Consider the following 144,179-nt stretch of genomic DNA (forward strand, 5'->3'; position numbering starts at 1 on the left):
AAGTATCAAGACTAACCTCAATGGAGTAGAGACGAGGTATAGTCAAGACACTCACTAGTCTAATAACCTGTGCAATATAATATACAAAATAATAGGAAACAAATAACAATAGGGCAACATGAAACAACCAGTGATATGCACAGTAGACAACAAGAATACCATTAATATCGCTCAACAATTAATATGTACAATTACACCCAATTAAATCAAGTCCTTCAAATAAATGTCTTTCACATATAATTCTTCCAGATAACTCTCTTTCAAATATAATTATCTCAAATAATTATTTTTCAAATATAATTCTTTCAATAAATCTTTTCAAATATAATTTCCTCAAATAAATATCTTTCAAATACAATTCTTTCATATAATACTATCTAAGTAAAAATCCTTCCAAATAAATATTTTGAATATAATTCTTCCAATTAAAAAGTCACCATGTGACACCTCATTTCATAATCATAAAAATACGTGTCTCGGCCCTTTTTCATATTTCCACGGCACCTCGTGCCCATAATTAAATTATCATATTTCTCCGGCAACTCGTGCCCTCATTTCATATCACAACTGCAGGGACAATTCACGTACCAATTATCATTATCATTTTATCACAGCACCTTGTGCCCACATTTCATATCACAACTGCACGGACAATTCACGTGCCAAATATCCTCATTATTTACTCACGGCACCTCATACCCACATTTCATTTTAAAAACCGCCTGGCAATAGCCACATGCTCTCAATTTCAACATAAATCAGATTGTTATCAATTTACCAACAACAAGACAAATTGCACAAGGTATAAAAGTAAACACAAGAAAATCAGATTGTTATCAATTAATCTCGTTTCAAACTCTTCTCAGATAGCCTTTAGTGTAATGGTCATAATGTTTTGTACAAAACTCCAAATGATGAATGGTTTGACTTTCTGAAAACTAGACTCCAAGGGCTATAACTTTAATTTGTTGAGCATCTCCCAATTCCTTATAGATTACAAGATATAAGCTTCCAAAGTCAGCCCTATGCAACAGAGATTTCCAAACTCTTCCCGGACAGCCTATAGTGTATCCACCATAACCTTTTTTACACAACTCCAAATGATAAATGGTTTATTGTTCTGCAAACTAGACATAAAGGGCTACAACTTTCATTTTTGTATCATCTCCAAATTTCTTATAGATTGCGAGATATGAGCCTCTAAAGTCAGATGGCGAACAGTAAAATTTCCTTCTTCGCGAATGCGAAGAACAAAGTCCTAACAACAAAATCCTTCTTCGTGAACGCGAAAGGCTCCTCGCGAACGCGAAGAACAACACCAGAACCAGCAACCAGCAGCATCAAAACACCCAAACTTGGTCCGAAACCACCCCGAATCAAACTCGAGGCCCCCGGGACCCCGTCCAATCATAACAACCAGTCCCAATACATAACATGAACCTGCTCGAGGCCTCAAATCACATCAAACAACATCAAAGCCACGAATCATACCCCAATTCAAGCCTAATGAACTTTAAAATTTTAAATTCTATATCTTGTGCCGAAACACATCAAATCAATCTGGAATGACTTCAAATTTTGCACACAAGTCATAATTGACATAACAAAGCTATTCCAATTTCCAGAATCGGATTTCGGCCCCGATATCAAAAAGTCAACCCCCCGGTCAAACTTCCCAAAAATTCATCTTTCGTCATTTCAAGCCAAATTCCTCTACGGACCTCCAAATAATTTTTCGGACACACTCCTAAGTCCATAATCACTATACAAAACTATTGACATCATCAAAATTCTATTTCGGAGTCGTCTTCACACAGTTCCGACTACGGTAAAAATCCTAAGACTTAAGCTTCCATTTTGGGGACCAAGTGTTCCAAATCACTCCAAATCATCCGGTAACTGAATTCAACCATGCACGTAAGTCAATACACATAATAAGAAGCTGTTCAGGGCCTTATGCCGCCAGGCGGTGCTTAAATTCTTAAAACGACAAGTCAGGTCGTTATATTTACATTGTGCAATTAATTTGAATAGATTCGGGCCATTTGGAGTCAGATACTCGTGGCAAAAACATGATATCAAGTTGATTTAAGCGGTCAAACTAAGTGGCTTGCCTAACCTTATGTTGGGGACTTTCCTCTTAGGATGTTTGATATTAATTGATGTGTGGGCACCGTGTACGTGAGGTGACGAGTATGCACACGGGCTATTATTGCAAAAATCCCATTTTTCCTTTTTAAATCATAAACTGTTTTCCCTTATTAAATTGCAATAATATGTTTAATTGTTTAGCTTAAATTAGAGAAGCATGCTTACGTGTTTTAACTGCCTATTTTCCATTCTGTGCTCCATGCTTAGTTAGACCCCTATTTTCCTTATCTGTGTTTGTCTAAATTGTATAACTCGATGACATACCTGTGATATTATCTTGCGTTGCATATTTAAATTGGGTCTACGGACGTATTCCGGGAGATCCCCGGTCTTGCATATTTAAATTGGGACTACGGACGTATTCCGGGAGATCCCCCTGTCTTGCATATTTATTTTGAGACTACGGACGTATTCCGGGAGATCCCCCAATAGTGCATATTTACTTTGGGACTACAGACGTATTCCGGGAGATCCTCCTGTACTGCATATTCATTTGGAACTACGGGACGGTATCCCGAGAGATTCCCCATTGTGTTTACCTTGTTCGGAGCCGAGGCCTCCCTTAACTATTAAATTTTTGAGAATTTATTTAACTGTATTACCGTAAACTTTACCTATATCTTTTACTGTTTAATTTATTATATTTACTCCGGTAGGGCCTTGACCTGACCTCATCACTACTCGATCGAGGTTAGGCTTGGCACTTACTGGGTACCATTGTGGTGTACTCATGCCCTTTCCTGCACATGCTTTTCGTGTACAGATCCAGGTGCGAGCTATCAACCTTGGGGTTAGTGCGTGCTGCTGATTCTTGGAGACTTCAAGGTACTTCTTCTTGCGTCCGCAGATCCTCGGAGTCCTCTTCTACTCCCTCGCCTAGAGACTTTCTTTATTATCTTCGGACTTTTGTATAGAGCTACATAGATTATAGCAGCTTGTGACTTAGTGGAATTCCGGGTCTTGGGAAATTATTTTGTATATGCCGAGTGGTACTACTTTTGGTTATTCATAATATGCTGTCTATCTTTAACATTTTGTGTTTTATTTACATTTTTCATAATATTAGGCTTACCTAGTAGTAAAAACTAGGTGCCGTCATGACACCTTATTGAGGGTTAATTCTGGTCGTGACAAGTTGCTATCAGAGCATCTAGGTTCATAGGATTCGCGAGTCACAAATCGATTTATTTGAGTCTCGGGGATCGGTGCGGAGATGTCCGTACTTATCTTTGTGAGGCTATGTAACTATTAAGAACAATCATATTCCTTTGATTTCCTTGTCGTGCGAGTTATTGTCATCTAAATTCTAAAACTCTATTCTATTCTTTCTCACAGATGGTGAGGACCCATACCGGGAGGACCAACGATCAGGCACCCGAGCCCCCTGTCAGAGCCGCCAGAGGCCGGGGTCGGGGTAGAGGACGACCACATAGTGCAGCCCGAGTACCTGCGAGAGCTGCGTCAGAGGAGCCCCCGGTAGCTCCAACTGGAGGGCCGGCACCAGAGTTCCCTATTGCTACTCTAGCCCTCCAGGAGACTTTAGCTCAGTTCATGAGCATGTTCGGCACTCTGGCTTAGGCTGGACTATTTTTGATAGCTCCCTCTACATCTCAGGCTGGGGGAGGGGAACAAACTCCCGCTGCCCGCACTCCTGAGTAGAAGGTCCAGGTTGATCAGGCCCCAGAGTATATTCCTATGCCCCTAGTGGCTCTGGTTCAGCATGAGGCCAGGGTAGCTACTTCTGAGGCAGAGCAGCTCAAACTTGAGAGGTACAATAAGTACCACCTACCTACTTTCATCGGACTAGCTTCAGATGATGCTCTGGGTTTTCTTGAGGAGTGTCATCGTATTCTCCGCACTATGGGCATTGTGGAGACGAGTGGGGTTTCTTTCACCGCTTTCCAGCTAAGGGGAGCGGCATATCAGTGGTGGCGAGCCTATCAACTGAGTAGTCCGGATGAGGCAGCCTCACTCACTTGGACTCAGTTTTCAGAGATGTTCTTGCGTGAGTATGTTCCTCAGAGCCTCAGGGATGCTTGGCATGCAGAGTTTGAGCAGCTGCGTTGGGGTGCTATGACTGTGTCGGAGTATGCAGTCCATTTCAGTGAGTTAGCTCTCCATGCACCAGCTCTGGTTTCTACAGTCAGAGAGAGGGTTCGTCGCTTCATTGAGGGACTCCACCCCAGTATTCGGACCAGTATGGCCAAGGTGTTGGAGATGGACATCACTTATCAGCAGGCAGTGAGCATTGCCAGGAGAGTGGAGGGCATGTTTGCCCGGGACAGAGAGGAGAGAGGGGCCAAGAGGTCTCGAGAGACTGGTCATTATTCAGGAGCTCGTGCACCAGTAGCACGCCATGGTAAGGGTTTTGTGAATTGCCTTGTTCATTCAGCTCTTCCAGCAGCCAGCGGTGCTCCAGCTCCTCCTAGACCTCAGGAGCCCTATTATGCACCGCCAATATCCAGCATGCCTTATGTTTGAGGTGCTATTACCGGCTAGTCCAGTAGGCCAGGTCCGAGTCAGTCTCAGCCTCCACGTCCTCCGAGGGATTGTTTTAAGTGCGGTGACACTCGTCACATAGTTAGAGATTTCCCCAGAGCCAGGAGGGGTGCACCTCCACAGACTTATAAGCCTCCGCGTGCTCCACCGGGTCCTCCGGCCATTCTTCCAGCCCCAGTTGCCACCCCACCTTCTCAGCCAGCTCGAGGTGGAGGTCGGGGAGGTCGAGGTCGCCCTAGAGGGGGAGGCCAGGCTAGGTACTATGCCCTTCCAGCCTGTTCAGGGGCTGTAGCTTCAGATTTAGTCATCACAGGTATCGTCCCTGTCTGTCATAGGGATGCATCAATATTATTTGACCCAGGCTCTACGTATTCATTTGTGTCTTCTTATTTTGCTCCACATTTGGGGATATCTCGGGATTCTTTGAGTTCCCTTGTTTGTGTATCTACTCTCGTAGGATATTCTCTCGTTGTGGACCGCGTATATCGGTTGTGTTTGATTGCTCTTAGTGGTTTTGAGACCATAGCTGATTTGCTATTACTCAGTATGGTAGATTTTGATATTATCTTGGGCATGGACTGGTTGTTGCCCCATTATGCTATTCTTGATTGTCACGCTAAGACTGTGATGCTGGCTATGGCAGGCTTGCCTATATTAGAGTGGAGAGGTACCTTAGAGTAAACTCCCCGCAGGGTCATTTTATTTCTTAAGGCTCAGCGAATGGTTGAGAATGGGTGTGATGCGTATTTGGCCTATGTGAGAGATGTCAGTATTGATACCCCTACAATTGAGTCAGTCCCAGTAGTGAGAGACTTCCCTGATGTGTTTCCAGCTGATCTTCCAGGAATGCCGCCCGATAGAGATATTGATTTCGGCATTGATATGATGCCGGGAACTCAGCCCATATCTATTCCTCCTTATCATATGGCTCCTCCTGAGTTGAAGGAGTTGAAGGAGCAGTTGCAGGAGTTGCTTGATAAGTGTTTCATCAGGCCAAGTGTATCACCTTGGGGTGCTACGGTCTTATTTATGAAGAAGAAGGATGGTTCTATGCGTATGTGTATTGATTACCGGCAGTTAAACAAGGTTACAGTGAAGAACAAGTATCCTTTACCTCACATCGATGATTTATTTGATCAGTTACAAGGTGCCAGGGTGTTTTCCAAGATTGACTTGCGTTCTGGCTATCATCAGTTGAAGATTCGGGAGCCGGATATCCCGAAGACTGCTTTTAGGACCAGATATGGTCACTATGAGTTTCTTGTCATGCCATTTGGGCTGAACAATGCCCTAGAATCCTTTATGCATTTGATGCACAGTGTGTTCCAGCCTTATCTTGATTCCTTCTTCATTGTGTTTATTGATGACATCCTGGTATATTCCTGGTCTCGGAAAGATCATGAGAACCGCCTGAGGACTGTGCTTTAGACTTTGAGGGAAAAGAGGTTGTATGCAAAATTTTCTAAGTGTGAATTCTGGCTTGATTCAGTGGCATTCTTGGGCCACATAGTGTCTTGTGATGGGATTAAGGTAGATCCGATGAAGGTGGGGGCAGTGCAGAGTTGGCCTAGACCGTCATCAGCTACAGAGATCCGCAGTTTCCTCGGTTTGGCGGGGTATTAGCGTCGCTTTATGGAGGGATTTTCATCCATTGCAATGCCTATGACGATGCTGACCCAGAAGGGTGCTCCGTTCAGTTGAACCAGGGAGTGTGAGGAGAGCTTTCAGAAGCTCAAGACAACTTTGACTACAACCCCAGTATTAGTATTACCTACAAGTTCGGGGTCCTACACTGTCTATTGTGATGCCTCGAGGATTGGCCTTGGAGCGATATTGATGCAGGACGGTAGGGTGATTGCCTACGCATCTAGACAATTAAAGGTGCATGAGAAGAATTATCCGGTCCATGATCTCGAGTTAGCAGCTATTGTTCAAGCCCTGAAGATCTGGCGTCATTATTTGTACGGTGTTCCTTGTGAGATCTACACTGATCACCAAAGTTTGCAGCACTTACTCAGGCAGAAGGACCTTAATTTGTGTCAGCGGAGGTGGTTGGAGCTACTTAAAGACTATGATATCACTATATTGTACCACCCGGGGAAGGCCAATGTAGTGGCCGACACCTTGAGTCACCGAGTAGAGTGTTTGGGGAGTTTAACATATTTTCTGGCTGCTGAGAGGCCCTTAGCCTTGGATGTTCAGGCCTTAGCTAGCCAGTTCGTGAGATTGGATATTTCAGAGACTAGCCGGGTATTAGCTTGTGTGGTTGCTCAATCTTCTCTTTATGACCGTATCAGGGAGCGTAAGTATGATAATCCTCATATTCTAGTTCTTTAGGATAGGATTCGGCGAGGTGATGCCGGAGATGTGACTATTGGTGTTGATGGTGTGATGAGGATGCAAGGCCGGATCTGTGTGTCCAATATAGATGTGCTTCGGGAGTTGATTCTCGAGGAGGCCCACAGTTCACGGTACTCCATTCATCCCGGTGCCGTGAAGATGTACCAGGATTTGAGACAACACTACTGGTGGAGGAGGATGAAGAAGGATATAGTTGGGTTTGTGGCCAAGTGTCTCAACTATCAGCAGGTCAAATATGAGCACCAGAGGCCGGGTGGATTACTTCAGAGGTTAGAGATCCTAGAGTGGAAGTGGGAGCGGATCACCATGGACTTTGTAGTTGGACTTCCACAGACTTTGAGAAAGTTCGATGCTATTTGGGTGATCGTGGATTGGCTGACCAAGTCAGCTCATTTTATTCCAGTGTTGACCACTTATTCTTCTGAGAGGTTAGCTGAGATTTATATCAGAGAGATTGTCCGCTTTCATGGTATTCCAATATCCATCATTTCAGACAGAGGTATACAGTTCACATCACGGTTTTGGAGAGCCATACAACAGGATTTGGGTACTAGGGTGGAGCTGAGCACATCCTTTCACCCTCAGACGGACGGGCAGTCCGAGCGCATGATTCAGATTCTTGAGGATATGCTCCGTGCTTGTGTGATGGAGTTTGGAGGGTTATGGGATCAATACTTGCCACTTGCAGAGTTTGCTTACAACAACAGTTACCAGTCCAGCATTCAGATGGCACCGTTTGAGGCTTTGTATGGTAGGCGGTGCCGGTCCCCAGTGGGATGGTTTGAGCCCGGCGAGGCCCGATTGTTGGGTACAGAATTGGTCCAGGATGCCTTGGATATGGTGAAGGTGATTCAGGAGAGACTTCGCACAGCCCAGTCCAGGCAGAAGAGTTATGTGGACAGGAAGGTTCGTGATTTGGCATTTATGGTTGGTGAGCGGGTCTTGCTTCGGGTATCACCTATGAAGGGCGTCATGAGATTCGGGAAGAAGGGCAAGCTGAGTCCGAGGTTCATTGGTCCTTTTAAGATATTGCGGCGAGTTGGGGAGGTTGCTTATGAGCTTTCCTTGCCTCCCAGCCTACCAGGAGTTCACCCGGTATTCCACGTGACTATGCTCCGGAAGTATCACGGTGATCAGACTCATGTATTAGATTTCAGCTCAGTCCAGTTGGACAAAGATCTATCTTATGTTGAGGAACCAGTAGCCATTTTGGAAAGCTCAGGTCAAAGAATATTGCTTCAGTAAAGGTCCAGTTGAGGGGTTAGCCGGTCAAGGAGGCGACTTGGGAGACCGAGCAGGATATGCGCAGCCAGTACCCTCATCTTTTCACAGTTTCAGGTATGTCTTTATACTCGTTCGAGGACGAATGATTGTTTTAAAAGGGGAAGGATGTAACGACCTGGCTGATCATTTTGAGTTAGAGTCCCGATCCCCTAATAACTATTTTCCCCACGTTTGTTTCCGCTATTGGGACATGCCGGAGTGATTGGTTATCGAATTCGGAGAGTTTTGGGACACTTAGTCCCTAGTTGTGAGTTTAAGCCTTAGAGTTTGGACCGTAGTCAGAACTGCATGAAGATGGATCCAGAATGGAATTCCATCAACTCCGTTAGCTCCGTTGAGTGATTTTGGGGTTAGAAGCTCGTCCAGAATATGTTTTGGAGGTCTGTAGTAGATTTAGGCTTGAATTGGCGAAAGTTAATTTTTCGGCAATTTCGACCGATAGTGAAAATTTTGATATCGAGCTCGGAATGGAATTCCGAAAGTGGCTGTAGGTTTGTAGTGTCATTTGTGACATGTGTGTAAAATTTGAGGTCATTCGAACTAGATTTGATGTGGTTTGGCGTCGTTTGTAGAATTTGGAAAATTCTAAATTCTTAGGCTTGAATCCGTGCTTAATCCATGATTTTGGTGTTGTTTGATGTGGTTTGAAGGCTCGACTAAGTTCGTATGGTGTTATAGGATTGGTTGGTAGGTTTGGTTGAGGTCCCGGGGGCCTCGGGTGTGTTTCAGATGCTTAACGGAATGGAATTGGACTTGGGAAAATCTGATGCCTTTGCTGGTTCTGGTGTTTTGCACATGCGGAAGGGAGGCCGCAGGTGCGAGAGCCGCATGTGCGGAGGGAGTGTGCAGATGCGGAACTGGTGGGGTTGGTGATGGAGTGTAGGTGCACATATGAAGCTCGCAGATGCGGAAATGGGATTGTCAAGCTGGGCTCGCAGGTGCAGCTAGTTGTCCGCAGAAGCGGAACCGCAGATGTGGCCCAGGGGTCGCAGGTGCGGACCCAGCCCAAGTAAGTGGACTTTGTACTTGTGATGGGTTTGTCCGCAGGTGCGGTCCTAGGTCCGTAGATGCAGAAATCGCTGGGTTGAAGAGGCAGATTCGAGGGTTCATTCCTCATTTTTCACCAATTCGAATTTTAGCTCGGGAGAATGCGATTTTGCAAGGGTTTTGAAGAGGAAATCAGTGGGTAACAATTCTTAACTCTAATTCGTGTATATTTCATTAATCTATTGTTGTTTTCCTCGTCTAATTAAGGAATTTGAGGGTAGAAGTCTGGAAATGGGGGTAAAGGTTCCCCAATTGAAAATCTGAGATTTGAATGGGAATTTGACGTCGGATTTAGATGATTTTTGTTCAAGTGAACTCGTGAGTGAATGGGTGTTCATAATTTATAATATTTACCCGATTCCGAGACGTGGGCCCTAGGAGACCTTTTGGGTATTTTTTCTAATTTCACGTTTTAGCTTCGAATTAATTAGTTAAATTAGTTACTTGTAGTTATATTCACATTATGCAATTAATTTGAATAGATTCGGGCCATTTAGAGTCGGATACTCGTGGCAAGAACGTGATATCAAGTTGATTTGAACGGTCGAAGTAAGTGGCTTGCCTAACCTTGTGTTGGGGACTTTCCCCTTAGGATGTTTGATATTAATTGATGTGTGGGCGTCGTGTATGTGAGGTGATGAGTACGTACACGGGCTATTGCAAAAATCCCGTTTTCCTTTCTAAATCATAAACCGTTTTCCCTTATTAAATTGCACTAATACATTTAATTGTTTAGCTTAGATTAGAGAAGCATGCTTGCGTGTTTTAACTGCTTATTTGCCATTCTGTACGCCATGCTTAGTTAGACCCCTATTTTCCTTATCTGTGTTAGTCTAAATTGTATAACTCGATGCCATACCTGTCATATTATCTTGCGTTGCATATTTAAACTGGGACTACAGACGTATTCTGGGAGATCCCCCTGTCTTGCATATTTAAATTGGGACTACAGACGTATTCTAGGAGACCCCCCTGTCTTGCATATTTATTTTGGGACTACGGACGTATTCCGGGAGATCCCCCAGCACTGTATATTTGCTTTGGGACTACGGACGTATTTCGGGAGATCCCCATGTACTGCATATTCATTCAGAACTTCGGGACAGTATCACGGGAGATTCCCTATTGTGTTTACCTTGTTCTGAGCCGAGGGCTCCCTTAACTGTTAAATTTTCGAGAATTTCTTTAACTGTGTTAGCTAAACTTTACCTATATCTTTTATTGTTTAATTTATTATATTTACTCCGGTAGCGCCTTGATCTGACCTCGTTACTACTCAACCGAGGTTAGGCTTGACACTTACTGGGTACCATTGTGGTTTACTCATGCCCTTTCCTACACATGCTTTTCGTGTACAGATCTAGGTGCGAGCTATCAACCTTGGGGTTAGTGCGTGCTGCTGATTCTTGGAGACTTCAAGGTACTTCTTCTTGCGTCCGCAGATCCTCAGAGTCCCCTTCTACTCCCTCGCCTAGAGACTTTCTTTATTATCTTCAGACTTTTGTATAGAGCTACATAGATTATAGCAGCTTGTGACTTCGTGATATTTCGGGTCTTGGGAAATTATTTTGTATATGTCGAGTGGTACTACTTTTGGTTATTCACAATATGCTGTTTATCTTTAAAATGTTGTATTTTCTTTACATTTTTCGTAATATTAGGCTTACCTAGTCGTAAAGACTAGGTGCCGTCACGATACCTTACAGAGGGTTAATTTGGGTCGTGACACCTCCCCACTTGGGGTGAATGTTTCAGATTTCGACACAAGTCTTGAATTTAGCAATTTGAGGGACATACGTTTCACATCTCTAGTCCTATTGTATATGATTGACTATTAGGGAGATTTAAGTACCCATGGTATTAACCTCTTAAGTTCTCTACACTTATTCAGCCACACAGGCTTGGGATCCAAATCCCTCGTGTTAATATCCTTTTTGGAGTGTAACACAACTTCGCACATTTCTGGGATTTTATAACATTCATAGTGCAAGGGTCTTCTCATTTTGGGTTCCATTGACTCTCCTTTCATAACTTCTTGTCTCCCGTGAGAGACGTACACATTTATTATTACTCTCCAGGCCATGACTTTCATATATCACATGCCTTACATCTTAGAATTATATACATGGTTCCCACACTATCCACATGTACTAGTTAAGCTTAAGTCTCATTTATCACGTCAATGTCTCTTTGGAGGTGGGTAATCACTTCTAGCACTCTTCTCATATAAAGTATGCTCATGGTACTATATACTTATCTCATATGGCCATACCATTCATTCAACATGATACATGTGCCATCTATTTAATATTCAGGCCTTTACCCATTTGTCATGTCATATGACAACATTACTTGGAATAAACAAAAGAGCGTTTAAACTTACCTTGAACCTCAACGCATGAGTTAGAAGACAATCTCATAGTCAAGCTCTATCGCACGATCTGGAGTGTTGAAGAAGGGTAACATTCCTAAAATGTCCATGTAGCCTCCAACTTATAGATGTGGTCGACAACACACCGATAAGGAGGACTCTACTAGACACGGCTCCGAGACATCCTAGGACACTTTAAGACCTTAAGCTATGATACCAAGTTTGTCACATCCCAACCTTGGAAAGCACGACCGACACTCAATCGAGTGAACCCGGTCGAGCAAGCCTGTTAGATACTTTCTACCCAACTCACCCATGTTCAAGAAAGACATGATTTCATTGATTAAACAGTAGGAAGTCCATATACGCACTACTAAATTGTCTAATTGGTTACATCATTTTAAAGTCCAAAATACACACATTCTTATGATTCGAGTGGAATAAGAGATCAAAAAACAACATAATCTGTTTGACTTTTCTAGCACCCATGTACAACCCACATAGTATCTACAGAGCCTCTAAAACATACAAAGAGTGTTATGATAGTGCTGGCAACAAGGCCCCGACTATATCTCAAAATGTGATAAAAAAAATGTACAAAAGATACATGACCCTGGAATGAGGTGGGGCTCACCAAGTCTGCTAGGAGGAAGGTGTACTGCTATCGCTGATCAACACTGCCTGCTATGGAACCACCTGCATCCATTTAAAGATGCAGCGCCCTCAGCAAAAGGGACGTTAGTATTGCCGAATAATACTAGTATGTACAACTAAATACCATCTCAATAGAATGAATAATAATACAAGGGGGAAACAGTCAATAATTCAATAAGAGCTTCGGATAATATTAAAACATCAAGTTAAGGATCACATAAGTTTTCAAGTCAATTTCCATGTTATTAGGTTGGGTGATCTTTAGTGCCGGTATACCATAATTCACAATACCACTGTATTCTTACACGAAGTCCGATCACGACACAATCAGATAGGTCGTCTCATTTGAGACATCAACCATAACCACAATCTTAATTATCATTTTCAGCACAGTCACCACCATGTCTGCGGCATGGCATCCGATCACGGCCCGATCGGCTAGGCCGTCTCACCCAAGACGTTACCTTTTTCAGTCAATCATCCCACATCATACTTCTTTCATATTCTTTCAATTCATTGGCACTAGTGATCATGATTACAAAGTCGTTCTTGGCACTTGGCCTATTTCATAGTTCCAGTTCCCTTTTCCACATTCAAATATCATTATCATTATCAACAACAATAGGGCTTCCCATCCAAGACATTAAATTCTCATATGAGCAATTTGGGAAATCTTTGGCACATAGAGGCTTTCCATACAATTTGGCATAATAACCTTTATTTCGATCTTGACATGAAGTCTTAACATTTCTAACACATATTCCACATTTTTAAACACATTCTCAAATAGCAAGATGACATGATGAGGCATTTAGAATAAATATTGAACATACATCCTTCAACACAACCACATTTAGGACTAGCCAATTCAATAATGATTAAGGACTTACTCCAATTACATGAACACCGTGGGATTCAATTCTAAGAAGAAGGGGGTTTAGCTAACATACCTCAATTAAGCTTTCTTTAAACTCTAAAACGTTCCGAAACTCTTAGCACTTTGATCTATTTTAAAAATATTACCAGTTGGATAAAAATTAGGAAGATGGTCATGATTCTAGCTCATTTGAGTATATTAAGAAGCACTAGGTGTGCATTAAGGTTTTTAAGGCCTTTTTGTGAAAGATTCCATCATTTCTCAACTCATTCTCTACCATTTTTAGCTCACAACCTTCCTACATTATTTGATAATACATGCATGCAAGATAACAACTCCCACACCCAAAAATTACCTTTCTAATTATCCCATTTTGTAAATTTTCGAAATTGAGAGCTAGGACATAGATTCTTACCTTTAGAATGAAGACTTTCTTTGTTAATCCTCAATGATTGAGCAAGAATTGATGGATAGTAGGTTGAAGGTTGCTCCCCCACACTAAGCACTCTTTCTCACTCTAAAAGTATCAAATTTTGCTCAAAATATGGTCCTTTACGTAAATATATCGAAGTAGGGTCAGGTTATAAAAATCAAAAAATGAAGCCCCGGCACAGGATATGCGGTCCGCATATTGGCCGCATAAATTAGGTGCCAAAACTGGAAAGGAACTGACCGGGTCTGCGGTCACTATGCGGCCCGCAGACCTATTCTACGGTCGCATAATGCACCGCAGTACCTCCCTCCACAAAACTTCAAGACTGATTGTGCGACAAGAGTGCGGCCCGCAAAATGGTTATGCGGTCGCGTAATGGACCGCGAAAATGACCCAGAAAACTATCTCACTCTGCGACCATTCTGCGGTCGCAGAATAGGCCGTAGAAATGCCTACTTCTGCCCAATATTTTCTTGAACTCCCAAGCGCACTGTTCAATCCAAAAAGTCCGAACTACGGCTTGTAAGCTTGCCGCGAAGAATTTCTACTACTATTAACCTCTACGCCTACTTCAGCATCACGGAATACGGGTTTTTAGAAAAAAACTTTCACGAGGCCTAACAGCTTCGCCTCGGGCTCGCCCAGAAAATACTTTTTAAAACACTGCCAAAGACAATGCTAGGATGCCATAGGCCACGGAGCTATAATCTTGCTTAGGCAGCTACGGCTATCAATTCTAAAGTGGAACCTCAAACCTGAATTGGAACAAAGTTGGTGCTTTTCTCCCATGAAATTTCTTAAGTATACATAGTGCAAAGAGTGTTGATCTGCCATCGTTCCACACATAGTTTTTATTTGAAATATTACATTGTAGCAACAAAATCGTTAGGTTACAGTTTTCCGTTGCTGAGAGTAAAGATATTACTCTGATTTTCTGAATATCTGCTTTGTGGACATATTGATAAAGGAAAGCGAGTCTTTTCAATAATGTAGATAATTATTTGACCTTGGAATATTTGTTACTTATACTGCTGTCTTGCCTGAGTATCAAAATAAAATTTGGATCTTTTTTGTTTTACTTGATTATTGGCTATGCAGCTATCTGCTCTTGTCAATTCTTTTTTTTTCTTTACTGATGAGTATGCTTTCTGCTGTCATCCGTTAATAAGGCAGTCACTTTCAGGTGAAACATTTTACATTATTTTCTTCTATTCTGCTTGTTATTATGTATCTCAACCAGCCTCTTTAAAATCACTGCTAGAAATGCAAGTTGGAAAGAGGTATAACAAAATAGAGTAAAACAAAAATCACTTTTTGTGGAAATTTCATAGGGAACACAATCAAAATGAGGTTTTTGTTTCTGAATTACGTATAAAGATAAGTTTATTTACTTACAATCTGATGATTTCGCATTTGTGAAATCGTTCCACCTCGTCTAAAAGAGTTGCTCTAGAGCCTATTAGTTAAGGACTGGACGCTCTAAAACCAAGATGTTTGCTCCTAAGTTGTAGAGATTTTGAGTTATGTACAATCCTAGGAATTTAATCTTAGAATTAAAAAAGAAGATGTTAAATGATCAATATAAGCTTTTATTTTAATAACACGAGTTTTGCATTTGTCAACAACTTTCCCTAAAATGATCAGTTTGATGAGTTGGATACTATGCTTTTTGACATAATTTGCTCCCTCATTTTAGACATGTACAATATGTCACAACAAATATCAAAATATTTACGAGTATATAAAGGTTACAAGTTAATCCAAGGATTACATAACCTATTGTAACGACCCAACCGGTCGTTTTGACTTTTAGAACCCCATTCCCCTAAATAAAACTTTCAGTATGTGCTTTTACTAATTGATAACTTGCGGGGATGGTTGATTCGGGATTTGAAAGTGTTCGGGTTGAAATCGGAACACTTAGTTCCTTAATTTGGTTTTAAAAATCCAAGTTTGACTTCAGTCAATATTTTTAGAAAATAACCCCAGAATCGGGATTTGATGGTTGCAATAGGTTCGTATGATGATTTTGGACTTGGGCGTATGTTCGAATCGGGTTTCGGACGACCCGGGAGCGTTTCAGCGCTTAATAGTGAAAATGAACTATTTAATGGTTTAAGGTTCTTAAAATTTGGTTTGGAGTAGGTTTGGAGTAAATGAGGTCCTTTTGAAATTTCAAGCCTGGAAATAGCTCAATATGGCGATTTAAGACTTGCACGCAAAATTTAGTGTCATTCCGAGTAGTTTAAGTATGTTTCGGCGCGTTCGGAGTAAGTTTGAAGAATTTGAAATTTCTAAGTTGAATCAATTTGGTTTGGGGTATGATTCTTAGTTTTGATGTTGTTTTACACGTTCCGAGGGTTCGAGCGAATCCGTTTTATGATTTCAAACTTGTTGGTATGTTCGGGCGGGGGCCCAGGGGCCTCAAGCGTTAACCAGATGAGGTTCAGACCAATTTTGGACTTGGGAGAAAAGCTGAAGCTTTCTGCTTCTGGTACGATCGCACCTGCGCAAGGGCAGTCGCAGGTGCGAGCCATGAGTCACAGGTGCGAAGACGAGGAGGGGTCGTTGGCCAATGCAGATGCGAGAAAGGAACTGCACCTATAAAGGTGCAAGTACGAAAGGAAGAAGCGCAGGTGCGGAATAAGGCGCAGGTGCGACGTTTGACCACAAAAGCGGTCTCGCAGGTGCGAGCCGCTGACCGCAAAAGCGGGCGAGCCGGCTAAGGGGGAAAACTGCATCTGCGAGGGTATTTCCGCAGATGCGGAGCTGCAGAAGTGAAAGGCTTGTTGGGTAGAACGCTTAAAGAACGGGAAAAATAGCCATTTTTGCCCATTTCTCTCCATTCTTGGGCGATTTTGGAGTTTTTTGAGAGGGGATTTCAACTAGTAACTTGAAGGTAAGTTAATTCTACACACTTTGAGTTAAATACATAGATTATGGATAGATTATAACCTGTAAATTTTGAAAATCAAGGGTTTAGATGAAAAACCTAGATTTTTATAAAAATGAGATTTTAGCCACGAAAATGGTTATTATGGAATTGGATGGAAATTGTATATTTGAGTTCTTGGGATTATAGGTAATGATTTCCTCCAAAAATTTCTGGAATCCGGGCACGTAGGCCCGGGGTGAAATTTAGGAATTTTACCATTTTGGGTCGGGCAATTAATTAATAGTCTAATTTTGAATTATTGAGCATGTATTAATTATTTTGTATAACATTTGGATAATTTTGGATTTTTCGGCATCGAATTGAGATTTTAACGTGACATTGTGATCGGGAAGTGGACTTTGAGACGAGGTAAGTCTCTTATCTAACCTTGTAAGAGGGAATTTACCCCATAGGTGATTTAAAGTAATAGTTGTTACTAACTGTGGAGGCTACGTACACATGTGGTGACGAGAGTCCGGGCGTAACTACTAATTATGCTATGACCAGGTAGTTTAGGACTCAAAATCATGAATTACTTGTGATAATTACATCTTTTATTTAATTAAATTATTGGAATTATATTGTGAATTGTTAGAAGAAATAGTAAAAGACTGAATTTCGAATAATTGAATTTTTGTACAAATTATTTAACTGTTAATAGAAATTGTACATCCTTATGTGTTAGCCTTATAATAATGACTTCTCATTCCGGAGGTTCATAAGAAAATATCCTATTTTCTTGTGGAGCGGGCCGAACGCCTCGACAGTATAGAAGCATCTATGGACCGTGTCGCACGTCCCTCGACAGTGTACACGATACTCTGGATAGGGCCGAACGACCTCGGCAGAAATCATGCCTATTAATAATAATTACATGATATCTTGACATTTTATTGCAGCTTGTGAAGCTAATTGATAAATTAAAAATTATTGAAATTTGAGAATTTATTTGATTCTGTTTGTTAAGGAAATTATTGTTGTTCATGTAAATCATGTTTAATTAAATATTTTTATTTTTAATATTATTGACCCATAGTGACTGTCAAAGTCGACCTCTCGTCACTACTTCTTCGAGATTAGGCTTGATACTTAATGGGTAAACGATGTTTACGTACTCATGCTACGCTTGCTGCACTTTTTGTGCAGGACCTGAGACAGGTGCTATAAGTGGACCCACCGACGCGTACCCACGTTATCCCGAGGCTTAGTTGTGAGCTGACTTTCTGAACCGTTCTGCAGCAACTAATGCCTCTTCTTGTATTTTATATTCTGTCTATTTTATTTCAGACAATATTTAGAATTTTTGTATAATCTACTAGATGCTCATACACTTGTGACACCAGGTCTTGGCACATACACTAGCTAGTAGAATTTTGGATTTAATTATTTTCTTGGTTTTAATTTATCAGATCTTTCATATTGTTCTTAATTCTTGCAAGTAAAAAGAGTTTAGTTACTCGAATAATTTTTAAAAAAATGAATATATGTTTAAATCACTAGTTGGCTTGCCTGACTGTGATGTTTGGTGCCATCACGACCTATATGTGAAATTGGGTCGTTACACCTATGGTTTGGATTACAAAATTCGTTCACTTGTCGTGAGTATTAGGATTAGGTTTTACGAGTAAAGCCGGTAGAGATATATAATATTTCTCTATGGAGTGCCTAAAGCATCTCATGAGGAGCTTATTTTGTAAAGCATCTCATGAGGAGTTTATTTTGTAAAAGTTCAAAATTACTCACTAATTACCTTAATATTTCAATCGAAATGCTCAAATATTTTCATACTTCAATACGAGTAAGCGAATAAATATTTTCATATTATTTAAGGCTTATGACGGAAGGTTTAGCTAAGCAAGACTACTCAAGAAAATATCCATAAAATACATATTACCATCATTCTTTATACGGAAGTGATGAAAATACATAGCACTTTTATCGTCTAAGTTTTAATAAGTTCATATGTAAAATGAAGGTAAACAAATATTTCCTATGATGCTTTAATTTTCTGTACATTCGAAGTCTGGTCTAGTTCTATGGATATTTTCTTGTTAGTCTTGTTTAGAAAATGACCTTACATCATCATAAGCCTTAGATAGTGTGAAAGTATCTATTCTCTTACTCATATTAAAGTATGAAAATATTTGAGCATTTCGATTTAAAATCTTAAAGTAATTGTTGAGTAATTTGAAAATTTTTACAAAATAAACTCCTCACGGTTGATGCTTTAGATACTCCGGAAAATGTTATATATTTCTACGACTCCCCTTATAAAACCTAATCCTAATACTCATGACAAGTGAAAGAATTTAGTAATTAAAAACACCTAAACTTTAACTTGGAATAAATTATAACTTTTATAAACGCCCTCTTACACTTGCTCTGACACATCAAATATCTCAACAATTACGTAAATAACATATTAGCAAAATAAAAGGTTATATTGATTATTTAATATTTTCTTTTTTAAAACTATTTTTTAACTTGTTACTCAAATAAAATGGTGGCCAAGTGCAATCCAATAACATAATTCTAATTAAGAAAAAATATGTATTGTCTAATTATGATCATTAAGGACTAGTGCTGTCGAGACAGAAACAATGAATGAAGGCCAAATGGGTTTGGTTCAAGTCCTTTTAAAAAGAAAGAACATAAATTTTTGCACGCCCAAGTTATTTGATTTCATTTTCCTCAAACAATAGAATAGCCTAGTTAAACAACATCTTTTCAAAACAAAAGGTTATACAGATCATTTAGTATTTTCTTTTTAATATTATTTTTCAACTTGTTCTCAAATAAAATGGTGGCCAACTGCAATACTCAAACTAAGAAAATATTTATTGTCTAATTATGATCATTAAAAACTGGCGCTAGCGAGAAAAAGAAACAAAGAATGGAGGCAAAATGGGTTTGGTTCAAATCCTTCAAAAAAAGAAACAACATAAGTTTCTAGACTCCCAAGTTATTTGAATTCATTTACCTAAAACAATTACAATGAGAATGAAAAATAACAGTTTCTTACATAAAGCTCTTGGTGTTGAGACTCAAAATCACCAATTTCTTTGTTTCTCAAATCTCGAGTGTTTAATTAGCCATGGCAAAAAGGAGTAAGGGTCGCCAAAAGGTTGATATGGTGAAGATGCAGAACGAGAGTAATTTGCAAGTGACTTTCTCTAAGCGTCGTGCTGGTCTCTTCAAGAAGGCTAGTGACCTTTGTACACTATGTGGTGCTGAAGTCGCCCTTGTGGTATTTTCCCCAGGCAAGAAAGTTTACTCATTTGGCCACCCTAGAGTGGATTTGGTAGTGGATAGGTTTCTCACAAGGAACTCTCATAACCAGCTCATTGTGGCTCATCGAAATGCTAGTGTTCGTGATCTCAATGTGATGACCCAAAAGGTTATCTTTAAATTTAATAATTAATTATGTGTTCTAAGACATCGAAAAGCACTATTCATTATTTTTCGACTTGTGTGCGCAGTCCGTATAATTTTTTAGAAAGTTTTTATATGAAAAATTGATTAAAATGTGAAATAGAGCCTTAAAACTCAACTGAGTTGACTTTGGTCAATATTTTGAGCAAACGGACTCGGATCAGTATTTTGATAGTTCCAGTAGGTCGTATCATAATTTAGGACTTGGGCGTATACCCAAAATTTAATTTGTAGGTCCCTAACTTGAATTATCGCCAGCTGACGAAAACTAGAAGCCTAAAGGCTTAAAGATTTTAAAATTTGACCACAAATTGACTTTTATTGATATCGGGGTCGGATTCGAGTTCTGAAAATTTTTATAGATCCGTTATGTCATTTATGACTTGTCTGTCGAATTTGGTAAGAAACGGAGTTGATTTGACATGATTCAGACGTTCGGTTGTGAAAATAAAAGTTTTAGAGTTTTATTGAAAATTTTATTTGATTTGGTGTCTGATTCGTAGTTCTAGGCATTATTTTTGTATTTTGTTCGCGCGAACGAGTTCGTATGAGGTTTTTGGACTTGTGTGCATATTTGGTTTGGGTCCCCGAGGGCTCGGGTAAGTTTCGGATAGCCTACACACCTTAATTCTGTGAAACATCTGGTTTTTGGGACTTCTGTTGGTTTCTGGTGTCATATGCTTCGCAAACGCGACGCCTTCATCGCGAATGCGAAGAGGAATTTGGGACAGGGGAATTTTATTCATCAAGAACATGATAGCTGGGTCGCGAACGCGAAGCAATGGGGGGCCTTACCCTTCGCGAACGCGTCCAGCTTCCCGCGAACGCGTAGGCTTGTGATCTGGGGAGGGGGAATTGTTGTTTATTCTACGCGAACACGAAGGCCAGGGGGGAGAAGCCTTCGCGAACATGAAGGAGGACTCGCGAACGTGAAAGCCACTCGGGCTGCTGCTCATCGCGAATATAGGCTCTTCGCGAACGCGAAGAAGGCGTGACGCCCAGACCTTAAAACAGAACTAAAACAGGATTTTTACCATTTTTCACAAACCCTCAATTAGAACTCGGTTTAGGGGCGATTTCAAAGGAGTTTTTCACGATTTCGAATTGGGTAAGTGTTCTTTATCATATAGTGATTATATTTCATAATCTAAGTCTATATTCATAATTTATTTCGGATTTAGATGGGAGAAATTGGATTTTTTGTAAAACTTTCCAAAAAGCGAAAATTTAAGATTTGAAGGTCCATTTGACATAAGAATTAATTTGACATATAGGCGAGGTGACGAGTGTCTATACGTCGTCAAATTAATTGTCTGCATAATTACTTGAAAATAAAATCATAAATTATTTTAAATCATGAATTAATTATTATATTAATTGTTTTTCTTGTGTTCTTTGCTCAATATCATGCCTTGAATCCATGCTATAATTGCTACATGCTTATTTGATTTATGTGACTTAATTGCCACTTGACGTTTAGCATACTAATTATTAAAATGCCTATTACATCCTTAATTTTCACAATTAATTGCTACTTGTCATCACTTATTTCTAATAAATCATAATTATTGTATGCTTGTTGTCTTATAATTTCATATTAACTGTTGCATTTATTGGAGTAATTTCTTTTACAAGAATTGGTAAATGAAAGTGAATATATTGGAGGAACATGTTGTATGCCGCAACAGAATTGATTGAAATGAATATATTGGAGGAGCGGGTTGCACGCCGCAACAGAATTGATTGAAATAAATATATTGGAGGAGCAGGTTGCACGCTGCAACAGAATTGATTGAAAAGATATATTGGGATCGGGTTGCACGCCGCAACAGAGTTGAATATGAATATATTGTGGGATCAGGTTGCACGCCGCAACATAATTGAATATGAATATATTGTGGAATCGGGTTGCACACCACAATGGAAATTGATTGAAATAATAATTGGTTATGCCTGCTGAGTTGCCTTCAACTGTTAAAATGAGTTACCTGATTTATTTCTATTATTGTTGTTATTACTATTATTGCATACAGGTTAATGTAAGTGACCTGCCTTAGCCTCGTCACTACTTCGTCGAGGTTAGGCTCGGCACTTACCAGTGCATGGGGTCAATTATCCTGATATTTCACTCTGCACTTCTTGTATAGATTTCGGAGTTGGTCCAGAGACTTGAGGTATAACTGCACAACGTCTGCAGTTCTAAAATCCATGTCTATTTTATTTTAGCTGTGTGTTTCCTTTCAGACAACTTTATTTTATTCAGACCCTTATTTGTATTATTCTCGAAGCTCGTGCACTTATGACTCCAGTTCTGGGATGGTATTTAGATATCACGATTATTATGGAATATTCACTTTATTTCAGACTTTATTTTCATAGTTGTTTTCTTGTTATTAATTAATTTAAAATTTTGTTTAAAATGGCTAATTATATTTTAACGTTAGCTTGCCTAGCAAGTGAAATGTTAGGCACCATCACGGTCCCGAAGGTGGGAATTTCAGGTCATGATAGTTGGTATCAAAGCACTAGGTTACGTAGGTCTCATGAGTCACGAGCAAACTTAGTAAAGTCTGAAGGATCGGTACGGAGACGTATGCACTTATCTTTGAGAGGCTATAAAGTTTAGGAACAATATCACTTCTTTCTTATCCTGTCGTGCAATTTTATTCTATCATCGATAATTGAACCATTCTATTCTTATTCTCTCGCAGATGGCGAGAACACATAATACATCTACCCACGGACAGGGACCAGAGCCCCCGTTGGAAACTATGGCCATGGGTAAAGGTCGAGGCCGAGGTCGTGCTAGAGGCCGAGGTAGAGGTAGAGCTCAGTCTAGAGCTTGAGAAGCCACACCTGTTGTAGAACCTCAAGTGGATCTTCAGGAGGAGGTTCCAGTTCAGACTGTACCAGTTGGACCAGTTCAGGTCCCGGAAGGATTCATAGCTACTCTAGTGCTTCAGGATGCTCTAGTCCATTTGGTAAGTCTTATGGAGGGCGTGGCCTAGAATGGTACATTTCCAGTGGCACCAGTCATCTCACAGGCTAGGGGAGGAGTACAAACTCCCACTACTCCTGCTCCGGAGCAGATGGCTCCCCAGAATCAGGCTCTAGCAGCCCCGCCGGTTGGGGTAGTTCGGCCAGTTGTTGCGGCACAGGCCGATGATAGGATTGCCAGGTCTTTTAAGGCCTTATTAAGACTGGATAAGTTTACCAAGCTCTTTCCAGTTCACTTCAGTCGTACACCTTCTGAGGACCCACAGGATTATCTTGACTGCTGCCATGAGGTGCTGCGGAACATGGGTATAGTTGAGACCAATGGGGTCGATTTTGCTGTATTTTAGATGACGGGTTCCGCCAAGAGGTGGTGGAGAGATTATACATTGGCCATACCAGTTGGATCACCTGCATTGACTTGGGAGCAGTTTTCATGACTATTTCTAGAGAAGTTCTTCCCTATCACATTGAGAGAGGATTACCGCATGCAATTTGAGCGTCTACAACAAGGCAGTATGACTGTTACTTAGTATGAATCCCATTTTGTGGATTTAGCCCATCATGTTCTCCTTTTACTACCTACTGAGGGAGTGAGACTGAGGAGGTTTATTGAGGGGCTCACTCACCCTATCAGGCTTCAGATGGCTAAGGAGGCCGGAGGTGAGATTTCCTTTCAGGCGGATGCTAATGTCACAAGGAGGATCGAGGTGGTTCTTACACAGGAGAGAGAGCAGAGGTATGATAAGAGGCCTCGTCAGTTCGGTGGTTTCAGTGGTTCCTCGTCTGGAGGCAGGGGTAATTTTGGTAGAGGTCATCCTTCCAGACCATTTTATTCAGCATTTCAGGCATCTCCTAGTGCTTCATGGAGTCACATTCCTATTATACCTTACTCCGGGCAACCAACATTTAGTGCACATTCAGCTCCTATCAATGCGCCACCACTCCAGAGTCACTACAACGGTTATCTGGACCGTTCGGGTCAGCTTCAGCTTCAGCAGCCACGGCATCTGGATGGATGTTATGAGTGTGGCAACATTGGCCACATCAGGAGGTATTGCCCTAGGTTGTCAAGTAACAGATCTCGGTAGGATTCTCGTGCCATCATACCAGCACCGGTTGCTTCACCGCCTGCTCAGCCAGATAGAGGTAGTGGTCAGGCAGCTAGAGGTGGAGGTCAAGCCATCAGAGGTGGAGGTCAGGCCGTTAGAGGTGGAGGCTAGCTAGTTAAAGGCCATCCCAGAGACGCAGTTCAGAGTGGTGGGGCCCAACCCCGATTTTATGCTTTTCCAACTAGGCCTGATGGTCAGGCCGTTAGAGGTGGAGGCCAGCTAGTTAAAGGCCATCCCAGAGACGCAGTTCAGAGTGGTGGTGCCCAATCCCGATTTTATGCTTTTCCAACTAGGCCTGAGGCCTAGTCATCCGATGCCGTGATCACAGGTATTATTCCAGTTTTCCATAGAGATGCTTCAGTTCTATTTGATCCAGGATCTATTTATTCCTATGTGTCCTCCTACTTTGCTTCATATTTGGTTGTGCCTTATGATTCTCTAAGTGCATCTGTGTGTGTATCTACACTGTGGGAGACTCTGTTGTAGTAGATCATGTCTATCGTTCGTGTGTGATCATTATTGGTAGTCTTGAGACTAGGTGGATCTTCTACTTCTTAATATGGTGGATTTTGATGTCATCTTGCGTATGGATTAGATGTCACCGTATCATGCTATATTGGATTGTCATGCCAAGACGGTGACCCTAGCCATGCCGGGGTTACCTCGGTTATAGTGGAAAGGAACTCTTGGTCATTCTTAGCGGGGTTATTTCTTATATGAAGGCTCGGCGTATGGTCGAGAAAGGGTGTCTAGCCTTTTTGGCTTATATTCACGATCCCAGTGCGGATGTTCCTTCTATGGACTCAGTATCAGTTGTTCGTGAATTTCCAAAAGTATTTCCTGCAAATTTGCTGGGAATGCCACCCGACAGAGATATTGACTTCTGTATTGATTTAGCTCCGGGCACTCGGCCCATTTCTATCTCACCATACCGTATGGCCCCGCTAGAGTTGAAAGAATTGAAGGAGCAGTTAAAAGACTTGCTTGATCAGGGATTCATTAGACCCAGTGTATCTCCCTGGGATGCACCAGTATTATTTGTGAAGAAGAAAGATGGTTCAATGCGAATGTGTATAGATTATCGACAGTTGAACAAGGCTACTATCAAGAACAAATATCCACTGCAAAGAATTAATGACTTATTCGATCAGCTTCAGGGTGCCAAGGTGTTTTCAAGATCGACTTGAGGTCTGGTTACAATCAGTTGATGATTAGGGCATCTGATGTCCCTAATATAACTTTTCGAACTCGGTATGGGCATTACAAATTCCTAGTGATGTCTTTTGGGTTGACAAATGCCCCAGCAACATTTATGGATTTGATGAATCGAGTTTTCAAGCCCTATTTGGATTCTTTTGTGGTTGTATTCATTGATGATATCTTGATTTACTCCAACAATTGAGAGGAGCATGAGCGGGATCTTTGGAGTGTGCTTCAGACATTGAAGAATAATTAGTTATATGCTAAATTTTCAAAATGCGAGTTTTGGTTAAACTCAGTTGCCTTTTTGGGGCATGTTGTATCGGAGAAGGCATAAAGGTGGATCTTAATAAGATTGAGGCTATTCAGAATTGGCCTAGACCTACTTCAGTTACAGAGATCCGGAGTTTCCTAGGTTTGGCAGGTTATTTTCGTTGGTTCGTGGAAGGGTTTTCATCTATAGCAAACCCATTGAACAGACTGACCTAGAAAGGTGCCCCATTCAGATGGTTAGACGAGTGTGAGTTGAGCTTTCAGAAGCTCAAGACTGCTTTAACTACGACGTCAGTGTTGGTATTACCCACAGGTTCAGGATCTTATACGGTATATTGTGATGCATCTCATATTGGGCTTGGTGCAGTATTAATGCAAGATGGCAGGGTTATTGCATAAGCGTCGTGGCAATTGAAAGTTCACGAGAAGAATTATCCTGTTCATGACTTAGAATTAGTAGCCATTGTTCATGCGCTGAAGATTTGGAGGCATTACCTTTACGGTGTCTCGTGTGAGGTATTTACTGATCATCATAGCTTACAATATCTGTTCAAACAAAAGGATCTGAATTTGAGGTAGAGAAGATGGTTGGAGCTGTTGAAGGACTATGATATCAATATTTTGTATCACCCTGAAAAGGCCATGATTTGAGTAGAAAGGCTGTGAGCATGGGCAGCCTTGTGTATATTTTGGTTGGTGAGAGGCCGTTAGCTGCAGATGTTCAGACTTTGGCTAATCAGTTCGTGAGGTTAGATATTTCAGAACCCAGTCGGGTTCTAGCTTGCACAGTCGCTCGGTTTTCTTTATATGAGCGCATCAGAAAGTGACAGTATGATGATCCTCATTTACTTGTCCTTAAGGACACGGTGCGGCACGGTGATGCCAAACAAGTTACCGTGGGGGAAGATGGAGTTCTGCGAATGCAGGGTCATATTTGTGTGCCTAATGTGTGGGCGTCATGAATTAATTCTGGAAGAGGCCTATAGTTCCAGGTATTCTATTCATCCAGGTGCCGCCAAAATGTATCAAGATTTGCGGCAACATTATTGGTGGAGGAGAATGAAGAAGGATATAGTTGCATATGTAGCTCAGTGTCTAAATTGTCAGCAAGTCAAGTACGAGCATCAGAGACCTGGTGGTTTGCTTCAAAAGTTAGAAATTCCCGAGTGGAAGTGGGAGCGTATCACTATGGATTTTGATGTTGGGCTCCCACGGACTCAGAGAAAATTTAATGCAGTTTGGGTCATTGTGGACAGGTTGAGCACGTCAGCACATTTCATTCCAGTTGCAGTTACCTATTCTTCAGAGCAGTTAGATGAAATTTACATTCATGAGATTGTCCACCTTCACGGTGTGCCCATGTCTATTATTTCAGATCGAGGTACGCAGTTTACCTCACACTCCTAGAGAGCTGTACAGCGTGAGTTAGACACGCGGGTTGAGTTGAGCACATCATTTCATCCACGGACAGACGGACAGTCAGAGCACATCATTCAGATATTGGAAGATATGCTTCGTGCTTGTGTTATAGACTTTGGAGGCTCTTGGGATCAATTCTTACCACTTGCGGAGTTTGCTTATAATAATAGCTACCAGTCGAGCATTCAGATAGCTCCATATGAGGCATTATACGGAAGGCGATACCAATCGCCAGTTGGCTGGTTTGAACCAGGAGAGGCTCGGTTGTTGGGTACCGATTTGGTACAGGATGCCTTGGATAAGGTCAAGGTTATTCAGGATCGACTTCCCATAGCTCAGTCTAGGCAAAAGCGTTATGCCGACCGTAAAGTTCGTGATATTGCATTCATGGTTGGAGAAAGAGTATTTCTCCGGGTTTCACCTATGAAAGGTGTAATGAGGTTCGGAAAGAAGGGCAAGTTGAGCCCTAGGTATATAGGACCCTTCGAAATACTTGAAAGGGTGGGCGAAGTAGCCTACTGGCTTGCATTACCATCTAGTTTATCAGCGGTTCATCCGGTGTTCCATGTGTCTATGCTCCAGAAATATCATGGTGATCCGTCCCATGTGTTAGATTTCAGTTCAGTCCAATTGGACAAAGATTTGACTTATGAAGAGGAACCAGTAGCTATTCTATCCCGGCAGGTCCGACAAATGAGGTCTAAGAGTTATCCTTCAGTTCGGGTACTGTCACGACCCAATTTCCCCTCCGTTTGGGTATCGTGATGGCACCTAGTCTTAGTGACTAGGTAAGCCTAACATTAATTGAAATAACAACATTATTTAAATAACATCTAACAATTTGAAATAGAAATCTCTTAAAATTTACAATTCCCAAAACCGGTAGTACAAGTCATAAGCTCTACAGAGTGTTTGCTAGAAAACTTCTAAATACAACTGTCGAGAAATAAGAATAAACAGTGCAAAACGAAAACTTGAAGGTGACTTCGAAGCCTGCGAGCACAGCAGCAGGTCTACCTTGAGTCTCCACAGTAACGACCCACACAGCTACTAATGAACAAATACCTGGATCTGTACAAAACTATGCAGAAGTGTAGAATGAGCACACCACAGCGGTGCCCAGTAAGTATCAAGACTAACCTCGGTGGAGTAGTGACGAGGAACAGTGAAAACATCCACTGGTCTAATAAACTGAACAAGTATAAGTATAGGAACAACAGAAATATGATATCTACATAAAGACTATGCAATATGACTAACAATACAGTAATTGCAATAAGAAAGGAAACCACAAGTATCAGCGGGATACCATAAAAATGACACAGAAAAGTGAACGGAACACAACCTAAATCCGGAATCACAAATACAACAAGGACAAGTAATAACTCAGCAACTACAACCGCTTTTACATAAGGTTTTTAGTCATCAAACTCCACGAGGTACCGAACCTCGGACAAATCACAACTCACGGGTCTTAATACATGAACCCTAACACTTGGCATCATGTGCCCTCATAACACCTCATAACCGCACTGACGACTCACGTGCCAATAGAGTCATTCTCACATAGAAGGCAAGTAAACAAGGGTGAGCATCCATGCCCAACAATATCAAGAAAACCTCTTATTCGATAAGAGTGCTCAACTACGTGTAGGCTTGTGCAAGTGTCCTAACATAGTCTATACCAGCAAATAAGCATAAGGAAAAAGAACGGACAATATATAGAATATTTTCTCATAACTTTCACAAGATAAAGCTCACACAGGTAAGTGTACTACTACACAAACATCAACAACAAGAATGCCCCCAGGCCATCACAAATCATCACAAATCAATCCCTGACACATCCCACCTTGTCTCGCCACACGTGCAATAGTAAAGTAAATGCCCGCCTTGTCTCGCCACACGTGAATAATAATGTTCCCACCTTGTCTTGCCACATGCGCAACCCACATATATATATATCCAACCTTGTCACGCTGCATGTACACACACACACACACACACACACACACACACACACACACACACACACACACACACACACATATATATATATATATATATATATATATATATATATATATATATATATATATATATATATATATAGTATGTGCAAATATAAATAGTAACAATAGCAGGGCAGAAACCTCGTGCAATCCCATAATAAAGAGATGTCAACAAAAGGGCACTCCCGAGATACCATCTCGTAGTCCCAAAAGTAAATGCTTAACAAGGGATCTCCCGAGGTACCGCCTCATAGTCCCAAAAGTAAATATGAAAGACATGGGGGGGGGAGGGATCTCCCGAGGTACCGCCTCGTAGTCCCAAAAGTAAATATGCAAGAACAACAAGTACAACAACAATAATAACACTAATACAAGGGTACGATAAATAAATCAACTCAAGAACCTTCGATCGCAAGACACGGTAAAACTAGTTCGCAAGGAATAGCCATAATAAAGAATACTAGGTGTAATAAGAACAGCTCAACAGGGAAGAAAATAATATGTAACAATGATCCCACAATATACAGTTCAACAACAAGAAAACTAACACGAATCAAATAATTCCAAATAAGGGCAAATCAACTAAGGCATAGGATATCTGAGCTTCTTTTAAGTTTGAAAAATTATGAAAGAGATGCACAAATTCAAATAAAGGTAGGCGGCAAAAAGATAACCATAACCTCAATTAAGGGTGAACATTTACAAAAGGGATAACTACAACTTCAAATAAAGATAAGCAGTTAGGGGAAAGATAACATGGCAATAGAAGAGATAACAATTTCAGTTAAGGCACATATGACTCAAATAAGCATCAAGGGCGGATCATGAAGCAATTAATTCTAATTAAAACAGGTAGAGGTGAAACTAGTAATTTAGAAACGTAATCATAATGAAAACAACTGCATATTCAGTGAATACAATGACCTAAGAACCCTAAAAGGCCAATTTTTCACAAATAAATCCGAGCATGTACTCGTCACCTCGCGTACACGGACTACAATTAGCATAAAAGACTCAAATCCTAAGGGGTAGTTCCCCCACACGAAGTTAGGCAAGATACTTACCTAAAAAAAGACAGACCGATACTCTAAAATGAACTTCTCGGGTAAAATGACCTCCGGGTAGCCCAAATCTAACCAAAATAACTTCAAAGCACAATAAAACTCATAAGAAACTATTCCGGATCATAAAGCATCAATCTTTATCAAAAATATAAAAATCGACCCAAAAGTCGACCCTTGGGCCCGCACCTCGGAACCCGACAAATTTTACAAAACCCGAACACCCATTCCGATACGAGTTCAACCATACTAAAATCATCAAATTCCGATACCAATTCGTCCCTCAAATGATGATTTTTCATTTTGAAATTTTTCTTCAAAAACCACCATTTTCCTCAACTCAAAACACAAATTAAATAATAAAAATAAAGTTAAAATCATGGAATATATTAAATTCTAGGTGAAGAACACTTGCCCGGTCGATTTTCTTGAAAAACCCACAAAGAATCGCTCAAAACCGAGCTCTAGAACTCCAAAAATGGTCAAAATGGCAAAACCTCGGAATAGAGTACTATTTATTCTGCCCAGGTCTTAAAGCATCGCGAACGCGGAAGGGTGATCGCGTTCACGAAGAAGAAAAATGAAGGCTTCCAAAAGACCCTTTGCGAACGCAAGCAAAGGAACGCGAACGCGAAGCACAAGGGACAGGGACCTACGCGAACGCGAAGAGGACACGCGCAAGCGAAGAGTAAATGATCACCAGTGCTCGGGGCCTGGTTTCTATTACGCGAACGTGGAAGGAAAGATGAGAACGCGAAGAAGGAATAAGGCAGACCTTCGTGAACGCAAGAGCTTGAACGCGAACACGGAGGAGAAAACTAGATGACATATATCAGTAGTCCAAAAATAGAAGGAAATGGCCCGTAGGCCATCCGAAAACACCCGAGGCCTCCGGGACCCCGTCCAAACATACCAACAAGTTCCATAACCTAACACGGACTCGCTCGAGGTCTCAAATCACATCAAACAACGCCGAAACTACGAATCGCATCACGAATCGAACTTATAAATTTCCAAATCTTCCAACTTCGAAAACTCGTGCCGAAACCAATCGAGCCAACTCAAAATGACGTCAAATTTTGCAGGCAAGTCCCAAATAACATAACGGAGCTGTTCCAACTCTCGGAATCACATTCCAACCCCGATATCAAAAGTCCACTTCCGGTAAAAAATCTCCAAAAATTCAACTTTCGCCATTTCAAGCCTAAATGAGCAACAGACCTCCAAAACACAATTTGGACATGCCCCTAAGTCCAAAATCACCCAACGGAGCTAACAAAACCGACGAAACTCCATTCCGGAGTCATCTCCAAATAGTTCTGACTACTGTCAAAATCCTAAGACTTAAGCTTCCGTTTTAGGGACTAAGTGTCCCAAATCACTCCGAATCACCCGGTAATTGAATTCAACCACGTACGCAAGTCAATACACATAATACGAAGCTGCTCAGGGCTTTATGCCGCCAAACGAGACTTAAATTCTCAAAATGACCGGCCGGGTCGTTACATCTTTCCCCTCTTAAAGAAACGTTCGTCCTCGAACATGCTAAGAATCGCCTCGACGTCCTCAAATCACCGAAAGCACATATCCAACATACACCCGTGGGTGACCCCATGTCACCCCAATCCACATAGGCCTGATGACACCATCCCAATTGGAAATTATCTTTTCTATCAACACTGATAAGCCTTAGAGTCAAAATTCTCACCTTCCATTTATCTTCAAAAGACGCCATTCTAAATCCATAACCGGTATCAATCTCAACTAGCTGTAACAACTCATGCCTACACCCACAAGGTACCACCACACAACATGACACACCACACATAGGCCCATAATAACATTTCTGATCACAATAGTTGCCCGAAATCAAAACCAGCACCGGTAATTAGCCTCAAATCTGTTAGCAACCCGTTTCAAACCTCCACAATGCTGACAATGATGCAAGAAACACGAAAACCTCATAACTATACTCCCGAATCAACCAGTCACAACTGACACACCCCGCAAGCTAAAACTCAAGAAGCACAGAACGAAAATGACTGAATATGTAAAGAGAAACACATAAGGGAAATATCAAACAAGCTCGACAAGCACAACTTTCTATCAGTACCATACTACAAATCAATTTTAAAAGGAAGAATTAAGGTATATGAACAAATCACAAGGATCTTATCCTGATATAACTTCCACCGCGGCACACAACCCGACTCAAACATATCAAATCACATGGAATCGCGAGGGTCTCACCCTCAACTCAGAATCACAAGGCGAATACATATCATACCAATTGAAATCTTCTACTAACTTAATTCTTCCAATAAAATCACAACACTTACTGAACTCTCACCCTGGTAGAGTATCAAATCACAAATCGTAACCAAATTACTCAGGAATCACATCAAACCTGCCATAATAGACAACATGAATTCACTTCTAGTCTCGTAACTTTCAATAATAAATTAAGACAATGATAGACATGGCTATCACTCATAAAATCTCCCAACAGGGGCAAACACATAAACATAATACTAGGTCATGAACTCACCCATAGGTAGGACAACAAATAGGGGAACTCACCCCGATAAGCAGAACCGAATCAAAATACGAATGGTGCCTCTCTGTAATAAATCAAAAGCATACCTGTATGACATTATCTGGCGTAGTGGCCTTAAGCCTACTATATGAAATACATCAACGGGTCGGGCCTTCCCCTCTTGGGAACCCTCTATTTGCCTGAATACTCTGCTGTGACACACCTGTCTGGAGTCTAGAATAATCTCTCACCCTGTGGTTAGTAGCTCCACACTCGAAGCAACCTCTCTGCTGATGTGGTTGTGGGAACTGTGCGGTACGGGTACTCTGAGACCCATGAGCACCTAAAATACTGTGCGAAGCCTGAAGTGCAAACTGGACTGGCTGACCCACAAAACCTCTACCATGTCGTACCCTGCCTCCAAAATAAGGACCAGTAGATCTCTCCGGTCTACGAGGCCTCCTCGCCTCCCTATCCTCTCTCTCCTGATCTCGCCTGTACTCTCTCATGGCCCCGCCTGTCCTCTCTCTCCTGATCCTACATGCCCTCTACACGGCAAACAGTCCCTACTACCTGCTGAAACGAAACATCAGACTCTAACTCCCGAGCCATGCTGAACTGGATATCATGCCTGAGCCCCTCAATGAATCTACGGACACGCTCTCTAACTGTAGCAACCAAAGCAGGTGCATGTCTGGCCAAATCACTGAATCTAACAACATACTCTGACACTGACATAGTGCCTTGGTGCAACTGCTCAAACTCCGCTCGCCATACATCTCGATGGGACTGAGGTACAAACTCTCTTAGGAACATCTCTGAAAACTGAACCCATGTAAGTGAAGCTGACTCGGCCGGACTACCCAACTTATGTGCCCTCCACCACTGATAAGCCGCTCCCTTAGGCTGGAACGTAGTAAAAGCAACCCCATGCATCTCAACAATGCCCATAGTGTGGAGAATGCGATGGAACTTCTCCAGAAAATCCTGTGCACCCTCTGAAGCCAACCCACTGAATATAGGAGGGTCATATTTTTTGAACCTTGCAAGTCTAAGATGCTCTTCCTCAGTTGCTGCTACCCTGACCACGGGCTGAACTAGAACCACAGGCTGTGTCGCCATATCACCTGGAACCTTACCAATGTGGACTCACTGCTCTAGAGTGTGGGCGGCGGGAGTCTAGGTTCCTCTCCCGGTCTGTGAAATAGCTGGTGCAACCGGAATCAACCCCGCCTGAGCCATGTACCAAACATGTTCAGGAACTGTACTAAGGTCTCCTGAAGTCCGGGGGTAATACCAGGCGCCTCCGGTACCTGCCCCTCAACTGGAACTACTGGCGGCTTCTCAACTGCTGCTCTGGTAGGTGCTTTAGTTGCGGCGCGTGCTCCTCTTCGGCCTCTGCCTCTGCCCCTAGCGACATGTGCTCCGGGGGCAACGTCTTTAGTAACTGCAGCTCGTGTCCTCACCATCTGTGAGAGAATGAAATGATAAAAGTTCAAACTTCTAGATCAATGAACTCGCACGATAGGAATGAAGGAAGTGAAATTATCCTAATAGTCCCGTAGCCTCTCGAAGATAAGTACAAATGTCTCCGTACTGATCCGCAAGACTCTACTAAACTCGCTTATGACTCGTAGCACCTATGAACCTAGAGCTCTGATACCAACTTGTCACGACCCAATTTTCCCTCCGTTTGGGTATCGTGATGGCACCTAGTCTTAGGGACTAGGTAAGCCTAACATTAATTGAAACAACAACATTATTTAAATAACATCTAAATATTTAAAATAGAAATCTCTTAAAATTTATAATTCCCAAAACTGGTAGTACAAGTCTTAAGCTCTACAGATTATTTGCTAGAAAACTTCTAAATACAACTGTCCAGAAATAAGAATAAATAGTGCAAAACGAAAACTTGAAGGTGACTCCAAAGCCTGCGAGCGCAACAGCAAATCTACCTTGAGTCTCTACAGCAATGACCCACACATTTACTAACGAACAAATACCTGGATCTGCACAAAAATATGCATAAGTGTGGAATGAGCACACCACAGCGGTGCCCAGTAAGTATCAAGACTAACCTCGGTGGAGTAGTGACGAGGAATAGTCAAGACACAAACTGGTCTAATAAACTAACAAGTATAAGTATAGGAACAACAGAAATATGATATCTACATAAAGACAATGCAATATGACTAACAATACATATATCAGCAGTCCAAAAATAGAAGGAAATGGCCCGTAGCCCATCCGAAACACACCCGAAGCTCCTCGAGACCCCGTCCAAACATACCAAAAAGTTTCATAACATAACACGGACTCGCTCAAGGTCTCAAATCACATCAAACAATGCTAAAACTATGAATCACACCTCGAATCGAACTTATAAATTTCCAAATCTTCCAACTTCGAAAACTCGTGCCGAAACCAATCTAACAAACCCGGAATGACGTCAAATTTTGCAGGCAAGTACTAAATAACATAACGGAGCTGTTCCAACTCTTGGAATTGCATTCCGACTACGATATCAAAAAGTCCACTTCCGGTCAAAAATCTCCAAAAATTCAGCTTTCACCATTTCCAGCCTAAATGAGCTACAGACCTCCAAAACACAATCCGCACATGCCCCTAAGTCCAAAATCATCCAACGGAGATAACAGAATAGACGAAACTCCATTCCGGAGTCGTATCCACACAGTTCCAACTACGGTCAAAATCCTAAGACTTAAGCTTCTGTTTTAGGGATTAAGTATCCCAAATCACTCCTAATCACCTAGTAATTGAATTCAACCATGCACGCAAGTCAATACACATAATATGAAGCTGCTCAGGGCCTTATGCCGCCGAACGAGACTTAAATTCTCAAAATGACCAGCCGGGTTGTTATAGGTACAATGGAAAGGTCAGCCGGTAGAAGCATCTACCTGGGAGTTCGAGTTGTACATAAGGAGTAAATATCCACACCTTTTCACCAGCTTAGTTATTTTTTCTAATTTTATTCGAGGACGAATATTTGTTTTAGAGGTGGAGAATGTGATGACCCAAAAAGTCATCTTTAAATTTAATAATTAATTCTGTGTTCTAAGACCTCGAAAAGCACTATTCATCATTTTTTGACTTGCGTGCGCAGTCCGTATAATATTTCGGAAAGTTTTTACATGAAAAGTTGATTAAATGTGAAATAGAGCCTTAAAACTCAACTGAGTTGACTTTGGTCAACATTTTGAGCAAACGGACTCGGATCGGTATTTTGATAGTTTCGGTAGGTCCGTATCGTGATTTGGGACTTGGACGTATGCCCGTAATTTAATTTGGAGGTCCCTTGCTTGAATTATCGCCAGTTGGCGAAAACTAGAAGCCTAAAGGCTTAAAGATTTCAAAGTTTGACCACAAATTTATTTTTATTGATATGATCCGTTGTGGCGTGCAACCCGATCCCCTAATATATTCATTTTCATCTCCGTTGCGGCGTGCAACCCGCTCCAACAATATAATTTAACAACTCTTAAATGTAATAAAAATACTCCAATAAATACCACATTCAATAAGCAATTATTAGGCAACAAAGCATACAATATTTATAAATTATTTAGGAAACAAGTAATGACAAGAAGCAATTAATTATGAAATTCAGGGAGAAAATAGGCAATTTAATATCTGATATACTAAATGTCAAGTAGCAATTAAGTCACATAAGTCAAATAAGCATGTAGAAATTATAGCATGAATTCAAGACTTAATATTTGGCGAGGAATATGAGAGAAACAATTAATATAATAATTAACTCATGATAAAGAAAATAATTTATGATTTCCAGATAAATATGAAAATAATCAATTTGACGACGTATAGGCACTCGTCACCTTGCCTATACATCATTACACATGAAATTCACGTAACAAATAATTCATGGGTTCTATTCCCTCAAGTCAAGGTTAACCACGACACTTACCTTGTTCCGCAATTACAAATGATCACTCGACCACAACTTTTCCTTTTGAATTATTCTCCAAACCAATCAAATCTAGCAAATTATTTACCAACAATTCTATTTGAGCTTTAGAAATTATTCACAATCCGAAAGAGACTTAATTTAAGTCATTTTCGAAAAAGTCAACCAAGAGTCAACATGGGACCCACTTTTCAGAACCCGACGAAAAATCACAAAAACCGAACACCCGTTCTGATACATGTTCAGCCATACAAAAATTATCGAATTCCGACATCGGATTGCCCTTCGAATCCTAAAATTATAGTTTATGAAATTTCTATAATTTTATCCAAATTTCAATCTCAAAATGCTAATTGAATGATGAAAAAAATGATATATTCATGTATATTAACCAAATCCGAGTTAGATTCACTTACCCCGATGAATTTCTTGAAACACCCACAAAAAATGAAAAATGAGATGAAACCCTCGTTTATATGGTATTGGCCTTATACGGTATTGAGTCACTGACTGTTAGTTGATGTGTGTGTGTGTGTGTGTATATATATACGAGATATAACTTCCCCGGGCTGGATTGGCCATATGCAGTACTGAGTGGCCGAGTAAGCTGTGATCGTGAGTACACGAGGTTTTCCCACTGAGATGTCATATTCCTCATATCATTTAGTATTGATCTATTTTACTTGTACTAAGTTTAGCTGTTGAACTTGAAAGCATGCCTACATTTCTGTACTGTTATTTCTATACTGGACTGTACCTACTGATCTCGTCACTACTTATAGCCCAAAGGTTAGTCTTGTTACTTATTGAGTTGGTTGTACTCATACTACACTCTGCACCTCGTGTGCAAATCCAGGTGCTTCCGGACATGGCGACTGTTAGATCTTAGAGCGTTATCAGTTGGAGACTATCAAGGTAGCTGCCTGGCGTCCGCTGACCTTGACTCTCTTCCTTTCATTTATTGTACTGTTCTATATTTTCGGACAGTGTTTTTATCAGTCAGACTTTGTTTTTATTTAGATGCTCATGTACTCAGTGACATCGGGTTTTCGGAGTGTTTTATATTATTATTTGTGAGATTTTTATATTGAATTTAAATATTATGTTTTCAAACTTAAAAGAAATTGTGGTTTATTGAGGTTGTCGGCTTGCCTAGTATTGAGATAGGCGCCATCACGACATGCAGATATTGGGTCGTGAGAAAAACCTAGCATGCGTAATTGAATTTTTGAAAATAACATGCTTAATTATTAAAAGCTTGATTATAAACGTCTAAGTTCATTTTCCATTTGAGTTATCCGATGTGTGTGTCTTTTGTTTCATCATATAATGATCATTAGTTATAGTTCATGTTACTAGGAATTCAAAGAGTTCAAACAATAGCTATATAAGTGATCAGTCGAGTGTGTTGTCGTAAGGGTGGAGTTATTTATAAGGGTGGAGTTATTTATAATATTATCAGTATGTTTTATGTTTGTCCTGCTATTCCATCCTTTTGTGCCTTATAAGTTTTATATTTTTGAATGGCGTTACTCATCTATTTAACTTACCATAAAGTGGTCGAGCGGCCTAGTTTAAATTCCAAGAAGAATCAACCATGCAGAGACATGGTGTTGTCACGACCCAAAATTCACCTAGTCGTGATGACACCTAACCCAACCCGTCCGGTAAGACAATTAACAACTATCCAATTTAGATGAAATTTATCAATAAAAGAAATGATAATAAAACTACTTTTATACAAGAATTCCCAAGTACTGGTAGTACAAATCATGAGGTTCTAAGATTAGAATTTACAAAGCTAGTATGAAATAAATACATCATCTGTTCGAAATGTACATAAATCGATTTTTATAAAATTAAGGCTACCATGAACAAGAGGCAACTACAACCGGAACGCAGGTACGTCTTCAAATCCCGCTCTCGTTGATCACAGCAACATCAACATCCAATATCTGCACGCAAGGTGCAGAAGTGTAGTATGAGTACAACCGACCCCATGTACTCAATAAGTAACAAACCTAACCATAGGTTGAAATTAGTGACAAGCTGGAACACAGGTCAAAGTCCAACACCAATAGCCAACAATGGCTCATAACAATATAATAAAAGTGGTACAGGAAATAACTCAGAAATAAGATGTTCAGCTCATTCATAGTTCCAGAAAATAGACATGCTTTTCAAGTATAAAAGTGAAAACCCAAACCTTTTACCGAAAACGCCAAAATATGAGTAAGTTTGTAAAATCGTGATTTTCCCTTCCAAAACTTTTTAACACGTACATGTTTCATTATCAAATGGCATGAGGGAAAGTATATCTCCATGCCTACATGTCAATGTATATGAGAAGTCATGAACGACGTGATACCGTGCAACATGAGGAAAAATGCGTCTCTATGCTTGTATGTCAAGTGTGCATGTCAATGCAGTACAACATAGTGAACAACCATATGCATACTCTCAGAGTATCAATCCACTCAGTCCTCCCAATCACTCGGCACTCGCACTCGCACTCAATAGGTACCTGCACTCACTGGGTGTGTGTGCAGACTACGGAGGAGATCCTTCAGCCTAAGCGCTATAATCCGCACGGACAACTCACGTGCTGCACGGACAACTCATGTGCTATAGTATCAATATCTGGATCTACACGGACAACTCACGTGCTGCACGGGAAACTCATGTGCTATAGTATCAATATCTGGATCCGCACGGACAACTCACATGTTGTAGTATCAATAACCTCACAATCAGGCCCTCGGCATCACTCAGTCATCAATCTCAAGAGTCTCTCAGGCTCACTTTGTCATGAAACTAGCCCAAAATGATGATGTGATCTATCAATGATTAAAAATAGAGACTGAGATATGATATGCAATGAATGTATATGACTGAGTACTAAATTATAATTTAAAAGTATAATTCAACAACAGAAATGATCTCAGTGGGTCCCTATAATACTAGCATTTGCCTAAGCATGATTTCTAACATGAGTTACAAATCAGTTTCTCTAACACATTACAAATACATGGAAAGAAACAAGTTAATTGACTACACAACTCTACGGAATCGGAGAGAACATGACCAAATGCGCAATTGATTATTCAACACTCTAACATCCATCTCGCTCAAATTCCGCTATAAGGCCCAAATAGGACCGCACTATGTGTGCATATAACCAACAAATCGCAATCCCTCGTAGCATAGAAGAGTAACTCATAGAATATATCAGAACACGAATAAGCTCAACTCTAACCGACTGACCCACCACTCAACACTAACTGTACTGAGTCAACAATTCTGACCCGGTATAGGATACAAAACAAAATCTGAATATCGGCAACTGATCAACCAGGCGAGTACTGCCATATCAATGAAGCATCCGAAAGTCGAAACACAGTGTGCCTTCTAAAATGTACACTCTCCTCAAGAAATACCAAAGAGTTATAACATTCATCTAAACCTCGAAAACCGTCTATGCTGCCTAAGAATTCATAACCTCCCCTTCAAAATTGAACCGCGACCTTACACATACAAATCCCGGTCCTACACAACACACCACCGTTATCATTCCATCATATGAAAAGTACGAGAATCTCATAATCAACTCTGAGTCCAACAGAAATACATACTCAATTAGCCAGGAACATTCCATTTGAGAACATTTTGAAATCCATTTGCCCATAGCTCGAACGCCAACAGGAATATACACCTCGAACCATGGTAGAAACCATTGAGAACACTTTGAAATCCATTTGCCCATAGCCCATCCATCAGAACTAAGTCCCTCTATTTCAACCACGCCATACAGGCCGCCAAAATCTACGAGCATTACTACGAATCACTTGTAGAGACTCGCCACATCATAAGTACCCAAAGAACTGATCATATCCTTTACCGTGCTAATTCAACCTACTACCAAGCTGTCTTATTTCCCCGAGTTCCTTCCTAATTACCCTCAAGCTGACACTTCTTCTTGCCAGAACACCACGATCCTTACCCAAAGCTCGCCACCGGAGATCCTGGCATAAAATCACACCGCCCTATGGCCTATAAGCTGCTGTATTTCCTCTCAAGTACCCTAAAAGTACCACAACCAAGACACTCACTATGAAAAGACCTCCTGTGAATCTAAAGTCATTAACTTTACCTTCCTAATGCTGAAATGTATAATCCATAATAATATAAAAATCACGTGAGTCTTGACACCATCCGTTGCAAAATCTCAGATGCTAACCATATACCGGTTCGTAAAATTCTCAATTACTGCATATATAAATCTTGAACCCATTAGGCCCTTCTCGAGAGTCATCCACTCTGCTAGAATCCTATTTGCACCGCCCAAACGGGCTGAACAACATGTGCCCCATTAGCACAACAACACCCAAGGAAATAACCTTGCCTTAACACAACCGATAAAATTTATACTCCATGCACACTACATCCTTCACACATAATAACTCAAATCATTTCCATGATTTCCATATACCCATAAAGTGTAATATAATCCGTATTCAGAAATTCCCTTAATCGAGTCATCCTCTATCTCAACCTTTGGAAGTCATAACCGATCCACAATTATGCTTCAGACTAAAACCAATGCAACACGTAACCACACAATCAAATCGTCTGTAGTATACTGCCCTACTTAGCTCAAAGGAATAGAACAAAACATCTAATAACTCACCATACCCATACTTCATCACTGCCATAATATCGCAGGGAGATTCAACTAAATCATTCATAAGCTCACATACATCCACATGATGATCAGGTCAAGATTCTCAACCAAATTCAAATTCGAAATTTCAACAAATATACCCCACTAGTAGAAAGGAAACTCTCCACACAACATTATAAAGATCACACCTCCGTAGATTACTCCGCAGGAGATAACCCACCTGCTTAGCCATAAATTGGCATCTTGCTATACCCTTTCGCAGCCGTGATTACTACGCCATCACTTAATCATCTTGAGTCTAAACTCATCACAAGACATGAAAATCTACTTCTTTCCACAATTAAACAACATGAAAAATCTTCCAACACATTCCACTTGAGACTATACGTCACGTCAATACAACAATCTAGCACCAAATAGCACTTTTTACATCTCAAGCAACGCTTTTCATCACATTTAAACCATCCGAACACATCCCGCAGTCACATCATACTTATCATACAACCATCCATCCACTCATCGAGCCATAAATTCCACTCATATGGATACTACGGGACATATAAGTCCAAAAGCACGTGCTCACATAACTGAAATCCCCGTGCTCAAGCTATAGTCATAACCCGGTCTCAAGTCCTCCAAACTGACCCATCATCAACACACAAAAATCACATCTCGCAACTTATCCATGGAATCAAAAGTTGTCGATGCACATCCGATACCGAGCGCTTATGTGTGCATACGAATGCATGGAAGTAATTCAAAGTGTTATGTTTCAAGCTGAATCAATTCCGCACGATAAGCAAAGAAAGAGGAGAAATTATTCTAAATGCCATGTAGCCTCTCGAAGATAAGTATGGACGTCATCATACCAATCCGCAAGACTCTACTAGACACTTGCTCATGACTTGTAGAACCTATGAACCTAGAGCTCTGATACCACATTGTCACAACCCAAAATACACCTAGTCGTGATGGCACCTAACCCAACCCGTCAGGTAAGCCAATTAACAACTATACAATTTAGATGAGATTAATTAAGAAAAGAAATGATAATAAAACTACTTTTATACAAGAATTCCCAAGGACCGGTAGTACAAATCAAGAGCTTCTAAGATTAGAATTTACAAAGCTGGTATGAAATAAATACATCATCTATTCGAAATATACATAAATCGATTTTTATAAATTTAAGGCTACCATGAATAAGAGGCAGCTACAACTGGAATGCCGATACGTCTTCAAATCCCGCTCCCGTCGATCACAACAACATCAACATCCAGGTACGTCTTCAAATTCCATTTGAGTTATCCGATGTGTGTGTCGTGTGTGTCATCATATAATGATCACTAGTTATAGTTCATGTTACTAGGAATTCAAAGAGTTCAAACAATAGATATATAAGTGATTAGTCCAGTGTGTTGTCTTAAGGGTGGAGTTATTTATAATATTATCAGTATGTTTAATGTTTGTCCTGCTATTCCATCCTTTTGTGCCTTATATGTTTTATATTTTTGAATGGCGTTACTCATTTCTTTAACTTACCATAAAATGGTAGAGCGCACTAGTTTAAATTCCAACAAGAATCAACCATACAGAGACATGGTGGTGTCACGACCCAAAATCCACCTAGTCATGATGGCATCTAACCCAACCCGTCAGGTAAGCCAATTAAAAACTATCCCATTTAGATGAGATTTATTAAGAAAAGAAAGGATAATAAAACTGCTTTTATACAAGAATTCTTAAGGACTGGTAGTACAAATCATGAGCTTCTAAGATTAGAATTTACAAAGCTTGTATGAAATAAATACATCATCTGATCAAAATGTACATAAACCGATTTTTATAAATTTAAGGCTACCATGAACAAGAGACAGCTACAACCGAAATGCAGGTACGTCTTCAAATCCCGCTCCCGTCGATCACAGCAACATCAACAATTACATGATATGCCACATAACTTAAATACTCATGGCAATAATTCTGACCACAATAATTGTTCGATGATGAAAGAAACACGCAGAAACTCGTAACCACTTATCAGACCAACAAGTCATGGAACTCTCCCTCTTTCGATAAGAACTATAGCTAATTTATAAGCCGGCTTCCGATATTTTCCTCCATACATGCTGCAATCAAATCCGATAGCACCCATCCTAGAGCCCACGAACTCATATTGACAAATACCAACTACCCTACGGACATGCCACACCAATACTACACAGAGCCATAAACCGTGCAATCCGTGCACCAATACGCAACAATTAAAATGTACTCAATCATGGAAAATGACTCAAACGAGAGAACCATCCCACAAGTTCAACAAGTACCACCCAACCAAAATACTACAAACCCATCATACCTAGTAGAACCAAGACACATAAATCTAACACAAATGATCATATCTTAACATAGCCCCGCTGCAATGCGTGACTTCATCCAAATGCTGGTCCATATGAAATACCTCAAGCCACCATGATCAAAATCAACAACTACACGCAATTCAACATCAAATACCCAAAGTGTGTGACCATAACCATGGAGAAGTAAATAGCATAATATATCACAGTCCGGAGAGAACATAACCAAATGCACAATCAATTATTCAACACTCTAACATCCATCTCGCTCAAATTCTGCTATAAGGCCCAAATATGACCGCAATATGTGTGCATATAACCAACAAATCACAATCCCTCATAGCATAGAAGAGTAACTCATAGAACATATCAGAATACAAAGAAGATCAACTCTAACCGACTGACTCACCCCTCAACACTAACTGTGCTGAGGCAACAATTCTGACCCAATGTAGGATACACATCCTCATTAGGCCTACCAATGGGCCCCTAAATCAACTCCGGTCACCCACAAATAGATACACAACCCTCCAAAAGTCCACAACGACTGAACCATAACACATGCTAACACCTAGCTAGCTTTGGCCATAACTTCATAGTCCACAACCACGAAATAATCTGCTTCTGAGAAATCCCAATCTCCTAATTCATAGAACATACGAATCACCATATCTGATCCCAACTGCACCACCCGAATGTCTAACATATCTCTCATACATGATCATCCCATAAGGAATACTTCTAAAATTCTTCCGTGCCACATAACAAAATCTGAATATCAGCAGCCGATCAACCAGGCGAGTACCACAATATCAATGAAGCATCCGAAATTCGAAACACAGTGCGCCTTCTAAAATGTACACTCTCCTCAGGCAATACCAAATAGTTATAGCATTCATCTAAACCTAGGAAACCATCCATACTGCCTACGAATTCATGACCTCCCCTTCAAACCTGAACCGCAGCATTGCACATATAAATCTGGATCCTACACAACACACCACCGTTATCATGCCATCATATAAAAAGTACGAGAATCTCATAATCAACTCTTAGTCCAGTAGAAACAAATACTCAATTAGCTAGGAACCTTCCATTTGATCTCATCCAGGAGAAACTCACAACACGCAACACTTTCCCCATGCCAACAGGAATATACACCTCGAACCGTGGTAGAAACCATTGAGAACACTTTGAAATCCATTTGCCCATAGCCCAACCATCAGAACTGAGTCCCTCTAACTCAACCACGCCATGTAGGCCTCCAAACCTACGAGCATTGCTACGAATCACTTGTAGAGACTCGCCGCATCATAAGTACCCAAAGAACTAATAATATCTGTTATAATGCTGATCCAACCTACTACCAGGTTGTCCTAATTCCCCGAGTTCCTTCCTATTTACCCTGAAGTTGACACTTCTTCTTGCCAGAACACCATGATCCTTACCCAAAGCTCACCACCGGAGATCCTAACATAAAACCACACCGCCCTATGGCCCATAAGCCGCTGTATTCCATCTCAAGCACCTTAAAAGTACCACAACCGAGACACTCACTCTAAAGAGACCTTCTGTGAATCTAAAGTCGTTAACTTCACCTTCCTGATGATGAAATATATAATCCATAATGATAAAAAAAATTCCATGAGTCTCGACACCATCCATTGCAAAATATCAGATGCTAACCATATACCGGTCCGTAAAATTCTCAATTGCTGCATATATAAATCTTGAACCCATTAGGCCCTTCTGGAGAGTAATCCACTCTGCTAGAATCCCATTTGCACCACCAAACGGGCTGAACGACATGTGCCCTATTAGCACAACAACACCCAAGGAAATAACTTTGCCTTAACACAACCGATCAAATTTATACTCCATGCACACTACATCCTTCACACATAATAACTCAAATCATTTCCTTGATTTCCATATACACATAAAGTGTAATATAATCCGTATTCAGAAATTCCCTTAATCGAGTCATCCTCTATCTCAACCTCTGGAAGTCATAACCGATCCACAATTATGCTTCAGAACAAAACCAATGCAACACGTAACCACACAATCAAATCATCGGTAGCGGACTCCCCCATTTGGCTCAAAGCCATAGAACAAAAAATCTGATAACTCACCATACCCATACTCTATCACTGCCATAATACCATAGGGAGATTCAACTAAATCGTTCATAAGCTCACATACATCCACATGACGATCAGGTCAAGTTTCTCAACCAAATTCAAATTCAGATTTCAACAAATATACCCCACTAGTAGAAAGGAAACTCTCCACAGAACATTATAAAGATCACATCTCCGTAGATTACTCCGCAGGAGATAACCCGCCTGTTTAGCCATAAATTGGCATCTTGCTATACCCTTTCGCAGCCGCGACTACTACGCCATCACTTAATCTTCCTGAGTCTGAACTCATCACAAGACATGAAAATCTACTTCTTTCCACCATTAAATAACATGAAAAATCTTCCAACACATTCCACTTGAGACTATACGTCACATCAATACAGCAATCTAGCACGCATTAGAACTTTTTTCATCTCAAGCAACTCTTTTCATCACATTCAAACGATCTGAACACATCCAGCAGTCACATCATACTTATCATACAGCCATCCAACCACTCATTGAGCCATAAATTCCACTCATAGGGACACTACCGGACATATAAGTGCAAAAGCACATTCTCACACAACTGAAATCCCCGTTCTCAAGCTACAGTCATAACCCGTCCTCAAGTCCTCTAGACTTGCCCATCATCAGCACACATAAATCACATCTCGCACCTCATCCATGAAATCACAAGTTGTCGATACACAGTCAATACCGAGCGCTCAAGTGTGCATACAAATGCGTGGAAGGAATTCAAAGAGTTATGTTTCAAGCTGAATCAATTCCGCACGATAAGGAAAGAAAGAGGAGAAATTATCCTAAATGCCATATTGCCTCTCGAAGATAAGTATGGACGTCATCATACCGATCCGCAAGACTCTACTAGACACTTGCTCATGACTTGTAGAACCTATGAACCTAGATCTCTGATACCACCTTCTCACGACCCAAAATCCACCTAGTCATGATGGCCCCTAACCCAACCCGTCAGGTAAGCCAATTAACAACTATACAATTTAGATGAGATTAATTAAGAAAAGAAATGATAATAAAACTACTTTTATACAAGAATTCCCAAGGACTGGTAGTACAAATCATGAGCTTCTAAGATTAGAATTTACAAAGCTGGTATGAAATAAATACATCATCTGTTCGGAATGTACATAAACAGGTTTTTCTAAATTTAAGACTTCCATGAACAAGAGGCAGCTACAACCGAAACACAGGTACATCTTCAAATCCCGCTCTCGTTGATCACAGCAACATCAGCATCTAATATCAATACGCAAGGTGCAGAAGTGTAGTATGAGTACAATCGACCCCATGTACTCAATAAGTAACAAACCTAACCTTAGGTTGAAAGTAGTGACGAGCTGGAACACAGGTCAAAGTCCAACACCATTAGCCAACAACAGCTCATAACAATATAATAAAAGTGGTGCAGTAAATAACTCAGAAATAAGATGTTCAACTCGTTCACAGTTTCAGAAAATAGACATGCTTTTCAAGTAAAACAGCAAAAACCCAAATCTTTTGCCGAAAACACCAAAATATGAGTAAGATTGTAAAATGATGATTTTCCCTTCCAAAACTTTTCAACAGGTAAATGTTTCATTATCAAATGGCATGAGGAAAAGTACATCTCTATGCCTACATGTCAATGTGTTTGAGAAGTCATAAACAACGTGATACCGTATAACATGAGAAAAAATGAGTCTCTATGCTTGTATGTCAAGTGTGCATGTCAATGCAGTACAACATAGTGAACAACCATATGCATACTCTCAGAGTATCAATCCACTCAGTCCTCCCAATCACTCGGCACTCGCACTCGCACTCAATAGGTACCTGCGCTCACTGGTATGTGTGCAAACTCCGGAGGGCCTCCTTAAGCCCAAGCGCTATAATCTGCATGGACAACTCACGTGCTATAGTATCAATATCTGGATCTGCACGGACAACTCACGTGCTATAGTATCAATATCTGGATCCGCACGGACAACTCACGTGCTATAGTATCAATATCTGGATCCGCACAGACAACTCACGTGATACACGGACGACTCATGTGCTATAGTATCAATAACCTCATAATCAGGCCCTCGGCCTCACTCAGTTATCAATCTCTCCAGTCTCTCGAGCTTACTATGTCGTGGAACTAGCCCAAAATGATGATGTGATATATCAATGATTAACAACAGAGACTGAGAGATGATATGCAATGAATGTATATGACTGAGTACGAAATTAAAATTTAAAAGTATAATTCGACAACAGAAATGATCTCAGTAGGTCCCAATAATACCAACATTTTCCTAAGCATGATTTGTACTATGAGTTACAACTCAGTTTCTATAACACATTACAAATACATGGAAAGATACAAGTTAATTGACTGCACAGTTCTACGGAATCGACTAAGTCTCAATTTCTACGGTGCACGCCTGTCACCTAGCATGTGCGTCACCTCCAAAAAATGCACATAACATGTAATTTGGGGTTTAATACCCTCAACACCAAGTTTAGAAGTGTTAATTACCTCGAAGAAGCCAAATCCAATACCGAGCCAACCAAGCGATGCTCCGCAATGCCATCCTATGCGTACTGACCTCCGAACGGCTTGAAACTAGCCAAAAGAAACTCAAATACATCAAGTAATGCCCAAGGAAACAATTCCAATGATAAAGGTCGAATCTTAATTAAAAGAATGCGAAATTGACCAGAAATCCCAACCCGGGCCTGTACCTCGGAACCCAATGAAAGTCACAAAATCCGACAACCCATTAAATTACGAGTCCTACCGTACTAGTTTTAATCAAATCCGACTCTGAATCGGCATTAAAAACTCAAATACTCACTCTATGAAACGTTACGCAAAAAATCCCCAATTTTCTCTTTAAAGCCCATAATCCAATTACCAAAAATGAAGATGAAATCACGAAATATAATCAAAACTAATCCTAGAACACTCACTCCAATCCTTGTGATGAAATTTGCGTCCAAAATCGCCTCAATCTGAGTCCCATATCTCAAAATATGAACAAAACGACCAAACCCTCGATATATAGCTTTTGCCCAGCATTTCCGCATAAGCGGTCACATTGTCGCATCTGCGACCTCCGCTTCTGCGGATAATTTTTGCTTCTGTGAAGCCCTCTAAAGATTAGACTTCCGTACCTTCGAAGCTTTCCCCGCTTCTGCGCACATGCAGGTGCGACAAACAAATCCTGCTTCTGCGCCACACACTGCTTCTGCGGACACGCAGATGCGCCCTTACTTCCGCTTCTGTGGTTTTCCTCACCAGCTCGCACCTCACTTCTGCGACTCCTATGTCGCTTCTGCGACTCCTCTATCGCTTCTGCGACCATCGCACCTGCGCAACCCAGCCGTAGGTGTGATCACACCAGATTTGCCACCAGCAACTTTAGCAAAAAATGATCCAAACAAATCTGAACCTTGTCCAAAACTCACCCGAGTCCCTTGGGAACCCCGTCCGAACATACCAACAAGTCCCATAACATAATACGGACCTACTCGAGGCCTCAAATCACGCATAACAACATCAAAACAATGAATCGCACCTCAAATCGAACTTCATGAACTTTGAACTTTTCTACTTCCAAAACTCGCGCTGAAACATATCAAATCAACCCGGAATGAACCCAAATTTTGCACACAATTCCAAATGACATAACGAACCTATTCCAATTCCCAGAACCACAAATCTGAATCTGATATCCTCAAAGTCAACTCTCGGTCAAACTTATGAACTTTCCAAGCCTTCAAATTTCCAACTTTCGCCAATAAACACCAAATCCTTCTACGGACATCCAAATGTAAATTCGGGCATACGCCCGAGTCCAAAATCACTATCCGGACCTAATGTAACCATCAATACTCCATTCTCGGGTCAAACTTATAAAAGTCAAACTTGATCAACTCTTCTATCTTAAAGCTTAAAGCTTAAATCATGAAATCCATTCTTCCAAATCGATTCCGCATAACTTGAAAACCAAAACCGACTATTCACATAAGTTATAGTACATCATACGGAGCTACTCCTGCCCTCAAACTACCGAACGAAGTTCAAATGCTCAAAACGACCAGTTGGGTCGTTACATCCTCCCCCACTTAAACATACGTTCGTCCTCGAACGTGCCCCGAATTGTTCTTAAGCCATCAAACTGCCGTGTAACCTTACCATGCACATACCCGGGGGTGATCCCACCTCACCCTATTCCATATAGGCCCGACAAAACAACATACTGAAGATCATTACTTCAACCTTAGCCCGTAAATCAAAGAATCTAATTCCCAACATCCGGAATTTCTTATAAGACCCGAATCTCATATCTACACACTGTATAAGTCTGAACAAGATATATCAAGCCATAACCATAACCCATGATGCAATCACATGATATGCCACATACCTCAAATACTCATGGCAATAATTCCGACTATAATAACTACTCGAAGCAAACCCGGTACCGGTAATAAATATCGTATCAAATAAAACCTCGTATCAAATAAAACCTCACAAAACCTTAGTACACTACCGCTGATGAAAGAAACATGTAGAAATGCGTAACCACTTATCAAACCAACAAGTCATGGAACTCTCCCTCATTCGACAAGAACAATAGCCAATTTCTATGCCGACTTCCGATATTATCCTCCATACATGCTGCAATCAAATTCGACCGCACCCATCTTAGATCTGACGACCTCATATTGACAAATACCAGCTAACCTATGGACATACCACACCAATACTACCCAGAGCCACAAACTGTGCTATCCGTGCACCAAACGATGAAATTCATGAAATTCGGTCAACTATTCCATCTTAAAGCTTAAAGGTTAAATCATGAAATTCATTCTTCCAAATCGATTCCGCATAACCTGAAAACCAAAACCGACGATTCGCATAAGTCATAGTACATCATACGGAGCTACTCATGCCCTCAAACTTAAAGCTTGTAATTTTCTTTAAATCTAAGACCTTGTTATATTTTCCATGGAAACAAGGTCGTTTTATGTCTAACTCTCCTCCATGTGCCCCCGCCCCAAAAAAGAGAGTTTTAACCATGTACTTGGGGCTAGCACACAATATATAAATTTCTATCTGATATATAGAGGGTCGTTTCTTCAAATTTAATGTTGCTTTTTAATTTGACAGGAGTATAAATCTTATATTGTGTTTACCCTTAAAATTGGATAACAATTAAACTTATAATGTGGTTCTAAGGACACGTGATTTCACTTAATACCAATTGATAAATATGAAGATTAATAACAACATTAAACTATAAAGTAAAGCAAACCAATGTTAGAATGGAACTCACCCCTCAAGTTTGGATACCCTCGAACTGGTTGATGTAAGAATAATAAAAATATAACAAACTGATGAACAATAGTATAAATGAGAAAGAGAATTATATAACTTTGATATATGTGAATAATATGTCCTTTCAAATGGTTAATACTCCCCTTTATATAGTAGAGGAATTCAACTTATGGTATAACTCTAATTACAGAAGAAAATCCCATGATTAGCTAATTAACCATTTCGAGATTTTTTCCATGATCTTCGATCAGTCATGGATATTTTGCCTTTCTGTTATTATGATATCTTCGATCTTGCTCGATGCCTGTCTTATTCGGTCTCGATCGCTACAGGCCTCCATCTCGACAGGTACCTCGAATCCCGAACTTGGTACTTTGTCCTCATACCTTGGTCTGATCCACTACGGGGCCAACCTTCGAAGCAGCTCCCTGGTCCCGGATAGATAAAAAAATTGGATGGTCTCGGTTTTAACTGTATACAAATAGTCCCCTCATTTTTTGGAGTGTAATGACAAGAAACGAATTGAGCCTTCGATTTTTACCTTGACTTGCCATGACGTCACCATCGTGATGTAAGCGACGGAAGTGACCGAAACGTCCCGTTCCCTATAGTATCCCAAGTCATTAATGAGTGTCAGTTAGTGGTCGGCCACTAGTGCCTTTGAACCGTAACCATGAATCCAACAAATAGACCCCATCCTCATTGATTCAAACTTTACTTTCACTTCCTTCTAATCTCCAAAGCTTTTACATCTCTTAAGTTCTTCCTTTTTACAAATCTTCAGGTTTTACTCTTAATCCTCTCTCAAATGCCAAGTCCTATTATCTTCCTCTCCTTTAAACTTACACAAAAATGGCAAAAACATCGAAAACGGTACCACAAAAAGAAGCTGCTTTATCTTTTCAGCCGGCCGGCGGGAAACGCTGGTGGAACCCCGTCTTGAGGAATGCATTACTGGGGGGTGCACGCTAAACTCCGATTTCAAGATCGATAAAGCCTTGTCGATTCCTAGTCGATGCGAGCCAGTGTTGAGGTATATATGCTCGATAACGGAGGGATAACTTAAGCAGGAAAAGAAAGACTACAAATGGGAGGGCAAAGAGGTGGTGATCCCGACCCCCGAAGAAGACATCACCACCCATATGGAAGGGTTTCTAAATTTACACTTACCCTTTCACACTGGGCCCCCTGGACCCCATCATCGTTAATTTTTGCCATCAATATCGAATAACCCTAGGCCAAATCCATCTTTCTTTTTGGTGAATTGTTATTCTACTCCGATTCTTCATGAGCAAAATCAAGGGGCTCCCTTTCACCCTCAATCACCTTATCAGATTGTATAGCCTTACCTCTATCGAGGCGGGTTAATAAAACTCCAACATCGGGCTACCAAAGTGTTGTTCTCGAGCATAGACAAGGACACGGATCGAGGTTGGATGGGTTGGTTTGTTCGAGTGAGGACTTCTGACCTAATCCCAACCGAGAAGATGCCATTTCCTGAGAAATGGAACATGAATCATAAGTACCGTCTCACTGTTAGCTTTCATGAATTATTTGTTCCTTTGTATTTTCTCATTGATGTCTTTTTCCATGATGTAGCGGCTGCTTGGATGCCCCATGCGCTTCCCGACCTCGAGAGCTGGGTTCGGAACCTGGCCTAGACCTCTACATATGTCGAACGCTCATGGCACGTTTTATCAAAGGGCTGATGGGAGGCCAAGACTCATGGTAAGCCCATTTTTTCTGTATTTTAAGATTCGATTAAGATGCCCATCTTGTACTTATTCAATTTTCTCGAGTACAGGCCTGGGCAAGAATGCGGTCATGAGGCCCCTTATCTGGTGAGGAAAAATACCTCAACCTCCAAGGATCCAGAACCTAAGAAGAAGGTGGCTCGTAAGCCGAAAAAGAACATTATCCTTTTGGGCTGGTGGCCCGAGTGGGATGAGCACCGAGGCCTCAAAGGCCACTGAATTAGTGAAGGCTGCAGAGACTCTCTCTCGAGATGAGGGGGTATCGGGAAGAGACTTGGGCAAATCCCCGAGTCATCAAGGATTAAAGATGCCTCCCAGCATAATAAGCCAACGATGGGTATGACTGTAGGGGCTGGTCTGAAGGCCCCTCGAGATGGAGAGAAACCCCCAAGTGATCCACTTGGGGTAATAGAAATTGGAGGATCCCCGCTGCCCCCTCGTTTTCTGAGGAGATGATTCAAGAGGCTCGGGCCTTGAAGACCCCCTCCATTGAAAGATCCCACGGAAGGGAGGACCCCTTCCGTGATTACCTTACCGGGGTCGCAGATGCTACCGGCTTGAGCGACTTAGAGGTCTCGAGGAAGGACTCGGGAGAGGCATCGAGCCTTTTCAACGAAGCGCAACAAACTCTGAATCGGGTAAGCCTTAACTCCCTTTGTTGGTATTACCCTTGTGTTCATTTTTCTCTTCTTGTCTAACTTATTTTCTTCTTTCTGTGTAGGCCTCAGCGCTTCACCGGGAAGCATTTTCTCGATCTCGAGCTGAGTTGAGTCAGTATGAGGCCGACATTCAAAGGCTTACCGAGGAGAGGAATGCCCTCAACCTTATCAGCGGGCAAAAAGAAGAAAAAATCAAGGACTTTCGAGCTGAGTTGGCCACGACTCATAAAGATCAGACCGACCTGATCGAGAAGATAATAAAAATCTTAAAAGCTCATGGGCTTGACTTGGGAAAGGTGGCTAACATTTTAATCTCAAAGCTGCAGCAAAAGGTCGAGAGGATCGAGCGATTCCGCGAAGAGGTCGACATGATGAAGGTGGAGACCTTGGGGTAGAAAGAAAGTATGGACAACTTTGCTGCTAAAAAAGAGGTTGCTCGAGCCCAATTGTCGTCAGTTCAAAATTCATCTTCGAGGCATGAAGGAGAAGAGCTCAGCTCAGGCAAAGAAAATAGAGGATCTCTGAACTTGCAAAGGCCAAATATGAAGCCGAAAAGGCAAAGGCCGAGGTAGAGGCGATCATGGCAGTTACCGGGTCGATGTTGAAGCCGATCAAGTCCAAGTAAGAGAGGCAGCCGAGACCACTCAAACTCGAGCACATTGGATTGTTGAACTCGCCAAATGCCAATCTCGGAGGGAAACCCTCGAGGAGATCCATGCTCGAGGTTTCGATCTTACCGACGAGATAATAAAGGCTAGAGAGCATGAAGCTGATGCTGGAGCACTGGCCTCTTCCGATGATGATGATCATGATGATGATGATGGCAGCAAGAGCGGATCCGAGAATGGGGAGGGCCTCGATGGAGAAGAAGCTGCCCTTGAGGAAAATTAGGAATCTTGGGCTTTTTCTTTTTTGATTTTTTGTGCGGGACCCTGATCAGTCCTTATAAATATCTTCGTATATATATAAAAGATCTTTTTTCTTTTTGACTTGTTTTTATTCTATTTCCTGCCTCGTGAAGATTCTATTTCATTCATGCCTTCATGCCTTATGGAGATTTTGCTCATAAGTTTGGGACTTTAGGCAACTAGACCGAAGTCGTACTAGTGTAGTCTTAATCGAGTGAGTACTTGATCGAACTCGGAGTAGGGTGACCCTTAGGTTTTAATTGAGTGAGGATGATTTCTCGAACTCAGAAATAAAAAGGCCCTTTAGGCTCTTGAATTAGGCCGATACGGCCATAGTAAAAAGAATGGCTTTGTCCCCCTTTTCAGCTTGAAAAGTTTATTGTTTAATCATATAAAATCTGTTTTACCTTAGCATGAAATAAGGGATTTTCTCGAGAGTTCGAACGATTCTGTACCCATTTAGGGTTTTCAAGGGTCGTTATTATCGAGACACTTTGTTTCGCAATGCCTTAGCATAAAATAAAGAATTTGTTCGAGAGTTTGAATGACTTTGTACCCATTAAGGTTTTCGAGGGTCGATATTATCGAGACCCTTAGTAATTCAGCCAAGGGTAGCCTTTTTAACCGGTTTATGAAAATATTTGAAGGCCTATTTTATAACAGAAATCAGATGGCTTCGAACCGTGTTAATTTGACCGTAGCCTTTAGCTTAGGATTTGCCTTTTGAGCTTGTTCCCCTGTTATACTTCGAACTTGTTCGAAGTATCAGTCCCCGAGTGGGGTGGCCAATAAAATCAAGGGTTGCCTTTTTAAGGTATTATGATCTCGAGGTTTTAGCAATTCGATCATGTCGATTTTTTGGATGGTTGTCCTCGAGTGCGGGGTCAATTGTTCAAACTTTAGTTGTGACAGACCCTTAAGCCGGTTTCCATAATGGATCACAAGCACGACATTGTAAAGTAAAAGTTTCTCTAAGGCATGAAATATCTGGCAAGGAAAAATACTTTTTTCAAAAGATTAAGATGCGTACATGTTTGCCATTAGGGCTCGAGTAATCTACATGGGCATAGTTCGTTCGACTGTTTGACCCTTACAAAACTTACCTATCGAGACCCTGTCGGCACGAAGTATTTTCCTTGTAACTATCTGAGGGTGATGCCCCCCAGTATTCGAGGTTGATTGTAAAGGAGCCTCAGATACTATTAAATTGCTCTAAGTTTAGCACGAACAATGGTTGCCTCGTTAAAAACCTCGCCGGATAAACCCATTTGGGACGAAAACTGGTCTAAGAGAAAAACAGTGCAATGCATGCTTTCAGACCTAAGGACTTTGTGTTTGAAGAATCCTTTGATATCTTCGATTAAACACTTGCAAATGGTTAGTATAAAATATAAACGAAAGTGGAGAAGGTCGTACCTTAGTAGTAATATTGTTTGAGGAGTGATATGTTCCAATTGTATGGTAATTGTTCGCCGTTCATCGTGCCAAGTTCGTAGGATCCCTTTCCGATGATATCAAGGACTTGATACGCTCCCTCCCAGTTCGGGCCAAGTTTTCCTTTGTTTGGGTCTCGAGTATTGAGGGTGACCTTCCTCAGAACCAAGTCGCCAATTTTAAAGTGTCGAAGATTGGCTCTTCGATTGTAGTACCTTTCGATTCGCTTTTTCTGTGCGGCCATTCGAACGAGGGTGACTTCCCATTTTTCATCTAGTAATTCGAGGCTTGAATTCATAGATTTGTGATTTCACTCTTCCGTTGCATATCAAAACCTGATGCTGGGTTCCCCGACTTCAACCAGGATCAGAGCTTCGGCGCCATATACTAAAGAGAATGGCGTTGCCCCCATACTGGATTTTGGTGTTGTTTGATATGCCCAAAGGACTTCGGGCAATATTTTTCTCCATTTTCCCTTAACGTCATTCAATCTTTTCTTTAGATTTTGAATGATGGTCTTGTTTGTCGATTCGGCATGTCTGTTCCTACTAGGATGATATGGCATTGATAGGATCCTTTTTATTTTGTGATCTTCCAGAAACTTTGTCACTTTGTTGCCAACGAATTACTTTCCATTGTTGCATACGATCTCGGTAGGCATCCTGAATCGGCATATAATGTGGTCCAAGATGAAGTCTACGACTTCTTTCTCTCTAATTTTCTCTAAAGCATGTGCTTCAACCCACTTAGAGAAATAGTCAGTCATAAACAAAATAAATTTATCTTTACTTGGGGCCGATGGTAGAGGGCCGACGATATCCATTCCCCATTTCATGAATGGCCATGGGGATAAGACTGAGTGGAGTTGCTCTCCGGGTTGGTGAATCATCAGCGAATACCTTTGATGTTTGTCCCACTTTCGAATAAACTCTTTTATATCCTTTTCCATATTGACCCAACAGTATCCTACTCTGATGACTTTGTGAACCAATGATTCGACACCGGAATGATTTCAGCAGGTGCCTTCATGGATTTCTCGTAGGACATAGTCGTTATATCCTGGTCCCAAACATATTTCCAATGGTCCATCGAACATCCTTCTATATATTGTTCCATCTTTGGCCAATGTGAATCGTGTGGCCTTCATACGTAGAGTCCTCGATTCCTTAGGATCCGATGGAAGCTTCCCATTCTTTAGGTACCCGATATATTTTTTCCTCCAATCCCAGGTCAGACTTGTGGAGTTGATTTCGGCGTGGCCTTCTACAATTACTGACTTTGAAAGTTGTATGACAGTCCCCGAGCTAATCTCGGCGTCTTCGACTGATGACCCCAAATTTGCAAGGGCATCAGCCTCGTTGTTTTGTTCTCGAGGCAAATGCTGTAGGGTCCATTCTTCAAAACCGATGTAGAGTCACCTGTAATTTGTCCAAGTACCTCTGCATTCGATCTTCTCGAACATCAAATGTTCTGTTGACTTGGTTTACCACAAGCAAGGAGTCACATTTGGCCTCGATGACCTCTGCTCCCAAACCTTTAGCTATCTCGAGACCTACAATCATGGCCTCATACTCGGCCTCATTTTAGTTAACTTGGAAGTTTTGATAGCTTGTCTAATTGTATTACCCGTGAATGGCTTCAAAACGATGCCTAGGCCGGACCCCTTCACGTTCGAAGCGCCGTCTGTGAAGAGGGTCCACACCCCCGATGATGTACCCAACTTTAATAATAGTTTATTTTTGACCTCGAGTACGAGGGCTGACGTAAAGTCGGCCACAAAGTTCACAAAGATTTGAGACTTGATGGTCGTTCAGGGTCGATACTCGATATCGTACCCACTAATCTCGACGGCCCATTTGGCCAATCGGCCCGAAAGTTTGGGCTTATGTAAAATATTGAGAAGGGGATAATAGTCACCACACAGATCGGGTGACACTGAAAATATGGTTTTAATTTCCTAGAGGAGCTTATTAGGGCAAGCGCTAATTTTTCTAAGTGTGGGTACTGGGTCTCGGCCTTACCTAAAGTTCGACTAACATAGTAAACAGGAAATTGCGTACCTTGCTCTTCTCGAACTAGGACCCTACTTTCCGTGATTTTCGAGACTGCTAAGTATAAGTAGAGTTGCTCGTCCGTTTTCGGAGTATGAAGCAGTGGTATGCTCGAGAGGTACCACTTTAATTCTTCCAATGCTTGTTGGCATTCCGGGGTCCATGCAAAATTGTTCTTCTTTTTGAGCAGTGATAAGAACTTGTGACTTCAATCTGAAGACCTCGAGATGAATTGGCCTAGGGCGGCTATGCGCCCTATTAATCTTTGTATAGCCTTAACATTATCCATAACTGTGATGTCTTTGATTGCCTTGATCTTATTGGGGTTGATTTCGATCCCCCGATTTGATACCATAAAGCCGAGGAACTTGCCCGAGCCGACCCCGAAAGCACATTTCTCTGGGTTGAGTTTCATGTAGTGTTTCCTTAGTATATCGAAGGTCTCATGCAAATGTGTCAAATGGTCATCTGCTCGTAGGGACTTAACTAGCATATCGTCAATATAAACCTCAATTGATTTACCTATTTGTTCTTCTAACATTCGATTTACTAAGCGTTGATAAGTGGGACCAGCATTTTTTTAGTCCAAATGGCATTACATTACAACAATAGGTGTCGTACTTAGTGATGAACGAAGTCTTTTCCTAATCCTCCGGATTCATTTATATTTGATTGTACCCGGAGTAGGCATCGAGAAAACTAAGGATCTCGTGGCCGGCCGTGGAATCGATCATGCGATCGATATTCGGCAGAGGAAAAGAGTATTTAGGACATGATTTGTTTAAATCTTTATAGTCTATGCACATTCTAAGTTTATTTCCCTTTTTAGGACTACGACCATGTTTGCTAACCATTTGGGATATTTTACTTCCCGAATGGATTCTATATTAAGAAGTTTGGCTACCTTGTCCTTGATGAATGCATGTTTTACCTTGGACTGGGGCCTTCTCTTTTGTTTTACCGGGCGAAACTTCGGGTCCAAGCTCAGTCGATGTGCAGTGATCTCTGGCGGGATCCTTGTCATATCTAGGTGGGACCAAGAAAAACAATCCATATTATTGATAAGAAATTTGATGAGTTTTCCCTGAGCTCGGGGGTTAACCCCGTACCCAGGTATACCTTTCGATCGGGTAGATGCTCGATCAGTATGACTTGCTCCAGCTCTTTGACTGTCGATTTGGTGGCATCTGAATCCTCGGGGATTATGAAGGATCGAGGGATCTAGTAGTCACTGTCCTCGTCCGTTCCCTGCTTCTCCGCTTGACTTCGAGGCTGGTGGCTGTGGTTGCTATTTAGCTTCCTGTTATCATTTAGACTCTGATCCCTTTGTTGATGAAAGCGTTGATACCTGTATTACTTCGTCGACTGCGAACATCTCTTTGGCAGCATGTTGTTCCCCATACACCATTTTTACTCCATCCAGTGTTGGGAACTTCAGTATTTGGTGAAGGGTTGAGGGGACCGCCCTTATGTTGTGAATCCAGGGTCTTCCGAGCAGTGCGCTGTATCTCATATCGCCCTCGATCACATGGAACTTTGTTTATTGAATAGTTCCGGCTACATTTACTGGTAGGATAATTTTGCCTTTAATTGTTTTACTCGCCTTGTTGAAGCCATTGAGAATCCGAGCTACGGGTATGATCTGATCTTATAGGCCGAGCTGCTCCACGATCCTTGATATAATAATATTGGCCGAGCTTCCTGGATCAATTAAAACACGTTAAACCTGAATTTTATTCATAAGGATAGAGATTACCAAAGCATCATTGTGGGGGTTGTGAGATCCCTTCTGCTTCCTCATCATTGAATGATAAAGTGCCTTCTGGCACATAGTCTCGAGTTCATTTTTCCCTGGTGATAGATACTTAAGTGCGTTTGAACACGGGCTCTTGAGGAATATCGACCCCACCAACGATCATGTGAATCACGTGTTGTGGTTCTTCCTGCTCATTTTTCCTGTTCGCATCCATGTCTTTGAAATGGTACTTAGCTCGGTCCCTCAAGAATTCTCAAAGGTGACCCTCATTGAATAGACGGGCCACCTCCTCCCTTAGTTGTCTGCAGTCTTTGGTTCTATAACCATGTATACCATGGTATTTGCATATTTGATTGGGGTTTCTTTGGGATGGATCGGTTTGTAGGGGTCTGGGCTATCTAGTATCTTTGATTCTCCCAATGGCTGACACAATACCTGATGCATCGATGCTGAAGTTGTATTCTGATAATCGTGGTGCTTTTGTATGACCAACATGTTTATCGAAGCCACTTTTTCTCATGAGCCCTCGAGAGCTCTGTCCTCGATCGTTCCTTCGATCATTTCGGATGGGATTGCATCCTGGGCCGCTGTTTCTACTATCTGCATTGTATGGTTGATACCGATCTCTGTTCGACCGTGGTTTTATGTCGATGTCCTTTTGGGTTCTGCTGACGGGCCTGTTTGGATAAACGGAACTAGAAGAGGTCCCCCAATTGATCATCCTCGACCCTGATCTTTGATTGGTACCGATTATGTACATCGGCCCAGGTTACCGCTGGATATTCAATTAAATTTTGCTTTAGCTGTCGTGGCGCCACCGAACTTCGCTTGTTCAAACCCTGAGTAAAGGCTTGAACAACCCAATCGTCTGTGATCGGTGGTAGTTCCATGCGTTCCATTTGGTACCGAGATACGAATTCCCTCAACATTTCGTTGTCTTTTTGTTTCACTATGAAGAGGTCCGATTTCCTAGTTGCAACCTTTATTGCTTCGGCATGTGCCTTTACGAAGGAGTCTGCAAGCATGGCGAAGGAATCGATAGAATTAGGCGGCAAATTATGGTACCATATCATTGCTCCTTTCGACAAGGTTTCTCCAAATTTCTTCAGTAAAACAGATTCAATCTCATCGTCTTCCAAGTCATTCCCTTTTATTGCGCATGTATAAGAAGTAACATGATCATTAGGGTCGGTGGTCCCATTATACTTAGGAATTTCTAGCATTCGAAATTTTTTCGGAATGGGTTTCGGAGCCGCACTTGGAGGGAAAGGCTTCTGTACGAATTTCTTTGAATCCATACCCTTTAGAATCGGTGGTGCCCCCAGTATTTGGTCAACTCGGGAGTTGTATGTCTCTACTTTCTTGTCATTTGCCTCGATTTTCCTTTCTCCCAATTCAATCCGTTTAGTGAGCTCCTCGAGCATTTTTATAATGGCGGGGCAGTCCCCGATTTGTTGGTGTTCGACCTTTCGGGAACAGGCTCGGTCCTGTGGACGACTTCTGGTTCGATCCTACTCGGTGCTGATTTTATAGTTGTGCTATAGCGGCTTGTTGATCCTGTAATATTTCGAATATCAATTGGAGGCTAACTCCACTATCTTCTCCGCCCTGCGTACCTCGACCAATTGATCGAACTTCCCTGCGTATGCTACATTCGGGATCATGCTCAAATTTGCATTTAGGGCGACATGTGAACTGACATTGGCGGGATTTGTAATTGGTGCTCCCTCGAGGTCAGCCTGAGGCGCCTCGATCCCTGGGGCGGCTATATTGTCATTTTCCTCGTGAAATCCGAGGCCGTTGTCACCGTGTGTAGGCGCTTCTTGTGAGTTTGACATGTTTATCCTGAAAATAAATATTCTTACGAGAACAAGTGTAAAGCAGTGTGCGTTACCGGAATCAGTATTAATCAATCACTATTATCCTTAGCCCCATAGTGGGTGCCAAACTGTTTACTTTTAATATTGGATAACAATTAAACCTATAATGTGGTTCTAAGGACACGTGATTTCACTTAATACCAATTGATAAATATGAAGATTAATAACAGAAATAAACTATAAAGTAAAGCAAACCAGTGTTAGAATGAAATTCAGCCCTCAAGTTTGGATACCCTCGAACTGGTTGATGTAAGAACAATAAAAATATAACAAACTGATGAACAATAGTATAAACGAGAAAGAAAATTATATAACTTTGATATCTGTGAACAATATGTCCTTTCAAATGGTTAATACTCCCCTTTATATAGTAGAGGAATTCTACTTGTGGTATAACTCTAATTACAGAAGGAAATCCCATGATTAGCTAATTAATCGTTCCTAATTTGATCCGTTCCGAGATTTCTGCCATGATCTTCGACCAGTCACAAATATTTTGCCTTTCCGTTATTATGTTATCTTCGATCTTGCTCGATGCCTGTCTTATTCGGTCTTGATCGTTGCTGGCCTCGATCTCGACAGGTACCTCGAATCCCAAACTTGGTACTTTGTCCTCGCACTTTGGTCCGATCCACTAAGGGGCCGACCTTCAATGCAGCTCCCTGGTCCCGGTCAGATAGAAAAATTGGGTGGGCTTGATTTTAACCGTATACACATTGCCATCTTATTTAGATGACATATAACTTTCAATGATTCTAATAAGAATATTACAAAAACGGAGATAGATAATTCGAAGAGACTAATAAATAATTAGATAAGCATAACCTACATGTTCTTTCCAATTTTTCCCGCAAGTAGGCATTTGCCATATTAATTGGTTTCTTTACACAAATAGTCGTTAGATTTACTGTTTATTTTTTTTAGTTGGTATACATAGATTATATATAGATTATACATGATTCGCCACATATTATACATGGATAATACATGTAATATACTTCCACCATCTATTTTTAGTTTAAGTAATTATGGGTGAGGGACTATTTAGGTTAATTCTTCGTTACCAAAAAAAGTATTCCAGCATCACTTAAAACTTATTTTGATCCAAACTTATATTCTGTAAGGCCCTAGTAACCTCACTGATAACGAAATTGTTTATAAGACTTATTATTGTGACATGGATATATCAAGAAACCACAAATAGTATAATTTCAAAGGTTGTTAGGGTTTTTTTAAAGTAGTACTTGCTAATAGATAAGAAAGCTATTTTTTCAATTGCAGTCACCCACACCGAACACTTGCTTTTGGTAAAAAAGAAATATCTGAAAATATATTGGTTATTTTTATAGTATTCGAAGGTTTAAACAACAAAAGGTTAATTAGTTCTATTTACATTTTGAATCATCTCAATTTTATTTGATAATATTGGTATTGGAGTTACCTTGCACGCATATTTAAGTGTGAATATTGACATGAAATTGTATTTTCTTATCAATACATGTTTGAAGCATCTAAAACTTATAAATCCTAATAAGCTTTTAGTGATGGTAGGGAGTTGAATAAAGGGGTATTATTACCTTTAACCCGCACCAGAAACTATTTATATCTGTTAGCCGAAAAAATGTATAAAATTTATATTATTTTTGTATATAACATACATAATGTGTGTGTGTATATATATATATATATATATATATATATATATATATATATATATATACACACACAAAAAAAAAAAATCTGATATATTTCTTCGGCTATTATTTTTACATCGGCTATATAGTGTCATTTTTCCTTGAATTAAACTAATAAGAGATCACGGTGACTCTAGGTATTATATCAGAGTCAATGGATAATAAAAGAGACTACAATGTATTTAGTAGAATGGGAAAAGGAAGGAAAGAAATTTTCCCACCGAGTTTTGAACTTCGTCATTGGTTTTACAAGGATTTCTCCATTAAAAGAAAAGAAAAAAAATTATAGTACTTGCTTCCCTGAAACTATATTTCTAATTATGCTTATAAGTAAGAGGAAAAAACATGATTATATATCTATATATTGGTGCTTGTACCAAATTGCATCCATTTATATGGTTCAGTAATAAATTGTCACGATCCAAAATATGGTTCAGGCAAGACACTAATTAGTTAATTAAATTCTCATTTTAATAATTTTGAAATCGTAAATTTACTTCCATCTAGTAAAAGATGAATTTACAGAATAATAACAATATTTTTCAATTTCAATACTGAATATCTCATAATCATCCCAGAACCTAGTGTCACAAGTACATGAGCATTTTCTAGGAATTTAAAATAAAATACAATAACTGTCCGGAATACAAATTTGGACAGGAAAGAAAGTACAATACTCTGAAGGAGACTCTGCTGGCTGTGGGTCGTACATAAGATGCAGCTCACCCAATTCCCCGTAATAACCGCGCCTCTGCGCCCACAAGGCCACTAGTCATATATGTACCTGCACAAAACGTGCAGCAAGTGTAGTATGAGTACGTAAATTAATGCATACCCAGTAAGTGTCCTGCCTAACCTCGAAGAAGTAGTGACGAGAGGTCGACTCCAACAACTTACTGCGGCCATCAATAATATAAGGTACAGTAAAGAAGTGAATGAATACGAGACAGAGTAAATATATGAAACAAACAAATATAAAATACGTGGTACACTTTTCCTCTTTACAATTTACTCAAGCTCTCAACTAGCGAGTTCCCTCCGTAACCAGAGCATATATATATATATATATATATATATATATATATATATATATATATATATATATATATATATATATATATAGAGAGAGAGAGAGAGAGAGAGAGAGAGAGAGAGAGAGAGAGAGAGAGAGAGAGAGAGAGAGTGGTTGTCATAATTCAAATTAGGGAAAAACCCTCATATACACCGGCTTCTTGCCAAATGTTACGCACGATTCCACGAGGATAATGTATATAAAAATGCCGAGGTTACGGCCCGATCCAACATAAAAGTAAATTGTGCACTGCCGAGGGTCGAACGGCGCGAACCATAGATGCATCTATTAACCTGCTGAGGTGAACGGTCCTCCCCATGAGAGTGTGGTACATAAATCCTGCCGAAGAGAACGGCCCGATCCCATAAGAGTGGAAGAAGGAAATACCCCGCTCGCGAATCATACGTGCGACGCGGTCAAATATAAATTTAAGAAATTTCCCCGCTCGCGGATCATACTTGCGACGTGGTCAAATATAAATTTAATATTTAAAATCATATCTCTGTCTTGATTCTTTTCCAAATAAGGGAAATTCAGCTTGTAGATCTTTAAGGAAATTACCCCGCTCGCAAAACATACATGCGACACGGTTACACATAGATTTCTTAAGTTATTATGGTGTTCCTCAATTCTTTTCAAAAATACGAAATTCAAATAAAAACCTTTAAGTTCCCAACCTTTCCTTAATTTCAACTCCTTTCGAAATGTTTAATAAGATGACTCAATCTCGCTTCCTTTCAAGGCAAGCAATAAACATAAATTCAACAACAATAGCAACAAGGTATGATGTAAGCCTAAAACTACCCGTACATAGGCATAGTTAGTAGCTACGTACAGACTCTCATCACCTCGTGCATACGTATCCCCCATAAATAGAATCACATAAATTTAGAAAGGAGACTTACCTTGCTCCGAAATTCCATAACCGGCTCCAAAGCCGCTCCGACAATTCAAACTGATGCCTGTCGCTCCAAAACTAGTCACATATGACGCAACCGAATCAAAATATACTCTAATACTCATAATTAATCATTTTATAACAATTTTCAACTCCGTTCAAAAAGTTGATAAAATCACCCTCGGGCCCACGTGCCCGGATTCCAAAATTTTTTGAAGATAAACTTTACCCATAGCCCCACGAACTCAAATATATAATTTATTCTTCATTTCAAGCCCAATTTCATGATCAAAATCCAAGAATACCAATTTCTAGGTTTCCTACCAAAACCTCACAATTTCTATAAATTTTCATGTCTAAATCCATATGTAAACCATGTATTTAACTCACAATGCGCAGAAATTACTTACCTCATAATAGATGATGAAATCTCCTCTTCAAAAGCTCCAAACATCGCCCAACCAAAATGGAAAGTGAAGGAAAATGGCCAAATCCCGTATATAAAACTTCACTGCGCAGGTCCGCCCTTCTTCGCGATCGTGGAAAGACCATCGCGATTGCGAAGCCCAAAGACACACTGCCCCCGATTTCCTCTTCGCGTTCGCGTTCCTCACGACGTGTTCACGAAGCTTTTCGCCCTCACTGCTTTGCGTTCGCATACCCAGCCTCGCGTTTGCGTAGGCCACACATCCTCAGGCCCAGTCCTCCTTTCCTTCTACGCGTTTGCGACTCCCCACTCGCATTCGTGACTCTCCACTCGTGTTCGCGTAGGTTCCTCAAGTTCTTCACCGAGTTCGCGTCTCAACCTTCGTGTTCGCGAAGGCCAAATCCCAGCAGCCTCAAAGTTCCTCTTCGCGAACACGGGACTCCCTTCGCGTTCGCGAAGAAGGAAACCAGATACCAGATACAGCAGCAACAAATCATTCCGTTTTGCTCTGAAACCACCCCGAAACACACCCGAGGCACCCAGGACCCCCGTCCAATCATACCAACCAGTCCTATAACATAACACAAACTTGCTCGAGACCTCAAATCACATCGAACAACATCGAAATCATGAATCGCACTAAAATTAAAACTTAATGAACTTTGAAACTTCAACTTTTACAACCGATGTCGAAACCTATCAAATCACGTCCGATTGTCCTCAAATTTTGCACACAAGTCATATTTGACATTACGGACCTACTCCAACTTCCGAAATCGGATTCCGACCCCGATATCAAAAAGTCCACTTCCGGTCAAACTTCTCAAAACCCTTCAAATTTCTAGCCTTAGCCAAATGACTCCAAAATGACCTACGGACCTCCGAATCCACTTCCAGATGCGCTCCCAATACCAGAATCACCATACAGAGCTATTCCCAAACTCAAAATCCCAAACAGACATCGATAACATTGAAATGCACTTCAACCCAAATTTATGAAATTCTTCCAAACTGCCAACTTCCACGATAGGCGCCAAAACGCTCCCGGGTCATCCAAAACCCAATCCGAATATACGCCTAAGTTCGACTTCATCATACAAACATGTTAGAACCTTCAAATCCTGATTCCGAGGCCGTTTACTCTAAATTCTAATCTTAGTCAATTCTTCCAACTTAAAGCTTTCGAAATGAGAATTTTCTTTCCAATTCAGCACCGAACTTCCTGAAATTCAATCCCGACCATGCGTACAAGTCATAATACCTGAAGTGAATCTGCTCATGACCTCAAACCGCCGAACAATGCGCTAGAGCTCAAAACGACTGGTCGGGTCGTTACATTCTCTCCCACTTAAACATACGTTCGTCCTCGAACGTGCTGAGAACTGCTCTGGAGTTGTCTGAAATCACTGCTTAATACCTCGTGCACTTACCCGTGCTGCCACAACTCAGTTGAGCACACTAGCTCGAGCCAGTCTGAAGATTCTCCCTTTTTACTTAGCCAAATAAGCCTTAGACTCCAATTCCAACATCCGGAATTCTCTGCCAGGCATGTTCCCATCACACGAACACCGTATCAATCACTACACGATGCACCGATACATGATTGCATACCTTTGCTGAATTCACACTATGCACTGCATAACTCACATGACCATAATAACATCCTCTGATAACAATAGCTGAAATTCCACGAATTCTATGCTCGTAATGCACCTCATGACATATATAAGTCTTGTTCCAACTCTTGCACTACCGCCACGACGGAAGAGATGTGTAGAAATTCATAACCAACTGCAGAGTCAACAAATCACTAAATCTCTCCAACAAATAATGGTATTTGCTCTTTAATATACTTCAAATAATCCGATCGCACTGATCCCAGATCCCAAAAATCTCATCTCACACAGTATAAGCTGCTCAGGCAACAAACCACCCCACACATGACCAAAAGTCTCATATGATGCCGCAATGTGCCAATAAGATACAAACTCAAACGTGATACATAAGGAAAAAGAATCTCTGGAAGGGACTACTCAACCCACACAACTAATTAGACAACCAAAAAAGGTGTTATGAACCTTCCCCAGAAAATGAAAAATAAAACATACGAAAATAGATATAGGGGACTGTAATCAACATCCCACTGTTGCGGCGTGCAACCCGATCCAAACAACATACCCGTGGCGGCATGCCACCTAATTCACACATAATAACCTGTAAGGAATTAGTTACCGAGCTAAAATATTCATTATTACAAAATACCCGAATATCTGCCACAAGCACGCTAAGTGCATAATACCATCCCTGGGAAGACAGATAGTGCCATACGCTGCGAAAGTCAAACACAACTAAGGTGCGATATATGATCTAAATCTCAAGAGCCATCCTGCTCACATAACATCATTGCTACGCGAAACTTCAGCACATGTGAAATTTACCAAGCCGTTTCTGATCGCACCGTACTAAGCTAATACCCTTTCAAGGGTACATAATAACCCTTTTTCCCATAACACACAAGAACATCCATCATAACCGGAACAAACTTCCAGAGTCCACAACCAAGTGAACCGAGCGCCCTCCGGGCATAAATTCTCACATGAACAATAGTACCGCAATCTCCATACTTGGTTCCAATCTTCGATCAATCCAGTGACTATATGTCACACTTATACAATCTCCCCGTGGGACGTGCTCCAGATAACAAGTCTGCATATCCATACCATCGGCCGCACAAATGCTGTAAAGCAAATCAAAAATCCGAAATCTTCTCAAAGCCTCGTACATGGGACACTGATCCCAGGTGACGCTAAAAACAATGCCAGCTGGCTCTAACCATCTGAGTCCTTTCTTGCTCATCCGAGCTCGTGACATTCTTGCCAACACCGAACCGCAAACTTGATCCTCAACTTCCAAATCCCATGCAGATCACTGCACTTAATCATGCCAATGCGCAAGAGCACAAAAATTTCGTTTTAACTTCCAAACTACTAATAGGGTAAATACTTCATCACATAGAAACCTTTTTCTTAACTCATTCCAAGAGAACCATTGCAACACGCGACTGAATCCTCATATCTGCAGAAAATACAAACCTCAAGTAGTGGTCTAAACCATCATAACCCTTCCGGGATCCATCTGCATATAACAGGCCATAATACTCAAAAGCCTCCAAATAAGATTAGTTACGGCGACCGTCAAACCTCGCATGTACCGTCACCAATCACATAAATAACCCAACACACTGAAGGAGCTGCTCATTGCCATCACTATGCCGATTCGACCATTGCTAACCAAACCCGACTTCTCCTAATTTACTCTGGATCTTCCTTAGAAATAACAACATCTCCTTTATCAATATAACTAACTCAATCCACACTCATCCTGAGTGACCCCATCTCACGAGACCACATTTTCCCCAAAACCCACGAACCATCTCACACCCTCCTTGTGCGTACACCCATTCTGATATTTCCTTTACAATTCTGAAGTTATTTTATCCCATTCTTCCATTACTACACCGCATACCGAAGATAGCATAGAACAATCCAAGCCACTTTTATAATCCGCTGCAACAACTCAATACTTAACCATACTACAGACTCGAAATCCTTAGGCACCACACTTTAACTTTTGAATCCACTAGGACCGTGTTGAGAGTCACCCACTCTGACTTGGTCCCGAATATAATCAAACTCCCAGGCTCCACTAGCACATGAACGCCCTTTCAAGAAGCACCCGGCTGAATCACTTTCCTTGTAAATCACCTTTACACGAAGCACAAATCTTGAATCTTCCCAAAACCTGAACATGAGTCAATAAGGCCTACTATATCCCACATTCCTCAATCCTTTGCTCAAATTACCGCTGATGTTCTCTCTTACTTAGTCATAATATCCCACCAATATGTCGATAACCAGAAAGCTCACAATTAGCCGACCATGCAATCCAACCGTAGGCGGTGGAACTCTCCCACTTAGCTTGAAGCTACCATTGCATAACTCTAGAACCCACCAAGATTCTTTCTTCATCGTTGAACTGATCTTGCACAACCAACTCGCCAAATTCCTCGAAATCCTTACATTTGACCTTTCATGAACACTCTGAATCACTAACCACATTCACATATTCGACCTCTTGCCGGATAACTAGTAGAATTCTTTCGTTATAGCCCCATTAACACCACGCAACTGCTAACCTGCTCACTGGAGATAACTCACATGTGGAAATTCCATGCCGACATCATCCAGTGCCGCTGCACTAAGTACAATAACTACGAAATCAGTAACTGTCAGGACCCAAAATAACCTTGTCGTGATGGTGCCTATCGTGGAACTAGGCAAGCCAACTCATTTTCCAAAACAAATCGATTTTTTCATTTCAAAGATAATTTCAAGGCTATTTAACATAAAAACATTTGTGCATGAGTTCAAATCAAAACAAAAGTGCGGAAAAGAAAAGCCCGACATCAGAGTGTCACTAGTTATGAGCATCTACTATAATTTGTCTGACAATATCGAGACTAACATAGTCAGAAAAATAGCTAAATATAACTAAAAGAAGATAAGAGGGAGAAGAGCAGGGTTGTGATCGCCAGAGAGCTACCTTGCTATCCCCGAGAAAGAATCTGCAACTGGATTAGTCAACAGCCGCTACCGAGTCCAAATACACCTGGATTTGCACATAAGGTACAGGGAGTAACGTGAGTACGCCAACTCAGTAAGTAACAACAGTAAATAAAGACTAAGAAGTAGTGACGAGCAATAATGCAAGTAAAATTCATATCACAAAACAAATTCAGTAAAATACAACATGCTTTTAAAACCAGGGTTTGAATCAAATCAGCTCTTTTAAATCCAGTTCCAGTAAAATCATTTAAAGACATCTTTCAACAGTTTTCAAACAAAGGCTCAATGCAAAGGTGAGCAAAAATAATGAAATCATAATCAGCCCATCGGGAAACATCACTCATATACAACCCCTCAGGCAAACCTCACAATCACTCGTATACTGCCCCTCGGGAAGACCTCACCATCACTCATACCTCACAGTCACTCAGTACTCGGTACTCGCACTCAGTAGGTACCTGCGCTCACTGGGGGTGTGTACAGACTCCGGAGGGGCTCCTTTAGCCCAAACGCTATATCAAGCCAATCATGGCATAAATCAATGAGGCCCTCGGCCTATATCAAACATGCTGCGGCGTGCAGCCCGATCCCATAAATATCCTCACAAATCAGGCCCTCGGTCTCACTTAGTCATAAACTTCTCTAGCCTCTCGGGCTCTCAGAAAACAAAGTATTCAGCCCAAACAACATTTATATGATGCATCCAAATAGAGTAATAGAGACTGAGTTATAATGTAAATATGTATAAACATGACCGAGTATATATTTTAATCAAAAACAATGAGAGGATAGCAAGAAAATACCTCTAAGAGTCCAAACAACACTGCATAAGGCCTAAACATGGCATCCAACCTGACTTACATAAATTCTTTCTAAAATACATAAGAATCATATAGTTTCAACAAAATATTCAACTTTACAGTTGATACGGGACGGACCAAGTCATAATCCCCAACGGTGCACGCCCACACGCCCGTCACCTAGCATGTGCGCCACCTCCAAATAGTAAAATGATACAAAATTCAGGGATTTCACACCCTCAGGACCAGATTTACAATCGTTACTTACCTCAATCCGAGCAAATCTTTACTCCGCAATGCCCTTGCCTCTCGAATCAGCCTCCAAATGCTCCGAATCTATTCACAATCAGTACAATACCATCAATATAGGCTAAAGGAACCACTTCCACAAGAAAAATACCAAATTATAGCCAAAATCCAAAATCGGCCCAAACCCAGCCCCCGGGCACACGTCTCGAAATCTGACAAAAGTGACAAAACCCGAAAGCCCATTTACTCACGAGTCTAGTCATACCAAATTTACCAAAATCCGACAACCAAATCCCCTTCAAAACCTCAAAATTCCATCTCAAGAACTCTTCCACTTTTTCCCCAATTTTTCACCCCAAATCATAATTTAGATGATACAAATCAAGATATAATTATGGAATTTAACCAAAATCAAGTGAGAAACACTTGCCCCAATCAACTGCCTGAAATTACCTTAAAAAATTGCCTAAATCCGTGGTCTCTAGCTCAAAATATGAAAAAATGTGTTTAAACCCATGATTTTGAAATTTAACACTGCTGCCCAGATTTCCTTCTTCGCGAACGCGGAAGTACTCTCGCGTTCGTGAAGAACAACTGCCCAGAAATCCCTTCTATGCGAACGCGATCTACCACTCGCGAATGTGACCCTCACCTTGCGAATGCGTAGACCAAGGACCTGGGGTCCACAACAACCTTACTCCTCTTCGCGAACGCGACACCACTCACGCGTTCGTGATGCACACACTGCCCTACCTTTCGCGCTCGCATCCTTACCTTCGTGAATGCGTAGAAAAAAATTTCACCATCTCAAAAACACTCTTCGCGAACGTGAGCCCCCTTTCGCGAACACGTAAGAGGAAACCATCAACAACAACAAAAACCAGCAGATCACCTATCCTTCAAAGGCCATAATCGGTCTGTCAATCACTCAAAACTCACCCGAGACCCTCAAGACCTCAACCATACATACCAACACGTCCCATAACATCATATGAACTTAGTCGAGCCTTCAAATCATGTCGAACAACATCAAAAACATGGATTATGCACGGATTCAAGCCTAAGAACTTCTAAACTTCCAAATTCGACAACAGATGCTGAAACCAACCAAACCACGTCTGAATGATCTCAAATTTTACACACACGTCACAAATGACACCATGAACCTACTTCAACTTCCGGAATTCCATTCCTACCCCGATATCAAATTTTTCACTGCCGACCGAAATCGTCAAATTTCCAACTTCGCCAATTCAAGCCTAATTTTACTATGGACCTCCAAATCACATTTTGGACGCACTCCTAAGTCCAAAATCACCTAACGAAGCTAATGGAACCATCAGAATTCAAATCCGAGATCATTTACATATAAGTCAACATCCAGTTAACGTTTCCAACTTAAGCTTCTACTGAGGAGAGTAAGTGTCTCAATCCACTCTGAAACAAATCCGGACCCGAACCAACTAACCCGGTATATCATAATATAGCTGAAAAGCACAAAAGGAAGCAGAAATGGGGGAAATAGGGCTATAACTCTCGAAACGACCGGCCGGGTCGTTACATCCTCCCCCTCTTAAACAATCGTTCGTCCTCAAATGGGTCTAGAAACATACCTGGAGTCTCGAATAGGCATGGATATCTACTCTGCATCTCCCGCTTGGTCTCCTAGGTGGCCTTCTCCACAAGCTGACCTCTCCATTGTACCTTCACTGAAGCTATGTCCTTTGACCTCAACTTCCAAACCTACCAATCCAAAATGGCTATCGGCTCCACATTATAAGTCATATCACCCTCCAACTGAACCGTGCTGAAGTCCAAAACATGGGACGGATCGCCAACATACTTCCGAAGCATGGAAACATGAAACACTAGATGCATACTCGAGAAGTTGTGTTGCAAGGCAAGCTTATAAGCCACCTCCCCTAACCTCTGAAGCACCTAAAATGGCCCAATAAACCGGGGACTCAACTTGCCCCTCTTCCCAAACCTCATAACACCCTTCACGGGTGATACTTTCAGCAAAACCTTCTCCCCAACCATAAAAGACACATCACGAACCTTACTGTCCGCGTAGCTCTTCTTCCTAGATTGCGCCATGCGAAGCCGCTCCTAAATCAATTTCACCTTATCTAATGCATCCTAGACCAAGTCTGTACCCAAGAGCCTAGCCTCACCCAACTCAAACCATCATACTATAGATCTACACCTCCTCCTATATAAAGCCTCGTACAGAGCCATCTGAATACTCGACTGGTAAGTGTTGTTATATGCAAACTCTGCGAGCGGCATAAACTGGTCCCATGAACCCCCAAATTCAATGACATAAGCGCGCAACATGTCCTCCAATATCTAAATAGTGCGCTCATACAGCCTGTTCATTTATGGGTGAAAAGTTGTGCTCAACTCAACCTGAGTACCCAACTCTCGCTGCATGGCCCTCCAAAACTGCGATGTAAACTGAGTGCCCCTATCTGAAATGATGGAAACTGGGATACCATGCAGGCGAATAATCTCTCGGATGTAAATCTCAGCCAACCGCTCTGAAGTGTAAGTAGTTCCAACTAGAATGAAGTGTGCAAACTTGGTCAGCCGATCCACAATCACCCAAATAGCATCAAGCTTCCTCGAAGTCCGGGGGAGCCCAACTACGAAGTCCATGGTGATTCGCTCCCACTTCCACTCTCGGATCTCTAGCCTCTAAAGCAAGCCACACGGTCTCTGATGTTCATACTTAACCTGCTGACAGTTGAGACACCAAGTCGCAAACACAACTATATCCTTCTTTATCCGCCTCCACCAATAGTGCTGCCTCAAATCCTGGTACATCTTTGCGGCACCTGGATGGATGGAATACCATGAGCTTTGGGCCTCCTCAAGAATCAACTCCTAAAGCCCATCTACATTAGGCACACATATCCGGCCCTGCATCCTCAACACGCCGTCATCACCAATAGTCACATCCCTAGCATCACCTCTCTGAACCTTGTCCTGAAGAACGAGTAAGTGGGGGTCATCATACTGATGGTCCCTGATACGGTCATAAAGAGAAGACCTGGAGACCACGCAAGCCAATACCCGACTCGGCTCCGAAATAACCAATCTCACAAGCTAGCCTGCTAAGGCCTGAACATCCAATGCCAAAGGTCTCTCTGCTACCAGAAGATATGCTAAACTCCCCAAACTCTTCGCCCGGCGACTCAAAGCATCAGCCACCACATTGGCCTTCCCCGGATGGTACAAAATAGTGATATCATAGTCCTTAAGAAGCTCCAACCATCTCCGCTGATGCAAATTAAGACCCTTCTGCTTAAACAGATGTTGTAGACTCCGGTGATCAGTATAGATCTCACAATGAACCCCATATAAATAATGATGCCAAATCTTCAAGGCGTGAACAATGGCTGCTAACTCAAGATCATGGACATGATAGTTCTTCTCATGGGTCTTCAACTGGCGCGAGGCATAGGAAATCACCCTACCCTCCTACATCAGAACACATCCAATGCCTATCCTCGAGGCATCACAATACACAGTGTAAGAACCTGAAGCTGATGGCAGAACTAACACTGAGTTGTGGTCAAGGCGGTCTTGAGCTTTTGAAAGCTCTCCTCACACTCATCCGACCACCTGAATGGAGAACCTTTTTGGGTCAATTTGGTCAAGGGCGATGCAATGGATGAATATCCCTACACAAAGCGATGGTAATAGCCTGCCAAACCAAGGAAGCTCCTAATCTCCGTGACTGAGGACGGTCTAGGCCAACTCTGTACCGCCTCTATCTTCTTTGGATCCACCTGAATACCCTCACTGGACACCATGTACCCCAAGAATGCTACTGAACCGAGCCAAAACTCACACTTGGAGAACTTTGCATAAAGCTTCTCCTCCCTCAATCTCTGTAATACAATCCTCAGATGCTGAGCATGCTCCTCTTGGCTACAAGAGTATACCAGGATGTCATCGATGAATACAATAACGAATGAGTCCAAATAGGGTTGTAATACACTGTTCATCAAATGCATGAACACCGCTGGGGCATTGGTCAGCCCAAAAGATATCACCAAGAACTCATAATGGGCATATCGGGTCCTGAAAGTTGTCTTAAGGATATCCGAATCCCGAATATTCAGCTGGTGATAACCGGACCTCAAATAAATCTTGGAGAACACCCTCGCTCCCTGAAGATGGTCAAATAAATCATCCATACGAGGCAAAGGATACTTGTTCTTGACTGTGACCTTGTTCAACTACCTGTAATCAATGCACATTCTCATGGAACCATCTTTCTTCTTCACAAATAGAACCGGTGCACCCCAAGGTGACACACTAGGCTGAATAAACCCCTTATTAAGGAGTTCCTGAAGTTGTTCCTTCAACTCCGCCAGTTTCATATGATACGGTGGAATAGAAATGGGTTGAGTGCCCGGCACAAAATCAATACCGAAGTCAATATCCCTATTACGCAGCATGCCCGATAGGTTTGCAGGAAACACATACGAAAAATCACGTACCACCGGAACAGAATCAATGGCAAGAGTCTCTGCACTAACATCCCTCATAAACGCCAAATAAGATAGGCAACCCTTCTCAACCATACGCTGAGCCTTCAAGTATGAAATCACCCTACTAGGTACATAATCTATAGAATCGCTCCACTCAACCCTCGGAAATCCCAGCATCGCCAGCGTCACAGTCTTAGCGTGACAATCTAGAACAACATGACATGGAGATAACCAATCCATACCTAATATCACATCAAAGTCAACCATACTAAGTAGTAAAAGGTCCACTCGGGTCTCCAGACCCCCAATAGTCACCACACATGACCGATATATGCGGTCCACAATAATAGTATCGCCCACAGGAGTAGATACATGAACATATCAAACTAAAAACTCACGGGGCATATCCAAAAAATAAGCGAAATACGAGGAGACATATGAATAAGTGGAGCTAGGGTAAAATAATACAGAGGCATCTCTGTGAAATACTGAGATAATACCTATAATCACAGCATCTAAAACAATAACATCTGGTCTCGCAGGGAGGGCATAGAAACTATCCTGTCCACCCCCTGATCTGCCTCTCCCTCTAGGGTGACCCCTAGCTGACTGACCTCCACTCCGAGCTGATTGGGCGGGTGGTGAAGTAATTGGTGCTGAAGCCGAAGGCAGACCCTCTACTGAGATAGACCTCCATGACGACGAAGACACTGCATCCACATATGCCCAAACTCCCCATACTCAAAATAACTCCCTGGTGCTCGTGGCGGGGACTGAAGGGAACCCCTAGCACCGGGATAATTGGTAGAAGAACCTGGCATGGAGGAGTCCTGAACTGATGGAGCACGGGACAAACTCTGGGCTGGAAGGGCACTAAGTGATGAGTGGCCCTGATGAGATCTTTGAGAACTAGGGCCCGATGATACACCACGGTGAACTGGATGAGCTGACTGAGCATGCCTGAATGAACGGCCTCTGTCGTGTTGGAACTGACCCCCATTAGGAGCACCATTGAATCCACCCTGACCACGAGGCCTCTTGGCCTCCCTCTCAACCCTCTCCTAACCACGAACTATCTCAATCTGTCGAGCAATGTCGACAACCTCATCAAAAGTAGCACCAGACACTCTCTCTGTGCTCATAAGCAACCGAAGCTAAAAATCGAGGCCATCTATAAACCTCCTGATCCTATCTCGGTCTGTGGGAACTAGCCAGATCGCATGATGGGCCAACTCAGAGAACCGCATCTCATACTCTATCATACACATATCACCATGATGAAGCTGCTCAAACTGTCTGCGCAACTCCTCTCTGCAGGACTGAGGCACGAACTTCTCCAAAAAGAACATGGAGGACTGCTACCAAGTAAGGTGTGTTGCGCCAACAGGCCTACGCCTCTCGTAAGTCTCCCAACATCTGAGTGCAGCCCCAAAAACCTGAAAAGTAGTGAATGAGACCCCACAAGTCTAGAGAATACCAGCTGTACAGAGTATCCTCTGACACCTATCCAAGAAATCTTGGGCATCCTCTCTCTCTGTGCCACTGAAAGGTGGATGCTGGAGTCTCCCAAACCTCTCCAACCTACACTGATCATCCTCAGGCATAGCAGGAACCACATAGTCCTGAGCAGCTATAACCGGCTGGGCTGGTGGTGCCCCCGGTGTTTGGAGTCCCTGAACAAGCTGCTCGGGTATGCGAGCGGCGGGAGTTTGAGTGCCTCCCCCGGCCTGAGAAGTGGCTGCAGCCGTCGAGATAGAGACCGCCTAAGCAAGGCCACTAAACGCTGTCAGAATCTGAGCTAGGGCCTCCTGAAGGCCTGGAATCACAATAGGCACAGGTGGTGCATGAGCTGGTGCATCAACAACTGGAATCTGGTCCTGATCTGGGGCAACTGGTGGATCTGCAGGTACTTCCCTAGTGTTGAATCGGCGCTCTTAAGCCTTAAAAATCTTATTTTTACCCTCCTCAATTTGCGTGAGCAGTCCGGGCAGGTTTCCGGAAAGCTTTTATGTTGAAAACTAATGAAAATAAGATTTTTTGCCTTAAAAGTTAATTGTAGTTGACTTCGGTCAATATTTTTGGTAAACGGGCCTGGATCCATGCTTTGAAGGTCCCAGTGGGTCCGTATCGAATTATGGGACCTAGGCGTATGCCCAGAATCGAATTTGGAGGTCCCTAGCTTGAGTTATTAATTTTTGATGAAAATTAAAAGTTTGGAAATGATTTGTTTTTAAGAATTGATAGATATTTGGCATTATTAGTATCGGGTCCGTATTTTGGTCCCGGAGCCCGGTATAGGTTTATTATGATATTTAAGACTTGTCTGTGAAATTTGCTGAGAAACGGAGTTGATTTGACGTGATTCAGACGTCCAGTTGAGAAAATAGAAATTTTAAAGTGTTCTTGAGAATTTCATTTTATTTGGTACTAAATTCGTAGTTCTAGGTGTTATTGGCAATTTGATCGTGCGAGCAAGTACGTATGATATTTTTAGACTTGCGTGCATGGTTGGTTTGGAGCCCCGAGGGCTCAGGTGAGTTTTAGATAGGCTACGAAGTGATTTGGACTTAGAAAAAAATAGCTAGTGTGCTTCAGCTGTGTTGTAGGCCTCAGACCTCGCAAATGCGACGTCATGGTTGGCATTTGCGATCACTGTTGAGGTCGCATTTGCGAACTTCTCATCACAAATGCGAAGAGAAGCTGGGCCAGCCTGTGTTCGCAAATGCGAACTTTTCTTCGCATTTTCGAAGGGAGTCTGGGAGGGGTATAGATCGCAAATGCGATATTTTGTCCGCATTTACGAGGTTAGTGATCGCAATTGCGACACTTTCCTCGCAATTGCGAAGGGCAGCAAGATTGTGAAGGCTTCGTAATTGCGATAGCCCCTTCGCAATTGCGAAGCTCAGGTCACAAATGTGACATCTGCAGCTGAACAAAATCACTTTTGGATTGGAATTTTCATTCACTTCCCAAATTTTCAAGACCTAAAACACAAGAGGCGATTTTCCAAAGACCATCTCTTCCCCAAATCTTAGGTAAGTGATTCTAAACTGGTTTCTTTCAATATTTCACTACATTTTACAAGATTTCAACCAAAAATCTAAGGTTTTCATGGTAGAATTAGGGGTTTTGGGTAGAAAGTAGGGATTTCGGAAATTTGGGGATTTAGACCTCAATTTGAGGTTGGATTCCAAAACCAATTATATATTCGGGCTCGAGGGTGAATGGGTAAATGGAATTTGGTCCGAACCTCGGGTTTTGACCAAGCGGGCCCGGGGTCGATTTTCAACTTTTTGGAGGAAAATTTAGGAAATCTAAATTTATGCAATGTAATTGATTCCTTTAGCAAAATTTGATATTATTGAGTCATTTTTGAATAGATACGAGTAGTTTGGAGGTGAATTCCAAGGGAAAAGCTGTGATTGAGAATTAAGTGGCCTTCGAAGCAAGGTAAGTGTTGTGTCTAACCCTGACTTGAGGGAATTAGGAACCTTAGATTACTTGCTAACTGAAATTCTTGTGAGTGGAGTATATGTGAGGTGACGAGTACCTATGCGCCGCCAATTTACCCGTTTTTCCATGTTTCTCTATTTTTCTGACATTGTCTCATTCCTATGCCAAATTGCTACGTGTTATACTAGTGTTATCCAAATTATCGTTCTTATTATGCTTACTAATTTTCTGGTGATAATTGAGTTTTTATTTGAAGTTGAGATTGATATTATGGAACCAAATGTTGAAGTACGGTTTGTACTTGTTATTCTATCTCCCTATTGTTATTTATGCATTGCATTATGGCAAGGGAAAGTGTCAATGCACGAAGGGTGATGTCGTGCCATATTGTGAGTGTTAATGCACGAAGGGTGATGCCGTGCCATATTGTGAGAGTTAATGGACGAAGGGTGATGCCGTGCCATGATATGAGAGTTAATGCACGAAGGGTGATGCCGTGCCGTTTCTATTAATTTTATGGTGAGATTGAGAGTAAAAGCATGAAGGGTGATGCCGTGCATTTTTCCTTACTGTATTCACTATTCCTGTTGATTCATGGTATGTTGACTGCTCCGGTGTTCATTCTGTTGTAGTTTTTTATCTTGTATTCCCCTCAGTATATTTTCCCCTCCCGACATTTCTTGTTTAGTTCTTTATTCATGTTATTTGCGTATACACTATTAAATTGTACAGGTTGATTGTAGGTGCCTTGCCTTAGCCTCGTCACTACTTCGTCGAGGTTAGGCTCGACACTTACCAGTACATGGGGTCGGTTGTACTGATGCTGCACTCTGCACTTTCTGTGCAAATTTTGATACCGGCTCTGGTTGATCGAGATTTTTCTATTGGTCCACTGTCCGGAGACTCAAGGTAGATCTGTCGGCGTCCACAGACCTTGAAGACCCCGTCTATCATTTCTGTTCTACTGTTTCTTTTATTCGGACAATTGTATTTCTTTCAGACTATTACTTGTAGTAAATTCTAGAATGCTCGTGAATTGTGACTCCAGATCAGGGTGGTAGTAATTAATACAATTTTTATGATATTCCGCACTTATTATATTTCATTTTAGTTAATTATTTTTACTTAATGAATGAAAATAAGGAATTGGTTTAATGATTCTCTAACGTTGGCTTGCTTGGCAAGTGAAATGTCAGGCGCCATCACGGTCCCGTCGTTGGGAAATTTCGGGTCGTGACACCTACCTGCGGTACGGGCTGCACCTCTGCCCCTACCACGGCCTCTACCGTGGTCTCGGCCTCTCGCTGCCCTGGCTGGTGGTACTGGTGGTTGGCCTTCCTGATCAGAAGTACGAGGCCTCACCATCTGTGAGAGAATGAAAAAACAAATGTTTAGTTACTTGAATCAACAGATTCGCACGACAAGAATTCAAGAGTGTGGAGTTTCCTAAGGGTTCTGCAGCCTCTCGAAGATAAGTACAGACGTCTCTGTACCGATCCGCAAGACTCTACTAAACCCGCTCATGACTCGTGAGACCTATGTAACCTAGGCTCTGATACTAACTTGTCACGACCCAAACTAACCCTGTCGTGATGCCTCTTATCGCGGAACTAGGCAAGCCGACTCATTTTCAAAAACAACCCGATATTTTCATTTCAAAGATAATTTCGAGGCTATTTAACATAAAAACCTTCGCACAGGAGTTCAAATCAAAACAAAAGTGCGGAAAAGAAAAGCCCAACATTGGAGTGTCACTAGTCATGAGCATCTACTACAATTTGTCTGAAAATATTGAGACTAACATAGTCTGGAAAATAGCTAAATACAACTAAAGGAATATAAGAGGGAGAAGATCAAGGCTGCGATCGCCAGGCAGCTACCTTGCTATCCCCGAGAAAATATCTGCAATCGGACAAATATACCTGGATCTGCACACAAGGTGCAGGGAGTAATGTGAGCACGCCAACTCAGTAAGTAACAACAGTAAATAAAGACTGAAAAGTAGTGATGAGCAATAATGCAAGTAAAATTTATATCACAAAAAAACTCAGTAAAATACAGCATGCTTTTAAAACCAGGGTTTGAATCAAATCAGCTCTTTTAAATCCAGTTCTAGTAAAATCATTTAAAGACATCTTTCAACAGTTTTCAAACAAAGGCTCAATGCAAAGGTGAGCAAAAATAATGAAATCATAATCAGCCCCTCGACAACATCACTCATATACAGCCCCTCAGGCAAACCTCACAATCACTCATATACAGCCCCTCGGGCAGGCCTCACTATCACTCAGGACTCCCAGTCACTCAGCACTCGGCACTCGGCACTCGCACTCAGTACGTACCTACGCTCACTGGGGGTGTGTACAGACTCCGGAGGGGCACCTTCAGCCCAAGCGCTATATCAAGCCAATCATGGCATAAATCAATGAGGCCCTCGGCCTATATTAAACATGTTGCGGCGTGCAGGCCGATGACATAACCATCCTCACAAATCAGGCCCTCGGCCTCACTTAGCCATAAACCTCTCCAGCCTCTCGGGCTCTCAGAAAACAAAGTATTCAGCCCAAACAACATTTATATGATGCATCAAAATAGAGTAATAGAGACTGAGTTATGTTGTAAATATGTATAAACATGACTGAGTATAGATTTTAATCAAAAACAATGAGAGGATAGCAAGAAAAGACCTCTAAGGGTCCAATAAACACTAGCATAAGGCCTACACATGGCATCCAACCTGACTTACAGAAATTCTTTCTAAAACACATAAGAATCATATAATTTCAACAAAATATTCAACTTTACAGTTGATACGGGACAGACCAAGTCACAATCCCCAATGGTGCATGCCCATACGCCCGTCACCTTGCATGTGGGCCACCTCCAAATAGTAAAATGATACAAAATTCCGGGGTTCCACACCCTCAGGACCAGATTTACAATCGTTACTTACCTCAATCTGAGCAAATCTCTACTCCGCAATGCCCTTGCCTCTCTTATCAGCCTCCAAATGCTCCGAAACTATTCACAATCATTACAATACCATAAATATAGGCTAAAGAAACCACTTCCACAAGAAAAATTCCAAATTATAGCCAAAATTCGAAATCATCCCAAATTCGGGCCCCGGACCCACGTCTCGAAATCCGACAAAAGTCATAAAACCCGAAAGCCCATTCACCAAATTTACCAAAATCCGACAACAAAATCCCCTTCAAAACCTCAAAATTCCATCTCAAGAACTCTTTCACTTTTTCCCCAATTTTTCACCCCAAATCACAATTTAGATGATAAAAATCAAGATATAATCATGGAATTTATCCAAAATCAAGTGAGAAACACTTGCCCCAATCAACTCCCTGAAAATCCCTTCGAACATTGCCTAAATCCGTGGTCTCTAGCTCAAAATATGAAAAATGGGTTCAAACCCTCGATTTTGAAATTTAACACTGCTGCCCATATTTCCTTCTTCGCGAACGCGGAAGTACCCTCGCGTTCGCGAAGCACAACTGCCTCTGCTCAGAAATCCCTTCTATGCGAATGCGATCTACCACTCATGACCGCGATGCCTTACCGGCTCAAACCTTCGCGAATGCGACCCTCACTTCGCGAATGCATAGACCAAGGACCTGGGGTCCCCAACAGCTTTACTCGTCTTCGCGAACGCGACAACACTCACGTGTTCGTGATGCATACACTACCCTACCCTTCGCGTTTGCGTCCTCACCTTCGTGAATGCGTAGAAAAAAATTTCACCATATCAAAAACACTCTTCGTGAATGCGAGCCCCCTCCCGCGAACGCGTAAGAGGAAACCAGCAACAACAAAAAAAAACCAACAGATCAGCTATCTCTCAAAGGCCATAATTGGTCCGTCAACCACCCGAAACTCACTCGAGACCCTCGGGACCTCAACCAAACATACCAACATGTCCCATAACATCATACAAACTTAGTCGAGCCTTCAAATCGCGCCTAATAACATCAAAAACACGGATTATGCTCGGATTCAAGCCTAAGAACTTCTAAACTTCCAAATTCGACAACTGATGCCGAAACCAACCAAACCACGTCCGAATGACCTCAAATTTTACACACACGTCACAAATGAGACCACGAACCTACTCCAACTTTCGGAATTCCATTCCGACCCCGATATCAAATTTTTCACTGCCAACCAAAATTGCCAAATTTCCAACTTTCGCCAATTCAAGCCTAATTCTACTACGGACCTCGAAATCACATTCCGAATGCACTCCTAAGTCCAAAATCACCTAACGAAGCTAATGGAACTATCATAATTCAAATCCGAGATCGTTTACACATAACTCAACATCCGGTTGACGTTTTTAACTTAAGCTTCTACTTTAGAGACTAAGTGTCTCAATCCACTCCGAAACCACTCAGGACCTGACCCAACTAACCCGGTATATCATAATATAGCTGAAAAGCACAAAAGGAAGCAGAAATGGGGGAAACGGGGTTGTAACTCTCGAAACGACCGACCGGGTCGTTACAATAACCCATTTTGAGCCCGTGCTCATTCACCAGTTGTACAGGTCCATTCACTCCTCATGGACTTCAACTAAAGGTGTGACAATATGTTCCAATCCAAAGTCATGTTGTATCCTTCTTCATATCAAGAAACTCCCTCCTGTCATACCCAATCTTCCTCAATATAGCTGCCAATACTCCAATATAAGTCTGTAGACCTAGTCACGGTCCACCATGAATCCCAAATCACTCTAAAATTTCTCAAGGCGTGTAGTCATCCTACCATAGAACCCATATGCTACCCTACCCCAAAGGCGAATCGAAGAAAATCATAACACCGGCGAACTTAACACATTCTATCAAGGATGACGATACCACACCTCGGATGAAGATTCCATCACACTAGAAAATACCAAGCCTTGTTACTCCATCAATTTTGTAAAACTATTCAAAACTGAAAATTTAAGATTTGGAGGACGATTTATTATTGAAATTCGATAAAATTTGTATGGTTGAACTCGTATCGAAATGGGTGTTCGGATTCCGTGAATATTCTGTCGGGTTCCGAGAGGCGGGCCCCGCGTTGACTTTTGGTTGACTTTTTAGAATAAATTTTAAGTCGAAGTTTTATTATCAGGAATGATTTTCGATGAATTTTAATGAAGTTATACAATTAATTTGGATAGATTTGAGCTATCCGGAGGTCAATTCAAGCAAGAAGGCGATTTTGGAATATCGGCATAACTTCAAAAAGGTAAGTATCTTGCCTAACCTTGAGTGGGAGAATTACCCTTTAGGCATCGAGTCTTATATGCCATTTGTGAAATGTGAAAAAACAAAATGTGTACGCGAGGTGACGAGTACGTACTCGGGCTTATATGTGCAAATCTTATTGGTTTAAAGTCTTAAGCATTTTATGTAGTAAAATGGATAATTGTTGGCATTTATTAAATTCTCTATTTGCAGTGCCTCAATCCTTGTTGTCGAATTTGTTTTTATATGATGATTTTGTGTGATTGTCACCTTGATTGTTATAAGAATACCGTGTTTTTGTTGAGTTGATATTTTCTTGAGATAATTTCATTATGGATTATTCATTTGCAAATAATTTATTTAATAATTTTAAAAGGAGGCACAGTGTTAACTTTTGAAATATTATTCTGTTGAGTGGTTTACTCCCGAATATTTTTGTTAAGATTTTGTGCACATTATGGTCGAGCCATGGGTTCTTTATTGTGGAAAATAATGTGTTGTTGATTTCTGTGGCAAGTTGTAATATTTAAGCGTTGGTGGTGCAATTTATGAGATGTCGTGATATTGTTGGGAGGTTTGTTCGGGTGTTTGCACAAAGTTTATGCCGTGCTATTGTTACTATTGAAATATGCACATACGGCGTGACAAGGCGGACTATATATATATATATATGCGTGACAATGTGGGCTATATATATATTTGTGGGTTTGCGCATGTGGCGAGACAAGGTGGGAATATTATTATGCGCATGCGGCGAGATAAGGCGGGCATTTACTTTATTATTGCGCACGTGGCGAGACAAGGTGGGCTATATCGGGGATTGATTTGTGATGACGTGTGATGGCCTGGGGGCATTGTTGTTGAAATTTTATTTATGATTTGGGACTAGGAGGCGGTACCTCGGGAGAGCCCTTTTGTTGATATTTCTCTATGGCTGCACTTGCCTTTGGTTATTTTATTTTTCCGTAATATGTAAATTCCTGTGTTCTCTGTGATGTATTATTTGACTTAATATTAAGTGTTTTGTATTTATTGTAGTATTATGTTGGCTTTGGCTTTTTCGTTGGAGACTCTGAGGATTTGTATTTCTGTTTTGTACTTGTTTTTAATGATTGAGTTATTTTAAATAAAAGAATTACTATTATGTTTTAATTTAATCAGTTTTATATCCAAATCAGTAGCTTATCTTATGCTTTATTTTAACTGAAATGTCACTTTCCCCACTCAAACTATTTCAAAAATAAACTCATTTCTTTGTTGAATATTTACTTGGTTTAAAAGTTGTAATCTTACTTTATTGAAAATAAATTGATCGTGCAGATTTTATGTATTGATATATTTGGAACGAGAGTTGTCCGTCTGTTTGTGATAGAGATATGGGAACGAGGTGCCGTGAGAATATGAAGGGGGGCTGAGACCCGTATTTTATGATTTTTACATAAGGATTATTTATTTGAAGAAATATATTTGTAGGGTATTTATTCGAAAGAATTATATGTGAAGGATTTATATTTGAAGGACTTGTTTAATTGGTTGTACTTGTGTTTCTTATCGTCTGAGTAATAATTATGGTGTTCTTGCTGCCTTGCTGTTTATATCACTAGTTGGTTCTTGTGGCTATCACTGCTATTTGTTCCCTATTATTTTGTATGCTATATTGCACAGGTTATTTGACAAGTGAGTGTCTTGACTGTATCTCGTCACTACTCCACCGAGGTTAGTCTTGATACTTACTGGGTACCGATTGTGGTGTACTTATACTACACTTCTGCACATTATTTTGCAAATCTAGGTAATGTAGAGTCAGTTGATCGATCGCTAGCAGTACAGATCCTGCTGTTTTATCTCTATTTCAAAACAGTTGTATTTATAGGCTTTCTTGTAACTCAGTAGAGTTTATGACTTGTACTACCGAGTTTTGGGATTGTAAGTATTGTATAGAGATTCATATTTCGTATTTGTCAGTCGTTAATTAATATTGTTATTATTTCAGTAAATGTTAGGCTTACCTAGTCTCTAAGACTAGGTGCCATCACGACATCATACGGAGGGAGATTTGGGTCGTGACAGGTTGGTATCAAAGCTCTAGGGTTATAGGTGCTACGAGTCATAAGCAAGATTAGTAGAGTCTTGTGGATCGATACGGAGAGTCTGTACTTATCTTCGAGAGGCTACGGAACTATTAGGATAGTTTCACTTCCTTTATTCCTATCGTGCGAGTTTATTGATCTCGGAGTTTGAGTTTTATTATTCCATTCTCTCACAGATGGTGAGGACACGAGCTGCAGTTACCGATGACGCTGCTCTCGGAACAGGTAACGCCAGAGGCAGAGGCAGAGGCTGAAGGGGAGCACGTGACACAGCTAGGGCACCTACTAGAGCAACGGTTGAGGAGCCACTAATAGCTCCGATTGGGGGACAGGTACCGGAGGCTCCTGTTGTTACCCTTGGATTTTAGGAGACCTTAGCACAGTTCCTGAGCATGTTTGGTACATTGGCTCAGGCAGGGTTGTTTCCGATTGCACCAGCTACTTCACAGATCGGGGGAGGGACTCAAACTCCCGCCGCTCGTACTCCAGAGTAGCGAGTTCTCATTGGTCAGGTTCCAGGAGTCATGGAGACTCAGCCTGTGGTCCCAGTTCAGCCTATGGTTAGGGCCATAGCATCTAAGGAAGAACAGTTTAAACTTGCAAGGTTCAAGAAATATGACCCTCCTACCTTCAGTGGTTTGGCTTCTGAGGGTGCACAGGGCTTTCTAGAGAAGTGCCATCGCATTTTACGCACTATGGGTATTGTAGAGATGAGTGGAGTTGCTTTTACTTCGTTCCAACATAAGGGAGCGGCATATCGTGGTGGCGGGCGTATGAGTTGGGTAGCCCGGCCGATGCAACTTCACTCTCATGTGCTTAGTTTTCGGAGATGTTCCTGAGAGAGTTTGTTCCTCAGTCTCTTCGGGACGCATGGCACGCAGAGTTTGAGCAGCTGTGCCAAGGAACTATGTCAGTGTCAGAGTATGCTACTAGATTCTGTGATTTGGCCAAACATGCACTGCTTTGGTCGCTACAGTTATAGAGCGAGTCCGTAAATATATTGAGGGGCTAAGATGTGATATCCGATTCAGCATGGCTCGGGAGTTAATGTTCCATTTCAGCAGGTAGTGGGGATCGCCCACCAATTTGAGGGCATGTGGGTCCAGGAGAGAGAGGACAGGCGGGACTAAGAGAGAGAGGACAGGCGGGGCTAGGAGAGAGAGGTCACGCAGGGTCAAGATAGACAGGGAGGCTAGGAGGCCTCGTAGAACGGAGAGATCTACTAGTACATATTTCAGAGGCAGGGTGCGGCATGATAGAGGTTTTGTGGGTCACCTAGTGCAGTTTGCACTTCAGGCTTCGCACGATGTCCCAGGTGCCCATGGGTCTTAGAGTACCCGTACCGCACAGTTTCCACAGCCACATCACCCGAGAGGTTGCTTCGAGTGTGGAGATACCAGCCAGAGGGTGAGAGATTGTCCCAGACTCCTGATAAATGTATCACAGCGAGGCATTCAGGTGAGTATACGGCGCCCAAGAGAGGGAGACTCGGCCCGTTGATATAATTGCTACGAATTGGCTGAGGCCGTTACACCAAATGGTGTCATTTTAGGTACGATCCTGATTTGTTATAAAAGGATATTTTTTTTCCTTAATTTGATTTGGTTATGAATATTGAGGTGAGTCCTCCTATTATTCTCCGCTTATGAGTGAGCTTCGTAATTTTGTGACCCACTTATATCTTTACCCCTGTTGGGAGATTTGAAGATGTTAGCCTGTGTCTATCATTTTTGTTTTGTATACTACTGAGGGCTGTAAGTCCAAAAGTGACTTTCTAATACTCTCTACAGTGGGTTTTGATGTGATTTTGGAATAATTAGTCTCAATTTTATGGTGAAAATTTTATGAGTTTAATACTCTCTACAGTGGGTCCCTGTGGTGAAAATTTTATGAGTTTAAATTCTCCCTTTGTGAAATTTAATTTGTACTATAGTATTAATATGGAGTCATGCCTGTTAGGCTTATTTGATAATTCTTGTATTTTTTTCTGTGCATATTTAGCCATATCCGTGCTGTAAACATTGAGTTTTAGCCTACGAGGTGAGTGCCCAGGTGGCGTTAAATATGACTCATTAATTTGGGTAAATAATTATGAGGTCTTCTTGCCTTGTGTCTCGTTGTTAGTAAAGTGGAGGTTTGAAAGGAAATTTTGTTAACATGAGGTTAATTGGCGATATTGTAATCGATTATGAACAACTATTAAGACCAGAGATGTGGACATTCATAGGCCAATTGCTTTTCCTCCGCCGAAATAAGATACCGAATCTCGGAACCATGCACTAAGTAAACCTCCTTCCAAGTCATTCACTGCCCCGACACATAGGAAAACATCCTACCGTCACATCAATATTGTGCAACAACAACCCCTGAGCATCATAGCAACATGTGCATAGCCTCAATGCTCTCAGAAGTGCAGTTACTTGGCTTAAATGATAGAATATCCTTCCATAAGGCGACGACAATAGTCCAATCAACTACGCAAAGAGAAACATCCTGCACCACATCTGTAGTACCATTTACAATTCCTTAATTCCCGATTTACAACCAGCGCTTCACGTCGCATAAGAGTGAATGGGAAAGAAATAAAGGCATAAGCCTCAAAGGAATCAAATCGCACGATGAGGAATCAAGAAGGGAAGTGCTCCTAACAATCCTGTAGCCTCTCAAAGATAAGTACAGACATCTTCGTACCGATCCACAAGACTCTACTAGACTCGCTCAAGACTCGTGAGACCTAAGTGAACCTAGTGCTCTAATACCATGTTGTCACGACCCAAAATCCGTTAAAGGTCGTGATGGTATCGGACACCATTGTCAGGCAAGCCAACACTAATTAGTTAATTAAATTCTCATTTTAATATTTTTGAAATCGTAAATTTACTTCAATCTAGTAAAAGATGAATTTACAGAATAATAACAAAGTTTTCCAATTTCAATACTGAACATCCCATAATCATCCCAGAACCCAGTGTCACAAGTGCATGAGCATTTTCTAGGAATTTAAAATAAAATACAATAACTGTCCGGAATACAAATTTAGACAGGAAAGAAAGTACAATACTCTGAAGGAGACTCTGCTGGCTGCGGGTCGTACATAATATGCAACTCACCTAATTCACCGTAATAACCGCGCCTCTGCGATCACAAGACCACTAGTCACATATGTACCTGCACAAAACGTGCAGTAAGTGTAGTATGAGTACGTAAATCAACGCGTACCCAGTAAGTGTCCCGCCTAACCTCGAAGAAGTAGTGACGAGAGGTCGACTCCGACAACTTACTGTGGCCATCAATAATATAAGGTACAGTAAAGAAGTGAATGAATATGAGACAGAGTAAATATATGAAACAAACAAGTATAAATACGCGGTACAATTTCCCTCTTTGTAATTTACTCAAGCTCTCAACTAGCGAGTTCCCTCCGTAACCGGAGCATATATATATATAGATGTAGTGAACTTCATCAAAGAGGTGGTTGTCATAATTCAAATAGGTGGTTGTCATAATTCAAATCAGGGAAAAACCCTTAGATACACTGGCTTCTTGCCAAATGTTACGCACGATTCCATGATGATAATGTATATATAGGAAATGCCGAGGCGTACGGCCCGATCCAACATAAAAGTAAAATGTGCAATGCCGAGGGTCTAATGGCGTGAACCATAGATACATCTATTAACATGCCAAGGCGAATGGCCCGCTCCCATGAGAGTGTGATACATAAATCCTGCCGAGGCGAATAACCCGATCCCATAAAAGTGGAAGAAGGAAATACCCCGCTCGTGAATCATGCGTGCGACGCGGTCAAATATAAATTTAAGGAATTTCCCCGTTCGTGGATCATACTTGCGACGCGGTCAAATATAAATTTAACATTTAAAATCATATCTCTTTCTTGATTCTTTTCAAAATAAGGGAAATTCAGCTTATAGCTCTTTAAGAAAATTACCCCCCTCGCGAAACATACATGCGACGCAGTTACACATAGATTTCTTAAGTTATTATGGTGTTCCTCAATTCTTTTCAAAAATACGAAGTTCAAATGAAAACCTTTAAGTTCCCAACCTTTCCTCAATTTCAACTTCTTTCAAAACGTTTAATAAGCTAACTCAATCTCGCTTCCTTTCAACGCAAGAAATAAACATAAATTCAATAACAATAGCAACAAGGCATGATGTAAGCCTAAAACTACCCGGACAGAGGGATAGTTAGTAGCTACGTATGGACTCTCGGCACCTCGTGCATACGTATCCCCCACAAATAGAATCACATAATAATTTAGTTCACCTATGGGGTTAATTTCCTCTTACAAGGTTAGAAAGGAGACTTACCTTGCTCCGAAATTCCATAACCGGCTCCAAAGTCGCTCCGACAATTCAAACTGATGCCCGTCGCTCCAAAACTAGTCAAATATGACGCAACCGAATCAAAATATACTCTAATACTCATAATTAATCATTTTATAACAATTTCCAACTCCGTTCGAAAAGTTGATAAAATCACCCTCGGGCCCACGTGCCCGGATTCCGAAACCTTTCGAAGATAAACTTTACCCATAACCCCACGAACTCAAATATATAATTTATTCTCCATTTCATGCCCAATTTCGTGATCAAAATTCAAGAATACCAATTTCTAGGTTTTCTACCAAAACCCCACAATTTCTACAAATTTTCATGTCTAAATCCATATGTAAACTATGTATTTAACTTACAATGCGCGGGAATTATTTACCTCAAAATAGATGATGAAATCTCCTCTTTAAAAGCTCCAAAACTCGCCCAACCAAAATGAAATGTGCAGGAAAATGGTCAAATCCCGTATATAAAACTTCACTGCCCAGGTCTGCCCTTCTTCGCGATCGCGGAAAGACCATCGCAATTGCGAAGGCCAAAGACACACTACCCCCAATTTCCTCTTCGTGTTCGCATTCCTCACGACGCGTTCGAGAAGCTTTCTGCCCTCACTGCTTCGCGTTCGCATACCCAGCCTCGCGTTCGTGTAGGCCAAACATCCTCAGGCCCAGTGCTCCTTTTCTTCTACGCGTTCGCGACTACCCACTCGCGTTCGCGTAGGTTCCTCAAGTTCTTCACCGTGTTCGCGTCTCAACCTTCGCGTTCGTGAAGGATCCCATCAGCCTCAATGTTCCTCTTCGCAAACGCGGGACTCCCTTCGCGTTCGCGAAGAAGGAAACCAGATACCAGATATAGCAGCAGCAAATCATTCTGTTTTGGTTCGAAACCACCCCGAAACACACCCGAGGCCCCCGGGTCCCCGTCCAATCATACAAACCAGTCTCACAACATAATACAAACTTTCCCGAGACCTCAAATCACATCAAACAACATCGAAATCATGAATCGTACCCCAATTCAAACTTAATGAATATTGAAACTTCAACTTCTACAACCGATGCCGAAACCTATCAAATCAAGTGCGATTGTCCTCAAATTTTGCACACAAGTGACATTTGACATTACGGAGCTACTCCAACTTCCAGAATCAGATTCCGACCCCGATATCAAAAAGTCTACTTCCGGTCAAACTTCTCAAAAACCTTCAAATTTCTAGCCTTAGCCAAATGACTCCAAAATGACCTACGGACCTCCGAATCTACTTCGGACACGCTCCCAATACCAGAATCACCATACGGAGCTATTCCCAAAATTGGAATCCCAAACGGATATCGATAACATTGAAATGCACTTCAACCCAAATTTATGAAATTCATCCAAACTGTCAACTTCCACAATAGGCACCGAAACGCTCCTGGGTCATCCAAAACTCGACCGGACATACGCCCAAGTTCGAATTCATCATACGAACCTGTTGGAACCTTCAAATCTCGATTCTGGGGCCGTTTACTCTAAATTCCAATCTTAGTCAATTCTTCCAACTTAAACCTTTCTAAATCAAAATTTTCTTTCCAATTCAACTCCGAACTTCCTGAAATTCAATCCCGACCACGCGTACAAGTCATAATACTTGAAGTGAAGCTGCTCATGGCCTCAAACCGCCGAATGACGCGCTAGAGCTCAAAATGACCGGTCGGGTCATTACATAAATTGAGGTGATTAAATATATTAATTAACTATGTTTACGTGATTAAACTGTATGTAAATGATAACTGCCATGTAACCTTCACTGATTTGATGTAAACATTGAAACATGTCATAATCTTGCGTGACAACTTGAATTTTACCAAAAGTAGGAAAATAATAATAAAAAGAATATAAAGTAAAGTGATGGTAAACTGAACTAGGAATATCGAAACATGTCCTAATCTTCCGCGACAACTCGAATATTATCAAAAATTGAAAATAACTAAAAAGAGAACATAAATAAAAACATGTCATAGTCTTCAGCGACAACTCGAAAATTACCAAAAATTTGAAACTAAAAAAGATAATATAAATAAAAATAATGGTAAACTAAACCAGGACACTTATTCATTCATTTGCAAAATTAAGAGATTTTATTAAGAGAGTAGAAAATACTAATAATCTTAGGATAATCTACGTGGTCTATCTATTAAAAATACCAGTTAACTCCATATACTTTTAAAATATTTATTTTACATTCTATACCTACTTTATAAAACTTTATTTACTTTTTAAATCTTTAATATCATTATATTCCATTAAACATATCCCACCTTTTAAGGGACTAGATTATCTTTCACTCCAACTTAATAAATTCCTTAAAACACTCCATCATCCCACAGAATTAGGATTATACATTTTCACCAAAAATATTCGAACCCTAATATTTTCTCTTGTTCTAAATAAACAACCCTCTCTATTCTTTTCTATGACATGAGGACGCAGAAGGAAGAAGAATATTAAAAAGGAGAATTTGTTATGTACAAGACATTACCTCTTTATCATTTATTTGTGACATAAAGTGTTTCATCTTTTTTGTTTTTCTCTTCTATCTATGTAATCAAAAGAAAAGTTAAAATAACGTAAAAATATTTTAATTTGGGATACAATATCTAAACTAATTTTTTTTAGAATATACTAGTATTCAAACTAATATATACACCAATATATTCTAATGAAAAATGAATTATTCAAATCAAACATGTCATAATATTCTAATTAATGTGGGATATATTATCCAAACCAAATTAAACGTAACAAATTACAATAGATTAATGAAGAATATAGTATTCAAACAACATACCATAATATTCTAATAAAGAATACAATATTCAAAATCAAATATATCACAATATTCTAATTTGAAATACAGTATTCAAACCAAATATACCACAATATTCTAATTTAAAATATAATATTCAACCAAATATAGCGCAGTATTCTAATTTGGAATACAATATTCAAATCAAACATACTTTTATTTTTATTTATTGTGCATATATTGTTTTACTTGGAATATTTACATAATTTAATAGTATACAATCTAGTTTACTGTATAATTTTTTATTGTATACAAGAAAATAAGGACAAAGGTTCCCATAATTAAAAATAAAAAAATTAATGGATAATATTTTTTTATTCTTTAATTTTATGTCCAAGTTTAAAATGGATGTCGTAAAATTTTAGATTTGCTTCGTATATATAATTTCCTTTAATTTAGGCGACAAATTTTTTATGTAGTTATTGCCCATTGACTAATTGAATATGTGGAGTACTCAATTAATGTGTATTACATGTAATTTTATAACTGAAGTATATAGTGTTAAGGGTTCTTTAGAGGGGGTATACCTTAATAACTGAATTCATCTGTATAAACTACCAAAACTGAAAAGCCAAAGATATTGGAAAAGCACTATAAATACTAGGCTTCTATAATACAAAATTCATATCACATAGTACCTCTTAGTAATAATGTGATGACCCAAAATGTCATCTTTAAATTTAATAAGTAATTATATATTCTAAGACCTCAAAAAATACTATTTATCATTCTTCGACTTGCGTGCGCAGTCTGTATAATTTTCGTAAAAGTTTTTGTGTGAAAAATGGATTAAAATGTGAAATAGAGCTTTAAAACTCAAATGAGTTGACTTTGGTCAACATTTTGAGTAAACGGACTCGGATCAGTATTTTGAAAGTTCTAGTAGGTTCGTATCGTGATTTGGGACTTGGGCGTATGCCCAGAATCGAATTCCAAAGTCCCTAGTTCGAGATATAGAATTTTGAAGAAAAATTAAAAGTTTGAAAGCATAATGATTTTTAAGAAATTACTGATGTTGGATTTATTGACACCGGGTCCATATTTTGGTTTTGGAGCCTGGTACAAGTCCGCTATAATATTTTATGACTTGTCTGCCAAATTTGGTGAGAATCAGAGTTGATTTGACGTGATTCGGACGTCCGGTTGTAAAAATATAAGTTTTAAAGTTTTCTTGAAAATTTCCTTTGATTTGGTGTCCGATTCGTAGTTCTAGGTGTTAGTTGGGCGATTTGATCACGCGAGCAAGTTCGTATGATATTTTATGACTTGTGTGCATGTTTGGTTTGGAGTCTCGAGGGCTCGAGTGAGTTTCGGATAGCCTACAGACCATTTGAACTTTGAGAAAAATCTGGTTTTTAGCTTCTACTATCACCTGGTGTTTTGTGCTTTGTGATCGCGAAGCCATTCCTGTGATCGCGAAGAGGAAAATTGGACTGGCACAATTGTGCTTCGCATTCGCGACCGAGGGCACGCGTTCGTGAAGGGTAGAAGTGCAAAGCTTTGTGTTCGCGATCGAGTCCTCGCGTTCGCGAAGAGGAAATGAGGCAGAAGCTGGGGTACTCAAATTTGTTGTTCGCGTTCTCATGAAATGGTCCGCGATCGCGTAGGTCTACGGGGTTATGCTTCGTGTTCGCGTGTGTGATGTCACGTTCGCGTAGAGCAAAGTGGCAGCCTGTGCAGAAATGTGCTTCATGATCGCGAAGCTATTCTCGCGACCGCGAAGAGTAAAATGAACCTGGGCAAAGTTGGTCTACACGATCGCGAACGAATTTCCGTGATCGCGATGAATAAAAATCTGAAAAACAAAAATTAATTTCTGGAAATGGGGTTTCGACCCATTTTCAACCATTTCCAATTTTTGAGCTCGGGTAAGGCGATTCTTGGGCGATTTTCACGGGAAAACATTGGGGTAAGTGTTACTTATCCTATATTGATTATATTTCAGGATTCCATACTTATTTACATCATGAATATATGGAAGAAAACCCAGATTTTTATAAAATCTTCCAAAAACAAATATTTACGATTTGAAGGTCCATCTGACATCGGAATTGGATAAATTTTGTATGGTTGAACTCATATTGAAACGGGTGTTCGAATTTCGCAAGTTTTCCTGAATTTGAGACGTGGTCCCACTGTCAAATATTTAAATGAATTTTGGATTTTTATCCGGAAAATTAGTAAATTGATATGGAATTAATTCCTATGATTCGTATTGAGTATATCGAATTGTTTGTGAATAGATTTGAAGGTTTTGGAGACAAATTTAAAAGGAAAGTTGTGGTTGAGTAATTGATTGGAATTTGCAAAGCGAGGTAAGTGTCGTGGTTAACCTTGAATTGAGGGAATAGAACCCTTAAACTATTTGTTATGTGAAATACATGTGAACAACGTATAGGCGAGGTCACGAGTGTCTATACATCGTCAAATTAATTGTTTGCATATTTACTTTAAAAAATCATAAATTGTTTTAAATCATGAATTAATTGTTATAATAATTATTTCTCTCCTATTCTTTGTCAAATATTAATTCTTGAATTCCTGCATTTATTGTTACATGCTATTTGATTTATGTGTCTTAATTGTTATTTGAAATTTAGCATATTAAATATTAAACTGCCTATTTTCTCCCTGATTTCCATAATAAATTGCTATTTGTCATTGTTTGTTTCATAATTAAATCATAATTGTTGTATGCTTGTTGTCTTAAAAGTTATATATTAATTGTTTTATTTTTATGAAATTTCTTCCATAAGAATTGGTAAATAAATATATTGGAGGAGCGGGTTGCACGCCGTAACAGAATTGAATTGGTAAATAAATATATATTGGAGGAGCGGGTTGCACGCCGCAACAGTATTGCTTGAAATGACCATATTGGGTGATCAGGTTGCATGCCTCAATAGACTTATTAAAAAGTCTATGTTGAGAGATCGGATTGCACGCCGCAACAGACTTATTTAAAAGTTTATATATATACTTGATTAAAATAAATATACGAGAGTAGGGAAAATGAATATATTGTGAGAGCGGTTTGCAAGCTATAATGGAAATTGGTTGAAATAATAATGGATTATGACTGCTGAGTTGGCTTCAATTATTATAAATGAGTTACCTGATTTATTTTTATTATTTGTTGTAGTTACTAATATTGCGTACAGGTTATTGTAAGTGAACCGCCTTAGCCTCATCACTACTTCATCGAGGTTAGGCTCAACACTTACCAGTACATGGGGCCGGTTGTACTGATACTATACTATGCACTTCTTGTGTAGATTTTGGAGTTGGTCCCAGCGACGTACCATAGACTTGCTCGGATTTCAGTTACTAGAGGAGACTTGAGGTACAACTGCACGGCGTCCGCAGTTCTGAAGTCCCCGTCTACTTTACTTTAGCTGTGTGTTTATTTCAAGACAAGTTTATTTTATTCAGACCCTTATTTGTATTATTCTAGAAGCTCGTGCACTTGTGACACCATATTCTGGGATGGTATTTAGACACCGTTATTTTTATGTATTATTCACTATATTTCAGACCTTACTTTCGCATTTATTTATTTGTTATTAATAAATTAAAAAATTATTTAAAATGTCTTATATTATTCTAACGTTAGCTTGCCTAGCAAGTGAAATGTTAGGCGCCATCACGGTCCGAAGGTGGGAATTTCGGGTTGTGACAAATAAATATTGGTATCATCATTATCCTTGAGAATGAGTACTAGACAGATTAAGGGTTGCAAAAGTGTTCGTATCGCGAAGATAGAAAATCAGAATAATCGACAAGTGACTTTCTCAAAACGCCGAAATGGTATCTTCAAGAAAGCAAATGAGCTTGCTATTATGACATCGAAATTGGATAAATTTTGTATGGTTGAACTCGTATCAAAACGGGTGTTCGGATTTCGCGAGTTTTTTCGGGATTTGAGACGTGGGCTCCACTGTCAAATATATGAATTTCGGATTTTTATCCGTAAAATTAGTAAATTCATATGGAATTAATTTCTATGGTTCGTATTGAGTATATCGAATTGTTTGTGAATAGATTTGAAGCTTTTGGAAAAAAATTTAAAAGAAAAAGCTATGGTCGAGTAATTGATTGGAATTTGCATAGCGAGATAAGTGTCGTGGTAAACCTTGACTTGTGGGAATAGAACCCTTAAAGTATTTGTTATGTGAAATGCATGTGAACGACGTATAGGCGAGGTGACGAGTGTCTAAATATCGTCAAATTAATTGTTTGCATATTTAGTTAAAAAATCATAAATTATTTTAAATCATGAATTAATTGTTATAATAATTATTTCTGTCCTATTCTTTGTCAAATATTAATTCTTGAATTCCGTCATTTATTGTTACATGCTATTTGATTTATGTGTCTTAATTGTTATTTGAAATTTAGCATATTAAATATTAAACTACCTATTTTCTCCCTGATTTTCATAATAAATTGCTATTTGTCATTGTTTGTTTTATAATTAAATCATAATTCTTGTATGCTTGTTGTCTTAATTTTTATATTAATTGTTTTATTTTTATAAAATTTCTTCCATAAGAATTGGTAAATGAATATATTGGAGGAACGGGTTGCACGCCGCAACAGAATTGAATTAGTAAATGAATATATTGGAGGAGCGGGTTGCATACCGCAAAAGAATTGCTTGAAATGAACATAATGGGGGATTGGGTTGCACGTTGTAACAGACTTATTAATAAGTCCTTATTGGGGGATTGGATTGCACGTCGCAACAGACTTATTTAAAAGTCTCTATATATATATATATATACTTGATTAAAATAAATATATGAGAGTATGGAAGAAAATATATTGTGAGAGCGGTTTGCAAGATATAACGGAAATTGGTTGAAATAATAATGGATTATGACTGCTGAGTTGGCTTCAATTATTATAAATGAGTTACCTGATTTATTTTTATTATATTTTGTTGTTGCTAATATTGTGTACAGTGTAATGTAAGTGAACCGCCTTAGCCTCGTCACTACTTTGTCGAGGTTAGGCTCAGCACTTACCAGTACATGAGGTCGGTTGTACTAAAACTACACTATGCAGTTCTTGTGCAGATTTCGGAGTTGGTCCCAGTGGCGTACCATAGACTTGCTCGGATTTCAGCTAGTAGAAGAGACTTGAGGTATAAATGCATGGCGTCTGCAGTTCTGAAGTCCCCGTCTACTTTACTTTAGCTGTGTGTTTATTTTCAGACAGCTTTATGTTATTCAGACCTTTATTTGTATTATTCTAGAAGCTCGTGCACTTGTGACACCAAATTTTGGGATGGTATTTAGACACCGTTATTTTTATGGATTATTCATTATATTTCAGACCTTACTTCCGCATTTATTTATTTTTTATTAATAAATTTTAAAATTGTTTAAAAATGGCTAATATTATTCTAACGTTGGTTTGCCTAGCAAGTGAAATGTTAGGCGCCATCACGGTCTGAAGGTGGGAATTTTGTGTTGTGACAGTTGGTATTAGAGCACTAGGTTACATAGGTCTCACGAGTCACGAGCAAGCTTAGTAGAGTCTGAAGGATCGGTACGGAGACGTCTGTACTTATCTCTCAGAGGCTATGAAGTTTAGGAACAATATCACTTCTTTCTTATTCTGTCGTGCGATTTTATTCTATCATCGATGATTGAACCATTCTACTCTTATTCTCTCGCAGATGGTGAGAACAGGTAATACCTCTACCGATGGACAGGGACAGAGCCCCCGATGGCAACTATGGCCAGAGGTAGAGGTCGAGGCCGAGGTCGTGCTAGAGGCAGAGGTAGAGCCCAGTCTAGAGCTCAAGTAGTAGCTCCTGTTGTAGAACCTCGGGTGGACCTTTAGGAGGAGGTTCCAGTTCAGGATGTACTAGTTGGACCAGTTCAGGTCCCGGAAGGATTCATAGTTACTCTAGTGCTTCAGGACGCTCTAGCCCGTTTGGTGAGTCTTATGGAGGGCGTGGCCCAGAATGGTACATTTCCAATGGCACCAGCCATTTCACAGGCTGGGGGAGGAGCACAAACTCCCACTACTCCTACTCCGGAGAAGATGGCTCCCCAGAATCAGGCTCCAGTAGCCCCGCCAGTTAGGGTAGTTCAGCCAGTTGTTGCAGCACAGACCGGTGATAGGCCCGCCATGTCTTTTGAGGCCTTATTGAGACTGGATAAGTTTGCTAAGCTCTTTTCAATTCACTTCAGTGGTACACCTTCTGAGGACCCACAGGATTATCTTGAACGCTGCCACGAGGTGCTGCGGAACATGGGTATAGTTGAGACCAATGGGGTTGATTTTGCTGTATTTTAGATGACAGGTTCCTCCAAGAGGTGGTGGATAGACTATATATTGACCAGACCAGTTGGATCGCCTGCACTTACCGGGAGCAGTTCTCTCAGCTATTTCTGGAGAAGTTCCTTCCTATCACACTGAGAGAGGAATTCCGCAAGCAATTTGAGTGTCTACAACATGGCAGTATGACTGTTACTCAGTATGAGTCCCATTTTGTGGATTTGGCCCATCATACTCTCCTTTTACTACCTACTGAGGGAGAGAGAGTGAGGAGGTTTATTGAGGGACTCACTCACCCTATTAGGCTTCAGATGGCCAAGGAGACCGGAAGTGACATTTCTTTTCAGGCGGCTGCTAATGTCGCGAGGAGGATCAAGATGGTTCTTGCACAGGAGAGAGGACAGAGGTCTGATAAGAGGCCTCGTTAGTTCGGTGGTTTCAATGGTGCCTCATCTGGAGGCAGGGGTAATTTTGGTAGGGGTCATCCTCCTAGACCGTTTTATTCAGCACTTCATACATCTCACGGTGCTTCAGGGAGTCACGGTCCTATTATGCCTTACTATGGGCAACCAGCATTCAGTGCACATTCAGCTCCTATCAGTGCACCACCACTCTAGAGTTACTACGGCGGTTATCTGGCCCATTTGGATCAGTTTCAGCTTCAGCAGCCACGACATCAGGATGTGTGTTATGAGTGTGGGAACATTGGTCACATCAGGAGGTATTGCCCTAGGTTGGCGAGTAACAGATCTCGGCAGGAGTCTCGTGCCATCATACCGGCAATGGTTGCTTCACCGTCTGCTCAGCCAGCTAGAGGTAGGGGTCAGACAGCTAGAGATGGAGTTCAAGCCATTAGAGGTGGAGGTCAGACTGTTAGAGGTGGAGGCCAGCCAGTTAGAGGGCGTCCTAGAGACGCAGTTCAGAGTGGTGGGGCTCAGCCCCGATTTTATGCTTTTCCAGCTAGGCCTGAGGCTGAGTCATCTGATGCTGTGAACACAGGTATTATTCCAGTTTGCCATAGAGATGGTTCAGTTCTATTTGATCCAGGATCTACTTATTCCTATGTGTCCTCCTATTTTGCTTCATATTTGGTTGTGCCTTGTGATTCTCTGAGTGCTTCTGTGTGTGTATCTACACCGGTGGGAGACTCTGTTGTAGTAGATCATGTCTATCATTCGTGTGTGGTTACTATTGGTAATCTTGAGACTAGTGTGGATCTTCTACTTCTTGATATGGTAGATTTTGATGTCATCTTGGGTATGGATTAGCTGTCTCCTTATCATGCTATATTGGATTGTCATGCCAAGACAGTGACCCTAGCTATGCCGGGGTGACCTCGGTTAGAGTGTAAAGGAACTCCTGGTCATTATGCCAGCAGGGTTATTTCTTATATGAAAGCTCGGCGTATGGTAGAGAAAGGGTGTCTAGCCTATTTGGCTTATATTCGCGATCCCAGTGCTGATGTTCGTTCTATGGACTCAGTACCAGTTGTTCGTGAATTTCCAGAAGTATTTCCTACAGATTTGTCGGGGATGCCACCCGATAGAGATATTAACTTCTGTAATGATTTGGCTCCGGGCACCCAGCCCATTTCTATTCTACCACACTGTATGGCCCCACCGGAGTTGAAAGAATTGAAGGAGCAGTTACAAGACTTGCTTGATCAGGGATTCATTAGACCCAGTGTCTCGCCCTGGGGTGCACCAGTATTATTTGTAAAGAAGAAAGATGGTTCCATGCGGATGTATATAGATTATCGGCAGTTGAATAAGGCCACTATCAAAAACAAATATCCGCTGCCAAGATCTGATGACCTATTTGATCAGCTTCAGGGTGCCAAGGTATTTTCGAAGATCGATTTGAGGTCTGGTTACCATCAGTTGAAGATCAGGGCATCTGATGTCCCTAAAATAACTTTTCGGACTGGGTATGGGCATTACGAATTCCTAGTGATGTCATTTGGGTTGACAAATGCCCCAGCAACATTTATGGATTTGATGAATCAGGTGTTCAAGCCCTATTTGGATTCTTTTGTGGTTGTATTCATTGATGATATCTTAATTTACTCCAGCAGTCGAAAGGAGCATGAGCAGCATCTTCAGAGTGTGCTTCATACTTTGAAGAATAATCAATTATATGCCAAATTTTCAAAATGTGATTTTTGGTTAGACTCAGTTGCCTTTTTGGGGCATGTTGTATCACCAGAAGGCATAAAGGTGGATCCTAAGAAGATTGAGGCTGTTCAGAATTGGCCTAGACCTACTTTAGTTACAGAGATCCAGAGTTTCCTGGGTTTGGCAGGTTATTATCGTCGGTTCGTGGAAGAGTTTTCATCTATAGCAAGTTCATTGACAAGACTGACCCAGAAAGGTGTCCCATTCAGATGGTCAGACGAGTGTGAGTTGAGCTTTCAGAAGCTCAAGACTGCTTTGACTACGACGCCAGTGTTGGTATTACCCACAGGTTCAAGATCATATACAATATATTGTGATGCATCTCACATTGGGCTTGGTGCAGTATTAATGCAAGATGGCAGGGTGATTGCATATGCGTCGCGTCAGTTGAAAGTTCACGAGAAGAATTATCCTGTTCATGACTTAGAATTGGCAGCCATTTGGCATGCGCTGAAGATTTGGAGGCATTACCTCTACGGTGTCTCGTGTGAGGTATTTACTTGTTACACCCTATATTTTTGTACGTAAAAATGCATCGTAAGCAAACTAATGTAGGACTAAAAATGAGATAATATTTAAAAGTATATAAAGTAAGTTAATCATGTTACCTATGAGGTTACAAATATTGAAGATCATGAACAACAAGTACAAAGAGGGTTGGACAGTTCAGAAGCTAAAGCAATTGAATAAAACAATGTTTCGTCGAAAGTCGACAAGTTGGGAATATTATAACATGTACCTTTGGGGTGAGACTAGGGTGATTAACATGATAAGGAGATTATGTTATGATTTATATTAGTCGTATGACATCCGTGTGTTATGTTTTAATGTCAAGCGAGTTGTGGAACAAAAGTCGATGAAAGTCATCACAAGTTACACTCATAAGTTTTACTGAAACTTTGGGTCAAATCTAACTGCAATTTTCTCCCAATATACTTAGAGTTATGGGGTGTTCCACCCATCAAATTAAAGATCTATGAGTCTATTTTCCAATGCATTAAACCGTTTGTCAATACGACATCGGAGTAGTGAGATATGGGCATTTTTGCGATACTGCGCAAGCTGCTAGGTGACAAGTAGGTGTGTCACCTACTTGCTTAAATGAAAGCCCAAAAATGGGCCATTTCGGGTCGTCCAAAGAGGCCTTTTAAAGGCCTATTTTCTTCATATATTAGACTTAAAATAGAGCATAATAACCAGACATAAGCTCTGCAAAGAATCCTCCCAAAAATTTCCCACAAACCCTAATTGATTTTCTCTCCCTTTCAAGTTCTAATTGGAGGTAAAACCTAGAGTTTGAAGAACCAAGATAGGAGCTGAGTTATCCAACAAATAAGGTGAGTTTACTGCTCTCTTTCATCCAGTTTTTATTCTATAAATTCATGGTAAGTCGTTCTATACTTGTGAGAACTCGCGGGACGGTGATCGGAAGCCGTGAGTTCGAGTTATTCACTTGTAGCGGACTGTTTTGTGGACTATTTTGTGTTGCTGTTGAGCTGCGTGTTTTACTACTGTTTTGTGGAGTTTTGGAGGAGGAAGGGGGTGTAGAAACACCATATAAATGTAGGGTGGTTGGCTGGTCGTTCATCATAACATTTTCGGGTCGTTTGACACTACTACGGTGGTCGTTTTGTGTATGAAGAGATTGGGGTGTGTTGGGCTGTTTTGTAGTATTTGATGGTGTATATAGGGCTGGAAAATGATGTATATATATTGTCATTGTTCTGTTCTTGTATTGTTGGTGTTATCTTGAATTTGGAGGAAGTAAGGATTATAGGGGAGATGCTACCCGTTTTAATACAAAATAAGTTTGTCGTTCGTTGTGCGATAGTTGTAACTTTCGTAACTTAACGATAGTATTATTATCATTCTTGTAGATTAAGGTGCGAAGAGGTGAGTTCAACTTGGTGATTGGAAAGATTGTGATAAGGTATGTTAAGGCTAAGCCTTCCTTCATTTTGGCATGATCTCGTAGCTACATGTGTTAGTAACGAGACAAAAAGAGAAGTTCATATTCATGAATTTATTCACACTATTCTAGTCTCATAAATTACAATATTATTCCTTATCGAGATTCTATATTCAATTTAGTATTGTCTTCTTCCAGTCAAGAGAGCAGCAAGCCTATATATACAGTATTACAGTATTTTCATTACCATCGAGCTATAATCGATGGGCAGGCCCCTATTGGGCAACCTTTGATCATATGGAAAGTTATATACCGAGCCTACTGTGGCCGAGCACCTATGAGCGAGCCCAGCATGGTCGAGATACATAGCCTAGTATGGCCGAGCGCCTATGAGCGAGCCTACTACGGCAGAGCAGTTATATATACCGAGCCTTATAAGGCCGTACAATTATTTTACTTACTATATTGAAGGAGTTGAGTCAGTATCAACGGGTAAGTATATCTCCAGATCATCTTTGACTCCCAATTATTTTCAGTTATTATATTATCAGTTCAGTTTCAACTTTCAGTTATGTTATCGCCTTATATACTTGGTACATTATTTCGTACTGACGTCCCTTTTCCGTGGACGCTGCATTTCATACATGCAGGTTCAGATAGACAGACGAGTAGACCTCCTCAGTAGGTGTTTCCAGAGTTTAGCTTGATCGGTAAGCTCCACATCCTTCGGAGTTATCGGGTCTAAGTTTTTGTGTGCATCTTATGTATGTATTTAGATATATAATATGGGTAGGTCGGGGCCCTTGTTCCGATCACAATATATCTATCAGTAGAGGCTTGTAGACATATCCTGTTGGTTAGTGCAGTATGTTGGGTTTGTAGGCCTGGTATGTATAATTTGGTGGTTTGTCAGCTGTAGTAGCTATGACGGCCTTTTCAGCCTAGTTTTATATTGATGTTTAGTTAGCGCTAGTTTCCATTCAGTTTTATATTTTGCTTCGCAAATTGTCTTGCAAGGTGGCCCCATGGCCAAAGTATGACATTATATGTTCAGAGTCCCTTAGTCGCAATTTGGTACGCCAGGTTAGGTAAGGCACTGGGTGCTTGTCTCGCTCCTAGGTTCGGGGCGTGACAAACTTGGTATCAGAGCAGTTCTGTCCTAGGAAGTCTACAAGCCGTGTCTAGTAGGGTCTTGTTTATAGATGTGTTGTGCACCACATTATATAAGCAGGGAACTACAGGGCATTTAGGAGTTGGTTACCCTTCTTTGAAATCTAAATCGTGCCATAGAACTGAGTTATAGGAAATTTGAATTAAACTTATGTGTTGGTGTTTGCATGCACAGATGACGGTGACTAGGAAGACTACGGCTAGCCAGAGGAGAGATACAGCAGTAAGTGAGGGGACCAGCAGGGTACCCCCAGTAGATGTGGCCCAGTCTGAGGCTCAAGGCGAGACCCCTACTCAGCCATTACCGGCTCCTCCACCAACTACGGAGATTCCTAGGGAAACCGCACATCCAGTTCCCCCTCCACTTCCATCAGATCAGGACATGAGGAGTGCGGTGCATTTGTTGACACAGTTGGTAGCTACCCAGCAACAGGCTAGGGCATCAGCTAGTGCAAGAACTTCTGAGGGGTCTGGGAGTTCAAGGGTCCGAGAGTTTATTGCTTTGAGTCCCCCAGAGTTCACGGGGACAGATCAGAGGAGGACCCGCAGGATTTCATAGATCAGCTTCACAGGATCTTTCGTGTTATGCATGCCACGGAGAAAGAGGCAGTTGAGCTAGCAGCTTTTCGACTCCGAGATATAGCCACCCTTTGGTACGAGGGATGGGAGAGGTCCAGGGGATGTGATGCACCTCCAGCTATTTGGGAGAATTTTTCAGATGCCTTCCTTGACCAGTACTTACTGCGGGAGATCCGACAGGCTCGAGTCGATCAGTTTCTAGCCCTCAAGCAGGGTAATATGAGTGTTCGAGAGTATAGTCTCCGTTTTGACTCATTGGCCAGATATGCACCATCCATAGTTACTACTATGCGGGACAGGATTCACAGGTTTATAGCAGGGTTAGCCCCAGAGTTAACCAAGGCATGTGCCACCGCTGCATTGCAGGATAGTATGGATATCTCCCGGATTCAGGCATTCGCCCAGAATATAGAAAGGGGTAGGCGTCGGCAGCAGGGTACAGAGAGGGCTGAGCAAGGGCAACGTAAGAGGATGAGATTTCCCAGGTCTCAGGAGCAATCTCAGGGTAGTTATAGGACCCAGTACTTCGGACGGCCACCTAGGCCTCCGCCACCTCAGTTACAGGGTTACGGGTATAACCGCTATACTCAGTCAGGACCAGGTGAGAGCTCACGGGCGTCGGGTTTGCAGCGACAGCGAGGATCTGCGCAGACATGGTCATTTCCTCCACGGTATGACATCTGTGGTAAAGGACACTTGGGCCAATGCCGAGCAGGTTCTGATGCTTGTTATACATGTGGGCGTCCGGGGCATATGATGCGAGATTGCCCAAATAGAGATTCTGGGGGAATGGCACAACCAGCGAGTTCAGCAACAGGATCATCTTTGTCCGTGCATCCTTCAGGGCGCGAGTCTCAGTCTTCGGCTGGTAGAGGTCGAGGCAGAGGTAGAGGTTCCAGTTCAGGTGGTAATCAGAACCGTATCTATGCTTTAGCGGGTCGACAGGACCAGGAGTCTTCACCAGACGTTGTGACAGGTATATTAACCATTTGCTCTCACGATGCTTATGCTTTGATAGACCCAGGATCTACTTTATCATATATTACCCCATTTGTCGCGAGGAAGTTTGGTATAGTGCCTGAAATACAAAGTGATCCTTTTGCGGTATCTACACCGGTCGGAGAATCGATTATTGCTAGACGGGTTTACCGAGGTTGTACGGTGACAATTTGTAGTCGTCAGACCTCAGCTGACCTAGTTGAGCTAGAGATGATGGATTTTGATGCTATCATGGGCATGGACTGGTTGGCAGCTTGCTATGCCACAGTTGATTGCCGAGCAAAGGCAGTCAGATTTCATTTTTCGGGTAAGCCAGTCCTTGAATGGGTAGGTAATACAGCAACACCCAGAGGTAGGTTTATTTCCTATCTGAAGGCGAGGAAAATGATCGCAAAAGGGTGCATTTATCATATTGTGCGAGTTAGAGATGCAGATGCTGAGATACCTACACTTCAGTCTATTCCCGTAGTCAAAGAGTATGCAGATGTGTTTCCAGATGAGCTTCCAGGTATTCCTCCAGAGCGAGAGATTGATTTTAGCATCGATTTGCTTCCAGGAACTCAACCAATATCCATCCCTCCGTATAGAATGGCACCTGCCGAATTGAAGGAGTTGAAGGAGCAGTTAAAAGATTTGCTGGAGAAAGGTTACATCAGGCCCAGTACCTCACCTTGGGGTGCACCGGTACTATTTGTGCGGAAGAAAGACGGCTCGCTGAGGATGTGTATCGATTATAGGCAGCTGAACAAGGTAACTATTAAGAATAAGTATCCACTTCCAAGGATCGATGACTTGTTTGATCAGTTGCAGGGGCTAGATGCTTTTCAAAGATAGATTTGAGGTCGGGGTACCACCAGGTCAGAGTTCGGGAAAAAGATATTCCAAAGACAGCCTTCAGGACCCGATATGGCCACTTCGAGTTCCTTGTCATGTCCTTCGGGTTGACTAATGCACCCGCCATATTTATGGACTTGATGAATAGCCTATTCCGACCATTTTTATATCTGTTCGTGATAGTATTTATTGATGATATTCTGGTTTATTCCCGTTCAGAGGATGAGCATGCGGACCACCTGCGAGCGGTACTCCAAACCCTCCGTGATCGTAAGTTGTATGCTAAGTTTTCTAAATGTGAGTTCTGGTTGAAGTCTGTAGCATTCTTGGGGCATATTGTATCAGATGAAGGGATAAAGGTAGACACTCAGAAGATTGAGGCCGTGAAATCTTGGCCTAGACCTACCACTCCGACAGAGGTTCGTAGCTTTCTAGGCTTAGCAGGATACTATCGGAGGTTCGTAGAGGGTTTTTCTTCCCTTTCGGCACCATTGACGAAGTTGACACAGAAAGAAACTAAGTTTCAATGGACATAGGCTTGCGAGCGGAGTTTCCAAGAGCTTAAGAACAGGTTGACCTCAGCTCCAGTTCTAACACTTCCAGAGGGTCTAGAGGGTTATGCCGTGTATTGTGATGCATCAGGTGTCGGGTTAGGATGTGTCCTGATGCAACATGGAAAGGTAATTGCGTATGCTTCAAGGCAGTTGAGGAAGCACGAGAGGAATTATCCGACCCACGACCTCGAGTTAGCTGCGGTTGTCCATGCACTTAAGATATGGCGGCATTATTTATATGGTGTTCATGTTGATGTATTTACTGATCATAAAAGCCTACAATATATCTTCAAGCAGAAAGAGTTGAATTTGCGACAGAGGCAATGGCTTGAGTTATTGAAAGATTACGATGTTAACATTCTCTACCATCCAGGGAAAGCTAATGTTGTAGCAGATGCCTTAAGTCGCCGATCTATGGGTAGCTTAGCACATGTAGAGCCCGAGAAAAGACAATTAGCTAGAGAGATTCATCAATTGGCTTCATTGGGGGTTCGGTTAGTAGATTCTGAGGATGGTGGAGTTGTACTCCAAAACACTGCAAAATCATCCCTCATAGCTGAAGTCAAGGAAAGGCAGTACGAGGACCCAGAGTTGGTCGAGTTGAGAGAGCGAGTTCCGCAGCAGAAGAAGCCATTGTTAGAGCTCAAGGGAGATGGGGTTCTCAGATACAGGGGTCGTTCGTGTGTTCCAGATGTAGCAGGGCTACGAGACAGGATTATGTCAGAGGCACATTATTCATGGTATTCCATCCATCCTGGATCGACGAAGATGTATCATGACATTAAGGATGTGTACTGGTGGAACGATATGAAGAAGAACATTGCTGAGTTTGTCGCCCAATGTACTAGTTGCCAGCAAGTGAAGGTAGAGCACCAGAAGCCCGGAGGGCTAATGCAGACTATAGAGATCCCGACATGGAAATGGGAGGCGATAAACATGGACTTTATCATGGGTTTACCTCGTTCTAATCGTAAGTTCGATTCCATATGGGTGATAGTTGATAGGCTCACGAAATCAGCTCACTTCCTACCGGTCAGATCTACATATACAGCAGAAGATTATGCAAAGTTATATATTAAGGAGATAGTGCGGCTAAACGGAGTACCGGTTTCTATTATATCTGACCGTGGGGCTCAGTTTACAGCACATTTTTGGAGGTCATTTCAGAGAGGTCTAGGGACTCAGGTGAATCTCAGCACAGCTTTTCATCCACAGACTGATGGACATGCTGAGCGCACAATTCAGACGCTCGAGGATATGTTACGAGTATGTGTGTTGGATTTTAAAAGAAGTTGGGATGAACATCTACCTCTTATCGAGTTTGCATATAATAACATTTACCACTCCAGTATCCAGATGGCTCCGTACGAGGCTTTGTATGGGCGTAAGTGCAGATCTCCTATAGGGTGGTTTGATGTTGGAGAATTTGGGTTACATGGGCCAGACCTGGTTCAGCAGGCCATAGAGAAAGTAAAGCTTATCTGGGAGCGACTGTTGACAGCTCAGAGTCATCAGAAGTCATATTCTGATGTGCGGCGACGAGACTTAGAGTTCAGAATTAATGACTGAGTATTCTTAAAGGTATCACCTATGAAGGGCGTGATGAGGTTTGGCAAGAAAGGCAAGCTTAGCCCACGGTATATTGGGCCTTATAGGATCATTCGGAGAGTGGGCCAAGTAGCTTATGAGTTAGAGTTGCCCTCAGAATTGGAGTCTGTCCATCCGCTTTTTCACGTATCTATGCTACGGAAGTGCATTGGCGATCCTACCCGAGTGGTGCCCACAGATGATGTACAGATTACAGAGGACTTGTCATACGAGGAAATTCCAGTTGCCATCCTAGACCGACAAATCTGCAAGCTACGAAATAAGGAGGTAGCTTCCGTGAAGGTTTTATGGAGGAGCAAGAATGTAGAAGAGATGACATGGGAATCAGAGGAAGAAATGAAGTCTAAATACCCCCACCTATTTCAGACTGAAGATATGGTTCGAGATGGGACGCTACAACATAGCTCTATGTAGGCTAGCAGGTCATCAGGTAAGCTTTTATTTTTCACATTCAATATTTATGATTTACGGTCGGTGAGGCAAATTGCTGCTATTTATAAAGATTGGCCATGTGTGGCATGCATAGTATGTTTTCTGGCTGCGTGCAGGTTGGTTTTAACCTAGTGTACGAAGGATACTCTGGCAAAATTTTCCAAAGTCTCTAAGAGTAAACATTCGAGGACGAATGTTCCCAAGGGGGGAGTGATATTACACCCTATATTTTTGTACGTAAAAATGCGTCGTAAGCAAACTAATGTAGGACCAAAAATGAGATAATATTTAAAAGTATATAAAGTAAGTTAATCATGTTACCTATGAGGTTACAAATATTGAAGATCATGAACAACAAGTACAAAGAGGGTTGGACAGTTCAGAAGCTAAAGCAATTGAATAAAACAATGTTTCGTCGAAAGTCGACAAGTTGGGAATGTTATAACATGTACCTTTGGGGTGAGACTAGGGTGATTAACATGATAAGGATCTTATGTTATGATTTATATTAGTCGTATGACATCCGTGTGTTATGTTTTAATGTCAAGCGAGTTGTGGAACAAAAGTCGATGAAAGTCATCACAAGTTACACTCATAAGTTTTACTGAAACTTTGGGTCAAATCTAACTGCAATTTTCTCCCAATATACTTAGAGTTATGGAGTTTTCCACCCATCAAATTAAATATCTATGAGTCTATTTTCCAATGCATTAAACCGTTTGTCAATACGACATCGGAGTAGTGAGATATGGGCATTTTTGCAATACTGCGCAAGCTGCTAGATGACAAGTAGGTGTGTCACCTACTTGCTTAAATGAAAGCCCAAAAATGGGCCATTTCGGGTCGTCCAAAGAGGCCTTTTAAAGGCCTATTTTCTTCATATATTAGACTTAAAATAGAGTATAATAACCAGACATAAGCTCTGCAAAGAATCCTCCCAAAAATTTCCCACAAACCCTAATTGATTTTCGCTCCCTTTCAAGTTCTAATTGGAGGTAAAACCTAGAGTTTGAAGAACCAAGATAGGAGCTGAGTTATCCAACAAATAAGGTGAGTTTACTTCTCTCTTTCATCCAGTTTTTCTTCTATAAATTCATGGTAAGTCGTTCTATACTTGTGAGAACTCGCGGGACGGTGATCGGAAGCCGTGAGTTCGAGTTATTCACTTGTGCGGACTGTTTTGTGGACTGTTTTGTGTTGCTGTTGAGCTGCATGTTTTACTACTATTTTGTAGAGTTTTGGAGGAGGAAGGGGGTGTAGAAACACCATATAAATGTAGGGTGGTTGGCTGGTCGTTCGTCATAACATTTTCAGGTCGTTTGACACTACTACGGTGGTCGTTTTGTGTATGAAGAGATTGGGATGTGTTGGGCTGTTTTGTAGTATTTGATGGTGTATATAGGGCTGGAAAATGATGTATATATGTTGTCATTGTTCTGTTCTTGTATTGTTGGTGTTATCTTGAATTTGGAGGAAGTAAGGATTATAGGGGAGATGCTGCCCGTTTTAATACAAAATAAGTTTGTCGTTCGTTGTGCGATAGTTGTAACTTTCGTAACTTAACGATGGTATTATTATCATTCTTGTAGATTAAGGTGCGAAGAGGTGAGTTCAACTTGGTGATTGGAAAGATTGTGATAAGGTATGTTAAGGCTAAGTCTTCCTTCATTTTGGCATGATCTCGTAGCTAAATGTGTTAGTAATGAGACAAAAAGAGAAGTTCATATTCATGAATTTATTCACACTATTCTAGTCTCATAAGTTACAATATTATTCCTTATCGAGATTCTATATTCAATTTAGTATTGTCTTCTTCCAGTCAAGAGAGCAGCAAGCCTATATATACAGTATTACAGTATTTTCATTACCATCGAGCTATAATCGATGGGCAGGCCCCTATTGGGCAACCTTTGATCATATGGAAAGTTATATACCGAGCCTACTGTGGCCGAGCACCTATGAGCGAGCCCAGCATGGTCGAGATACATAGCCTAGTATGGCCGAGCGCCTATGAGCGAGCCTACTACGGCAGAGCAGTTATATATACCGAGCCTAATAAGGCCGTACAATTATTTTACTTACTATATTGAAGGAGTTGAGTCAGTATCAACGGGTAAGTATATCTCTAGATCATCTTTGACTCCCAATTATTTTCAGTTATTATATTATCAGTTCAGTTTCAACTTTCAGTTATGTTATCGCCTTATATACTCGGTACATTATTTCGTACTGACGTCCCTTTTCCGTGGACGCTGCATTTCATGCATGCAGGTTCAGATAGACACACGAGTAGACCTCCTCAGTAGGTGTTTCCAGAGTTTAGCTTGATCGGTAAGCTCCACATCCTTCAGAGTTATCGGGTCTAAGTTTTTGTGTGCATCTTATGTATGTATTTAGATATATAATATGGGTAGGTCGGGGCCCTATTCCGATCACAATATATCTATCAGTAGAGGCTTGTAGACATATCATGTTGGTTAGTGCAGTATGTTGGGTTTGTAGGCCTGGTATGTATAATTTGGTGGTTTGTCAGCTGTAGTAGCTATGATGGCCTTTTCAGCCTAGTTTTATATTGATATTTAGTTAGCGCTAGTTTCCATTCAGTTTTATATTTTGCTTCGCAAATTGTCTTGCAAGGTGGCCCCATGGCCAAAGTATGACATTATATGTTCAAAGTCCCTTAGTCGCAATTTGGTACGCCAGGATAGGTGAGGCACCGGGTGCTTGTCTCGCTCCTAGGTTCGGGGCATGACATTACTGATCATTGCAGCCTTCAGTATCTGTTCAAACAAAAAGATCTTAATTTAAGGCAAAGAAGATGGTTGGAGTTGTTGAAAGAATATGATATCACCATTTTGTATCACCCCGGAAAGGCCAATATGGTGGCCGATGCTTTGAGTAGAATGGTTGTGAGTATGGGCAGTCTTGGGTATATTCCGGTTGGTGAGAGACCATTAGATGCAGATGTTCGGACTTTGGCTAATTAATTCATGAGGTTAGATGTTTCAGAACCCAGTCAGGTTCTAGCTTGCACAGTCGCTCGGTCTTCTTTATATGAGCATATCAGAGAGGCGCAATATGATAATCCTTATTTACTTGTCCTTAAGGACATGGTGCGCCACGGTGATGCCAAACAGGTTGATGTAGGGGAAGATGGAGTTCTGCGAATGCAAGGTCGTATTTGTGTGCCTAATGTTGACATGCATCGTGAATTAATCCTTGAAGATGCACACAGTTCCAGGTATTCTATTCATTCAGGTACCGCTAAAATGTATTAAGATTTATGACAACACTATTGGTGGAGGAGAATGAAGAAGGATATAGTTGCATATGTAGCTCAGTGTCTGAATTGTCAGCAAGTTAAATACGAGCATCAGAGACCTGGTGATTTGCTTCAGAAGTTAGAAATTCCTGAATGGAAGTGGGAGCGTATCACTATGGTTTTGTTGTTGGGCTCGCACAGACTCAGAGAACATTTGACGCCATTTGGGTCATTGTGGATAGGTTGACCAAGTCAGCACATTTCATTCCAGTGGCAGTCACCTATTCTTCAGAGCGGTTAGCTGAAATTTATATTCGTGAGATTGTCCGCCTTCACGGTGTGCCCGTGTCTATTATTTCAGATCGAGGTACGCAGTTTACCTCACACTTCTGGAGGGTTGTACAGCATGAGTTAGGCACGCGGGTTGAGTTGAGTACAGCATTTCATCCACAGACAGATGGACAGTCAGAGCGCACCATTCAAATATTGGAAGATATACTTCGCGCTTGTGTTATAGAGTTTGGAGGTTCTTGGGATCAGTTCTTACCATTTGCGGAGTTTGCTTATAATAATAGCTACCAGTAGAGCATTCAGATGGCTCCATATGAGGCATTATACGGGAGGCGATGCCGTTCGCCAGTTGGCTAGTTTGAACCAGGAGAGGCTCGATTATTAGGTACCGATTTGGTACAGGATGCCTTGGATAAGGTCAAGATTATTCAGGATCGACTTCGCACAGCTCAGTCTAGGAAAAAGAGTTATGCCGACCGTAAAGTTTGTGATATTGCATTCATGGTTGGAGAAAGAATATTGCTCCGGATTTCACCTATGAAAGGTGTAATGAGGTTCGGAAAGAAGGGCAATTTGAGCCCTAGGTATGTCGGACCCTTTAAAATTCTTGAAAGGGTGGGTGAAGTAGCCTACAGGCTTGCATTACCACCTAGTTTATCATCGGTTCATCCAGTGTTCCATGTGTCTATGCTTCGGAAATATCATGGTGATCCGTCCTATGTGTTCGATTTCAGTTCAGTACAATTGGACAAAGATTTGACTTACGAGGATGTGCCGGTGGCTATTTTAGCCCGGTAGGTCTGGCAGTTGAGGTCTAAGAGTTATCCTTCAGTTCGAGTGCAATGGAGAGGTCAGTCGGTAGAGGCATCTACCTGGGAGTTCGAGTCGGACATGCGGAGTAAATATCCATACTTATTCACCAGCTCAGATACTTTTTTTCACTCTGTTCGAGGACGAACGTTTGTTTTAGAGGTGAAGAATGTGATGACCCAAAATGTCATCTTTAAATTTAATAAGTCATTCTGTGTTCTAAGACCTCGAAAAGAACTATTTATCATTCCTCGACTTGCATGCGCAGTCTGTATAATTTCCGAAAAAGTTTGTGTGAAAAATAGATTAAAATGTGAAATAGAGCTTTAAAACTCAACTGAGTTGACTTTGGTCAATATTTTGAGCAAACGGACTCGGATCAGTATTTTGACCGTTATGGTAGGTCCGTATCGTGATTTGGGACTTGGGCGTATGCCCGAAATCGAATTCTGAGGTTCCTAGCCCAAGATATGGAATTTGGATGAAAACTTTAAAGTTTGAAAGCTTAATGATTTTTAAGAATTTACTGATGTCGGATTTATTGACACCGGGTCTGTATTTTGGTTCCGGAGCCCGATATAGGTCCACTATAATATTTATGACTTGTTTGCCGAATTTGGTGAGAATCGGAGTTGATTTGACGTGATTCGGACGTCCGGTTTTAAAAATATAAGTTTTAAAGTTTTCTTGAAAATTTCCTTTGATTTGGTGTCCGATTCGTTGTTCTAGGTGTTAGTTGGGCGATTTGATCGTGCGAGCAAGTTCGTATGATGTTTTAAGACTTGTGTGCATGTTTGGTTTGGAGCCCCGAGGACTCGGGTGAGTTTCGGATAGACTACGGACCATTTGAACTTTGAGAAAAATCTGGTTTTTAGCTTATGCTGTCATCGGGTGTTTTGTGCTTCGCGATCGCGAAGCCATTCCTGCGATCGCGAAGAGGATAATTGGACTGGCACAATTGTGCTTCGCGTTCGCGACCGAGGGCACGCGTTTGCGAAGGGTCGAAGTGCAAAGCTTCGCGTTCGCGATCGAGTCCTCGCGTTCGCGAATAGGAAATGAGGCAGAAGCTGGGGTACTCAAATTTGTTCTTCGCGTTCGCATGAAACGGTCCGCGATTGCGTAGGTCTATGGGGTTATGCTTCGCATTCGCGTTTGTGGTGTCGCGTTCGTGTAGAGCATAGTGGCAGCCTGTGCAAAAATGAGCTTCACGATCGCGAAGCCATTCCCGCGATCGCGAAGAGTAAAATGAACCTGGGCAAAGTTGTTCCACGAGATCGCGAACGAATTTCCGCGATCGCGATGAATAAAAATATGAAAAACAGAACTTAAGTTCTGAAAATGGGGTTTCGACCCATTTTCAACCATTTCCAATTTTTGAGCTCGGGTAAGGCGATTCTTGGGCGATTTTTACGGGAAAACATTGGGTTAAGTGTTACTTATCCTATATTGGTTATATTTCATGATTCCATACTCATTTACATCATGAATCCGTGAATTTATGGAAGAAAAATCATATTTTTATAAAATCTTCCAAAAATGAAAATTTAAGATTTGAAGGTCCATTTGACATTGGAATTGGATAAATTTTGTATGGTTGAACTCGTATCGAAACGGGTGTTCGGATTTCGCAAGTTTTTTCGAAATTTGAGACGTGGGTCCCACTGTCGAATATTTAAATGAATTTTGAATTTTTATCTGGAAAATTAGTAAATTGATATGGAATTAATTCCTATGATTCGTATTGAGTATATCAAATTATTTGTGAATAGATTTGAAGCTTTTGGAGACAAATTTAAAAGGAAAGTTGTGGTCGAGTAATTGATTGGAATTTTAAGCATAAATGTACATGTATCATCATAATTAAACATGAAAATTCATGATCTTGAACATGATAAATAATTAAAATTAAAGCATCATAAAAAATAACTGGCGTGGGAGGCGTTATAACTGTAGATTAACTGATTTCTCTCCTCTTGCTTTATTTTACATTACTGATTTCTTTCCTCTTTCTCTATAGGTTGCAAGCCTTACTCTTTTGGACATCCAAATGTAAATGAAACTATCGATAAATATGTTAGCGAAGAAATGCCTCTATAACCATCATCACCAGGCATTGATGGCAAGTATGTCCAGATGTTCTGAAAAGCCAATTCTATAACGCTTAACACGCAACTGAATACTCTACAAGATCAGCTGGATTTTGCGTTAAACTTGAAAAGCAAACTCAAGAATACGAATAAGAATTTGGAGAGCCAACAAGAGTATTTCAGGGGTCCTATAGAGAAGATGAACTACACAGAGGTTTCAATGTTGAAAGAGGGGTTGGAATATTTGCTCTTGAAGGTGAAGAACTATGGCACTGAACGTGGTTATGGTTACGAAAATTGAAAGTGGAAGGTTGAATAAAGGCTACTGCTAGTTTGTTTTTTTAATAATCGTTCGTGTTATTTATTTTTAAAGGTGTGCAACCATAAAAGTTGTCACCGTGTGACTAGGATGTCACAGGTATAAACCACAAAAATAACACTTTGCAGAAATTCAAAGTAAGGTTATCTACAACAGACCAACATGGTCATGGTTTGTCTCTTCCCCGGCCGTATCCTGCACATAGCAGAAGTTTAGTGCACAAGCTGTTCTAGTTAATCATTTCTTTGGGTTGGGATATTATGTGATATTTTGGTGAAATCTACTATGTATGCGTAATCAAAAACATGACTATTAGAGGAATATAAGTAGAGTTATAAAACTGATATTTTAGTTTCAAATAATTCAAAAAATAAAAATAAAAATGATATAACGCTATTTTTTAAAAACCTAAAACTACATAATAGATCACAGATATTTATTGTATTGCAAATAGTTAGAATAATTTCTTCAAAATAGTATCTAAGCTAGAGAGATACTGTAATGACCCGGCCGGTCGTTTTGAGTATTACATTCCCGTTCCCCCACTTACTGCTCAATTTAAGCTTTACAACTGTTTTATGACTTATTGGGTTAGTTGGTTCGGGTCTGAAGAGATTTCAGAATGAATTGAGACACTTCGTCTCATAATGGAAAGCTTAAGTTAGAAAAGTCAAACGAATGTCGATTTATGTGTAAACGACCTCGGATTTGAATTTTGATGATTTCAATAGATCTGTATGGTAATTTTGGGCTTAGGAGAATGTCCGAAAAATTATTTGGAGGTCCGTAGTGGAATTAGGCTTGAAATGGCGAAAGTCGAATTTTTGGGAAATTTGACCGAGGAGTTGACTTTTTGATATCAGGGTCAAAATATGATTCTGGAAATGGGAATAGCTTCGTTAAGTCATTTATGAATTGTGTGCAAAATTTGAGGTCAATCGGATGTGATTTGTTAGGTTTCGGCATCAGTTGTGGAAGTTGATGTTTCAAAGTTTATTGATTTTGAATTGAGGTGTGATTCATCGTTTCGATGTTGGTAGGTGTGATTTGAGCCCTCAAGTAGGTCCGTATTATGTTATGGGATTTGTTGGTATATTTAGTTGACGTCCCGAGGGCCTCGGGTAAGTTTCGGACGAGGTTCAGATCATTTTCGTGTCATGTTGCACTGCTGGAGGTATGCTGGTTCTGGTGTGATCTCACATGCTACTGGGTTGCGTAGGTGCGATGGTCGCAGAAGTGACAATATACTCGCGGTGCGAGAGTCTTCATAGGTGCGGATCCTGTTGTGCAAAACCGCGATCGCAGATTCGACCTTTGGCATCGCAGAAGCGGAGGCTCGCTGGGCAAGGGATGTCCGCAGAAGCGCAATTCTTTCCGCAAAAGCGGATGCGCAGGTGTGAGCCCAGGCACCGCAGGTGCGGAAATGCCTGGGCAGTGTTAAAAACGTGGGTTTCCGAGATTTTTCTCATTTTGGTCATTTTGGAGCTCGGTTTGGGCGACTTTGGAGAGGAACTTTTTCACACAACTTGGGGTAAGTATTCTTGACTCCATTATGATTATATTCAATGAATTAATCTTCGTTTTCGGCGTTAGAATATTGATTTTTTGAGAGAAATCAGAGGTTTTTTCTAGAAAAATCAGAGGATTTTTCGAAAGAAATCAGTGGAATTTTCGAGATTTGAACATTGATTCAGAGTCGGATTTGAGTGAAATTATTATGGTTGAACTTGTAATTGGATGGGTTGTCAGATTTTGTGAGTTTCGACGGATTCCGATACGTTTTTGAGTGAAAATTTTGATTTTATGGAAAAATATTAGTATTTTGATATGGAAATAATTCCTATAATTTTGTGGGCTAAATCAAATTTATTGTGGCTAGATTTGAGCCGTCTGGAAGTTGATACGCGCAGAATGGAATTTCTGGAGCATTGTTTAGCCTGCTCGACATTGGATTTGGCTTGTTTGAGGTAAGTCACTCTTCTAATCTTGGAACTGAGGGTATGAACCCTGAATATATATATTATGTGAATTGTTGGGAGGTGACGCACATGCTAGGTGACGGGCGTGTGGGCGTGCGCCACGAAAATTATGACATAGTTGTTTTCGTGGAATTTCGTAGTCAAATAATCTTGGCATTTTCTATGTAGTTTTATGTGCTAAAGAAATTGAGCTGAGAATCTTATTAAAAATCATGTTGAGGCTATGTGCCAGTATTATTGGGACCCACAGAGGTCATATTGCTGTGAATTATTTATTTTAAATTGAAAATTCATACTCAGTCGTATTCATCTCAGTCTCTGTTGTTATTTATTGATACATCATATCATCATTTTTGGGCTATTTTCATGACATTATGAGCCCATGAAAGAGAGACTGGAAAGATTGATGACTGAGTGAGGCCGAGGGCCTGATGGTGAGGATGTTTATGGGATCGGGGCTGCACGCCGCATCATGTTTTATTGATTTACACCATGATTGGCTTGTTATAGCGTTTAGGCTGAAGGAGCCCCTCTGTAGTCAGTCTGTACACAGCCCCAGTGAGCGCAGGTACCTACTCAGTGCGAGTGCCGAGTGATTTGGGAGGATTGAGTGACCGTGAGGCATGAGTGACTGTGAGGACTGAGTGACTGTGAGGACTGAGTGACTGGGAGGACTGAGTGATTGGGAGGACTGAGTGAAATGATACTCTGAGAGTATGCATATGATTTTATCACTGAGTGGCATCGCATTGACATGCATATTTGACATACATGCATAGAGATGTAGTTTCCTCATGCTGTATCGTATCACGTCATTCATGACTTCTCACACATATTGGCAGATGTGCATCGTGATGCATTTGTTTTACACTGGTTATCTTGAAAGGAAAATGAAACATCTTATTTTTTATTGAAAGGATTTTGGGAAAATTGCTGGTTTCAAACTTATTCTTATTTTTGGCAACTTTGGTAAACAATTTGGATTTTCACTGATGTACTTGAAAGGAAGAGCTATTTTTTTAGAAATCATGATTTAGCTGAGTTGTAGATACCGGATATAATTGCTTTACATTGTTATGGATTGTTGTGGACTATTGGTTTTGGACCCGACCTTGGTAAAAGCTCGTCACTACTTTCAACCCAAGGTTAGTTTTGTTACTTATTGAGTACATGGGGTCGGTTGTACTCATACTATACTTCTGCACCTTGCGTGCAGATATTGGATGCTGATGTTGCTGTGATCGACAAGAGCTGGATATGAAGATGTACCTGTATTCTGGTTGTAGCTGCCTCTTGTTCATGCTATCCTTAGATTTATAAAAATCTGTTTATGTACATTTCGAATAGATGATGTATTTATTTCATACCAGCTTTGTAATTTCTAATTTTAGAACTCATGATTTGTACTACCAGTCCTATAGAGTGAATTATAGTCAGTTAAATATTATTTGAATCAGATTATTGTTATTGGGCTTACCTAGCGGGTGAGGTTTGGTGCCATCACGGCTAGTTGGATTTTGCGTCGTGACAAGTTGGTATCAGAGCTCTAGGTTCATAGGTTCTACAAGTCATGAGCAAGTGTATAGTAGAGTCTTGCGGATCGGTATGATGACGTCCATACTTATCTTCGAGAGGCTAAGGGCATTTAGGATAATTTCCCATCTTTCTTTCCTTATCGTGCGGAATTGATTTAGCTTAAAATATAACTCTTTGAATTCCTTCCACGCATTCGTGTGTGCATGTGAGCGCTTGGTATCAACTGTGTATTGCCGGCTTGTGATTTCAGGGACGATGTGTGAGATGTGTATTCTGTGTTTTGGTGATGGGCCAGTCTGGAGGACTTAAGGCCATGGTTGAACCGCAGCTTAAGCTCGGTAGCTTCAGTTATAACTTGTACATTTGGACTCATATGTCCGGTAATGTCCCTATGAATAGAATTTGTGGCTGGATGAGCGGTGGAATGGCCTAGTGATGAGTACGATGTAACTGCGGGATGTGTTAAGATGATTTGAATGTGACGAGATGTGTTTTCGTGAAATGTAAAGGAAAGGCCATTGGGTGCTTGATTTTCGTTTTGATGTGACGTACAATCTCGAGTATGAATATTTTGAAGTATCTTTCATATTGTTAAATTTTGGGATAAATTAAATTCTCATGTCTGGTTAATGATTTTGGACTCAGATAGACTAAATGATTGCATAATAATTGTGACTGCGAAAAGATATAACAAAATGCCAATTTGAGACTAAGGAGATGGGTTATCTCCTGGTGAGTAATTTATGTAGGTGTGTTCCTTGTAATGTGAGTGGAGGGTTTCTTTTCTGCCAATGGGGCGTAGGTGTTGAGATTTGAATTTGAATCTGGTTGGGAAAGTGACTTGAGTGTTAAGAGAATGAATGCGAGTTTAGCGGATGATTGGGGTATTCCTATGGTTGGTGTTGCATGAACTTGAGAATAATTTTCATTGAACTGACTGCGGTATTATGGCAGTAATAGAGTATGGGTATTGTGAGTTATCGAGTTTTTTAATCTATGCCTTTGAGACAAGTGGGGGAGCCTTTTATTGACAATTCAATTCATGGTTATATGTTTAATTTTAGTTTTGGTCTGAGGCATACTTGTGGATTAGTTTTGAATTGCAGATGTTGAGATCGAGGATGACCCAGGTACTGAAATTTCTGAATACAGGTTATATTGCACTTATGAATATATGAAAATCATGGAATGAGTAAGTTGTTATTTGTGAAGAATGTAGTGCACACGAAGTATGAATTTGATTGGTGGTGTTAAGGCAGGGGTACTTCTTTGGGAGTTGTTGTGCTAATGGGGCATGTGTCTTTCGGCCCGTTTGGGCGGTGCAATTGATATTTGAGCAGAGTGGATGGCTCTCGAGAAAGTTCTAATGGATTCAAGATTAATATGTAGCAATTGAGAATTTTTGGCGGATTTGTTTATGGCTAAAATATGAGATTTAAGTTGGATGGTGTCGGGACTTGCGGTAATTATGTAGGACTATGGATTCTACATTTCAATATAAGAAAGGAATGAGAATCAATTTTAAATTCACATAAGGTCCTTCAGAGTGGGTGTCACGGTTGTGGTACTTTGTGCTGCTTAAGAAGAATACAATGGCTTATGGGCCTTATGAAAGTGTAGTTGTATATTAGGATGTCTTGTAGTGAGCTTTGGGTAAGAATCATGGAGTTCTGACAAGAAGAAATGCCAATTTGAGGGTAATTCAGAAGAAACTCTGAGAAAATAGGACGACTGGATAGTAGGCTGAACCAATTTGGTGATGGTATGATAAGATCTTTGGGCACCAATGATGTGGTGAGGCTTTACAGATGTTTTGGTGGCAATATTATTGGATTTGGTGACCTGCGTGGCTTGGTCGAGTCAGAAGACTTTAGTTCTGATAGCTTGATTAGGCGCAAATGAATCTCAAAGAGATCTTGATGGTTTCTACCATGGTTTGAACCGGATATTTTCTACTAGTGTGGCAAACGTGTTGTGTATTGTGATTTCCTCCTGGAAGGAAGCAATAAGAAGGTTTCTAACTGACCGAGTATGTAATTTGGTGGTGACCCAGGGTTGATAATGAGAATTCTTGTGTTCTTCATATGATGGCATGATAGATGTTGTGTGTTGCGCGGGATTAGGATTTACATGTACAAGGTGACAGTTCAGTTTTGAAGAGAAGGTAACGAATGTTGGACAGCATGGTTATCAGATATTTAGATGAATGTTATAACTTCTTGGTAATTCATGAGAAGGGTGCACATTTCAGAAGGCGCGTTGTGTTTTGACTTACAGATGTTCATTGGTATTGCGGTACTCACCTGGTTGATAGACTGTTGATATTCAAATTATTGCTATATGGAACAGAAGAATTTTTAAAGTATTCCTAGTGAGAAGATTGTGCATGAAAGATGTGTTAGTCATTCGAGTGCTGGAGTTGGGACCAGTTACGGTGATTCATGTGTTCTATGAAATTGGAGACTAAGAGTTCTCATAAGCATATTGTTTCGGGGTTGCGACCTATTTGAGATGAGTATTTTATTTAAACTCAGTGGATGCACTAGTTGCATTAATTATTTGTGATAGCTACGCGCTATAAGTGTGCCTATATATGAGGTTTGAGCCCATGTGCGGGCATCGGGGCAAGTATTCATACTCGAAATGATGCTTAGGCTATGATATGCCTAGAGTTGACTGTTAGGCGTAAAGTTATTACGTTTCTCATGTTCTTACCTTTGATGAGAATTATCGGGGCTACACTTGAGGTTACAAAGAGGCTAATTCCCTAAATAAATGGGGTAGTTACTGTTTCTGCGTTAACTTGCCGATTAGAAGTGTGATAGTAGACTTTGCACATGCTTACACAATGGCGTGTTATTTATACCAGTCCAGGAGCATGAGAATCTTATTTCATTATCATATACAAGTGTACTTGTTTAATTTCTCCTGTATGATATGCTGGGACTGGAGGCATGTGACCATGCTAGGCGATTCATATTATTGGCACGTGAGTTGTCCGTGCCGTGTGTGGGAATTTTATTTTTATGATAATTTATCTGATTCATTAATTTCCTTCCTCTACAATTATGAACATGCACCTACAGTAATCCTTTTCACAAAATTTGAGGAGTTGGTTGTAACATTGTGGTTGTGGTGGTACTTGTTGAACTTGCAATATGGTTCTCTTCCTTGAGATATCTCCCATATTTGGGTACACGGATTGCGCAGTTGTGGCTGGAGTTATATTGATATGGCGTGTCTGTGAAATAGTTGTGTTTAATAATATACGGTCATTGGACCTATAATGGGTACTATTAGGTTTGATTACGGTATATTCGAGAGTATAATATTGAAAGTCGGCTTAGAAAGTGATTATGGTTATAGTTGGGGCGAGAGAGATCCATGACTTGTTGATCTGATAAGGGGTCACGAGATTTCTACGTGTTTCTTTCATTATCAGCAGTGTACGAAAGTTTTAGAACGAGGTTTTGTCGATATGTGGTTTAATATCAGTACCGTGTTGGTTTTGGAGTAGTTACTATGATCGGAAATGGTGTTACGAGCATGCAAGTGGTGTAGTATGTTATTTGATTGTATCCATGGTTATGTTTATTGCTCGATGCAGCTTGTTTGGACTTATATAGTGTGTAAATGTGAGATTCGGGTCTTGTAAGAAATTCTGAATGTTGGGAATTGAATTCCAAGGTTTATGGGCTAATGTTAAATTAATGATTTTCAGTTGTATTGTGTTGTCAAGCCTATATAGAATAGGGTTACGTGGGTTCACTACCGGGTACGCGCGTGGTAAGATGGAATAGTAATTTGTTGGCTTGGAAATAACTCTTGGCACGTTCGAGGATGAACGTATGTTTAAGTGGGCGAGAATGTAACGACCCGATAAGTCATTTTGAGTATTACATCCCCGTTCCCCCATTTACTGCTCAATTTAAGATTTACAATTGTTTTATGACTTATCGGGTTAGTTGGTTTGGGTCCGGAGAGATTTCAGAATGAATTGAGACACTTAGTCTCATAATGGAAAGCTTAAGTTGGAAAAATTGAATGGATATCGATTTATATGTAAACGACTTCGGAATTGAATTCTGATGATTCTAATAGATCCGTATGGTGATTTTGGGCTTAGGAGCATGTCCGGATAATTATTTGGAGGTCCGTAGTAGAATTAGGCTTGAAGTAATCGAATTTTTGGATGTTTGACCGAGGGGTTGACTTTTTGATATCAGGGTCAAAATATGATCCCGAAAATGGGAATAGTTTCGTTATGTCATTTATGACTTGTGTGCAAAATTTGAGGTCAATCGGACGTGATTTGATAGGTTTCGGCATCAGTTGTGGAAGTTGAAGTTTCAAAGTTCATTGATTTTGAATTGAGGTGTGATTCGTCATTTCGATGTTGTTAGGTGTGATTTGAGACCTCGAGTAGATCTGTAATATTTTATGGGACTTTTTGGTATATTTAGTTGAGGTCCCGGGGGCCTCGGGTGAGTTTCGGACAAGGTTCAGATCATTTTCGTATCATGTTGCACTGCTGGAGGTGTGATGGTCCTGGTGTGATCGCACCTGCGACTGGGTTGCACAGGTGCGATGGTCGCATAAGCGACAATAAACTCACAGGTGCGAGGGTCTTCGCAGGTGCGGATCCTGTTGCGCAAAACCGCGACCGCATATGCGGTCCTTGGCATCGCAAAAGCGGATGCTCGCTGGGCAAGGGATGTCCGCACAAGCATAATTCTTTCCGCAAAAGTGGATGCGCAGGTGCGAGCCCAGGCACCGTAGGTGCGGAAATTCATGGGCAGTGTTAAAAACGACGGTTTCCGAGATTTTTCTCATTTTGGTCATTTTGGAGCTCGGTTTGGGCGATTTTGGAGTGGAATATTTCCACACAACTTGGGGTAAGTGTTCTTGACTCCCTTATTATTATATTCAATGAATTAATCTTCGTTTTCGGCGTTAGAATATTGATTTTTCAAGAGAAATTGGAGGAATTTTCTACAGTTTTATAAAATGAATTTTCGAGATTTGAACATCGATTCAGAGTCAGATTTGAGTGAAATTAGTATGGTTGAACTTGTAATTGGATGGATTGTCGGATTTTGTGAGTTTTGTCGGATTCCGATACGTTTTTGAGTGAAATTTTGGATTTTATGGAAAACTATTAGTGTTTTGATATGGAATTAATTCCTATAATTCTGTGGGCTGAATCAAATTATTGTGGCCAATTTCGAGCCGTTTGGAAGTTGATACGCACAGAATGGAATTTCTAGAGCATTGTTTAGCCTGCTCGACATTGGATTTGGCTTGTTCGAGGTAAGTCACTCTTCTAATCTTGGAGCTGATATATATATATATATATATATATATATATATATATATATATATATATATATATATATATATATATATATATATATATATATATATATATATATATGTGTGTGTGTGTGTGTGTGTGTGTATGCTAGGTGACGGGCGTGTGGGCGTGCACCATGTAAATTGTGACATAATTGTTTTCGTGGAATTTTGTAGTCAAATAATCTTGGCATTTTCTATGTAGTTTTATGTGCTAAAGAAATTGAGCTGAGAATTTTATTAAAAATCGTGTTGAGGCTATGTGCCAGTATTATTGGGACCCATAGAGGTCATATTGCTGTGAATTATTTGTTTTAAATTGAAAATTCATACTCAGTCATATTCATCTCATTGCATATCATATCTCAGTCTCTGTTGTTATTTATTGATACATCATATCATCATTTTGGGGCTATTTTCATGACATTGTGAGCCCATGAAAGAGAGAATGGAGAGATTGATGACTGAGTGAGGCCGAGGGCGTGATGATGAGGATGTTTATGAGATCGGGTTGCACGCCACAATATGTTTTATTGATTTATGCCATGATTGGCTTGTTATAGTGCTTGGGCTGAAGGAGCCCCTCCGGAGTCTGTACACACCTTCAGTGAGCGCAGGTACCTACTGAGTGCGAGTGCCGAGTTATTTGGGAGCATTGAGTGACCGTGAGGCATGAGTGACTATGAGGACTGAGTGACTGGGAGGACTGAGTGATTGTGAGGATTGATTGAAATGATACTCTGAGAGTATGCATATGATTTTATCACTGAGAGGCATCGCATTGATATGCATATTTGACATACATGCATAGAGATCCAGTTTCCTTATGTTGTACTATATCACGTTATTCATGACTTCTCACACATATTGGCAGATGGGTATAGTGATGCATTTGTTTTACACTGGTTATCTGGAAAGGAAATGAAACATCTTATTTATTATTGAAAGGATTTTGGGAAAATTAGTGGTTTCAATTTATTCCTATTTTGGCAACTTCAGTAAATGATTTGGGTTTTCACTGATGTACTTGAAAGGAAGAGCTATTTTTTAGAAATCATGATTTAGCTGAGCATTTTATCTTTGAGTTACTTCTTGTATTATTGCTTTGCGTTGTTGTGGACTATTGGTTTTGGATCCGACCTTGGTAAAAGATCGTCACTACTTTTGACCTAAGATTAGGTTTGTTACTTATTGAGTACATAGGGTCGGTTGTACTCATACTACACTTCTGCACCTTGTGTGCAGATATTGGATGATGATGTTGCTGTGATCGACGGGAGATGGATTTGAAGACGTACATGCGTTCTGGTTGTAGCTGCCTCTTGTTCATGGTAGCCTTAGATTTATAAAAATCTGTTTATGTACATTTCGAACAGATGATGTATTTATTTCATACCAGCTTTGTAATTTCTAATTTTAGAAGCTCATGATTTGTACTACCACTCCTTGGGGAGTGAATTAGAGTCAGTTAAATATTAATTAAATCAGATTATTGTTATTGGGCTTACCTAGCGGGTGAGGTTAGGTGCCATCATGGCTAGTTGGATTTTGGGTCGTGACAGATACCAAAAAAAACAATTAAAATAAAAAACTAACTTGAAAAGAATAAATTAAAGAATACAAAAAAAAATTGAAAGAAATTTAGCATAAAGAAGGAAAATGTAAAGATGGAAGGAAAGTAAGAACTAGAGGCCAAACCTTTTTGTACTTTGCATTTTGCAGACAAAGGTCTAAAGTGTATTTGTTACTCCGTAAACGATAAAGAGAAAAAATTGTGAAATTAAGATAAACAATTAAAAAATACACTTTAGACCTTTGTCTGCATATCGATCGACGCCAAGGGTGAGGTAGACACACTTCCTTGATGAAAGTCAACGCTTCTTCTTTCGAGGTCAAAGTTTTCCATCGGATGGTCCGAGTTACTCGATCAGTGCCTGTCCGTAACATCATATCATCACCTCCTGTTAACCTAATTCTTGAGGAGTCCATATCTATTTCCAGTGTGTTGCAGATCTCTCAGTGACAATAATTGGAGCTCTAATGGATTATTGGTTGCTCAGCTAAGCTTTATATACTATATAATAACATAAATGGAGTAGTACCTACCTTTACGAATTGTTAGTCAAAGGTACTAGGGTTTTAAAATTTGACAATGGGTAGCGGGGCATCATTTGTTTTTGTATGTGAAATTGTGGTGGGCACCATTTGAGATATCCGATGTGAGTGTCTTTTGTTTCATCTTATAATGGTCATTAGTTATAGTTCATGTTACTAGGAATTCAAAGAGTTCAAACAATAGCTATATAAGTGATCAGTCCAGTGTGTTGTCGTAAGAGTGGAGTTAATTAGAATATTATTAGTGTGTTTTTGTAACGACCCGGTCGGTCGTTTTGAGTATTACAGCCCTGTTCCCCCATTTACTGCTCAATTTATGCCTTACAATTGATTTATGACTTATCGGGTTAGTTGGTTTGGGTCCGGAAAGATTTCTGAGTGAAATGAGACACTTAGTCTCATAACTAAAAACTTAAGTTGGAAAGGTTGATCGGATATTCACTTATGTGTAAACGATCTCAGAATTTAATTCTGATGATTCCAATAGCTCCGTATGCTGATTTTGGACTTAGGAGCGTGTCCGGAAAATTATTTGGAGGTCCGTAGTGGAATTAGGCTTGAAATGGCGAAAGTTAAATTTTTGGGAAGTTTGATTGGGGAGTTGACTTTTTGATATCGGGGTCGGAATCCGATTCTAAAAATTTGAATAGCTTTCATATGTCATTTATGACTTGTGTGCAAAATTTGAAGTCAACCGGACTTTATTCGATAGGTTTCGGCATCAAATGTAGAAGTTGAAATTTCTTAGTTTCATTAAGCTTGAATTGGGGCATGATTCATGGTTTTAGCATTGTTTGATGTGATTTGAGGCTTCGACTAAGTTCGTATGATGTTTTAGGACTTGTTGGTATATTTGGTTGAGGTCCCGAGGGGCTCGGGTGAGTTTCGGGGTGGTTTCGGATCATTTTTAGGCCATTTTTAATTGCCGGTTTCTGTCTACAGAGGTGTGCATCGCGATCGCGAACATTTGGTCACGTTTGCGAGAGCAAACAACAGTTTGGCGCCTTGTGAATCGCGATTGCGGAAGCTCTTTCGCGATCGCGTGGAACAAAATCTCTGCTGCACTGACCTGATTTTGGAAGCTTATATCTCGCAATCTATAAGGAATTTGGAGATGATCCAAAAATAAAAGTTGTAACCCTTGATGTCTAGTTTTCAGAAAGTCAAACCATTTATCATTTGGAGTTTTGTATAAAATGTTATGACCATTAAACTAGAGTCTGTCTGGAAGAGTTAGGGAGTTTATGCTTCGCAATAGCGAAGGGCAAATTTTGGGCTGGAAATTTTTGTGCTTCGCGATCGCGACGACTAAATGACTGGATAGAATATAAAATCGTGGGTTTTGGTTTCTTTCTTCATTTTTGAATTTTGGAGCTCGGATTGGGCGACTTTGGAGAGGAAACTTTCTACACAACTTGGGGTAAGTGTTCTTGACTCTCTTGTGATTACATTCTATGAATTAATCTTCGTTTTAGGCGTTAGATTATTGATTTTTCAAGAGAAATCAGAGGAATTTCTACAATTTCATAAAATGAATTTTCAAGATTTGTACACTGATTCAGAATCGGATTTGAGTAAAATTATTATGGTTGAACTTGTAATTGGATGGGTTGTCGGATATTGTGAGTTTCATCGGATTCCGAGACGTCGCCCCCACGAGTGATATTTGAGCTAAATTTCAGATTTTGTTGGAAAATTAGTATTTTCTTATGGAATAAATTCCAATAAATTTTATTGACTGAATCGAATTAATTGTAGCTATATTCGAGGCGTTTGAAGGCCAATTCACAAGGCAAAGGCCTAGCGGAGTAAAGATTTACACGGTTTGAGGGTAAGTAACACTTCTAAACTTGGTTCTGAGGGTATGAATCCCCGAATTTGGTACGATATAAATTGTTTGGAGGTGACACACACGATATGTGACGAACATGTAGACGTGCACCACAAAAATTGTGTCTTGAATAAATCCTGTGAAGTTGTAAAATTAAAGAATCATGTTATTATCCGAATATTCTCCTCATGTTAGGAAATTGAGCTGAGACTCTTATTAAAGATCTTGTTTAGGCTATGTGCCGATATTTTTGGACCCATGGGGTTGTGTTGCTGTTGAAATAATTGTTTTAAAAAAATGTACATTTCACACTCAGTCGCATTCATCCATTGTGAGGATATTTATGGAGCAAGTTGCATGCCGCAGCAAGCCATATTGGCTTTATATATATTATTGTTGTTCTGGATCGGGGCTGCCCGCCTGCAGCAGGCCATAATGGCTTTATACATTATTATTATATGGATTGGGGCTGCCCGCCTGCAGCAGGCCTTATAGGCTTTACTATCATTTGGATCGGGGCTGCCCGTCTGCAGCAGGCCTTATAGGCTTTATTATTATACGGATCGGGACTGCCCGCCTACAGTAGGCCATAAAGGTATTATATCACGCTTGGGCTGAAGGAGCCCCTCCGGAGTCTGTACACAACCCCAGTGAGTGTAGATGATTATATATATTCGGGATGGATTTTCCAGGGCATGGACTTGCCTTACTTATTTATATTGTAGTGAATTTACCTAGACATGGATCTTGTCTGTATCATTTACATTTGGGGATAAATTACCCTAGAGCTGGATTAGCCTGATATGACACTGAGTGACTAACTGTCAGTCGATGTGTATTTATATACGGGTTGGAACACCCCTGGGCTGGATTGCCCATAAAAAGTACCGAGTGACCGAATAATTGGTGACCAGTATTTACTTGAGGTCTTTCTACTAAGATGTCATATTCCTCATGTCATGCAGTATTGATCTATTTCACTTGTACTGAGTTTAATTGTTGAACTGGAAAGCATGCCTACATTGTTGTACCATTATTTTTACTGGATTGTACCTGCGGAGCACGTCACTACTTTCAGCCAAGAGGTTAGTCTTGTTACTTATAGAGTTAGTTGTACTCAAACTACACTCTGTACCTCGTGTGCAGATCCAGGTGCTCCCGGATACGGCGACTGCTAGATTTTGAAGTTAATTCTGTTGGGAACTATCAAAGTAGTTGTTTGACGTCCGCAGACTCAATTCCTTTCCTATTTAATTATTGTACTATTCTATATTTTCAGACAATGATTTTTATCCGTCAGACTTTATATTCAAATTAGATGCTCATGTACTCAGTGACACCGGGTTTTGGGAGTGTTATATTTGAAATTGTGAGTTTCTTCCGCTGAATTTAATTATTTTGTTCTCAAACTTAAAAGATATGGTGGTTTATTGAGATTGTTGGCTTGCCTAGTATTGAGATGGGCGCCATCACGACTAGTTGGATTTTGGGTCGTGACAAGTTGGTATCAGAGCTCTAGGTTACATAGGTCTCACGAGTCATGAGCAGGTTTAGTAGAGTTTTGAGGATCGGTAATGAGACGTCTGTACTTATCTTTAAGAGGCTGCCGAACCCTTAGGAAAATTTCACTTTCTTGTATTCTATCATGCAGAATTAATTCAGCTTGAAACATAACTCTTTGAATTGCTTCCACAAATTTGTGTGCGCATGTGAGCGCTCGGTATCAATTGTGCATCGCCGACTTGTGATTCAAGGGATGAGGTTCGAGATGTGTATTATGTGTTTTGGTGATGGTCCTATCTGGAGGACTTGAGGCCAGGTTTAGACCGCAGCTTAGGCTCGGTAGCTTCAGTTGTAACTTGTACATTTGGACTCATACATCCGGTAATATTCCTACGAGTGGAATTTATGGCCCGATGAGTGGTGGAATGGCTCTGTGATAAGTATGATGTAACCCCAGGATGTGTTAAAACGATTTAAATGTGACGAGGTGTTTCATTGAAATGTAAAGGAGGGACCTTTGAGTGCTTGATTTTAATTTTGATGTGACGTACAGTCTCGAGTATGAATGTTTTGAAGGATCTTTCACGTTGTTAAATTTTGGGACAAATTAAATTCTCATGTCTGGCTAATGAGTTGGACTCAAATAGACTAAGTGATTGCATAGTAATTGTGACTGCGAAAGGGTATAACAAGATACCAATTAGAGGTTAAGCAGGTGGGTTATCCCCTACAAAGTAATCTACGTAGGTGTGTTTCTTATAATGTGAGTGGAGAGTTTCTTTTCTGCCAGCGGGGCATGTATGTTGAGATTTGAATTTGAATCTGGTTGAAAAAGTTGACTTGCGTGTTAAAAGAATGAAGGCGAGCTTAGTAAATGATTTGAGGTATTTTATGATTTGTGTTACCTGAGCTTGTGAAAACTTTTCATGGAATTGACTGCGGGATTATGATAATAGTAGAGTATGGGTATGGTGAGTTATCAGATATTTTGTTATATGACTTTGAGCCAAGTGGGGGAGTCTGCTATCTACGATTTGATTGCACAATTATGTGCGGTATTGGTTTTGGTCTGAGGCATACTTGTTGATTAGTTATGACTTGCAGGGGTTGATATCGGGGATGACTCGAGTAAGAAAATTTCTTGAATGCAGGTTATATTACACTTTATAAAAATATGAAAAATCATGAAATGATTAAATTGTTATTTTGAAGGATGTAGTGCGCACGAAGTATGAATTTGATTGGTGGTGTTACGGCAGGGTTACTTCTTTGGGGGCTGTTGTGCTAATGGGGATTGTGTATTTCAGCCCGTTTGGGCGATGCAATTTAGATTTGAGCATAGTGGGTGACTTTCGAAAGGGTTCTAATGGATTCAAAATGTATATGTGTCAATTGAAATTCGAAATTGTATATTGCCAGAATCGGTTATTTACACTGGATGGTACCGAGACTTGTGCTAATTCTGTATGACTATGGATTCTATATTTCAGTGCAAAAAAGGTAAAAAGGAACAATTTTAAGTCTGCATAAGTTCTTTTCAGTGTGGGGGTCTCGGTTGTGGTACTTTTGTGGTGCTTAAGAAGAATACGGTGGCTTATGGGCCTTAGGGCGGTATGATTTTATGTTAGGATGTCTTGTAGTGAGCTGTGAGTAAGGATAGTAGTGTTCTGACAAGGAAAAATGTCAACTTGAGGATAATTCAGAAGAAACTCGGAGATAATAGGACAAATTGGTAACAAGTTGGATCAGTATGGTAATGGTATGCTCGGTTCTTTTGGTAATTATGATGTGTTGAGATATTTACACATGTTTCGGTGGCAATACTCTCGAATTTGGCAACCTGTGTGGCTTGGTCGAGTTAGAGGAATTCAGTTATGATATGCTTGGACTGGAGGCCTATGACCATGCCAGGCGGATTATATTATTGGCACGTGAGTTGTCCGTGTGGATCCATATACTGATATTATTGGCACGTGAGTTGTCCGTGCGGGTCCGGATATTTATACTATAGCACGTGAGTTGTCCATACGAATGATGATAATGTGAGCTCTAGAAGAGCTGGTTACTCTTATTAAATTTGTGTGTCTTAATTCTACTATATATAATGAGCTTAGAGCATTGCTGTTGTGGTGGTGCTTGTTGAACTTGCAATACAGTTTTATACTTTGAGACATCTTCCATTTTGGGTACAAGGTTGCGCAGTTGTTGCTTGAGTTGTATTCATGGGGCATGTCAGTGGGATAGTTGTGTTTAATAATATATGGTTATTGGACCTAGAATGGGTACTATAAGATTTTATTACGGTATATTGGGAGGATAATATTGAAAGTAGTCTTATAAGATGATTATGATTCGGGTTGGGGCAAGAAAGCTCCATGACTTATTGATCTGATAAGGGGTTATGCGATTTCTCATGTTTCTTTCATTATTAGTAGTGTATGAAGGTTTAGAATGAGGTTTTGTTTTATATGGGGTTTAATACCAGTACCGGGTTGGTTTTGAGTAGTTACTGTGATCGAGAATGGTGTTGTGAGTATGCGAGTTGTATAGTAGGTTATGCGATTATATCTGGAGTTATGGCTATGGCTTGATACTGTTTGTTCATACTTATACAGTGTATAGATGTGAGATTCGAGACTTGAAAAAAGAAAAAGAAATTCTAAATGTTGGAAATTGATTTCCAAGGATTATGGGCTAAGGTTGAAGTAATGATCTTTAATTACGTGGTATTGTCAGGCCTATATGGAATAGGGTGGTGTGGGATCACCCCCGGGTACGTGAGTGGTAAGATGGAATAGTGATTTGGTGTCTTGGAAAAAACTCTTGGCACGTTTGAGGACAAACATATGTTTAAGTGGGGAGAATGTAACGACCCGACCGATCATTTTGATTATTAAAGCCCCGTTCCCCCATTTACTGCTCAATTTATGCCTTATAGTTGACTTATGGCTTATCGGGTTAGTTGGTTCGGGTCCGGAAAGATTTCGTAGTGAAATGAGACACTTAGTCTCATAATTAAAAACTTAAGTTGGAAAGGTTGATCGGATATTCACTTATGTGTAAACGACCTCGGAATTGAATTCTGATGATTCCAATAGCTCTGTATGGTGATTTTGGACTTAGGAACGTGTCCGGAAAATTATTCGGAGGTCCGTAGTAGAATTAGGCTTGAAATGGCGAAAGTTGAATTTTTGGGAAGTTTGACTGGGGAGTTGACTTTTTGATATCGAGGTCGGAATCCGATTCTGAAAATTGTAATAGCTTTGTTATGTCATTTATGACTTGTGTGCAAAATTTGAGGTCAATCGGACTTGATTCGATAGGTTTCGGCATCGAATGTAGAAGTTGGAATTTATTAGTTTCATTAAGCTTGAATTGGGGCATGATTCGTGGTTTTAGCGTTGTTTGATGTGATTTTAGGATTCGACTAAGTTCGTATGATGTTTTAGGACTTGTTGATATATTTGAGGTCCCGAGGGGCTCGAGTGCGTTTCGGGGTAGTTTCGGATATATTTGAGGTCCCGAGGGGCTCGAGTGAGTTTCAGGGTAGTTTCGGACAATTTCTAGGCCATTTTTAATTGTTGGGTTCTGTCTACAGAGGTGTGCATCACGATCGCAAAGAGCAAACAGTAGTTTGGGGCCTTGTGAATTGCGATCGCAGAAGCACTTTCGCGATCGCGTAGAACAAAATCTTTGTTGCACTGACCCGACTTTGGAAACTTATATCTCGCAATCTATAAGGAATTTGGAGATGATCCAAAAATAAAAGTTGTACCTCTTGATGTCTATTTTTCAGAAAGTCAAACTATTTGTCATTTCGAGTTTTGTATAAAACATTATGACCATTATACTAGAGGCTGTCCGGAAGAGTTGGGAGTTTATGCTTCGCGATCACGAAGAGTAAATGACTGGACAGAAGATAAAATCGTGGGTTTTGGTTTCTTTCTTCATTTTCGGATTTTGGAGCTCGGATTGGGTGACTTTGGAGAGGAAATTTTCCACACACCTTGGGGTAAGTGTTCTTGACTCCCTTGTGATTACATTCCATGAATTAATCTTCTTTTTCGGCGTTAGATTATTGATTTTTCAAGAGAAATCGGAGGAATTTCTACAATTTCATAAAATGAATTTTCGAGATTTGTACACCGATATGGTTGAACTTGTAATTGGATGGTTGTCGGATTTTGTGAGTTTCGTCAGATTTCGAGATGTGGGCCCCACGCGCGATATTTGAGCTAAATTTTGGATTTTGTTGTAAAATTAGTATTTTCTTATGGAATTAATTCCAATAAATTTTATTGACTGAATCGAATTAATTTTGGCTAGATTCGAGGCATTTGGAGGCCAATTCACAAGGCAACAGCCTAGCGGAGTAAAGATTTACACGGTTTGAGGTAAGTAACACTTCTAAACTTGGTTCTGAGGGTATGAATCCCCAATTTTGGTACGATATAAATTGTTTGGAGGTGACACACACGATATGTGACGAACATGTAGACGTGCACCACATTAATTGTGTCTTGAATAAATCCTGTGAAGTTGTAAAATTAAAGAATCATGTTATTATCCGAATATTCTCCTCGTGTTAGGAAATTGAGCTGAGACTCTTATTAAAGATCATGTTTAAGCTATGTGCCGATAATTTTGGACCCATGGGGTCGTGTTGCTGTTGAAATAATTTTTTAAAAAAACAAGTGTACATTTCACACTCAGTCACATTCATCCATTGTGAGGATATTTATGGGATCGAGCAGCGCGTCGCAGCAGGCCATATTGGCTTTATATATATTATTGTTATTCTGGATCGGGGCTGCCCACCTGCAGCATGCCATAATGGCTTTATACATTATTATTATATGGATTGGGGTTGCCCGCTTGTAGCAGGCCTTATAGGCTTTACTATCATTTGGATCGGGGCTGCCCGCCTGCAGCAGGGCTTATAGGCTTTACTATCATTTGGATCGATGATGCCCACCTGCAACAGGCCTTATAGGCTTTATTATTATACCGATCGGGACTGCCCGCCTACAGTAGGCCATAGAGGCTTTATATCACGCTTGGGATGAAGGAACTCCTCCGGAGTCTGTACACACCCCCAGTGAGCGTATATTATTATATATATTCGGGATAGATTTCCCAGGGCATGGGCTTGCTTTACTTATTTATATTGTAGTGAATTTACTTGGACATGAATCTTGTCCGTATCATTTAAATTTGGGGATAAATTACCCAGAGCTGGATTTTCCTTATACCGAACTGAGTGACTGACTGTCAGTCGATGTGTATTTATATATGGGTTGGAACACCCTTGGGCTGGATTGCCCATAAACAGTACCGAGTGACCGAATAATTGGTGACCAGTATTTACTTGAGGTCTTTCTAGTGAGATGTCGTATTCCTCATATCATGAAGTATTGATCTATTTCACTTGTACTGAGTTTAACTGTTGAACTTGAAAGCATGCCTACATTTTTGTATCATTATTTATACTGGATAGTACTTGCGTATCTCGTCACTACTTTCAGCCCAGAGGTTAGTCTTGTTACTTATTGGGTTAGTTGTACTCATACTACACTCTGCACCTCGTGTGCAGATCCAGGTGCTCCCTGATACGACGGCTGCTAGATTTCGAAGTTAATTCTGTTGGGAACTATCAAAGTAGCTGCTTGACGTCCACAAACTCGATTCCTTTCATGTTTAATTATTGTACTGTTCTATATTTTCAGACAGTGATTTTTATCCGTCAAGCTTTGTATTCATAATTAGATGCTCATGTACTCAGTGACACCGGGTTTTGGGAGTGTTATATTTTAAATTGTGAGTTTCTTCTGCTGAATTTAATTATTTTGTTCTCAAACTTAAAAGATATGGTGGTTTATTGAGATAGGCGCCATCACGACAGGTGAGATTTTGGGTCGTTATAGTTTTATGTTTGTCCCGCTATTCCATCCTTTTGTGCCTTAGAAGTTTTTATATTTTTGAATAGTGTTACTCATTTCTTTAACTTACAATAAAGTGGTAGAGCACCCTAGTTTAAATTCAAACAAGAATCAACAATACAGAGACATAGTGATTTTAAGTATCTAAGGTTATTTTATTTTATATATACAGAGACAATTACAGGTATATTTTATCCTCATTGCTAGTGATATCTCGGCATGGGTAAATATTAACTATTAAGTTCGTAGTATATATCTATAATTTCTTCTCAAGAAGTAACGAAAGGACCTCTTAGTTAAAATTTTGAAGTTAAAATTGTGAAGTTCGTATACATATATATTAGAAACAATATCGTAGAAGAAAAATCACGATGTGCCTGCATATATTATATATCGTGTGCTAGATATATATACTTATATAGTGGCTTATATTTTCCATGGAAACGTGGCCGTTTTAGGTCTAATTCTCCTCCACGTGCACCCCTCCCCCCTACACACACAAAAAAGAGAGTTCTAACCCTGTACTTGGGGCTAGCGCACAATATATAACTTTCTATCTGATATATAAAGAGTCATTTCTTCAAATTTAATGTTTCTTTTCAATTTTATAAGAGTATAAATCATACATTGACATCTTATTAAGATGACAACATGTGGAACGACATTAAGCTGACGAGGCATGACACGTGAAGTGTCGATATAGCGACAAGTGGCATTCTCAATTAAATGAACTAAGGATGCGCGGAAGGCACGGGAGAAACACCCTCTGGATAGCATAAGAGAAAAAACGAGCCTGACAGTTGTCAAAGGACAAAAAGAAACAGAATGAATGAAGACTGCAAAGAAGGGAAGATACATGAACCAGAGATAAATAAGGAAGGGAAATCGGGAGCGGTTATAAGGAATCTTTAGTCATAAATATACAGTTACGATTGTCTGTGGTAATGGAAAATCAATACAGTTAATGCCCTCTTAGTCCAAATTATGTATGATAGCCGTTACGATTGTAAGCTCCTATATAAGGATGGGAATTCCATTTGTAAAGACGGGTGACAATTATTACTGAAATTCATACTATAATTCTTTGCTTACTCTCTAAATTTTAGGCCTTGATTTTGGGAAGTGTTTGTCAATCCGTTCCACACTATTCTTTGTTAGTTATTTTCATCATTTCTTTTATTTCTCTTAAGATTATTAAGAAAGTGAAGTAAAACTTGGTTATTAGTAACCCGTTTTCTTCTAGATATTGACTCTGACCGGAAAATCTATTTTTTGTTAAACAAATTGGTTCCATTACCGGGAATCTGATAATCTTTTCACTTTAAAAATTATACTTTTTGATAACCAACTATGTCAACTGCTAACGAAAATAACCAGTTGAACCCACAAGGTGGAACTCCACCGCTCCTCTCTCAAACGGGATCCCCTCAGCGATCCCGTGGAGGTTCACCTGAAAGGTCTACATCGCACGTTGATGATCAACAAGGAGATGAACAAACTGTAGAGCAGGGCGCTCTAAAGAAATTGATTGCAGGACACGTGAATAGTGCTTTACAAGCTTTCGTTAGAGGATTTCCCAATGCGCCACAATCTCCTTCACAAGTCAATAAAACAACCCTAGAAGACCCGCACTTAGGGTTTGACAACTCTAGAGGTTGAGGAAATCCAAACGAATATCGCGATGGAGGGTCAGGTACACCAAATAATTCTAATCTACAAAGTTTGGCGCTAACTTTGCAGAAACAATTGAAGGGCAAAACGATCCCATAGAGCAAATACCTGGTGTGCCACCCGTGATCAAAAGGGTGGATATTGACAAGTATTCGAAACAACTTTGGAAGCCAAGTGCAGTGCCCTTGCCAATTCCTAAAAAGTTTAAAATATCTGATATTTCGAAATATGATGGAATGACCGACCCTCGATATCACGTAACTGCATTCACAATCGGCGTAAAAGGCAACGATTTAACCAAACAAGAAATTGAATCGGTTTTGGATAAGAAATTTGGTGAAACACTCAAGAAAGGAGCATTAACGTGGTATTCTCTTTTACTTGGAAATTCTATTGATTCTTTTGCTGAGCTTGCAGATTTATTTATAAAAGCACATTCGGGAGCTCAGAAGGTTGAAAAAAGGATGGAAGACATCTTTAAGGTAAAATAGGGGAATACAAAATTACTCAGGGAATTCGTACATAAATTCCAACGGGAGAGGATGATGTTACCTCGGGTACCTGATAACTAGGCAGCTATTGCATTCGCAAGTAATTTAAATGAGAAAAGTTCAGAAGCCACGAAAAGACTGAAAGAGAGTTTGCGGGAATTCCCAGCGACAACTGGGAATGATGTGTACAACAAATACAACACAAAGTTGCGGATAGAAGAAGATACGATCGCACAGTCAAGAACCGATGAAAGAGTAGGATCGAGATGTTCAAAATCAGAAAAAGGACCGGAAAAATAGGTACGAACCTTACATGCGACCTGCTAGGCAGGACCCTCGATCTAAACAAGAAAATACAAGGTTTGACTCAAGATCGAGGCAAAAAGACACGAGTTCTTCATCTAGGTTCAGAAAGAAACGGGATGCATGAGGCAACGAATCTGGTACACATGCAAGGGTAGGTGATTACAGCTTCAACGTCAGCACCTCTGAGTTAGTATCTATTTTAAGAGGTATGGGAGATAAGGTGCAATGGCCTAAAGAAATGAGATCAGATCCAAGCAAAAGGAATCCAGATTTCTTGTGTGAGTTTCACAACGATCATGGCCATAGAATAACAGATTGTAGACTACTGCAGGGAGAGGTCGAGCACTTGTCGAAGCAAGTTTATCTAACTGACATGTTTAGCGAGAAAGGAAGACAATCATATATGAAGAACAAACAAGAACTCCCAAAACCTCCGTCACCAAAAAGAACAGTTAATGTGATAACTGTGGTAGATGAGGTCAATGGTGTAACTTATACAGCTGCAAAAAAGATGTCAAAAGTCACGGTTACTCATGGGAAGCGAGTTCACCAAGTTTTAGATGGAGATAGTATAACATTCAATGATGAAGATGCGGACAGCTTGATGATTCCTCACAACGATGCACTGGTAATATCTTTACTTGTACACGATACTAACGTAAAGCGAGTTTTGATTGATCCAGGTAGTTCAATAAATATCATTTTACTAAGGGTGATGAAAAAAATGCAAGCTAACGACATGGTGATTCCAAAGGCACGGTCCTTGGCCGGGTTTGATAACTCAAGTGTTATCACAAAAGGGGAAGTTTTACTCACCAAGTTTGATGAAGGGGTTGTTAAGGATACGAAGTTCCAGGTGGTAGATGCGGACATGGCATATAATATAATTCTGGAAGACCATGGATTCACGACATGGAGGTTGTCCCATCCACATTACATCAGGTTATCAAATTTCCTTCATTATGGGGAATCTGTCAAATCAGTGAAGATCAACAAGCTTCAAGAAGTATTAACTCGGTGGTGGTTTAGAGCAAGGTAGTCAATGATATAGATGCAAAATAGCAACTATAGAACTCGGTTGAGGACATTGGTGCAAAAACCTCAACTGAAGGCATACCAGGACAGACTGATGTTGATTTGAGACCCGATGTTATTCAAGAGCCAGAGAAATATGAAAATATTAACACAACTGTTGAAGAAATCAAAGCTATAGTACTATTTACACATTGGCCAGGCAAAAAAGTTTATGTCAGAGCAAATTTAAGCCCATAAATGAAAGGTAAGTTAATCGAATTTTTACAAGCTAACGTAGATTGCTTCGCTTGGTCGCATTCAGATATGACAGATATATCACCGGAGGTAATGACTCACAAATTGAATTGTGATGACCCAAAAGGTCATCTTATGTTTTAGAACTCGAATCTGCGCTTTTAAGCCTTAAAAATATCATTTTTACCCTCCTCGATTTGCATGCGCAGTCCGGGCAGGTTTCCGGAAAGCTTTTATGTTGAAAACTAATGAAAATAAGAATTTTTTCCTTAAAAGTTGATTTTAGTTGACTTCGGTCAACATTTTTGGTAAACAAGCTCGGATCCGTGCTTTGACGGTCCCGGAAGGTCCATATCGATTTATGGGACCTGGGCGTATGCCTGGAATCGAATTCGGAGGTCCCTAGCTCAAGTTATGAATTTTTGATAAAAATTAAAAGTCTCGAAATTATTTGTTTTTCTGAATTGATTGATGTTTGGCATCGTTAGTACCGGGTCCGTATTTTGGTTTCGGAGCCCGGTATAGGTTCATTATGATATTTAAGACTTGCCTGTGAAATTTGGTGAGAAATGCAGTTGATTTGATGTGATTCGAACGTCCAGTTGAGAAAATAGTAGCTTTAAAGTGTTCTTGAGAATTTCATTTGATTTGGTGCTAAATTTAGAGTTCTAGGTGTTATTTTGGCGATTTGATCATGCGAGCAGGTCTGTATGATGTTTTTAGACTTGTGTGAATGTTTGGTTTGGAGCCCCGAGGGCTCGGGTGAGTTTTGGATAGGCCACGAGATGTTTTCGACTTTGGAAATCTGGTTTTTTCTGCAGAGTCTGGGTTCTGGCATGTCCTTTTTCGCGTTCGCGAAGGTCCTCTTGTGAACGCGAAGAGTAAACTGATGACGCAGTGATTTCTTCTTCGCGAACATGAAGGCTTGGTCACGAACGTGATGCGATGGGGGCATTACCCTTCGTGAACGCGACAAGCTCATCGCGAACGCGTAGTCCTAGGCACTAGGGAGGGGGAGTCAACCTTTTCTTCATCGTGAACGCGAATACTGTCTCGCGAACACGAAGACCAGGGAAGGGTAGCCTATGCGAATGCGAGCACTGTCTCACGAACGTGAAGGCTTGTCAGCCTATACTCTTCGAGAACGCGACAGTGCTCTTGCGAACGCGATGAACACTGTCGCCCAGCACTTAACAGAATCCAAACACGAGATTTAGCCAAAAATTCATTTTTCTCAAAAACCAAACGGTGTGAGGCGATTTTTCAAGAGTCATTTCTTCCCCAAAGTGTTGGTAAGTGATTCTAAACTATTTTCTTTCAATTACCCATTACATTTCTTGAATTTTGAACCTAAAATCTAGAGTTTTCATGGTAGAATTAGGGGTTAGGGTAGAAACTAGGGATTTTGGGAATTTGGGGATTTAGACCTCAATTTTAGGTCGGATTCCAAAATCAATTATATATTCGGGCTCGGGGATGAATGGGTAAATCGATTTTGGTCCGAACCTCGGGTTTTGACCAAGCGGGCCCGGGGTCAATTTTTGGACTTTTTGGAGGAAAATTTGGGAAATTTAATTTATGCAATATAATTGATTCTTTTGGCAATATTTGATATTATTGAGTCATTTTTGAATAGATACGAATGGTTTGGAGGTGAATTCCAAAGGAAAAGCTGTTATGGAGAATTAAGTGGCATTCAGAGCGAGGTAAGTGTTGTGTCTAACCCTGACTTGAGGGAATTAGGAACCTTAGATTACTTGCTAAGTGAAATCCATGTGAGCGGCGTATATTTGAGATGACGAGTACTTATGCGCCGCCAATTTACTTGTTTTCCACGTTTCTCCATTTTTCTTGTATTGTCTCATTCCTATTCCTAATTGCTACGTGTTATACTAGTGTTGTGAAATTTATCGTTCTTATCATGTTTATGGATTTTCTGGTGATAATTGAGTTTTTATTTCAAAGTTGAGATTGATATTATGGAACCAAATGTTGAAGTAAGGTTTGTACTTGTTATTTTATCTCCCTGTTGTTGTTTATGCATTGCATTATGGTAAGGGAGAGTGTAAAAGCACGGAGGGTGATGCCATGCCATATTATGAGTGTTAATGCACGAAGGGTGATGCCATGCCATGAGATGAGAGTTAATGCACGAAGGGTGATGTCGTGCCGTTTCTATTAATTTTATGGTGAGATTGAGAGTAAAAGCACGAAGGGTGATGCCGTGCATTTTTCCTTACTTTATTCACTATTCCTATTGATTCATGGTATATTGACTACTCCGGTGATCGTTCTGTTGTAGTTCTTTATATTGTATTCCCCTCAGTATGTTCCCCTCCCGACATTTCCTGTTTAGTTCTTCACTTCTGTTATTTGCATATACACTTTTAAATTGTACAGGTTGATTTATAGGTGCCTTGCCTTAGCCTCGTCACTACTTCGTCAAGGTTAGGCTTGACACTTACCAGTACATGGGGTTGGTTGTACTGATACTGCACTCTGCACTTTCTGTGCAGATTTTGATACCGGCTCGGGTTGATCGAGATTTTGCTATTGGTCCGCTGTCCGGAGACTCAAGGTAGATCTATTGGCGTTCACAAACCTTGAAGTCCCCGTCTATCTTTTATGTTCTATTGTTTCTTTAATTCAGACAGTTGCATTTCTTTCTAACTATTACTTATAGCAAATTCTAGAATGCTCATGAATTGTGACTCTAGATCCGGGTGGTTGTAATTAATACAGTTTTATGATATTCCGCCCTTATTACATTTCATCTTAGTTAATTATTGTTATTTACTGAATGGAAATAAGCAATTAGTTTAATGATTCTCTAACGTCGGCTTGCCTGGCAAGTGAAATGTTAGGCGCCATCACGGTCCCGTCGGTGGGAAATTTTGGGTCGTGACAGTTGGTATCAGAGCACTAGGTTACCTAGGTCTCACGATTCACGAGCAAGCTTAGTAGAGTCTGGAGGATCAGTACGGAGACGTCTGTGCTTATCTTCTAGAGGCTATGAAGTTTAGGAACAAGTTTCACTTCTA

General features: G+C 40.7%; 2 protein-coding genes across 2 annotated transcripts in view; both read left to right on the forward strand.

Moving 5' to 3' along the window:
• Positions 1-19,706: 19,706 nt before the first annotated feature.
• LOC107792021 (agamous-like MADS-box protein AGL62) lies at positions 19,707-117,128 on the forward strand. The gene is made up of 3 exons (XM_075239222.1): positions 19,707-19,872; positions 116,758-116,813; positions 116,934-117,128. The coding sequence occupies exons 1-3, from the start codon at positions 19,707-19,709 to the stop codon at positions 117,126-117,128; spliced, it is 417 nt and encodes a 138-aa protein (XP_075095323.1).
• A 21,623-nt stretch (positions 117,129-138,751) lies between these two features.
• Positions 138,752-144,179, forward strand: part of LOC142173599 (uncharacterized) — a 20,031-nt gene continuing 14,603 nt past the window's right edge. Inside the window, exons 1-3 of the mRNA XM_075239223.1 lie at positions 138,752-139,055; positions 139,142-139,439; positions 140,035-140,875. Of these exons, the coding sequence (XP_075095324.1) occupies positions 138,752-139,055; positions 139,142-139,439; positions 140,035-140,875 (1,443 nt within the window). The remainder of the gene's footprint in view (positions 139,056-139,141; positions 139,440-140,034; positions 140,876-144,179) is intronic.

The sequence above is a fragment of the Nicotiana tabacum genome, chromosome 19 (genome assembly GCF_000715075.1).
Source record: "Nicotiana tabacum cultivar K326 chromosome 19, ASM71507v2, whole genome shotgun sequence".
In the NCBI taxonomy this organism is placed as follows: domain Eukaryota; kingdom Viridiplantae; phylum Streptophyta; class Magnoliopsida; order Solanales; family Solanaceae; genus Nicotiana; species Nicotiana tabacum.

Excerpts from the sequence above, each read along its gene's own strand:
- LOC107792021 (XM_075239222.1), top strand. The coding sequence starts at position 19,707 with ATGGCAAAAAGGAGTAAGGGTCGCCAAAAGGTTGATATGGTGAAGATG. Across the intron at positions 19,873-116,757 it reads CCTTGTGGTATTTTCCCCAG|GTTGCAAGCCTTACTCTTTT; the intron begins GCAAGAAAGTTT and ends CTTTCTCTATAG. Across the intron at positions 116,814-116,933 it reads ATGAAACTATCGATAAATAT|CTGGATTTTGCGTTAAACTT; the intron begins GTTAGCGAAGAA and ends CTACAAGATCAG.